This window comes from Pteropus alecto, unplaced genomic scaffold (assembly GCF_000325575.1).
Source record: "Pteropus alecto unplaced genomic scaffold, ASM32557v1 scaffold395, whole genome shotgun sequence".
Taxonomy (NCBI): domain Eukaryota; kingdom Metazoa; phylum Chordata; class Mammalia; order Chiroptera; family Pteropodidae; genus Pteropus; species Pteropus alecto.
In genome coordinates this window covers 1,569,573-1,682,837 of record NW_006438643.1, presented here as the reverse complement: position 1 = coordinate 1,682,837, position 113,265 = coordinate 1,569,573, and the positions used below count along the sequence as shown (strand labels likewise).

Genomic DNA, 113,265 nt, shown 5'->3' with positions numbered 1-113,265 from the left:
TTTACCTTATTTCCATTTTAATTTATTTATTTCCTCTCTACTTTTTTGCTATAGCCTTTTAACTATAAGCATTTCAAGCATTTGGCAAGTTTTTTAAATTATTTGTGGTTCAGATCCATATGTAAAAATAGGGTTAAACATGTTCTCCTATATGTGTTTATAAATATTAGAGATGATATTTTGACAGGTTCTGGCAACACTGAAAGGACTAGGCAGTACCTCAGTAAACTGCTTCTTTTTAGTGGCATAAATATATACAAGCAGATGATATAGTACTTAGATACATAGAACTCTGGACCCAAATGTCTGCATTTGAATCTAGACTCTATATCCACCACGCGAGACCTTGAGCGAGTGCTCTGAATCCTCTGTGACTCTGTTTCTTTATCTCTATAATGAGGCCCCTAATAGTATTGCCTATGGAAAAAGTTTGAAATGAGTTAATATATGTAAATATTTTAGAACAGTACCTAGAATATAGGAAACGTTGTATGAATATTTGATATTATCTTTAATTTCATATAAATTGGGATATTGTTTCCTGATCATTAATTAATAAGGGAAGCTGGAATAAATTACATGCATGATAAATTGGAAGTTTGCGTTACTACAGCTCAGAGAAAAGAAGAAAAATGTCTAATTCTATCTTGTAACTTGAATATTCTGGAAAGGGGTAAAGAGAGTGAAGTTTTGGAGACAACAACCATGGAACAAGTAATAAGCTAGGCCATTTGAATAGGAAGTTATTCGATCCTCATAAACAATGTGAGGAAAGTGTTGTTAGTCACATTTTAACAATAGAAAAGGCAAACTAGTGATTTCTATAATTAGTGATCAAGAGCAAGTAGCTTCATCAAGACTTCACCAACAAATCTTTCAACTGTAAAATGTAGATGATGCTGTAACTATCTTTTTCTATTGGGTGAGAAATGAGTTTATGAGAAATAATGTTTAGAACACTGGTTATTGATAAGCACTCTGTGAGTGTCATTGAATAGATACATACCAGTCTTAATTGTCTATACATGCTCTTCCCTGTTTTCTTTTGGAGCGAAAGAAAGCTTTTTACTAAATAAGTAAGTAAGTAAATAAATAAATAAATAGATAGATGGTAGCTGATAAATGTTATTTTGACTACATTTACTTCTTATTTTGTATAATAAGAAATAAATATTCACAAATGAGTTGATTTTAATCCTTTAGATTTATTTTTAGTATTTGAGATTATATCTTATTGAATCTGTGTGTTCATCAACACTTACTATACAGCTTGTGTGTTAATACCTGTGTGTTGCCATCTAACCAAATAGAACCAATAGAAATAACTATTTCTAGAGGCTAGCAGATCTCTTTGAATGACAAAATTGAAAGTTAATTATGTTGGTGAAGCTTAAAGGAGATAATGATGTAGGTATTAAGGCAAAATCTTAGCATACTACCAATGATGAGAATTTTGCAAATGAAACCATTCTCTCTAACACAGAAGGAAGGTACTAACAAAGATTAATATGCTATGTAGATTTTTTTATTACAATTCACTGCATAACTTCTTTCAAAGTCTTCTCATTGAGAATTCACTTCACATTGGTCTTTATGAAATATATTTCTAACTGTGTGAATTAACTGAGGTGAGAATATTCACAATTGTATGCTCTTTTTCTTTAGATTTAAAATGTTACGGAGTTTTATCTAGTATCCTGCAGATTGATAAACACACCTACATAAAAAATATGGACATGTGAACTACCTAGTATGATGTCCCTTCCTAATGACACTCAGTTTCACCCCTACTCTTTCTTGTTGCTGGGGATCCCAGGATTGGAAACACTCCACATCTGGATTGGCTTTCCCTTTTGTGTTGTGTACATGATTGCACTCATAGGGAACCTCACTATTCTGTTTGTGATCCAGGCTGAGAGCAGCCTGCACCAGCCTATGTTCTACTTCCTGGCCATGTTGGCTACCATTGACTTGGGTCTCTCCACAGCTACCATTCCTAAGATGCTTGGAATCTTCTGGTTCGGTCTCAGGGAGATCATCTTTGAAGCTTGCCTCACTCAGATGTTTTTCATCCACAATTTCACTGGTATGGAGTCAGCAGTCCTCTTGGCAATGGCTTATGACCGTTATGTGGCCATCTGCAACCCACTCCGATATAGTACCATCCTCACCAACAAAGTTGTTTCTGTGATTGGTCTTGGTGTGTTAGTGAGACCATTTATTTCTGTTATTCCATTTGTATTTCTCATTTTGCGATTGCCCTTCTGTGGGAATCACGTCATTCCCCATACCTACTGTGAGCACATGGGTCTCGCTCGTCTGTCTTGTGCCAGCATCAAGATCAATATCATTTATGGTTTGGGTGCTATTTCAATCCTATTTTTTGACATCACAGCCATTGCACTTTCTTACATTCAGATACTCCATGCTGTTTTCCGTCTTCCTTCCCGTGAAGCCCAAATCAAGTCTCTCAGCACATGTGGTTCACATGTTTTTGTAATTCTTGCTTTCTATACACCAGCCCTCTTTTCCTTTATGACACACCGCTTTGGTCGAAATGTCCCCCGCTATATCCACATACTTCTGGCCAATCTTTATGTTGTAGTACCACCAATGCTCAACCCTGTCATATATGGAGTGAGAACCAAGCAGATATATAACCATGTGAAGAAAATACTATTAAAAACATGAGGAATTGCAAAAGAATAATACCTAACATATATGAGATGGAACTTTTAAACACAGAAATACCTTGTTATATTAAATTAAGTAAATTTAAATGTGCTTGACAGAAATGTTTATTTATTTTGGCTTCTTTCTGTATTTTAATGTGTTCAGAGAGTGAAAATTTACGTTTCGTTATTTAATTCATAAGGTAAATGATAGCTTATCAAGCTTTATATGTGATATTTTTATCACTGGTATCAATAGATTTCAAGTAGAATTTACAGAATGTGCCATATTTTTTTTTTGACTACCCTATATCATTTCTGTGAATTTTTTGATAATTCTCACTCCCTTTTTATCTCCAAGCCTCTCTGTATCTCTTTCTTTCACCTTATTCTGCATCTCCCTCTTGTCCCTCCCTTTTTTCCCCTCTATCTTCAGAAGTCACTCATCCTCATTCTGTTATAAATATTTAAACATCTAAAATTATGCCATAGATTAAGTCCTGATTTCGTACATGAAAAGGAAGTAAGTAAATATCGGGACTACAAAAATCTCCATTAAAAATTTTTGTGTAGAGTATGTCACATTTAGGTTTTCATAGACCAAACTATGATGTAAACATGAATAAAGGAACCACTTACAGACTAGTTAGGTTGCTTACTTTCATCTCCTAGCTCTGTTTTCCAACTTATTTTTAGACTCATTTTGTAGTTGTTTCCTTTGTTCTGTTATTCGTCATGTGATTTTAACAGCTAAGCAGAAATTGAATTCAGGCCTAGTTCTGTCTTTAATATATAAGTTTTAATAATCCTCAATATCATAATTCTGTAAATATAGTCATAGAGGTTTTCAAAGATCAAGCATGATGACTTAATTATATCATGTTCCTATAGTACTATATATTTTACAGTTTTACATAATACAGTATAGTGTTCTGTATGTTTTTAATTATAGATATAAAATAATCGTTAGCTGTATTATCATCATTATTATTTTATAAGTATGTTTTGTTTTTTATTCTTACTATTGATAACAGTGTTTCTACTAGAGACATTTATGAATTTTTAAATATCACCCTCAGATAAAATACCCTGAAGCAAATGTGATGTAACTAAAGTTCAATAGTATCAAATATAATATGAGGATTATATATATGTACATTATATATATATACATACACACACAAGATACTAATGCATAACGAATTTGTTGACATTTTATAAGCATTGTGATTGTCTTGAAATTTTTATTTAAAGGAAATTAAATGCTCATTTTCCCTACGTCCAACACAAATTACATTTATATTTTTCATATATATGTTAAACATTATTTCTTAGTCTTTAAAACAGGAATTTTTAATTTTGAAATAATTATTTACATAATTTATTTTTTTCTTTCTCCATAGGTGATATGAGGGAAGTTATCTCCATAATCTTTGTCACCTAGCTCGTATTCTCTCAATCTAAACTTTATGTTCCTCTTCCTAACTTTCTGTATCTTAATTTCTTTTATCGAGTATGTGATAATCCTATCTCTGAAGTATCTTTACCACCAGCCACTGTTGGTCTTCCAGAGCAGCTCATTTTATTTCACAAATATCTTTTAGGTATTTTCCTTTCTGCCTCTGATGCTATGGCCTTATTTTGTATTTTTAGTGGGCAGCATATGATAGTTGCACTTTTGCTGCATTCTTCGCACCAAACATCTCTCCCAAGTTCACTTTTCCTATCACACTTACCATCTTTCTTGGTCTTCATTTTCTAGAGATATGTCTATTTCTTGATAAACTCTTCTACTATCCAAGTATACCTACTTTATAAGACTTATTGTCTTTCCTTTCCCTATTCACTAAATACAAGTGCCACATCAATTTTCTGGCATTTGCATTTTAATTTTAAAATATACCATTCGAATAAAATCTTTTTTCACAAAAAGGGAAACATTGGTACACATGGGAATGAATTTCTATATGTCAGCAAATTCTGGGGCAATTTCCCTTACACCTGTAAAAGTAGAGCAATACTCACTTTTCTTTATTTACTGTGCACTTACGCTTAGTTCTCTTACTTACAACTTAACATTATAATAACATGCAGTGAGTGCCTATCATTTTCTCTCTTCCTGGACCATAAGGAATTTGACTCACACGATTATTCAATAAATGTCTACCAAATGAATCAATCTACAAAAGAATGAAAGAACTTAAGTGCTTGTTATTAGTCATAGTATAACACAAGAAAGTGAACATTAAATGTACGTAGTAGTGTAAGTTACCATTGCCAAAAATAATGTGTAGAGAAAAGGCTGAAAAAAAGAATATTATACTGCATCAAGATGATGTGAGTACAAATATAGAGGACAATTTGGTGACAGAAAAAAGGGATGGAGGGTTGGGGGGCTGGGATAATGGGGCGAAGGGTTAAAGAAGGACAAATTAGTATTTGATAGATGGTCACGGGGATGGGGAGCATGGCATAGGGAATGTAATTAGCATTAATACATTTGCTAGGTGGAAAACCAGAGTAGAGAAAGAGCAACTAGGGGGATCATTTTATAAACTATATAAATGTCTAACCAATGTACTGTATACTTGAAACTAATAAAAACAAAGATGTTAGTAAATGATTTAATTCTCAAATAATGGATTCATGCAAAATGTAATATAAATTACCAGATTATTTGCAACAATTGATCTTAATGTTATATATTTTTGTCTTAAACACTTTTATAATCATTATTCTGGTTAGGATGTCTCAGGTTGCAAAAAAAAAAAAAAGAAGAAAATCATGGTATAAATTTATTTTGACTATTATAAAACTATTTCACATAACAATAAGCCCAGTAGAAGATCGGGATCCAAAGTTGGTTTTTCAATGGCTCACAATGTATTTAAAGTTTTTTTTCTCCAGTCTTTAAAAAGTTGAAAAACTTCTCTCAACAGTCATCTTAAGTTGAATAAATATTTAGTATCCAACGTAATTCCCAATGCATCAAGTGACTTAATTTCTAGATGTCTTCTTCCTTAAGTATAATTTATCCATTAAATATATAATTACAAAGAATATACTGACAGATATCCTGTTGATGAGGAAGATGCAAGTATAATAAATATGGCCCCACTCATAAACAAAAGCTTATAGTAAACATACAGAGATTTACATGTAATTATATTTATATACTTGCATCATATACATAGCACTAATTGCAATTGTAAAATATTGAGGAAATTTGTAATAATGGGGTATCATTAAATAAGCATATATTGCATACATTAATAAAACTTTACACAGAAAAGGTTTCACTATTTTTTTTTTTTGAGTGAAAATATAATCACCATTTTTTTGAAGCCATACGTATGTACAAATATTTATGGAAAACATTTTAGTTATTAGTGACTTTTACAAATATATATATTTGACTTTTGTGTGTACATTTTATTTTTTCAAATTGACTAAATGATAGGTATTATTTAATAAAACTTATGTAAGTAAAATTAAAAGTAAATATAAAACTGAAGTTGATTGCTGAGAAATAACAGTGGTATAATATCACAGGATATTTTAAAACAATTCCCAGTGAATTTTCTTCATGTATTATTTTCAAGACCCATATTTCTGTTTTATTCCTGGTGAATTTTTATTCAGAAAAAGAAAATAAATAAAATATTTTTGCTTATTCACTTTATATTTGTATGTCTCATTATGACATTATAATGAACTAATCCAAGTGGACATCACCTCATTGCACTGCCAGCTTTCATTTATTGGTCATTTCTGCAGATCTTTTCATTTGCTCTGTTTTCTGTCTCTCTACTCCTCTCTCTTCCACCTTTTTAGATTTAATTTTTTTTCAATTACTGTTGACATATATTATATTAGTTTCAGGTGTACAATATAGTAATTAGATATTTTTATAACTTACAAAGTGATTCCCTCCAATAAATCTAGTAATTATCTGATACCATATATAGTGATTACAATATTATTGACTATATTTTCTAAGCTGTTCTTTAAACTTTCGTGACTGTTTCTTACTTTTATAACTGCCAATTTGTGTATTATAATCCCATCACCTTTTACAACCTTTCCCCCAACCACTCTCCCATCCGGCAACCATTATTTCGTTCTCTGTCTCTATGAGTCTGTTTCTGTTTCATTTGTTTGTTTATTTTTTCTTTAGATTCTTTTTTTCAATGTGTGTTTAATTAATTAACTAATTACTTAGTTTCAAATACACAGTACATTGGTTAGACATTTATATAGTTTATAAAACGATTCTCCTGATTACTCATGCTCTCCTCTGGCTCTACACCTAGCCATTCTACGTGTAAGAGAGATCATATAGTATTTTTTCCTCTGACTAATTTTACTTCACATACCTTCTAGGTCTATCCATGTTATCACAAATGATAAGATTTCATTCTTTTTTATTGTTAAGTAATATTCCATTGTATATATGTACCACCTCTTCTTTATCTAGTCGTCTATCGATGGACACTTAGGTTGTTTCCATATCCTGGTTATTGTAAATAGCACTGCAGTGAACATAGAGGTGCAAGTATTCAAATTAGTGTTTTGGAATTTTTGGAAAAATACCCAGAAGTGAAATTGTTGGGTCATAAGTTAGTTCGATTTTTTAATTTTTTGAGGAATTTCCAAACTTTATTTCATAGTGGCTACATCAATTTACAATCCCATCAAGTTTTCCCCTTTTTTCACATCTTTCCGAACACTTGCCGTTTATTGATTTATTGATGATAGCCATTCTGACAAGTGTGAGGCGACAGCTCATTGTGGTTTTAATTTGCATTTCCCTGCTAATTAGTGATGTTGAGCATCTTTTCATATATCTAATGGCCATCTGTATATACTCTTTGGAAAAAATGTCTATTCAGGTCCTCTGCCCAATTTTAAGTTAGATGGTTCATTTTTTAGTGTTCTATGTATTCCTTATATGTTTGGATATTAATCCCTTATTGGATATCTTCTCCTATTCAGTAGATTGTTCTTTCATTTTGTTGATGGTTTCCTTTGCTACGCAAAAACTTTTTAGTGTGATGTAGTCCCATTTGTTTATTTTTTCTTTTGTTTCCCTTGCCCAAGGAGATACATCAGAAAAAATATTACTAAGAGCAATGTCAGAGAGTTTACTGCCTATGTTTTCTTCTTGGAGTTTTATGATTTGGGGTTTTATATTTAAGACTTTAATCCATTTTGAGTTTATTCTTGTATATGGTGTAAGAAAGTTCTAGTTTCATTTTTTATGCATGTATCTATCCATTTTTTCCCAACATCATTTATTGAATAGACTCTTATCTCCATGTATATTTGTGTCTCCTTTGTCATAGATTAAATGACCATATAGGTGTGGGTTTATTTCTGGACTCTCTATTTTGCTCCATTGATCTATGTATCTGTTTTTATGCCATTGTTTAATGCTGTTTGTCTTGATTAGTCTAGCCTTGTAGTATAGTTTGATATAAGGTAGTGTGATACCTCCAACTTTGTTCTTCTTGCTCAAGATTGCTTTAGCTAAAAGGGGTCTTTTTTGGGTCCATATAGATTTTAGTATTTATATGCTTCTAGTGATGTAAAAAATGCCACTGGCATTTTGATAGGAATTGCATTGAATTTGTATTGCTTCAGGTAATATGAACATTTTAACAATGTAAATTCTTCCTATCCATAGGCATGGTTTATGCTTTGATTTATTTGTATCTTCTTCATTTTCTTATCAATGTCTTATAACTTTGTGTACAGGTATTTTTTACCTCCATGATGAAATTTATTCCTAGATATTTTATTCTTTTTGATGCAATTGTAAATTGGATTATATTCTTAATTTCTCTGATAGTTCATTATTGATGCATAAAAATGCAACCAATTTCTGAATATTAATTTTATATCCTACTTGACTGAATTTATTTAACATCTCAAATAGTATTTCTTTTTCTTGTGTGATTGCTGTGTTTAAGACTTTCAATACGTCGAGTAAAAGCAGTAACAGTTAACATCCTTGTCTTGTTTCTAATGTTAAAGAAAAAGCTTTTATCTTTCCACCATTAAGAATGATGTTAATAAAGAAGCTGTGGTACATATATACAATGGACTATTACTCAGCCATAAGAAGAGATGAAATACTGCCATTTATGACAACATGGATTGCCCTCGAGATAATCATGCTAAGCAAAATAAACCAGACAGAAAAAGTTGAAAATCACATGATATCACTTATATGTGGGATATAAACCTAAAATCAACGAACAAACAGGACAAACAAACAGAGACTCATGGACATGGACAATAGACTAGTGGTTACTGGAAGATAGGAGGAGGGGGGAGGGGATGGTAGATGGGGTACAAGGGGTCAAATAAGAATAATAGAATCCAAAACCTCAGGGTAAAATATTGACATTATGCAAACTGTAAAGTGTTTTTAATGAAAAGATAAAATGATTCAGACCCGCAAAAATATGTATATATGTATACAAAAAATATATATGTAGATATGTATACATATATTCATGTACATATATATAAAAAGTGTATCCCTGCATCTATCAAGGTCTTTCTTACTATACACACACACATATGTATGTGTGTGTGTGTGTGCGTGTATATATATATATATATATATCTTACTGTTATGTGTGTATGTGTGTCTATATATATATAATATATATACCTTCCTGTTAAAATGTACAACTGAAACTTACCGGATTTCTTTAACCAATGCCACCATAAAATAAAAATAAATAAATAAATGTTCAGCCAAATGGAAGAAAAAAATTAATAATAATAAAAAAAGAATGATGTTAGCTATGGGTTTGTCATATATAACCTTTATTATGCTGAGATATGTTCCCTCTGTTTCTGCTTTGTTGAGAGTTTTTATTACAAATGGATGCTGAATTTGGTCAAATGTTTTCTGCATCTGTATATATGATCACATGATTTTTATCCTTCATTTTGTTTATATAGTGTATCATGTTAATTGATTTGTAAATACTGAACCAAACTTGTATCCCAGGAAAAAATCCCATTTCATCATGGTGTATAATCTTTTTATTGTATTGCTAAATTCAGTTAACCAATATTTTGTTGAAATTTTTTACATCTATGTTCATCAGAGATATTGGGTTATAATTTTCTTTTTTGTAATGTCTCTGTCTGGTTTTGGTATAAGGGTAATATGACCTCGTAAAATGAGTTCGTAAAATGGCCTCATAAAAAGAGCCTTCCTTTCTCTTCAATATTTTGGTATAATTTGAGAAAGATAAGTATTAATTCTTCTTTGAATGTTTGGTAAAATTCACCTGTCAAACCATCCAGTACAGGACTTTTGTTTATTGTGTTTTTGATTACTGATTTGATTTGTTTAGTAGTTATCAGTTTGTTCAGATTTTCTATTTCTTCCTGATTGTGCCTTAGAAGATTGTATGTTTTCAGGAATTTATCCATTTTTTCCAGGTTGTCCAATTTGTTGGCATATAATTGTCCCTAGTATTTCCTTATAATCCTTTGCATTTCTGTGGTGTCAAATTGCACTTCTCTTTCAGTTCTGATTTTATTTATTTGAGCCCTTTCTTTTTTCTTCTTGAAAAGAGGTTTATCAATTTTAGCTTTTCAAAGAACAAGCTCTTGGTTTCATTTTTCTTTTCTATTTTTTTTTTAGACTCTATTTCATTTATTTCCATTCTGATATTATTTCATTCCTTCTACTCACTTTGGGCCTTTTTTGTTCTTTTTCTAGTTCCTTCAGGTGTCAGGTTACATTGTTTATTTAAGATTTTTCTTGTTTCTTGAAGTAACTAACATGTATTGCTATAAATTTCCCTCCTAGAACTGCTTTGGCTCTATCCTATAGATTTGGGGTAGCTGCATTTTCATTTTTATTTGTCTCAAGATATTTTTTGATTTTATTTCTTGATCTTATTGTTAACACATTCATTGTTTAGTAGCATGTTATTTAGCCTCCATACATTTATGTATTTTTCAGTTTTCTTCTGGTAATTGATTTCTTCTTTCATAATTGTGATCAGAGAAGATGTTTGACATAATTTCAGTCTTCTTAAATTTATTAAGACTTGTTTTGTGGTCTAACATGTGCTCTTATCCTGAAAAATGTTGCATGTGCGTTTGAGAGAAATGTATATTCTGCTACTTTTTATTGTAATGTTCTAAATATTTTAATTAAGTCCATGTGGTCTAATGTGTTATTTAAAGCTCTGTTTCTTTGTTGATTTTTCTGTCTAGATGATCTATCCATTGATGTTAATGGGGGTGTTAAGTCCCTTAGTATTACCATCTCTCTCTGCCATCAATATTTGCTTTGTATATTTAGATGCTCCGACATTGGGTTCATAGATGTTTAGGAAAGTTCTATCTCTTGTTGTATTGATCCCTTTATCATTATGAAATGTCCTTCTTTGCCTCTTGTTACAGACCTTTGAAAAATCTATTTTCTCAGATATAAATATTGCTAGCTCAGCTTTTTTTAGATTTCCATGTGAATGAAATATCTATTTCCATCTTTTTACTTTTCACCAATGTGTGTCTTTCAATCTGAAGTGAGTCTCTTGTAGGCAGCATATGTATGGGTCTTTTTTTTTTTTTTAATCCACTTAGTCATCCTATGTTTTTCAATTAGAGCATTTAGTTTATTTACATTTAAAGTAATTATTATAGGTACGTAGTTATTGTCATTTTATTAATTGTTTTCTGATCATTTTTGTTGTTCTCTATTCTTTTCTTATTCTATCGTTCTCTTTTCTTATATGTTAATTATTTTATATAGCATTGTGTTGGATTCTTTTATTTTTATTTCTTATATATCTTGTAGATTTTTGGTTTTGGTTGCCATGTGCTTCTCATATACCAAGCTATGTTTATAATAGTCTATTTTAAGTTGATGGTCACTTAAGTTTGAACTTAAAACCACCACAATTTTTTCTCACCTGTTCATGTTTATGTTTTTGTCATTATTTTTTACTTTTTTTGTTATGAACTCCTTTAGTTTTTTATTGTCTGGAAAACTCCTTATCCCTCCTTCGAATCTAAATGATAACCTTGCTTGGTTAAGCAATCTTTGTTGTAAGTCATTCTTTTTCATCGCTTTTAATATTCCATGCCAATCTCTTCTGGCTTGCAAATTTTCTGTTGAGAAATAACCTGACAATCTTTTGGGAGCTGCCTTGTACATCACAAACTGCTTTCTCTTGTATGTTTAAGAGTTTGTCTTTAAACTTTGACATTTTAATTATAAAGTGTCTTGATGTGGGCCTCTTTGGGTTCATCTTGTTTGGGAGTCTGCACTTCATGGACTTGTATTTCTATTTTCCTCTCCAGCTTAGCAAAATTTTCAGTCATTATTTCTTCAAATGGATTTTCAACCCCTTGCTCTCTCTTTTCTCCTGGTATCCCTATGACCTGAATGTTGTTACACTTGAGGTTGTTGAAAAGTTCCTTAAGTTATCCTCTTTTTTAAAAAAATTCTTTTTTTCTTTTTGCTATTTCAACTCAGTGTTTTCCACTACCCTGTATTCCACATTGCTGATTCAATCTTCCGCTTTATCTAATCTGGTATTGATTTTATCTAATGTATTCTTCATTTCAGTTATTTTTCATTTCTGACTGATTCTTTTTTATAGTTTTCATCTCATTGTGTAAGTTCTCACTGAGTTTATCTATTCTTCCACTAATTTCATCGAGCATATTTATTACCAGTGTTTTAAACTCTGTATCTGGTAGTTTGCTTACCTCTATTTCATTTAATTTTTCTCTGGAGTGTTTTTTTTTTTTTTTTTTTTTCATTTTGGACATGTTTCTTTGCTTCTTGATTTTGGCTGCCTCCCTGTGTTTGTTTCTATGTATTAGGTAGATTAGCTATGTTTCCTAGTCTTTGCAAGATGGCCTTATGTAGTAAGGGTCCCATGGGACCCAGTGGCACAGTCTCCTTGGTCACCTGAGCTGGGTGCTCCAGGGTTGTTCCTTGTATGGATTGTATCTGCCCTCTTGTTGTAGCTGAGCTTTGATTGCTGTTAGCATGTCAGTGGGTGAAAATGACACTCAAGACTACTGGCTGTGAGAACTGGCCATGACTACAGTGAATGAACTGTTGTATGGAGCCTGACCCCTCAAATCGGAGTTTGCTTTAGCTGGGCTTTGCTGAGTCTGATATTTGGGTGTGTTGTTTGTGGAGCCGGTTGGGAGGTACTCTGGTGAGTTTTGTAGCTGGCCTCCCAGTGTGTTGGTTCTGAGGCTTTTGGGGAGGAGTTCCAGTGCAGGCCAAGGTCAGCCGCTGCCTCTGCCTGGCTTAGCATCACCTGGTACGAGCTACAAAGTATTTGATAGACACCTCTGCTGGCCATAGAGTCACCTGGGAGAGGCTATACTGTGAACTGAGGCCAAATGCTACTAGTGTCAGGCTTAGGTCCACTTCCAAGGAGGTATAGGGCATACTGAGGCCAGCTGCCCATTCAGGTTTGCTGACCTTTGAGAGATTTTTAGGAAAGTCTGCAGCACAAGTTGAGGAGGGTTGTTTGTGTGGAAAAGCTGCTAAAAGAGGTTTGGACCGGGTGCATAAGTTGGCTGGGGCAGGGTCTCAGGGAATCTCCAGGGTTGGGCAAAAGGTGTTACCCAGGTTAATGGAACATTTAGATTTGTGCCTGCTGGCTGGATGGGGAAGGACTTAACAAAGAAATAATAGTGCTTGCCAGGTCTTTCGTCTGAGAGAAAACTGCCCTGACCCCTGCCCCTCCAACCCTCACCCTGAAGCTAGTCAATTCATTTCCTCCTTGTATGTCCCTGGTGTTTTTCAAGTTGCTGCTTCTGTGATAGATCTCCAAGCGAGTGAATTCGAGAGGCCTCCCAACTGGCTCCACAAACACACCCAAAAGACCTGTGCAAACGCCTTAAGAACAATAGCACTTCGTTCTCTAGCAGCCCATTGTCTTTCTTGAACACAAACTCCCCTGGTTTTCACAGCCAAATGTTATGAAGACTTCTCTTCTTGGCACTGGTGCTCTGGAATGGGGAGTCCAATGTTAAGATGGGACTCCTCACTCCAAAGGGGGTCCTCCACAGGCAAGATATCCCTTCTGATTCTTAACCACCACACCATGGGCATAGAACCAGCCCATTCTGTGTCTCCAGCCCTCCTATTAGTCTAGGAGTGGCTTCTTTATATCCTTAGTTACAGTAATTTGTTCTGCTAATCTTCACATGTTTCTCAATGATGATCGTTCTATAATTTAGTTGTAATTTTGATGAGGTCATGGGAGGAAGCAAGCTCAGCATTAATCTATTCTGACTATCTTGACAGGAAGTCCAAAGAGGATTTGCTCACCGTTTTAACTTCTCCCACTCTATCTCTCTCACCTTCTCACATTCTTTGCTCACTTATGGCTATATTTTTTTCTGAAACACATTCACATGAATATATATCCCACTAAACATGTACTTGCACACACACAAATGACATTTTTCATCTGCAGTTTGGACCGTACACACACATATATATGTACTTATATGGATATATGTGTACATTTACATACAAACATACATATACACACAAACACAATGATGAAAGACTTTAAAAATGGAAAATATATTACTGTCATGTAAATTCTCCCAACATGGACAATTTCAAATTATCGATGGTTTAACAACCATATTCATAATTCCTTAATTTTCAGAACATTTAATAATAGTTTCTCAAGAACCTTTATAATGTGGCTTTAGCACACTATTTCATTATTTTTAGTCCCTAATTAATACCAGATCTCAATGTGTTTTCTTTCAATAGAAACATTGTCTAAAGACACTTTTTTTCTTGCAAAATTTGGGCCATGGCCATTTAATCAAGATGCATAAAATATGACCGTGTAAAAACGTTTCCTCACTGAAAAAAGTAAAATTGGAATGGAATACTAAAATCTCAAATATAGATAACCTTTATCCTCCATAAAAATCCACTTTTTTTCTTTGAAATGGCTTATTTTGTTCATGCCAATAACATAGTAATGTTTTCAAAGAATATTTAATAAGAAACATGACTCAGTATATTGTGCCAGGTACTGTGGTACATATAGGGATGCATATGATTTCTGGGTTTTGCCCCCTAGTGGATGAAACATATCAGCCTTACATTATATGATGTCCAAATGAAATAGTGAATGATTGTGTATATAAGGGGAGAAATGGAAAGAAAGGAGGGGTTATCAGGAAAGAGGTCAAGTCAAGTTGTATAGAAGGATAAGCTGATCTCTCTTGGCATAGAATAATTAAATACATTCTAGGAAAATGAAAATTACAAACACTGCATTTTTATTTGGCTTATTTCAGTGCATTTACCATGTGCATTTTAATGAGAATCATTACAGTTACAGATGTACAGCACTAATTTTCTCCTGATAGCTCAGTACCTCTTGTGGCATTGTAATTATTTCCATATTTCCAATCTTCATTCATTCCTTGGTTAGATGCTTACTTTGTTCCATTTTATTCTTACCTACAGATTCATGCAGATATAAGGTTTATTATTATTATTATTATGATGTCGTCTATATCTTTTCCCCAAAGTTCCACATAAACTTCACCAAGTATAGAAATCTTAAAAACACAGTTTGATATATCTATTGTTTGCTTTGCAATATTCCTGTTAGATGAATCCTCTTTGCACAGAATGATAGTTCAGTAGTGTTTGTTTGTTTGTTTCCTTGTTATTTTATCATTATTTTTGTTTAATTTATTCATAGATAGTATTTTCTTTAATAAATAAACCCAATTAATTTATATATTCTTCTTTTGATATTTGACTTTAATTGTTTCACTATTCTGAATAAAATCACCATGAACATTTTTGTGTATATATTCTGGTGAACATAATCACTTATTTCTTTTGGATAACTACTTAAAAGTAATTGCTGGTCCACGGGGAATATTTAAAATTAATAGACACTTTCAATTTACAAAATGGTTCGTTGATGCTCCTTATATTTATGAATACCTGAAATTAGCTATCTTAAATTCAGATGTACTGATGGGTCAAAGGATGTCACATTGTTGTTTGAATTATCATTTTCCTGATTAGGAACAGTAATGAAAAATTATTTCTTTTACTCATTGAATATTCTCTTTAAACTGATGATTAAGTTTTGTTCCTATTTTTTATATTGAGTTGTTTTTTTTTATAGATTTATAGCAATGTCAATCCACTATTTTAATACATTATTGACATAACTGCTTTAACTAATATATATATAATGATATAACCATCTCCCAGTCAGTGATCACCATCTTAATAGAAACTTTGGTAAGCAGTGTTCTTGTATTTGTCAATGATTAAATAATATAATTTTACTTTTATTTTTATTTATTATTTTGAAAAATACATTTCGATTTGTTCTTTTGTAATATCAGGAAGACACATTTTCCCTTTCTTTGGCATCCATATATTTCACATCTGTAAATATACTTTGTGTTATCTTATTATTTGTGTTAAACTAATTTTCATTAACTTATATTTAAAGCCAATAAGTTTAGCACTACATGGGAAAGAAATGAAAGATTTTGTCTTATTTGTTAGCCATGATATATTAATAAATCATTGATGAGTGTGAAGACATAGATAATGGGAAGGGGAGGTACACATATTGGTAATTAGTGTCCTAGATCTGTATTGTTTTAATATCTAATAAAATCAGGACACAAAAATTCACCCAATAAGAGATTTTCTTCACTTCATAGGAATATATTTTGGTAATATTAGTTTTATATCTCTGACTTCCTATTGACAATATGTGTGTGTATGGGGTAGGGGAGTTGTTGTGAAAGGTGATTTCTGCCTCTACTAAAGTCTCTTTATCCCAGGTACAGATAATGGGATCTTTTTCAGGAGACTTTGAGGTGTTAGTCCTACTTCATATAGGGGATTTGAGTTGGCTTTGTTTTCAGACATGACCCTTAGGATTCTAAGTACAAGTACTATAAAACTATTTTCTTTAGTAAATATACTGGAGCTCTCTAGCCCTAATCCTAGTGCAGGTGAGTTTTCTATTAAATACTTGATGGAGATGGATAGTGATCAGAGACTCTTATCGAACAGTTAAGAAATAGTCTACGATCAAATTTATTAAGCTAATACATACTATCTCATTACTGTAGAAAGATTTCTCGGCTAAAAGAAGTCTTTACTGGATCATGTTGAGACAACTTAAAATTTTAAACTTATCGTATATAAAAGGAAGTTAAAGTTGTAGTATAAATGATGATCTTCACCCCCAGTGATAATTGTGTATTAGGGAGTGGACTTTCATAACCATAATTTAAAAAATAAGGTTATTAGAGGCCCAGGGTTAAGTGAAGGTTCATAAAGTTGTTTACAAAGATGAAAGCAGAGAAGTAAAAAGCCTAGAGATAGACATTACGTACAGTTTTGCAGTATTTACAGGTTGGCGAATCTACTTTTTAATGTAATTAATACAATGCTACTCAAAATGGGAGCTTTTTCTTCTCCTTGTGAGTCAGTTAGAGTTGAGATTAAACTTCTTTCCTTCCTTCCCTCCTTCTCTCTTTTCCTATACTCTTCTGCCTCTTTCTTATTTTTCTACAGTCTTGTCTTATATCTTTGTTTTTTCCTCTAAGAAAGAAAGGAAGAAGAAAGGAAAGATGGAAGGAAGAAGGAAGAGAAGGAGGTAGGAAGGAAGGAAAAAAGGAAGAAAAGAAGGGAGATATATTTGCAGTGTGGTGAATTAAGAGTATGGATTTCTTTAGTCCAATGCTGACCATTATAGTCATTGAAAATGTGTCTTTATTCCTCTCAAATCTTCTCCTTTTAACAAATCTTTTCATTATTCCCTTTACAACTCCCCCCAGACACACATATAAGGAAGGGTAGAATTGCTGAATATCCTGAGATATTCTTGAGACTTTGACAACTTGTAGAAACTTTGGAGATTCTTTCTTAATTTAATTTCCATTTGAACACTTGCAGCAAAGAGATGCATTTCTCTCTGGGAGGATATTTTCAGCAGCAGGGTTTCCCATTTTTGCGTAACTAAGTTCATACATGAAGTATAGTATAGTACGTCTGTCTTTGTGCAAATCTTTTTATATCTCATGTACAGTATGGTATGTCTGTGAGGGAATATGTGTAAACATGTAAGGATGGATTAATGAAGTATAACTTGGATCCAATTTTCTAAATATGTATCATTGTAAAAATTGATGCTGAACAACAGTTTTAAAAATCTTGCTGGATTTTCTATCATCTTACATGTCTAGGTGCATCCATGTTCTTATATGTATTGTCATGTTTTGTGGACAGTTGTCTGTATCTGTGGTTCTGTGATCTTGTGTTGATGTGTTTAAGTAAGGTGTTCTTTGTCTTCAAAGAAGACTGAGATCTCAATATGGACAGAAATCTCTTTGTTTTTGAAATGTATTCCAAGTTTTGTATAGGGCTTCAATAAATAAGTGTAAGATATTATTGTCCAATACCTCAGAGGGTGATTTATCATGATATTAACACCCCTATCACACCATTTGAAGAGTGCTCAGTCTGTGTCTACATCTGACTTTGGACTCAAGTTTTAATATTAGCTTTTTTAATTGGAAAAACAGATAAACATTATACTTATGGGAGAAGTTTTGAGCTCTGCATTTATAGATCTTATTTTTCTTTCTAGAGGCAATCGACTACTTCGCTTCTTGTCAATGGGAAGATGTTCCACACCAACACTACCACTTTTCACCGAGACACCTTTTTTCTTACAGGCATCCCAGGACTTGATGATTCCCATGGTTGGATCTCATTGCCTTTTTGCTCCATTTACTTAATAGCAGTGCTGGGCAATGCTACAATTTTGCTGATCATCTGGTCTGATCGTACACTACGGGATCCCATGTTCTACTTTCTAGCCATCTTATCAGCTATAGATCCGGCCCTTTCCACATCCTCTGTGCCCTGAATGCTAGGTATCTTTTAGTTTTATGCACATGAAATTGGTTTTGGACCTGTGTGGCTCAGATGTTTCTCATACACACCTTCACAGGAATGGAGTCTACTGTTCTCTTGGCAATGGCTTTTGACCTTTATGTAGCTATCTGTGCACCACTCCATTATACAACTGTCCTGACTCCCTGAGTGCTAGTGGGCCTTGGTGTGTGTATTATAATGCATCCAGTCCTGCTCATGTTGCCCATTCTTTACCTAACCCATCGTCTGCCCTTCTGTGGGCTCGAATTATTGCCCACTCTTACTGTGAACACATGGGTATTGCCAAGGTGGCCTGTGCCAGCATTCGAATTAATGCCATCTATGGGCTTTTTGTGGCTTCTTTTCTTATTTCAGATGTGGCGCTGGTTGGAATCTCTTATGCCTACATTCTCCGTGCAGTTTTCTGCCCACCATCTTGAGATGCTTGTCATAAAGCCTTGAGCACATGTAGGACACAACTTGGGGTCATGTGTGTTTTCTATACACCCTCTCTCTTCTCCTTTCTCACCTACCAATTTGGCAAAAAAAGAATTCCCCGGTATGTACACATCTTTGTTGCTAATCTTCTGTGGTTATCCCACCTGCTCTCAACCCTATCATTTATGGTGTCAGGACAAAGCAGATTTGTAAGCATGTGATCTGAGTTTTCACCTCAAGATAGGGTCTTTTCTTTCCTTAGTTCTTGAGAGTGTGGGTATAACCGAAAGACGTTAATTTGGACTCTACTCTAGATTAATTACATTTTTATATGTTCCTTGGATCACAATATCTTGTAGATCCTAAAGGAACAAACTTTGGGCAGTGCTTTCTGGCCTTAAATCCCAATATTTCCTCTCCATATTGGTGTTGAGTGTTTATTCTTCTGAATATATTGTTCCATACGTAAGAGAAAATACCCCACTGGAAACACTTTCATTTTTAACCATGGAGTTTTAGAGAAACTCCACAACTTTGTATTTGAAAATAGAATAGTATTCCAACCGAGCACATAATTTATGTCAATTATCTTTTTTTTTCCTGAAAAAACAAAACAAAACAAAACAAAACTAAACTAAATTCATATGTAAAATAAGAATTCTGGTAGATTTCTGTTATAAACTTAAATGTATCTGATTTCACTGAGGACATCACTAGGATATTTAATGATGTTAAAAAACATGTCTGCAGTCCTCCCTTTCATTTTAGCACCATTTTTCTTACTTTTTATGAAAATATATGGGCAATATGTGCCCTCACTGTGCCACTACTTCCCTTTCTGGAGAAACATGAAGTGAAAGTACCCCAAAATAATACTTGTGTTAGAGAATAAAAATTTTGTTTATAAGAAAAGCTTAAATGTATAGAATTCTAACAGTGGGATTTCAAATCATGTTTAATCAGTTTTTAACCCCACATGTATTTCTGTGTGTGCCGTACATGTGTGTTAAATGTATTTAGACAAACTCTATGGGCCATTTCTTCCTCTCCAAAAATCTCTTTATTTATGGAATATTATATACAGTCATCCTTTGGAAGTTGATGTTTTCAAAATAGATAAATCTCAGATAAATTCAGGTAGAAAATAAATTTTCAAAGTCAGCTACTTTCACAAGAATTTGCTGGATATTCTTATGAGTATTTTGTGTAATCTTATAAAGACATGTCTCCCCCATAACTCCTGTGGATCAAACATGATTTTTGATTATTCTTCCTAAATTTTCTGTTGGCAGAACTGATATTCACATAAAAATAATAATATACAAGAGCGACTGCTTGGGATCTAGGAACTAATTTCCTGATGGCAAGTTCACCAAATGATGGTAGAAAAATGAATGTACAATTTTGCAACATGACTAATGGGCTGGAACACATAACTGCAGGGTTTGGAAGTATGAACGATAGATTATCTTTCAGCAAGGAGCATGGACTAGAGACTTTAGTAAAAACTTTCAGAAAGGAATTAATGAAAGATCACACAAAAGCTATCTAAATATGATTAGCTAAAAACTTTATTTCTTGTTAACACTTTAAGCAGATTGTAGGCTCTTTCCTTTTAGAGATAGAAAGATGGACATAATTAACTGTTAACGGTCTCTTTGGACAAAAGTACATCCAACAGCATTGTTTCCAGTGTTTTTGTTAATTTCGATGTTGTGTCTTATTGAAGTGTGACTCAAATTTAATAATATTTAAGAATAGAACACATAAAACAAATATTGATTTTTCACATTAATAATTTAATTTTATAAATTAATTTTAAACCTTCATCCAATATGTGACCCCCACCTTCAATGCCACACAGGATGACCAACACCATTCCTCAAATAAACTAACTTCACAGTGTCTTACCTTTAAAAAGAAAGTTCAGACACATTTTGAGATGGCCTGATTGATAAGATTCAAATGTGTTACTCTGTAAGTAATAACATTTTCTATTAAAATTTTAAGGGCTACTTTATATTTATTTTTTAACAATGTCTTTTATAGCCATAATGTTTATTGCCTCTAAGTATCAATTTTCTTTTACGTTTCCATTTCCTACAACTAAAAGACAAGTAGGGTTTAGTGGAAAAGCACTGAAAATATCTTAAAGTTTTGTTTCTATCTATCTATCTATCATCTATCTATCTATCTATCTATCTATCTATCTATCTATCTATCTATCTGTCTGTCTGTCTGTCTGTCTGTCTGTCTGTCTGTCTGTCTGTCTATCTATCTATCTATCTATCTATCTATCTATCTATACTAAAGGAAATTTCCGTAGAAGGAAAATTATAGTTCTAAATATTTAAATGTCTCTATATTTGTTAACTAAATCACATCACTAATTAATAAGCTTCCCCCTAAATATCAGGTTTTAATGGTTTTACTGGTAAATTCTATCAATTTAAAAAAATTCTATAAATTCTCTAAAATAACCCCAGAATATAGAAGCAAAAGAATATTTTCTTAATCATTTTATGAAGCTGGAAATACCTTAACACCAAAGACAGTTAAAGGTATTATCTAGAAAATAAAAAAATGTAAAAAAATACAGACCATATATCAAAAATATCTTTCATGAACAGATGTGATAACCCTAAATAAAATATTAGCAAATTTAGCTAATAATTTATAAAATAGCAATACACCATGACCAAGCGATATTTATTCCTGGTATGCAAGGTTGGTTCAACATTCAAAAAACAATCTGCAAAAACAACCTAGAATATCAGCCTAAGGAAGAAAAGTGATATTAATCATACGAATGGTTAAAGAAACATATTTGAAAAAACAGAAGATATTTATAACAAAAAGCGCTTGCAAACAAGAAATAGAGGAAGTGTCCTCAACTTGATTTTAAAAAAAATCAAAATCTACAACTAAATTATATGTATATTAAAAAATAATCTAATTAAAATTTGAACCAAAGGTTTGTCCAGACACCTCATGAAGAAAATATATAGGTGTAAAATAAATATATAAAAAGATGCTCACCATATATTTCCATTAAGTAATTGTCAATTTAAACATACAATAAGATTTCACTACCCACCTCTAAAAATGACTAAAATTAAAAATAAATAACAAAGCGATACCAAGAGGAGGTGAAGATGCAAAGCAATAGAAGGTTTCATTCATTTTTACTGGGACTGCAAAATGGCACGGCCACTTTTGAAGATAGCTTTGTAGGAAGTTTCCTACGAAGCCAAAACTAGTCTTACCATATGATTCAGCAGTAACACTCCAAAGAAGTTACCCAACTGGTTTAAAAACTACATCTACACAAAAACCTGCACATAGGTATTTATAGCAATTTTTTTTTCCATAACTGCTAATAACTGGAAGCAACAGAGATGTCCTACAACAAGTAAATTAATATTCAAACTGTGGCATATCTGCTGAGCATAATATAATGGATATTATTCAGCATTAATAAGAAATGAGATATCGAGCTATGTAAAGATGTGTATGAATCTTAAATAAATACGAAGTGATTTCATTTAAGAAAAGCAGAGTCATCGTATTGTATGACTCTAGTGAAAGTATATTTTAGGAAAAGCAAAACTATAGAGACAGCAACCATATTCATATTTGCTAGAGGGAAGAAGAGTGGGGAGATGTTAAATATGTGAGACACATGGGAATTTTTAAGTTGATGAAACTAGTTTATATGCTAATGTAATGGCAGATGTATGATATTATACATTTGACAATATCCATTGAATTTTACAAAACAGAAGATGACTTAATGTATGAAAATTTAAAAACGTCATTTAGGAGTTTAGGGGATCCCAGGATGAAACGTAAAATGTGACAAATACAGTGTATTACAAATATAGGAAAAAACCTCATTAAAATGGATGCGGAAAATATGCTGACCTAAGTAACTTTGGAAAGGAGTAGATAGAGTCTGTGAAACTAAAGGCAAAAAATAACTATACAGGAGCACTTTAGTGGAAAAATTTGTCCCATTGGGGTTATAGGTTAATAATTCTAATACAGCTACATATACATGCTGTTATTAAACAACTACAGCAATAGATGGCATGTGAGCAGGGCCAGAATTCCTTTTGTTGGAGTGGAAGTTTATAGAAAATCATGAGAGGATACTAGACTAATTATTTGGTAATAGATAAGAGTTAGACACATCATGATATTTAGCTTTAGATAGATGATTGATGATAGATCAATAGATGCATAATAGATAGATAGATGATAGATATTTATAGATATATGTATATTTACACAGGTTAGCACACACACATATATTTCTCTGTTCTGTCAACTGAGAGGGTCTTAAAGCAATGACACCCCAGTGGCAAAGCACACTCATCACCCAAACTTTATTTCTGACACCATCATCCAATTAAAGGAACCAGTGATCCTTGGAGAAATATCACATTCTGAGTCTGGGACAATTGATATATGAAATAAGTCTGTAATAACTTGCAGTGCTAGAAAGTAAGGAAGTGACCCCCCACCCCCTGCCAAAAAAAAAGAATATATGATTAAAGAGGTATATCAAGTGACGCAGGAGCCAATTGAAAGAGCTCTCAATGGCCAAAACTGGACAATGTGACAAAATTAAGTAGTATTAGATTATAACCTAAAAAATAAAATAAATCTCCTCACTGACATAAATAAATGATTAAGTACATAAACAAATGGGGGAAATATATATCTCGCTCGTACAAAAAAAATTCCAAGCAATTTGTGAGGATACTTTCTACTCTTTAATTTGTGGGCTGCACATTGTAACTTACTTTCTAAAACTAAACTTGGAAATAAGGGGAAAAGAGAACCTTGACAAACACTACCTCGACCAGGTGATGAAGTTCAACAACAGTGAAAAGCTAGTGGGTATCTTGATATATTTTGATATAAACGATATTTTACCCCACTGATCTTCCTCTCAAAATCACTTAATTCTAGTCTAATAAAGGGGCAAATCATCAGGCCAATCTCATTTGAGGAACACTTTACAAAAACTTGAACAATACTCCCCCCCAAATTGTCAAGTTATCAAAACCAAGAAAAGCCTGAAGAACTATCACAGCTGAGACCCCTAAGAGACCTAACTAGGCATAACTAGCAAATGTAATTTGGGGTCCTGAATGGGATTCCATGAGAGAAAAAGAACATTAGGTAAAACTAAGGGAATCTAAATGAGATCTGAACTTTAGTTAATATTGATTCATTAATTGTAACAAGTGACCTTAAAAATGTAAAATTAATGATAGGCGAAATTATGTGTGGGTATGTGAAGACTCCCTGTACAATATTGGCAGTTTTCTGTAACCTACAATTGTTCTAAAAATTTTTAGTAGTTTTTAAAATTAAAAAAATAATAACGTACAGAAAATCAATTCACCAAAAAGTAGTTTACAGACCTAGGAGAAAGAAGCAGGACATGGTCAATGAGACATCAAGAATTTTAACCTACTGTTGAAATTATGAAAGAAGATAAGTGACAAAGGAATAAACAAACAAACAAACAAAGATGGCTACACTGTATAGAGAATCTAAAAACACACCGATTTACCTTTCGCAACAGTGCCGACATTGCCAATCTCAGTGTCACCCTCCAGAATCTACAAATTCCATAACTTTCCTGACTCTGCTCCAGCAACAAAAACCCTGATGTTCTGAGGTACATTCAATCTACGGGATAAAGAGGGCCAAAATTGCTAGAAAGCCCAAATTACTTGCTTAGATGCATAACTAAGCCAAGAAAGACTACACAACTTTTACTCAATCAGAATGCTAATGTTCTGTAATCCATTTATTTGACTCATGTTTTATTCATTATTGCAATAAATCTAGGCAAGGAAGATTATGTCACTTATCGACTCCCCAATAACTCCAAGAATGAATTCCAGGAAACATCCCCATGGCAACTCTGATCAATATGAGTTTCCATGTAATATCCTAACGTAGGAATATTCTTAGCTAAATTGCTCAGATTATTACCCATAAATAGTTACAAATTTCTTACTATATCAGAAAACATTTTAAGTGCTATACAAGTAGTTTTTAAAAAAATATTTACTACAATATTTTGTACTGGGTATTATTCTGCTCATTTTAATGGAGGAACTAGAGATCCAGAGATAATTTTTATGCCCAAATTCATATATCCATTAGGTAGGAGAGATAGGATTCAAGCACATGCAGTCTCTCTTTAAGTCCATCCATTTAGCCAGTTTCCTTTATCTTACACTTTATTCCCTAGACTTCTGTCTTTTTTTCCCAGTAAATTAAACCCTATCTAATTGTACCATTAATAAGAACCAGAAAGAAGAGAGAGAATTTGTGCTCAAAACAACTGGTCTTTGTTTTATTATATTATATCACCCACCTAAGTTCCAATGAATAGTCTGTAAAATGATGGATCCTAGTTGGGCTTCAAGTTTTTTATGAGGTTTAATTTAAGGTTGAATTGTGTTTTGAACTGGGTAGGAGCAAAAAGGTAGGTAAGTTTTGGAGGAATTGGTCAGATCAGAGCAATATAAACAATACGGTAACAAAAAGAAAAAGCCCAAATGACTTGCCAAACCATTATGTTAAATTCTCTCAGGTTCTCTGTGACCTGGACATATCTGTGGGGCCTATGAGAGGAAAGTTAGAACTAGAGTGATCTCGAGGAGAAACAGTGGAAGGTAAGGCCTTCTCATAGCCTCTCCTGCCTAGAGAAAAGACAATGCATTATGCGTCATTCCAAGCTTGGTAATCAGCTTTCAGAATCAGGACTTTTTTAAAAAAAAATCAACAATGATATTATACTTCATATGAGGCGTCTAGCTCAGTGCCTCTGGGCACTTCTGTTCTCCAGAGAGCACCAAGTTTGTATAAATCTCTCATTTCAGTCAGAGTGGGTGAAAATGGAAACATTCTGGGTGGGGCTGGGGAACTAGCTCATCCAGAAAGTTTTGCTGGTAAGTCTGACCTTGGGAGCAGAAAGGAAGTTAAGGCAGGAGCCATTTTACTGTGCTTATTTTATTGAGATTTAGGTTGAAGAGATAAAATACATAACCAGAATGAAGGAAAAAAAAAAAGGAAAACTTACATGGAAGGTATCAGTGAGCCCAGAGTGTAAGAAGATAATCATTTACATAGACTCAGATTCTACTCCAAGAAAGATTTTATTAAATCTTGTTCTTAAATATTTAGATAAGTTGTGTGTGTGTGTGTATGCATATACAGATACCTTTTTAACTTTCCGTTGTCTGTTTTTCTCTAAATCTTTGCTATTCAACCAGTTTTTCTTTTGCATATTGTGATTATATCTTGATCTTCAATCTGCTCTTGCCTTCTTTTACTGTCACCATTCTTGCAGAACTTTACCTAACTTTGAATATCTCTATGTCCTCCATTCATCTCTCAAGATAAATATTTCACAGTTCATGACTAGATAACATGATGGTAAAAAGTACCAGATTAAAAATCGGATTTCCAAAGCTATTGAAAAGAAATTACTTTTAATGGCTTGACTCATCATTTACAAAACCAATTCCACAGTTTTCTAAACATTTCCAGATCCATATATATGCAGGATCTTTGAGCAATAATCTTATCTCAATTTAATTTCTATAAATTGCTTTAAATTTTTTCCTAATTAGTAGTTAACACAAATATTGTAATAGCAATGTAACACCAACTGGTAGAAAAATTTAAATAATTTAGTACTTATGTTATTAGAATTTCCTAATTTATTTTGACCTCCTAATGTTGCTCTATATTTGTTTATTATTCCTAAACTAAACTTGTAAAATATTTATTATTATTTCAGTATTATATATGGAGAAATATGGCCCGTAGAAGATAGTTATTTTCTCTATTGTGTTCTATTTACCTATCGTTGTGCAAATGCCACTTTGCCTTGATTACTATAGTTTGATAAGTTCGAAGTCCTGTATTATAAGTCCCAGTTTTGTTATTCTTTTTCCAATATATTTAGGGTATTCCTATAATTATTTTAGAATATACTTAAATTTCTTGGTGTTGTTTGAAGCTGTTCTAAATGTATTGATCAATTAAGAAAGAATCGACATCTTAATATATTTCAGTCTTCCAAACCATGGATATGTTATATAATTAAAACTTTTCTTTTCTTTTTAATTTCGTTCATGTTTTGTAAGTGCTTGTCGTTAAGTTCTCCAGATTTTTTATGCCATTGTAAGTGGTATTGTAAATTTTTACAAAATTATAATTTAAATTTTAATTTTTATTTGTTTGCTAATAGCATACAGAAAAAGTATTGATGCTTATACCTGAGTAATAGATGAGCAAAATGATTGGTTCTAAATTCTTTGATTTTTTTGTAGATGTTCATATACATTATTTCAATATTTCATTCCAATATTAGTGCCTTCTTATTTCTTTTTTCTTGACATATTGACCTTGTTAGAACATCCAGTAAAATATTAAATATATGTAATCGATATTAGTTGATATTGAGGTTTTTCATAGATTCCTTTCACAAAATTGACTAAGTTTTATTTTATTTTTTTTGCCTGGTATACTGAAAGGTTTTTTTCAATATCATACATGAATCTTAAATTAATGACTACTTCTAACTCTATTAAGATTATCATTTTTTGCATTATTTTTTTATATGATGAATTACAGCTTTATTGACTGTTAAAGAAAAATACTAACCATTCATTCATCAACTACAGCATAAAAGCACAATTTCTTTAAAAACAGCTATAACCACAGTCTTGAGAGAGCAAATAAACAGAAAAATAATACCTGCAGAGTGGATAATATGACATGCAGATGAACCTTGTAAGTGGATATTTCTTGACCATCATATCAAAGTTTCTTTCTATTTTAATTTCATGTCCTATTTTAAAATAACATTTTGGGGAGTTTACTCTTATGTATCTGCTCAGCTAAGGTAACTCGAAAGTTACACAAGTTCTGGTTACTGAAAGGGTTCTCAGTTGAAACTAGCATATGTAGAGAGCATTTTACAAAAGAATGAGCTAAAGATAATCATTAATCACTACACCCCACTACCATTAGAAAAGATTGTTTCTAACTGCCACATCCTCATGGAATATTAAATTTTATGGGCAATAATTTTAATATCTTTGATAGTTAATTGCTCTCAAATTCCCTTCTATTACGTTCTTAAGAGTTTAATCAGAATGTTATCATATACAGTGATATCTGACCATTATATATGCCCTTATATCTCCCCAGAAATACCGAAGAAGACAAGAGAGTATTTTTCCAAGAGTTCTCAGGAAGATGTCCTCTGTCAATGATACTGCTTCACATCCCTCTGCCTTCCTTCTGCTGGGTATACCTGGTCTGGAAGCTTTCCATATCTGGATTGCCTTCCCTTTCTTTGTTGTTTACCTGATAGCACTTGTGGGGAATATCACAATCCTGCTTGTGATCAAGACTGAGCAGAGTCTTCATCAACCCATGTTCTACTTTCTGGCTCTTCTTTCATGTATTGATCTAGGCCTTTCCACTTCTACCATCCCCAAGATACTGGCCATCTTCTGGTTCAACTTTAGGGAAATAAGCTTTGAAGGCTGCCTCATGCAAATGTTCTTTATCCACACCTACACGGGTATGGAGTCTGATGTACTCCTGGCCATGGCAATTGACCGCTTTGTTGCCATCTGTTATCCACTGAGATATACCACTATTCTCACCAACAAAGTGGTAGCCATCATGGCCTCTGTTGCAGTTGGGAAGCCAGCTCTTCTTGCCGCCCCCTTTTGCTTTCTTCTCAAACGATTGCCCTTCTGTGGACACAATATTATTCCCCATACCTACTGTGAACACATGGGAATTGCCCGTCTTGCCTGTGCTAACATAAGAGTCAACATCATCTATGGCTTATTTACCATTGCTACCCTCATCTTTGACTTGATTCTCGTTGCCCTTTCCTATGTCCAGATTTTAAGAGCTGTTTTCCGCCTTTCTTCCAGGGATGCCCAACTCAAAGCACTTAGCACATGTGGTTCACATGTCTGTGTCATCCTAGCTTTTTACACCCCAGCATTTTTCTCCTTTATGACTCACCGGTTTGGTAGAAATGTTCCTCGCTACATTCACATTCTCCTAGCCAATCTGTATGTGGCTATTCCTCCTTGTTTAAATCCAGTCATTTATGGAGTCAGGACAAAGCAAATTAAGGACCAAGTTGTAAGAGTATTTGTGAAAAAAGTGTGACCCAAATGTATTTGTAAATTGATACATTCTTTCAGGCTAACTGTTTGCTTATCCATTTCTCAAGGTGCCTAAAACTGAAACTATGTAAAATGCACTGAGGCATTACTTAGCTTTTATCAGAATCTCCTAAACTCACCCTCAATAGTTCCTTTATGTAATTTGACTTTCAATATATCATACTATTTTTCTCATTGAAAGTGACCAAAGATTGTAGAGCCAAGTAAAAAATGTGAGGGGCAATATTGCTCTCCGTGTCAGTAGCAGAATTTACGTACAGGTTTGATAAAAAAGAACACTTCATTGGCATGCATTTTACTTTTTTCTAATTTTTTACATGTAGATGTCTAACTGTTCCAATATCATTTGTTGAAAAGTCAATCTTTGTTTCGTCATATTACCTTTACTCCTTTGTCAAAGATTATTGACTATATTTCCATGGGTCTATTTTTTGGCTCTCTATTCTGTTTCATTGATGTATTCATTTATTCTTTTGCCAACATCATACTTTCTTAGTTACTATAGCTTTATTTTAATTCTTAAAATCCAGTAATGTCAGTTATCCAATTTTATTCTTTTTATTCAGTATTATGTGGCTATGCCGAGTCTTTTTCCTTTCCATATAAATTGTAAAATCAGGCTTTCAATATTCACAAATCATTTGCTGTAATTTTCATTGAGATTGTATTAAATCTGTAGGTCAGTTTGTGAAGAACTGACATCTTGACAATATTGTCTTCCTACTCATAAGCATGTGGTATTTCTTTGTTTGCTTATTTTTTTGATGTTTCTTTAGAGTTTTGTAGTTTCTCTCAGATTGATATTGTACATATTTTTAAAGATGTATACCTAAGTATTTATTTATAGTTGTTAATGTAATTTGTATTGTGTTTTTAATTTCAAATTCCGATTTTTGTTATTGTTATATAAGGAAAAGATTAGCTTTTGTATATTAACCTTGTAACATGTAAATTTGCTAAAATCGATCATTACTAATAGGTGATTTTATATATGGTAAACATAGGCCTATGTTCACACAAAGTCTTGTACACAAGTATTCAGAGCTGGTTTATTCGTAATATCCAAAACCAGAATCCAGAAGGGTGATAGGTATGTGTTTCAGTGGTACATGAGGAAATTTGAAAGGCTGAAAGATATATTTATAATTTTTATTATTATAATTATTTCACATGTGAATACATATGGCAAAATATATTAAATTATACACTTTAAATTTGTTCTCGTTGTATGTCAGACATGAATAAAGTTGTAAAAGCATTTTAAAAAAAAATACTAATGACTGCCATTCTTACTCATAATATAAACCAAAGGCGTTAGTGTTACCCGGGTGTTCTAAATGTTTGGTACCTAAAATATCCTTGAACTTTTTGTCCTACTCATCTCTTTTTTTCATATTATTCTCGAAGTATATGGGCTTTCTTGTTTCTTTCAGAGTTCCTGGACAGTGAAAATTTTAGAGCTTTTGCTTTTCTATTTCCTCAGCCTAGAATATTATTTCATCTGAGATTTCCTTGTTAAATAAACCCTTCATTGCCTTCAAACATTTTCATCTGCCAAGTGATACTTTTCCTGACAACAATAAATATAAATATACCTTCTGTCACATACACAACACCCCCCCATTTACTTATCTTTGTTTTTTTTTTCTATATCAGTTATCTCTATTACATTATATTTATGATTAAAACTTTTTATTAGTAAGGTAGTCCAGTGTGGACAAGATGCTACGAGTGCACCACAAACAATGTCTCCCACAGATTAAAACTAAAATTTGGGAAAAATACAAAAACAGTTATCTCAGGATTCTATAAAGTTAGCAAATCAGGCAAGTTGAAACAGTGAGTCAAAATTTGAAGAGGTGACTAGTATCAAAAAGATTTTTCCTATGTTCTTATCTTCCATTGATTAGTGGGTAGGAACCCAGCTGTGATATAGCTAGTTATACAAGTAACAGAAGGAAAAAAAGGAAGGAAAAAGATTTTTCCTATGTTCTTATCTTCCATTGATTAGTGGGTAGGAACCCAGCTGTGATATAGCTAGTTATACAAGTAACAGAAGGAAAAAAAGGAAGGAAGGAAAAAGGAAGGAAGGAAGGAAGGAAGGAAGGAAGGCAGGAAGGAAGGAAGGCAGGCAGGAAGGAAGGAAGGAAGGAAGGAAGGAAGGCAGGAAGGAAGGAAGGCAGGCAGGAAGGAAGGGAGGAAGGAAGGAAGGAAGGAAGGAAGGAAGGAAAAAAGGAGAGAGAGAGGGAAGGAGTGAAGGAAGGAGGAAGAAAGGAAGGGTTGGTTCTAGAGATTATGTATGAAGCCCCTATTTTCTCCCTCCCTTCCTTCAGTATCACTAATTGCATCAAATGGAAGTGGTCTAAACACAGCAATTTAGGATAGAGATAGTGAGATTGGATAAAGGAGCAAGACCTAACTATATGGTATGTACGAAGATCCACTTTAAACATGAATAGATAGGTAAGTTAAAAAAATATATATATATAAAAATAAAAATAAAAATAAATATCATTCAAGCAGTATTTAAAAAAAGCCAAAGTGGTCGTATTAACAAAGGACAAAGTAGAATTTAGAATAAGGAATACTTTGAAAATAAACATGGACATTATAGAATAAAATAATCAATTCTCTAAGAAGACATAAGCATACTAAATGCATATGCACTTAATTGCAGAGCTTCAAATCACATGAGGAAAAACATGAAATTAAAAGGAAATATAACCAAATTTGCAGTTATATCTGGAGAATTCAAGATTCCTATTTTAGTATCCAATAGGAGAAGTATAGAGAAAAGTAACAGTGAAAAGATGTAGGATGCAACTAAAAAGTGGATTAGACTAAAATTTATAGCATTAAATACTAAGTGCACATTACTTACTTTTACTTACCACTTTTTTTTATTTGTTATAAACTCCACTAGGGGATGTCATTTTGTTTCTTTTGTTCTCATTTGGTTAATCTTATAAACTAATAAACATGTTTGAAAAAGACACTGAGCAAATACATACACAGGGGAGGGATAATATTGAAATAATCTTACCTTTATTGAGTGCTTAAATATGCTAGAAACAGTGCTAAACACTTTGTAATCATTAACATTAACATAGATATTATTATTTCTGTTTCACAAATGTTTCACACAGATAGTTGAAATTGTATATAACTTCACATACAGAATAAGAAGTAGAAGAATTGAGATGCTAATTCCTGGTTTTGCTGACCTTAAAATAGAAGAAATTTATACCAAAGACTTAAAGGGAGAGGAGAATAAGTAGAAAAGTAGATCCCAGAATTCTCAGTTGATTTTAGTTACGAATAATCGTACAATACTTTCTCGAATCTGTTTGGTCTTTACTCCGTAAATGATAGGGTTCAGCATAGGCGGTACCAACAAGTACATATTGGCCAACAGAATGTGGATGTGCTGCGGTATATGCTTACTGAAACGGTGGGTGAGGAAGGAGAAAAGAGCAGGGATATAGAAGGTGAGGATGACACAAACATGGGACCCACAAGTGCTGAGGGTCTTCAACCTGGCATCTTTAGAAGGAAGATTGAATACAGTATAGAGTATCTGTATATAAGACAGAGAAATGCATGCCACATCAGTCCCAACAATTAAGATAATGACTGCCAAACTATAAATACTATTGATGGAAATGTCGGCACAAGCCAATTTTACCACAGCCATATGCTCACAGTATGTGTGGGGGACAACATTGGTCCGGCAATACGGCCACCTCCGTACCAGAAATGGATGTGGTGTCATTAGCACTAACCCACGTAGAAGTGCCACTATACCAACCCGAGTCACCACAGAATTTGTGAGAATGGATGAGTGTCTCAGAGGATTGCAGATTGCCACATATCGGTCAAGGGCCATGGCCACAAGAAGCCCTGACTCTACCCCAGAGAAAGCATGGATAAAAAACATCTGAGTGAGGCAGCCATGGAAGTTGATTTCATGATACTTGAACCAGAATATACCCAACATCTTCGGAAGAATGGAGGTTGACAAGATGAGGTCTGTGATAGCCAACATAGAAAGAAAATAGAACATTGGTTCATGGAGAACAGCCTCAGTTTTAGTGATAAAAAGAATGAGTACGTTTCCCACGAGGGCAGCAATATACATTGAGAAGAAAGGGATAGATATCCAAATATGCATGTCTTCTAGACCAGGTATGCCCATCAGGATGAAGGTACTGGGACTTGCAAACGCAGTGGAGTTAAAGTCAAGCATGGTGATTATGGCTGCATGAGGACATACTCCTGCTCTGTTTCTCTCCTTTGTACCTAGAGTAATCAAATGCACATATACTCTGATAAATATATAATATGGAATTACTCAGTGTAAAACTACAACCAAGCAAATGTATTCAAATATAAAGTGCCCCTTGGTGAGCTTCTCTGAAATTGGAAGTATTTCATCCCTCATTGCCTGCTATTAATCTCATTAAGAGGTATTTGGGGTAGAGACTATCTTCTCTAACTGCTACTACTGTGCCTTATGCTCAGACACTTCAGAGCATTCAGCTTGATACTAGGTGTTCTGCATCTGTTATAATCAGGCTAAATGAAAATCTGGATAAATATCAGTTTCCTTACTTCCTAACATGTCAATGCTGAAAAAAAAAACCATACATACATACATACATACACACATACATGAATATATGAAAAATTTAATGGTTAGTCCTTTAGATATGATACAAATATATAATCTGGAATGCTCTGAGACATTAATTTATTCTCTCTATATATGGATATATATTCCCCAAGGAGTAAGTATTAAATCTTTCTTTTTATAATTTTTATATTGAGATACTAACTAGGGTGCATATGCTTCTTACTACACCTAAAAATGTGGATGACACCTTAGGAAAGAAAGATGGTGAGCTCTCAATCAATCATCAAGATTTAAAGTTAGCAACAGTTTCCACTTTTCCTGACGTAATATGTATCACAAAAATGCTGAGTCATTAGTCACTGCTCAATTGCTGATTTGGATAAAGTATGATGAAGTCACCATTATCACTCTTAAATTATAAAAGAAGAAACTTATACTTTACATAAGCTAAATATTCTTCCAAAGTCACATGATCAGCATGTACGAGGAGGAGATAACACATTCTTGTTTCACTCCAAAACTTCACCTTTGTTCTTCTACGTATACAATCAAAATAAAGAAAGCATTAATGTTTTTCACAGTTTTTATTGTGAACGATTATTGCAGAGTACCCAAAAACAATAATGACAGATGTTCTTATTTATTTTATTTTATAAATGTGGATTTATGGATTAACATGGTTTATAGCAAATCCATAAAATAATCCTAAACTTTTTGTATTCCAACACCTCAGTTGATATCAAGATGTTCATTGTGAAACTAGTGGTCAGTATGTTATTCCTTATGAATTATTCTCAAGCACAGAGAATATCCCTGCATACACTCCTTTTTCCAAAGTGAATACCAGTTGACTAGTGGACTAAAAATCCTGTAAGGATGCTTAAGGAAAACCTCCAGAGCATCCTGATCTAACATTGCAAGTGGCTTACACGTGGCAAGACTACAATGGTTTACCTGTCCCTATGAGGCAGTCCGGAGGGGTCTCTAACTTATCTTCAGAGGGACCACGTTGCCATTCTCTGCTCCGTATTCTCAATCTGTTTTGGGCACAGCCGATTCTCTAGAATCCACAGTAATTTTGAATATTTATTCCTCATCTCTAGGAAACTCTTCCTTAAAGTAGTATGCTACAGTTCCCTCATCACTGCCTATCACTTCTTTGGCTTGAGTGAACATAGATGATTTCTCTATGCCTCTGGATTAACTGTATTGTGTTGAATCAAAGACAAGAACTCAGAGATTTGAATCACTTGCTGCTAAGAAGTCTCATCGCAGGTTTATAACCCACTTGGGAACAGTCCCAGGGGTTCAAATTCTGCAACAGATGTTTTTCGCCTTCTGGTAAGTGTCTTAGTAAGTGTAAGTGATACCTGAGTGAGTACACATTTTCTCTATCACATGATGTCAGTTGGTAGCAATATTGGATTTGAGTAGATTAAAGGTACTTTTTAAAGAAATAGTTTGTTTACTCAAGTGCCTCTGCTCACATTAGTTCTGTTAAAATTAGTTCAACTAAAACTACTTCAGTTAAAATGAAGAATGTAGTCATATAGCGGACTTAGCTGAGAAAGCAACAAAGAAATAAAGTAAAAAATAGATCTCTGCGAAACTGTCTCAGACTTTACATGTATGGTTCTCCCTCCCTCTCTCTCCTTCTCTCCAGCCCTGAATATGTGCACAAAATATTCACATGTGTGAGTGTGTGTGTGTGTGTGTGTGTATAGTCTTATGCATCCACATATATATACATGCATTCACATTTATGCTTATATATACATTGCATATATGCACAGATTCAAAAAATTGCTATACCTATAAGTAGCATGGTGATATCATATATTACAAACAAAATGCAATTATACACACTTATGTATATTTGTGTATATGTATGATTATAACAATTTGACGATTAGTAAATATTCATTAAATAATTACTATGTACCTAGTCTATGCTAAATGCTTTGAAAACAGCACTGGAAAAACAATTCTGTCCCTTCTCTCAAGAATCTTATCCACTAATAAGGGGATTCATATCATTAACATTTTAAATACTAGGTACAGAGAAATTAAATAGAATAACATTTTGATAAATGATTTGAGTGACTGACTTAAGTTGATTAGTCAAAGAAAGTGCTTTTGAAGAGGTGACTTTTGATAGATAATTAAATAATGAAAAGTGTGTTAAGAAATGATTGGAAGATACAGATTCTAATACTAACTCCGATGTGTGAAGAGGTTTTTTCACAGCAACGAGCAGTCCCAAGACATCAACTGGCTGCAGTTTCTCCTCTCTTGTTTCCAGATGTAACAATTGTTGCTATTTCGTGCCTTGCAAAGTGCAGTAAAATTCGTTTGTATTTAGCCCATCTTTGCATTGCTGCTGCCCCCTTATGTCCAAACTGTTCATGGACCAAGGTGGCCACCTCAAGGGAGTACACAAAGAGGTTTATATTGTGGTTTCAATCACCATCTGAACCTTGAAGTAATTTTCCTGATGGGCGTCAATATATCCTACTTTAATGTATCCTTGAAACCCCAGAGTGAATCCATAGGGCCATGTTCCACACAGGTAATTCTTTATTACCCCAGTTTTCCATTGCCTGTCTACCTGATCATACAGCTAGGTTGATGGCTACTGCCCATGAGTCAGTAAAAACACAAACACAGAGGCTTTACCATTGCTCAAATCTTCCATCACTGCTAGGAAACTGCATGTAGTCCAGCCCATTGAGTTGATTTATGTTTACTTTCTTCAATGATAGTCTTTCCATGCACTGGTCTTAAGGTAGCAGCGTTCCAAATGGGATGTTGTCCATTCATCTTGGCACTGCCATCCATAAACCAAGCAGTTTTTTGTTGTTCAATCAAGAGCTGTTCATAGGACATTGTCCATGTGGCAATCAAAATCTTTGCAATGACTATTTATAGTAGCTTTATTCATAATTGCCAAAACTTGGAAGCAACTAAGATGTCCCTCAGAAGGTGAATGGATAAATAAATGGTGGTAAATTTAGGTAATAGAATATTATTCAGCATTAAAAATAAATGAGCTATCAAGCCATGGTGTGACATAAAGGAGTCTTAAATGAAAGATATCAATCTGAAAAAGGCTATATTCTATATGATTACAATTCTATGACATTCTGGAAAAGGCAAAACTATGAAGATATTAAAAATATCAGTGACTTTAAGGGCTAGGGGAAAGAAAGGATGAATAGGTAGGTATAGCACAGAAAATTTTTACCGCAGTGGACAATTCTATATTATACTATTATAATGGACACATGTCATGATACGCTTGTCAAAACCCATAGAATGTACAATACTAAGACTTAACCATAATGTAAACTATGGACTTTTGGAGATAAGGATATGCCAAAATATTTTAAGCGATTGTAAGAAATGTACCACCTTTTGAGCGCTAATTGTAGGGAAGGCTATGTATGTGTGGGAGTATATCAGAGAGTATAAAAAACTCTGTAACGTCCTCTCAATTTGCTATGAGCCTAAACTGTTCTAAACTAAAATTTACCTAAGTAAGTAGATACATAGATGATATATAGATATGTAGATTAATAAAACAAATTAAAAATAAATGGAATGTTTGCGACAAAGAATGAGCTGAATAAAATCTGATACAGATAACATGCTAAATTTGTGAAAATCAAAAAAGATTAGATATTGAAATTGGATTTATCCATAACACTTAATACTTCTTCATAGTCGTAAAGTGAAATTCAAGTTAAGTGTATAATAAATGATATTTAAAATATGAATTTCATTTTCTGAAAGTTAAAAACTACCTACATTCTCTCAATTCTAATATACTCTTTTAACTGTCATCATGAATAAATTGAGATGATTTATATTATATAAAGCCAAGTTAACAACAAGCAATGTATAAGATTGAGGAATGGGGAATTGGAGGAAAGTAGCTAAATGTACAAACTCCTCGTTATAAGGATTAGGGGTGTAATGAACAACATAATGACTACAGATAATGTTGCTATATGGTATATGGAATGTTCTTATAAGAGTAGATCATAAGGAGAAAATTTTTCCTTTTTTGTTATATTTTTATGAGATAGTAGATGTTAACTAAACCTATTATGGTAATCATTTCACAATATATGTAAGTCAAACTATCATGCTGCACATCTTAAAATTATACAATGATGTATGTCAATTATTTCTTAATAAAACTAGAAAAAATAACAGATGCTGAAATTCTCCTCAAAATTAACGTTCCTTCTTAAATAGCTACTTTGATGAAGAATAGTCTTGTTGGATGGGAAATTTGTATGTAGGTTTTCAGTTGACCACCATAATTTTCTATTTCTATTCCTTTCCCTTTATTTTATATATTTTTCCAAACTAAGATTTTCTAAAGTGTATATTATTCTTGAAGCAAACATCACCTAAATTCTAGCTGTGGCACATACTTACTTGTACAAAACTTCTATATTGGTTATATAAGATCAAAGACTATATTATAAGCTAAATTTTTTTAAATACCAAAGAATATATGATAAGCCTAGTCTCAACTGTAGTCCCAATTTCTGTACAATAGAAGAAAATTTAAAATTTTCAGATATATACTTTGCCCCTGATTATCTGCTTTCTGTTCCTAGCTTATTACCTGCTATAAAGAGGAGGAATAAAATGCTGCCCATCTATGAATTTTTACTGGCACCTGTGTTTCAGTAATTCCCAGTCAACATGTAGTACCTGTGTCAACAAATGATAGAATGAACACTTTTTATTTATATAAACTAATCACTTTATATTCTGAACTTGATTATAGATGCTTGAATTAATTAAAAAATGACATAAATTAAGAAATGGCGCTGTACTGAAAATAGACGTCTCTCATAAAATAGTGTATAATTACCAGGACCTACTCTATTTCATGTATTAACGATACCTTTTTTTAAATTAGTTTCAAGTATACAGTACATTGGTTAGAAATTTATATAGTTTATAAAACAATCCCCTAATTGCTCCTTATCTTCTCTGGTTTTCTATCTAGCCAATCTATTAATGTTAACTATATTCCCTATGTTGTGCTCCCCATCACCGTGACCATCTATCAACTATTAGTTTGTATTTCTTTAATCCTTCACTCCATTCTCCCAGCCCCGTAACCCCTCTCCCCTCTGTCCTTCATCAAATTGTCCACTATATTTGTGAGTCTGTTTTTGTTTAGTTTGTTCTTTTTGTTCCTTAGAATCACATATAAGTGAAATCATATGGTATTTATCTTTCTCTGTCTGACTTATTTTACTCAGCATAATAACTACTAGGTCCATCTATGTCATTACAAATGATAGGATTTCATTTTTTCATTGGCTGAGTAATATTCCATTATATATATGAACCGTAACTTCTTTATCCTATTGTCTGTTGATGGGCATTTAGGTTACTTCCATATCTTGGATATTGGAACATAGATATTTAGGAATTATTGTTTTGATTTTCTTTGGATAAATATCCAGAAGTGCAATTGCTGGGTCAAAAGGAAGATCCATTTTTAATTTTTTGAGAAACCTCCCAACTGTTTTCCATAGTGGCTGTAGTAATTTTGAGCAACTATAATCCAATGTTTATCTGGAAAATTTTAATTGTCTTAAGTAATGTCAATTTACTTAAATATAAAAAAAGTCATAGTTTTATGGTATCACCTGTTTTGCAGGTTAATTTTAAAAAACTTTAGCAATGGAAACATGTATTTATGAAGACTCTGAGAAACTTCTCTCGAATGTTTTTGGTTTTGACACCATAGACGACAGCATTCATCATAAGGAGGGATAAAAAGATAAATGTTGGCTATAAAGATGTGAATGTGTGGAGCTATGCTATGACCAAATCTGTGGGTGATAAAGGAGAAAAAGGTGGGTGTATAAAACACTAAGATGACCCAAAGATGAGAGCCACATGTGCTCAAAGTCTGGCCACCCTGGATGGAAAGTTAAACATGGCATGAAGAATGAGAATATATGAGCATATATTCAATATGAAGTCCAGCTTTCCAGTAAAGAAGGCAAGAATTAAGCCATAGGATCTGTGGATCTTGGTATTGGCACAGACCAGTTTGATCAGGGCCATAAATTTACAGTAGGTGTGGGCAATGACATTGGTTTTGCAGTAGGAAAGCCATATCAATAAGAAAGGATGAAGAGTCGGCAGGATACCTCCACATAGGACAATGGCCAAACTCAAAGCCATGATTATCAAGTGTCAGGACTGTGAAGTCTCTCAGAGGGTCGCAGATGGCCACATACTGGTCAAAGGCCATGACCATCAGAGATCTGACTCCATGGTGGACAAAGAGTGGATGAAGAATATCTGGGTGAGGCAATCTTTAAAGTTAATTTTGCTGTCATTGAACCAGAAAAGGCTGCAGATCTTGGGAAGCAGAGTACTGCAAAGCAGTAGTTCCTTCACAGAGAACATGCAAAGGAAGAGATACATGGATTCATGAAGACTAGGATCTGTCTTGATGATGAGCACAAGGGCACAATTCTCCATCACAGCCAGTAGATACAGCAGGCAAAAGGGGATGGAGATCCATACATGAGCAGCCTCTATCCCTGGGATTCAAAGGAGGAGGAATATAGCTAGGTGGAAACTGGTTCTATTTTGAATTAACATTTTCAGAGTCACTAAAACTGCTCTAGCCTACATGTTGTCAAAAGTTATTTTCAATAGATTGATTATAAAATATCCTCTCTATTTCGTAAAAGATTTCAGGAATGAATTAACCACGGGGAGCTTGTAATTGACTTCTTGTAGATGTTTCTAGATTACCTTAAGATTTGGTCCTACTAATAGACATTGAAGTATCTGCCACAAGAGGAAAAATAGGCTAAAGTCTTGGGGTTGAGGTTAAAGCACCATTCTATTTTCCATTAACTGAACAATTTCTTTAAACCACTGAAAGTCCTGGGTGGTTAAACTGAGAGAAGTGGATGCAGTTTTGATAACTCGAGGGTGTTTAGAATACTGATCTTTGTATTTCTCCTGATGAACTAGACTTGGGAAGTGATACCAGGTCTTTCCTCAGGCCATGAATTCTGAATGAGATAATGAGGAGCAACAAAATGCATTCCCCGTGAAATTTTTTATCCAAACTTCCCTCCTAATGTGGTTGCCAGCTTTAGCAAATAAAACACTGAATGTCCACTGAAATTTGGACTTAGATAGCTTTGAAGAAAAATATTATTTTAGCATAAGTGTGTCTCATAAAATATTTCATGATATATTATTGAAATAGAGTTGTTATTTGAAATTCCAATTTAACCTGACATCTGTGGTTAATCTGGAAACCCCATCTTCTAGGAAAGAGTTATTATTTACAGTGTTTTTTTGGAAATCAAGACTGAGAGAGTAAATCCTGTAGACTGGCCCATTTTTACAATGCATGAATTAAAAAAAAAGAAGTAAAGACAACTCTCAGGCGTACAGATCAAAGGTAGCACAAGAAACAAATTAATTAAAGCAAACTATGAAATATATTATTTAAAAATATCTGAATATAAAGTCTGCAAACAAAAACTGAGAACACTCTAGCTTTGGCATGTAGTAAGGAAAGAAAGCTTCAGGACCAGATCTGATACTGAGGCTGATGGGTTTCTCTTTGCTTTGCGTGAATGTATTTAAACAATATTTACAGTATAATAGACCAATGATGATGTTATAATAAAAAATAGATAGTATCATATTTTTTAAAATTTTAGATTAAAATTAACATGTGAAATTTAAAGACTGAAGAAAAACTGAATATGTATAAATGTTATAAGTCAGCAGAAATTGTGACTGATGGAATAATCAGAGATCATTTTCCCTTATATTAGCTTTATAAAATAGTGTGGCATGAATACCCTCCTAGTGACATTCAAAATTTTAAGAAATACATATTTCAATTATTTTTCAGTTGACATTCAATATTATATTAGTTTCATGTGTATAGCACAGTGATTAGTCATTTGTATAATTTATGAGGTGATCCACCCAGTAAGTCTAGCATCTATCTGACATCATACATAGTTATATTATTGACTACATTCCCCATATTGTGCTTTACATCTCCATGATTTTTTTTTCTGTGTTTGTCCTTCTTCATCACTTCACCTTTTAAAATAAGTGGAAGATTATCAACATACACAGAGCTCACTGTGTAGTGTCCTGACAGACTTAATCTGACCACACAAAAGGAGATTACAATAGCTGATGCAGTTGTCATGTAGGCCTACTATCTACTTCTCTTTCTCCCACTGTGAATTCATATAGAGATTTGCATTTGATACATCAAAATGTATAATGGGAAATTTTAAAATTTTATTCGTCTTTTTTCTTTCTTTTTTTTAAAAATTGAAACCTGTTCTTTTAACATCTGCTTAACGATACACTGGCTTCCTTTGGGAGCCATACAGAAAGAATACAAGTGTATTTCTCCTTATCATAGTCCTTTAAAAATTGAAGACAATTATTAAAGTTTTGAGGTCATGCTATTTTTTCTTTTTTAAGAGATGATTTCTATATCCCTAATCATCCTAAATGCTTTCCTGGATATTTCGTTCATGTTCTTAAAATAAAGGTTTTGGAGTGGAACATACTGGCTCACAGACACAGGCAACCACTTTACATTCCTGTGATCTTGACTTGAAATATGTTGCTTTATAAATATATTAAAGACTTTCTCCCAAGTTTATTATCATATCTGACTTCCCTGTGTTACACCTATAGGGAAATACTTCCATTATTCTTATCCTAGACCATAGCCGCTGAGAGATGTCACCTTAATTTAGAGTTAGGTATAAAATTGGTAATTATTAAGCTATTTATGAAGGCTATTCTGTAAAGCCACAGTACTTTCAATTGGAAAAATAGTTTATAATAATAGAGAAAAACATGATCACTTAACCTGAGAGCTAAATTTTAATCAAATCTTGAATTTCATGGCCCACAATGGGAAAATATAAAATCAGAACAAGTATTTGTCAATAAACTACAACTAGAAATAGGTATTGTTCTATGCCTACATGGTTCATGGTGTAATAATTTGAAAAGCATATCGGACTTGGACTAAAAGGGATCTTACACATCATACATACATATAATTGTGTACATACACATGACATAATTACACAGGTGAGAGTTAAATTTCTTAACAGCATCATTTCTGAGTCTAATCAGAAACCTTGGAGACTCTGGCACAAGGGTCAGAACTCTTTCTAGAACCATTTTGCTCAATTCCAGAAGGTATCTACTGTAGCCTTAAAACAAATATACAGATGTAGAGAAGTCAAATATCTAGTGGCTCAAGGGTCATGGCATTTCAACCATGTCAGCTAATATCATGGGTTTATTTTTTGGTTTGGTATTAAGTTATTCAGCCTCACAATTGGAATTTAATCAGCTGAGTTTTCCATCATATCATAAACTCCCTACATGAGCACAACTTGTTAGAGGATGTGGATTTTCTCCCATTATTCCTAAAGAATATATTCTTTTTCAAATCTAATATGAAACAAGATAGCAAAGATGTACGTCATTTTGTTAGGTAGCTAGTCAGACACGAGTCACAAGGGGAACAAAGGAATAAGGGCACAGCCTAGAGATCGCCCAAAAAATACCCAATGATAGTAGAATTCTGTGCAAGCACATGCCCACTAGGCAAAGAGTTATATAGCAGCCAAGTGTCAACCGAAATGACCTCACTTGCAGATCATCTAAGAATGTCTTTGGAACTACCCATCATAGCCCAAATATAATGCAGGCATTCCCACTTCTAGGCCCTTTTTGTCTTCTCGTTGTAGTTGTTATTACAGCACTTTGTTTCAGCTCTCATCGCTGAAACCGTGTGCCTCCTTGGGGTATGCTTTGTCTTTATGAAATATACCTTTAATAAATCTTTTCTAAATCTCACTGAACTGTGATTCTTCACTGCTTCAATGAGGAAGAACCAAGGAAAAATGCTAACTACACTTCTGCGCCGTTGTCATCCGTCTCCCTCCCGCTGCCGTTGGGGCGACAGTGAACTACAGTTGGCCCCAACGGTAACTATTTAGTATTTTCTTATTACACTTTACTTTCTTCATTTCATGACGAATAAAAATAATAAGAGTAGTCAACATTTATGATGTGTTTACCATGAGTCAGACGCTATGATTAGCAATATAATTATATCAGCGGTTTCTAACAGAAGTGATACTGATCTTCGGAGAGTGTTTTAGTAATTTCTTGGTTTGTTTTTGATATTGTTGTCACAATATTTGAGAGGCACTACAGGATTCGTTAAATATAAACCAGAGAGAATTCTTCTGCAAAAAACGTTCTGTGTCTGAGAGGAATTTCAGCTATATAATTAGATATTGTGTAGTTAAAAAAAACTATAATGTTCCGAACGTATAATTTTACCTTGCTTTATATTTACTGTACTGAATTAGATATTTTTTAACTTTGCTTTACTTGTATCATAAATTATCTTTGCATGGTTTTAACATGTAAATATTCACTAGATATTCTAGAAGAGTAGCTATCATGTATGTCAAGAGAATATTGTACATTGTTGTCTTAAGACTATTAACCAAAAGTTAGTCAACAATTTCAAAAACTACATCATGAAATGCAACAGTAACATTTTTCAGGGCATTTGAGCAATCAATAAACCAAGGTTAACTGGCTCTTATAACTTGCACATTCACATTTATTTGTATAGTCACAAGGACCTGAGTATTATGTCTTCTAGTGTTCTTATGCACAAGTATATAAATTACTACTTTTATTTTTATATTACTACTTGAGTATTATGTTGTTTTTTAAAAATTTACTGTATTTGATTCAGGAGGGTAAAATCAACATTAGAAAACTTTGTTACATCAAGGGGAAACAAGATTGAATTATAGTCAAATAATTAATGTATATTATCTTATTAAGATTCTAATTCACAATCATGACTTATGGCTTATTATTCCCATATCATAAATAAACCTTAATCTAAAATTTCACATCTTAGAAAACATAAAGTTTCAAGGAATTTATAACAGAAAATCTTTATAACCCAAAGTTAGGCAATATAGTTTTTAGATATGACACACTTTTGTCCATAATCCATACAAGAATATAAGATAAATTAGACTTCATTAAAATTAAAATTATTTCAATATAAAGTTTCTTACAGCTTAATAAGTCCCAAAGATTTCTAAATACTAGGTTTGGAAAGATAAATAACAATAATTAAAAGTTTTGCTTGATTTTTTTTTACTTCCTCTGTATCTACTATACTTGCTAATACTCACTGAAGTCAATATACTTACCAAACTTCACTATCTTATATAAATCCAAAATTTAGCTGAAAAGTTTTCCACTTCAAGCAAATGCTGATTCATTTTTAATATCCCCTGTTTAATAAAACTCTTATCTTTGTTAATGATCTGGGGAATCACAAACTTTGCAAAGTCAAACACATTTGACTGTTAATAATTTAAAGAATCCCTTCCTAATTCTTTTGGTTTTAACACCATATATAATAGGATTCATCATGGGTGGAATAAGAAGGTATATATTGGCTATAAAAATGTGGATATGTAGAGCAATATGGTGACCAAACCTATGAGTGAGAAAAGAGAAAAAGGCTGGTGTATAAAACACCAAGATGACCCATACATGGGAGACACATGTACTTAAGGTCTTGAGGCGGGCAGCTTTGGATGGGAGATTGAAGACAGTGAAAAGAATAAGGACATAGGAACAGATGATCAATATGAAATCTAATCCCCCTGTCAAGAATGCCACAATTAGGCTATAGGCTCTGCGAATCTTGGTCTCAGTGCAAACCAGCTTTATCAGGGCCATAAACTCACAGTAAGTATGGGAGATGACATTAGTTTTGCAGTAAGAAAGCCACCTAAGTAGGAAGGGGTGTGGACTGAGGAGTACAACTCCTCTGAAGACAACAAAGATACCCAAGCCTACAATCACTGCAGGTGTTAAAATAGTGGAATGTCTTAGTGGGTGGCAGATGGCTACATAGCGATCAAAAGCCATGGCCAAGATAAATCCAGATTCCATAGTAGACAGAGAATGGATAAGATACATTTGAGTGAGGCAGGCTTCAAAGTAGATCTCTCTGTCATTGAACCAGAAGAGACTGAGTATCTTGGGAAGTGTAGAAGTAGTAAGCATCAAATCAGCCACTGAAAGCATGCATAGAAAGAAGTACATAGGTTCATGCAGTTTGTTGTCTGTCTTGACAATTAATAAAAGGGCAACATTGCCTATCAGTGACAGTAGGTAGACTAAACAGAAAGGGATGGAAATCCATATGTGGGCAGCTTCCAATCCTGGAATGCCAAGCAGTAGGAAGGTGGTAGGTTGAAGACTGGTCCTGTTGTAACCAAACATTATCCCAACAGTGCATATTCCATGACCCTGTCCAAATTAAAAATATATTTTAAAAGGATTTTAAATATATAAAGACCAATTTTTTCACTGTTATGTGTTGGGAGAGATATTAACATCGAATAATATGCAAATGGCTATTAAATGAATTATACAGTAATATACTCTCAAGGCATCACATTCACGGAACTGTACTTTTTGAGTAAGAAAAACAGTAAGAATGTATTCTCTCTCTCTCTAACTCTTTCTCTCTCCCCCCAATTCCCCTTTGTCTTTTTTCCAGAAAGTATTCTCCAGTTGGCTAAATACATTCAAGCAATATTATATAGTATTACAGAGCTAGTAGTTGATACATTGATGAATATGAAATATAATTTTCTACCATCTGAAATACTAAAAAGTGCAAAAGCAAACCATCATCAATGAGATCAGCCATTTTTATATTTAACCCCTCCTAACCCTTCCCCCTCACCATGATAGGACTTATAAATATAAGAAAAAGGAAACTTGGGAAATATTAAAGAATCATTGAGTCAATAAAGAGTGTGAACAAAACTGGTCTTATAATGAAAGATGAGTCATTATCTTAACAAAGAAAAAAACTTTATCTTCATAAAATCAGCCAAACTGAATGATAAAAATCATTTTGAAATACAGTCCAATAGAAAAAATGACTAAGTTTGGAAAACATGGGTATTCAAGTTACTAGATATCGGTGCTCCCTTTTAAATCGTCAATCAAACTCTTCCAGAAGGTGCATAATATATTTCTGAGTCATATAATACACTTGATGTTGATTTTTGCCTCTCAAGTAAGTTTTTAAATGCAACTATTGGCTCAAGACATCAGTTACCAGAAAATGTGTCTTGGAATGTATGAAAATTATTTTTAAGAGGTATCCTGACAATCCTAAATTTTAAATTGACAAATCATTAATTTGGTTCAAATATTAGTATATGATAAGCTTATATAATATGAGGCATCTCTTTAGTCTAAATAAAACAAAGTTTAATAAAAACAAATAAGGTTTTGGCCAATGTAGTTCAGGGCTAAATTCTAGGGCTAGGTTAACAAAAATTATGAACATGTACATCTCATTTTAACTATATAAGTTAAACTTCTTCTACCTTATTTACTGTCAAGTCAAGAAGTTGAGCCATCTTTCAGACAATGACAAAGGCTAAGTCTTCACTGACGTGACTGGACCCAGGACTTCCAGCCTAGGTTCTACCATTTCTTTCTTGTGGAAGGTCTGAATTCTCTCTTCTCACCTTAAGCATAACTCTCCTGCCTGCAACCTGGTTATATTACCTTTACAATGAGATGGTCTCACTGCTCAGCCAGAGGCTCAGCATAATATTGACTATAACTACAACAGGTGCCATTAAATTTCTTATCCTGGGAGACCAGAGGCCTATAAGAAGTATCCTATATATGGCCTCTCATGAGAATGCTGTCTGGTTGTAGGCACTAATTTCTCCCCGTCTCTCCAGGTACAATTTGCTCTCTTAGAAGTACTCAGTCTTATGTTTCCCATGCCACCTGAGTTCTGAGCTTAGGAATCGATAGCAGATGGCCTATGGATTCCAGATCTTGTGAGACACTTGATTTATTGTACCTTTTTGGATTTAAGCACTAAATGCTTTCTTACGACATAGGTGATGAGAGCCAAGAAGAGTAGAGGATGTTGTGGAGCAATAAGTTGATGAAGAGTTGGGGTAATTTTATTAATGTCTTCACATGCCTCTGGATATTCTTAAGTAACTCACCTAAACCAGATTGAGTTCTGACAAACAATTAAAGGTCCAGGACATTTCCTAGCCATGTTCCTACCCTTGCATTTCCCTGAAGTTTATTTATTTGATCATGTACAGGGTATGCATCATCCCCATTTTGGGGAGCATTATTTTTTGTCTTGGTTAAGATGTTATGCAAAGATTAGATATGTTTTGCTACAAATATGTTCCTTCTTATACTTTTCTTCCGTTCTGTATCTTAAGAAAAGTAAACATTACAGGCTGTTTCCTGGGGTCAGAGATCATTTGTATTTTTGCTGGGTTTGTTTACTGGGGACACAGCGACAATTCTCTTTGTTTCTCAGTCTCAAGTGCATGGCTTCAGATCTTGCCAGAGTTGATTTCTATGGTTTCAGCTTCCAGTGGAGACTCATATTGATGAGATATGATCAAATTACTGGTACTACTATGTTTTGCTGGCTAGTGTTTGTGTGGATTCATGTAGTTTCTAATTTTTAGGAGTCCTCATTGTAATGTTTGGCTCCTCAGATGTCCTATAATTTATGTGAATAATTACCTGTATTAAAGGTTTTTGGACTAAATACTCAAATGCTTTCTGTTTGCTGCTTAGATTCGGACTGGTACAGATGCCATTCATAATAATATTGGGCTAATGACTTCAGTAACTGATTGAGTTGAGACATTATATAGTATTATCTTCTTAAAAGTATTAGAAAGGGAATAATCAAAAGACACTAGCAACTTCAACATAATAAAGGCCATATATGAAAAAAACACAATTACTTTACACTAAATGGTGAAATACTAAAGACTTTTTTCTTTGGTCAGGAATAAAGCAAAAATGCCTACTTTCACTATTTGTAGTCAACATCATGCTTAACAACAACAACAATAATAATAACAACAAAAATGACTGGATTAAAAATGCGAAAAGACTTAAATAGATATTTGTTCAGAAAATATGTTCAAATGGCCAATAAAAACTAGAAAAGATACTCAACATCACTAGTTATTAGAGAAATGCAAATCAAAACCACGATGAGATACCACTTCACACCCATAAGGATGGCTATTACTTTTAATAAAAGAAAGGAAAGGAAAGAGCAATTGTTGCTGTGGATATTAAAAAAATAGAAGGAACCTTTGTGCATTGCTAGTAGGAATGTAAAGTGAAACAGCTGTGGCAGAAAAAAAGGCATGGCCATTCCACAAAAATTTAAACATAGAATTATGATAAGATTCTTTATTTCACTTCTGGGAATATATCCAAAAGAAGTAAAAACAAAGACTCAAACAGATTATTTATATACTTGTGCTTAAAGCAGCATTATTTACAATTGCCAAAAGGTGGAAACATTCCAAGTGTCTATCTACAGATGGATGAATGGATGATAAATAAAAAAATTCACATAATATTAAAAAGGAGAAAATTTCTAACACATGCTACAACATGGGTGAACCTTAAAGATATTATGCTAAATGAGATAGTCACAAATGGACAAGTATTGTATGAGTCCACTTCTATGAGGTATCCAAAGTAGCTAAATTTATAGAGACTGTAGTAGAATGGTTAGAGGATGTGAAGGGAATAGAGGAGGAAGAAGGGGGAATGGGAAATGAGTGTTTCATGGATATGGAGTTTCAGTTGGGGAAGATAAAAAGCTCTGGAGATAGACGGTAGTGTTGCTTGTAAGTAACATAAGTACACCAATTCCATTGATCTGTACACACTTAAAAATACTTAAAATGATAAATGCTATGCATATTTCACAATAAAAGAGCCACCAGGAAAATTCCCTTTAATTATATTCCATTGTAATGCTAAACATAAGTGGTAATATTAGATAGAAAGATGATAAATAGATAGGTAACTGTTATGGAATTTTCTTTGTTATTAACATAAAAGTATATATTAATAAAAACATCAGGGGAGGCTTCTTTCAGTTGTACAGTGAGATTTTCCATAAATGGGAGTGTGAAGGGTATGGTAGTGATATATGGCAGTAAAAGATACTTGAGGAAGAATGAACAACACATATGAACATATGTGTCATCAAACACAAATCATATTTACAATTTAGTCTGTAGCATCCTAATTTGATCTGATTTCCTTAGTTCATATGATAAAATAAGAGAAAGGTGTCCCTGAACAATCAGAGAAAGTTGCAGGAGACTCACCGTCACAGAAAATGAATGACTTAATTTACACTTGTCAGATACATCTGGTATCAAGGATTCTAAATAACTTAATCATGGTTCTTAATTCTTACTTTTAAGGAAGAGAAGGATGAAAGAGAATTAATAATGATGAAAGGATGAATTTTGGAGTTATAAAAATTAGTCCAAATAAATCTAATTAAAGTTAAAAGGTATTTATAGAACAAATATTATAAATGAAAGAATAAATGATTAAATAATTTTTCCAAGAAAAGATATTAAAAGTGATTACTATATTCTCCCATGCAAATACTAACCAGGCCTGACCTTGCTTAGCTCTTGAGATCACATGAGGTCAGGGTGGTATGGTCATAGAAAACATATTCTTATCACTGTTTTGTTGCACTCCATTAACATTATCTTATTCTTATCCAGAAGGATTTAATAAAGTATCAGTGTATGGCATGGTATTCAGCAACATACTCTACAGAATAAATAATAAAAAAATAAATTCTTTTTTTTGTGGTGTTGTTAGATTTAGCAAATATGTGATTAAGAAGGAATAAAAGCAAATGTATTCATTACATAAATATAAAAAAATACAAATATTACACAGTTGCAAAGACATTAAATTAGATATAATGGGCATTTCCTAAAGTATTTTAAACAAAGGATAGAGAAAAGAGAAAACTATAATCATTGGGAAGAACAGAAAAAGAAGTATTGTGTTTCCTCTGTGCCACCGCACTGATTGATCTCCTTTACATGGTTCATTTAATTGTCACATAGCTATATGGGGTAGGTTCTTTATCACTCATTTTTAAATATTAGGAAATTGAGGGGAAGAAGAATTAAATAGCTGCAAAGCTAGCCAGGCAAAGAATACTGGACTTGAACCCAGGCAGTCTAACTCCAAAGCCTGAATCTTTAACAATTAAGTGATTACACTATCTGTAAAAAATGTAATGAAGTCAAAATACTACAGTAAAAATATCATGTTCAGTTTTGGCATCTATTAGGAAGTCAAGGAAAACATGACCAAATATTTCTAGTTCAAAGTAGAAAGCTTCACAGTCTCCCCATATTTCAATTACAAACTGAGAATGGTGAATCCAGATAAGTTAGTCTGGGTTTTTAAGTATTGGTGTGAGATTCTAAGGGTAATAAGCAAAGAGGAAATGAAAAGTTTCAGAGTATAAGTTTCAAAAAACAATTTTTAAAGATCCGAGGAATAAAAGATATACAGATCTTAGGTTATCTTTAAAAAAAAAAACGAGAAATAAATAACTGGGATGGGAAACTAATGACAAAGTAGTAAAGAAAGAAAGTCATTGGTTCTGGGACAATAAATAAACTATTTTAACATTGCTGCTAATAAGAAATTTCAGATGTTATATCTCGATACTGGGTTCCAAGTCACCTAATGGATTTGTTTTGTTTATTTAATGGAGTACAATAGAACAGTGATATTGAAGAGTGCTCAGTCTGTGTCTACATCTGACTTTGGACTCAAGTTTTAAAATTAGCTTTCCTACTTGGAAAAACAGATAAACATTATACCTATTGGAGAAGTTTTAAGCTCTGCATTTATAGCTCTTATTTTTTTCTCTAGATGCGTTCAACTACTTCACTTCTTGTCAATGGCAACATGTTCTACACCAACACTACCACTTTCCACCCAGACACCCTTTTTCTTACAAGCATTCCAGGACCTGAGGATTCCTATGACTGGATCTCCCTCCCTTATTGCTTCATTTTCTTAATGATTCTGCTGGGCAATGCTACCATTTTGCTGATCATCTGGTCTGACCGTACACTGTGGGATCTCATGTTCTACTTTCTAGCCATCTTATCTAAATTAAAACCACAAGAGTAGGTTTAATGACCTTGTTGTAGGAGTAGGGACAATTCTCAGTCTAAAAGAAGAGAATCTCTATAAAAATTTAAACTTTGCGAATATTGCCATTATGTTAGAGTTTGCCTGAAGATGAATTGCCAAGTCTGGACATTTTTTCTGTATATTCTTTTTATTTGGTGTTCCATGAATTATGGAACTTAATTATAACATATTCTCTGACAAGTATCAGGGTTGTTTATATGTTAGGTTTGGAAATATGAACTAAAGAGTTAGCACTTACAGGCTATCTACCAATGGATCTAAAATTGAGAAGTTTCAACAATAACAACCACAAAACTAAATCTTCAAAAGCTTGAATTAAATTCTAATTGAGAGAAGATATGCAACTAATTTATATATTTATCCAACAAAAATTTATTCATAGAGCGGCTAAACTGTGCCAGATTGTGCTGGATTCTGAGGAGAAGTGAGCAAAAGAGAAGTTCATGTTGCAGAGACTATATATTCTGGTGGAGGTGGCAATCAAGTTATGCTCAAATGCATAATTACACTGTATATTAAGTGCTGTCAAGTGGAAATACAGATTTCTATAACGTCATATAACATGAGGTTTCGATCTGGTCTAAAAGTGATTAAGGAAAGTTTCCTTAAAAATGACATTTATTTGAGTGCCGAATGAGCGTTAACTAGCTGAAGAAAGAAAGAGGGGTTATGAAATGGGATGGTGATGTTATAAGGAGAGAGAAAAGAATGTATGAGCATGCATGAATCTTAAGATAGGAAGGGTTATCATATATTCCAAGAACTGAAGAAAACCCATTTCCTGAGCTGGCGTACAGAGAGTAAAGTGAAGAGTGGATGAGTAAGGCTGGGATAATGGCATGCAGGGGTGGGTGGGGCATGCTAAGGATTCTCAATTGTATCCTAAAAACAAGAAAAAGACAATGTAAAGTTTGTGCATAGGAGTGACATGATCAGATTTGTGTATTAAGAAGATCATGTGGCTGCAATGAGGAAAATAGGTCGAGACAAAATATGGAAGGAATGAATGCAGAAGACCTTTTAGGAGGTTATAAAAGTTTTCTTGATAATAATAACTGTCTAATAACTTGATCCGGGTTTGCAGCAATCATAATGAAAAGATTTAAGTCAATTTGATTACTTTGAAAATTTTAGGCTGTGGAATACAAATTAATGACGACTTTGATAAGCTCACAGGTATGGGACTGCTGCATACCCTTACAATATTTTTCTAGGCCTAGAGTCTAGAGTGGATGATTGATGAATTTTCTGTGTTGGATGGGTGCATTTATCCATATGACAATATTTAAAAACTTACATTTTGCCAGGCCCTGGAGAAATAGTAGTGAAAAGAGCTCCAGGCACTATTATCAGGGTGTTTATATTCCACCATTTTTTTCTGATAAAGTTCTTGAGGGTTTCTTAAGAATTTCTTCCCTTCTTTCACATTTACTATTAAGCTGATCTTCTGACTTTTGCCAAAAGTCTTTCTGAAAGCATCTCCTAAACCTAATATAGTGCAATAGTTTTTTCTAGAGTGCCTCTCTTACTCCTACTTTAATCTTACCTGTGTTTCTTCTATATATTTTATTTACCAAACAATGTTCTTAATTTAGTCAATTAAGATTTTACTTAGTGCATATATTTTTTCCAGCACTTTATGAGTCTTAATTGCATTTGAGAAACTGAGACATAATTTCAGTTTAAGTTTTGTTTATGGAGATCCCGAGGTCACAAGAAGTTAAAATGATTTAAGCTATTGATTTTGAAGCAATCTATTACAATTTGTGCATAACCATAGCTGCAAACAGCTCTGCCTTCTGTTTTTCCCAGTGTTGTTTTAAATTTCCATCTTAAGTGATTCCCCAGTCCTTACTCCTCTCCTTAGGGATCCTAAACCATACCATTTCACCTCCCTCAACATACCAGCAGTTTAGTTTTACAGAGTTCCTAAACATCTGCTCTTCTCTACTTATGCCATCCTCAATGACTGACTCTAGAGTTTGTATCCCAGAATATTCAAGTTAAACAAAGCATTTTGCTTAACAGAGAGGCCACTAGGGACCCAGGAGGGGTCCAAATCAGCCAAAACAAACCAGCATAAATCTGCCTCCAGCTCTGACACTCCATCTTATTCTGGACATCAACAGATGTTTCCTATACCTCAAGTGGACAGTCACTTTGCTGGCCCAGCCCTACTGTGACCAGACTTATAACCATCTACAGGTACTACTCTAGGAAAAGGGTGAAAAGGAGGGAGGGAAAAGAGTAGAAAATCCTTGTATACAAAGTCATGTAGAAAAAAGAGATTCTCAAATCTCTTTTTGTCTACATACCAATCACCTACGCTTATAAGGCCATGATTGGGATTTATAATTTTTAGAATGCCTGTTCTTTAGAAAATAAGTATCTCTTTAATTTTTATACCTAATCTGATGGTGTTTTTACTTATAATTAATGTTGATAGAATTGTTGCTGGCAATTGTTCCTGATAGTTCAGACAAAACTTTACCATGTTTCTTTAGTATTCTAATGTCACCACCATATGAAGAATTTTTATCCTCAGTATTCCTGGTAGATTCAATTTTTACCTGATAGTGAGCTCCTGGTTTCACAGGGTTATCTTTTCTGTTTGAGTTTGTGAAGAAATTATTTTCCCTATTGAACTAAAATGTACCTTTAAAAAATTTTTTTGATCATCCTTTATTTGGCCAAGTATCTATCTCTTGTGACACTATGTATCTTTTTCATTGTAGTACATAATGAATCTAAAAATATTTGAGGATAAAATTACCAGAGCCATTAAATATTCCTTCTATGGTGATAATTCAAGACTATTAATTATCCTAATTGCCATTCTTTTTGAGAAATAAACAAACAAAAAAGCAAAAAGAATATTATTTTTTGCATCTATCACTTAAATTTTGTACTTCACAGAAAAAGAATGTTTGCATTTTTAGAGCACCAAAAACTTCAAAGAATTGTGCCAGGAACATTGCGCATTTTAAACAATGTTGGAATTTAATGATGAGTTTAACTTTCCTTGCAATTTTGTAAGGTAAGCCTCATCACACTTTGGAAATGAGGAAATGAAGTTCAAATCCTTAAACAACTGGGTCAGTTCACATAAAAAAAGTGACAATGCTGAGATTGTATTTTAGACATGTGTTATCTCAAAGACCTTGCTATTTTTTGCTATTCCAAGTTACCTTCTTAGAGACCTGCCTATCATTCAGTTATGGTGTGCCTTTTATCACATGAAGTTTATATATGAAATAGTTAGATCTTAATAACTCAATTTTATGATATATTCATGCTACAGTAGTATTTTAGCAGACATGCCACTCTATTTTGAGCTCTTAGAGTAAATTAATTAACAGAAAAGACAAATAATCCAAGTTCATCAATGACTAAAACAAAAAGGACTCAATATCACTGTACTTTTATTTTAAAAGCAACTTTGCATTACATTTTGTATCTCTTTATTTTAAACTTTTATTGAAACTTTTCCTTTTTTGTGATTATCTTTTAAATATATATTTGGAATGTTTCTTTAAAAATCTGGAGTCTAAACATTAATAATGAAACTTAATTTTAATCATTAGTTACAGAAAAGTGTTATTTTATACCTTATTTTTGTATTTATTATAAACTTATTTGGTTTCTACTTTCAATGTATTGATTAAGTATACTCTATAGCTTTCATCAAATAGTTTATAAATTTGTAAATGTGTGTTTCTATTCAAAATAGTTATGTAGTTCAAAATATTTGACAAATATAGTAGTCTTATTTCCATAGAAACATGTATTACATTTAACCTCTAAACTATGCTCCACATACAAAACATATAAATACACGTATATACAGAAGACTATTAATTTACCTTTCTTTTACCTACTCTCCATCTCTACTTTGTTGAATAATCTGAAAATTTAATATTAAATTATTATCTATTGAAGTATTTTTGTATTCTACTTTTGTCATCTAAAATATCTGTTATTTCTGCAGAATACAATCACGCGTCTCAGGTATAAGATCAGTAGATTTCCTAGGTTCTTTGTCAATTTCAACAAACAGTCCAGAGAAGAATCCCAAATCACCAAGACCAACCTTGAGATGATGAAATTCACCTTCCACATCTTGAGTGAAAATCATGCTTTTTTAGCTTGTCCACACCCCTACATCCTGCCTATAATGTTGGAAATTTTGGGTCTCTTGCCAGATCCTGTTATCTGGGAAAAAATCCTACAGGATTGCACACATTGAGTATTAAATGGAATCAGAGCCACAAGAGAATCTAAACTATGGAATTGATATGTTTTTATTGAGAATTATTCCTGAGACTGCTTCTTTCTCTTTCAGAGGAAGTAGCCTAAGATTAAGTTCTTCCTCATCCCAAGTGGCTGAAGCATTCATTTGCTCATTAGTTGACAATATGGTTATTACCATAAATTGCTATAATAAATACCTACCATTTTTAATGCGAACTATACAATAATTTTAAAATGTCCCTTGTTTCTTTCTCTGCAGGAATCAAATCTTGGAGGAGCTCAGGTTAGGAATGTCATCTTGCAACAACTCTGTTCCTCAGCCATTGGTATTTGTCTTGGCTGGAATTCCTGGCCTGGAATCTTCCCATGGTTGGTTCTCCATGCCTTTTTTCTTGGTCTTTTTCATTACTGTCATTGGCAATGCCACCATTTTATACATCATTCAAATGGAGAAGAGTCTCCATGAACCTATGTTTCTCCTCCTGGCCATGCTATCAATCGTTGACCTGTCCCTAGTCAGTGTTACTGTACCCCGCATGCTGGGTATCTTCTGGATGCACGCCAAAGAAATCAGCCTCAATGCTTGCCTCACACAAATGTTTTTCATCCCTTCCTTTTATGTCATGGAGTCTGGGATCCTCCTGGCCATGGCTTTTGACAGATTTGTGGCTATCTGGTACCCGCTGAGATATAGAACCATCCTTGCTAACAACATGCTTGTAAAGATGGCACTAGCTGTCCTGGCAAGGGCAGTGGCTGTTGTGACCCCAGCACCCATTCTGGCAAAACAACTGGAAAGTTTCCATACCCACATCATTGCTTACTCCTACTGTGCTTACATGGCTATGGTTCAGATAGCCTGTGGAGACATCTCTAATCACATTGTCTATGGACTCATGGTTATTGCGACATCTGTGGGATTTGATCTGTTTTTTATCATTCTGTCATATGGACTGATCCTCCATGCTGTCTTTCGGATACCCTCTTGGGAGGCACGGGGCAAAGCTCTCAGCACATGTGGCTCTCATCTTTGTGTCATTGCTCTCTTTTATTCTCCTGTTGTCTTTTCAGTCCTGGCCCAGATTTTAGGCTATCATATGGCTCCCCACCTACAGATTATCATTGACAATCTCTACTTCTTGGTGCCTCCCATGGTCAACCCCTTGATATATGGGGCCCGGACCAAGCAAATGCGGGAGTGGGTCCTGCGGATCCTGCACTGTCATAGAGACTGAAGTTAATGCCTGAGGTGGACAGGGCACCTGGGATATAGAGCTGGAAATCATGGTAGGTTGAATATAGATATAATTCTTGCCAGATTTGGGGCTTCATGGGGAAAGGAATAACGAAGGCAAGAGGAGGATTCAGTCAGTATAGGAATGTAACTGGGACATGTTCTTTCCACCAGAGTGTAGTTGTTATGAAATCTTCATGACCAGAATCCCCCCTCACACACTCTCCCCAAAATACTATGTAAGTAATAACATAGGAGAATATTTGTTAATTTTATTGTTTATCTAATCATATCATGTAACATAAATTGGAAGCACATTTTTTTCAAATGAGGTTAAAATGAATTTAGGCATATTTTCTCAAGACATATGGGCAAACATAATTAATCTAAGATTTTTTTATTTAATGATTTTTCTTCCACATTTATGTTTTACCAACACAGAATTATATATTATGGAAAATAATCCTAATGGAAATAAATATGTGTAAATGTCCATGATCATATCAATGAGTAAAGAGCTCTTTTTCTGTCTGAAGGATTTTAATACAAAGAGTCTTTTTTAGAGAGTTACTGTCAGTGCCAGAATATGAAATCAATATGCAGGAAATTGGACTTGATAGGAAAGCATTTTACAAGTGGAAAAAAAAGAACCTAAGAAGCTATTTTTTTCTCTAGCTTCACTTTTCCCCTTCCACCTACCTCACGTTTTCAAGAAATTAAGAAATCCAAATCTTAAACCATGATTATGTCTATGTTCCCGAAAACATATTGCAACAGCCATGTGAATTTATGTACACCTTAAACTTAAATCTTTTCAAACTAAACTCTTAATCTCTTTGCCAACTAGATTATCCCTCTATATTTCCCATTTTTGTCCATTTGTCTTGAGTTAAATTAAGTCTAAAACCTTGACATTACTTATTTTTATTTTCTTTCCCTCGTCCAACCAGTGACCAAAATTTCTCTGTACATTTCCACTATCTTTTTTTTTATCTTATACGTTCATCACTTTCAATCTCTGTACTGAAAAATTCTTCTAACCTTCATATATCAAATTTCTCTCATATTCATAGTTGTTATTAACACTGCTACTGGAGTTTTATTTCTCAACCAAATATCTGATTTTTTTCTACTTAAAATCTTCAACAGCCTGTTCTCAAGATAAACCATTAACTCCATAGTATGGTGTTCATGTTATTGCATGACTTGACTTCAATCTGCATTGCCAGGTGCTTTATTTTCACTAAAACACAGCATAGGCATCAATCTAGCCAAACATGACTGCTTTGTTTGTAATGAAACTACACATTTCTTGCAACTTTAGCTCATTCTTCATGCTAGGTAGGAGGCATTTTCTCTTGATCTTTCTTAGTCAAAACACTTCTCACCTCAAGAGACATTTTCTTTAATTTGTTTTCCATAATGCCTGTCCTTAAATGATATCAACCTGTCATTTTCTGTACTGCCAAACACATTAAGTTTCATTGACATTCATTTGTCTATGATCTGTCCTGTACTTCAGATATTAAGCTGAATGCTTTGCCATTTCTCTTATACTGACTTTTTTTAAAGGCAAGGGCCATACCCAGAAATTGATTTTTGTATTGCAGATAAATAGGTTCTAAATCTTTGTTTCAGTTTTTAAAAATTATTAAACACAAACTCATAAACCAAGAGACCTATGCATGTAAATAATACTCATCTTCCCATCCATAATGTTCATAATTTAGATATCCCTAGGTCTACCTGGAACAAAGACCATACAAATGGTACTTATTTTACACAAACATATAGAAATATACATGCTTTTTCTTTCATATATATTCTTCCAATCATCTTATTTGTCTATAAACATCTTTTTCTCTGTAATATGCTTTCATATTCAAATTTATCTGCATTCATATGCCTTGCTTGAGATATGATGCATTCACAAGTACTTGTATATGCACATATACCTGATGTACATATATATCAATTACATCAATAACTATACAAAACCACTATTAACTTCACACATTTTGGCTGTACTGGTTTTCAGAGACATAAATTTGCTTAAATAAATTAATAACCCCTCTCAGAATGCTACTACTATATGCTTTTTATCAACTTTTAGGGCTCATCTTAAGAAATATTTTCTTTGTATGCCTTCCCTGTCCTCCCACCTTGTCTTTTTCTTCACTCTATATTGCATTCATTTTCAATGGTCTCTTTATCCTTTGATCTCCTTCATTTTCAAGCATCAACTTATACTTTCTCAGTCATAACATATATCACACGATATGATAATTGCCTCTACATGATTTTTCCTTTTTAAATTAAGTTTATTGGAGTGACATTGATTAATAAAATTATACGTCTCAAGTGTACCATTCAATAATACATCATCTGTATATTGCATTGTGTGTTCACAACCCCAAATCAAATCTCCTTCTGTCACCATATATTTGACCCCTTTTATCCTTAAGTACCTCTCTGCATCATTATTTTTTTCTACATTAAAAAGAATGTTTGTCTATACTTTTTTTCATAGTATCTAGAATTTACATGGTATTTAATATGAGTTTAATAAACATTTGTTGAATAGATCAAGTCCCATTTCAAATAGCTTCTCTGATGAAACAACAAAAACATGAAAGAATGCATGTACTTACATGCATGTAGTTATTTTTAGTACTCAGCTTAAGTACTAAAGTTAAAAGAGGGTAAGAAAAGATGAGAGGAAGGAAAGAAAGGAGATAGAGAAATGACAGAGAGAGGGACAGTGGAAGGAAGAGTGGGAAGGAGGGAGGGAGGAAAGAAGCATTTTCTTTCCCTGGCTGACATTCTTTTCCACTGAGGATCCTTTCATAGTGATATCTCAAATTTATTTCTGAGTATTATGTAGGATATGTTCTTTCATCTTCAGTGGACCAATGTGTTCCCTCAAGTATAATTTCCCTTCTTAATTATGATTATCTTTTGTTACATTACAGATATCTCAAAATTTAGAGTTTTAGGTTGACCGGTCTCAACTTAATATTCTCATATCACATCCTCACGCGATTGCATGACAAAAAGGGGCTGAGCTGGATTCTTTAAAGGTTCATAAAATTGGACATCATCCAATATGGCTTCTTTACTGACAAGTCCGGTGCTTCTGTACTCCTCTTCCTGGTGTATTTCTCCATAAAATAAGCCTGGGTTTCTTGTACAGGGCTTCAAAAGATAAAGAGCAGAAGTTGCTAGGCTAGATATAGTCTGTATCCTAGACTTATACAGCATCACTTCTGTAGTAGTCTGCTGCTCAAAAAAGTATTTGACCAAATTTAAGTGTCTGGAAAGTAGACTCACTTCCTGATGATTACATTGCAGAAGAACATGGAGTTTATAAAATACTTTTATATCTATCTTTGACAAATCTAGTCTGGTTCCTCTCATATACAACACACACTTAGACCTCCTTCAAACTTCCATGTCTCGTGCTATTATGGCATTCATTCATCCAGACTATTATCATCTAAATCATATCCAAATGTAAGTGAGGCTTCATGGGTGAGGTTCTTTGGAATTAGTTCCTGGATTATGGTTCTTTCTCTGAACACCTATTTACTGAAGAGATAAATCATTTGCCTCTCACACTGCCAGTTTATAATATTAATACAGCAATAGGATAACTGCAAAAACACTCCCATGCCATAAGAGGGAAAAAATAGTTACTGGTTCACAGCATACTGAAATCTAAGGCCCTATCCAATGGGCCCTGATCCATGAGGATAATTCTCTTTTTCTCCATGGTTCTTGGCTTTACCCTCTGGGATCTAGGCTCGATACTCTGAGTCATCATTCATTTTAAAATGGGCCAAGTGTTTACTTCATCTTTCTAAGCCTGTATTGGGAATTCCAATAAACACACAATAGAATATACAGAAGTCAAATTATAATGTACACCTGAAAATTATATAATTTTATTAACCAATGTTACCCCAATAAGCTTAATTTAAAAATATATCTTACTTATCCATTAAAAAAAAAGATCTTTTCATTCTGTCCTTTTCAGTCTAACCTGGCAGTCCTTCTGACTAATGAATCTTAAAAATGCACAGTTTTTTTTTTCCCCCCAGAGGCTAGCTCTTACTTTAAGTGTATATAATGTCTAGAGAAAAAGTGAATGAGAAACAGTTCTGTGTTCAAACTCATAAATACCTGAAACCTTTATGGTTTCTCTGAGTTTTACTTGAAAGTTAAGCACTACTTTAATTCATTTTTTTAATATACTTATTTTATTATATGTGACATTTTCAACATTCTCTGGAAATTTCATTCATCAAATTCATCAGTTCATTAGGTATTTATATTTTTTATTTTCTACATTTAAAAAGGAGACAGTTTTGTCAATTGTTTCACCATTACAAAGCACAGCTCTCTACTCTCTGGTACATAATAACAATTTTGTAACTCTATTTAAAGCTTTCATTAACAGTCTTCTTGGTACCCTGTAAGCTTCTGTCCATATACTCTCAAAGCCAATGCTGCACATTTTAGTTTTTTGTTACTGAAGACTCTAACTCTTGACATCTTTTTTTTCCTTACATTTAACTATTATTGTGTAATATAACACCCCAACACTTAGTGGTTTTAAACAATATTTTTTTTTTTCTCAAAGGTCTGTTGATTGCCTGGACTCAGCTGTTTAGTTCTCACTTAGAGTCTCAAACAGTTGCTGATAGTGCTTGGAACAGGAATCCATGGCTGTATACAAGTCTTCGTCTTCACTCATATGTCAGACACCTCAGTCCATCTCCACACTGACTGCTGTTCCATCAGAGTAGAACTCTGGGGGTTCTTACATTGTGGCATGAAAATAGGAAAAACAAACTATTATATCAATTAAAGACTCTGCCAAGAACTGACAGATTGATTTCTCTTGTACTCATAGCAGTTACAGGGTCTCAGACTTATTGAAAAGTACATTGAAGAGTCCATTCTTGATGAGTAAGTGGCAAGATCACATAACAGAAGAGTATGTGATAGGGAAGATACAGTTATAGCCATGCTTAGAAACTATGATTTTCCATACTCAACTTTCTTTCACTTCTATCATAAGTAATTTTTTTACCTTCCATTACTCTCAAAGATTCTGTAGTCTCTTCCCAACATCTCTATTATTGTTCACCAATGATTATTTTTCAGTGCTCCCTATATCAGCTCTCATACATGTGGTCTACACTCAGTTTTGTGCATTAGGTTTTTTTTTTTCTTTTTCTTTTTTCTTTTCCTCTAGAGATTCTACACTTTGGCTTATGTATATAGAGATTTATAGGGATTCATGTGAGTCAGGACACACCAGGACACATCTCTTCCTTTCTAAGACAATACACCTTATTTTGCATGACAACAGTTTTCTCCCATAACTCAAGAGGTTAGCTTATCTTCTGGTCCCTGCTCCACTGTGAAAAGACTCTCAATCTACTCCAGAAAAAAAAGATAGATTGGGCACAGGTATAAGTGATAAGTCATACAGAGGAAAGTACTTAAATATTTTTACAAATTAAGTATCTCAACAACCATTCATTCATCAGTTCACATTCCCACTTACTGAAAATAATTGTAGATACAGTTGACATTTGCCTGACAATAATAATATTCTTTGGAATGTAACAACTTTCCACTCTGTATGCTATGCATGGGTAGAGTCTTTACTTAGAGTTAATGCAAATAAATTGATTACTGACAGTTGTTCCCGATAACTCTGACTCAATCTAGCCAATGGCACTTATAGCTGCTATGACATTCTTCTAATCCTATCTCCTACACAAAGAATGCCATTCTTACAGCAGATTTTTCACTCACTATTGAAAAGCTCCATTGATAAAGAGCTTTTTATACATACAAATATATTTTTTATTTTGGGGGCAGCGTGTTTCACAGAATTCATAACAATAGTGAGCTAAAATTTACATTTTATTATCCAATCCTGAAATATATAAAATTTGGTGACCACAAAAATATATTTTTATCTAGCACATTCTTCTTATAATTGAAAAGACAGTTATCAGAGCATTCAAATTCTATTTTCATAATGGTAAGAATTCTAAATTGTTTAGTAATCTTAGTCACTTTGAATTTAGGAAACAAACAAAAATATGTTTAGTTTGTAGATGACTCAAAAGTTTTCCACTCTATAGGAAAGAATGAACATTGGTAATTTTTAAGCAGCAATTAGGTGCAAAACTAATTATGCCATTAATTTTCTTATCGAGATTAAAGAAAAGATAAAAGAAGAAAGGAAGAGAAAGATGAAGGAATAAGATACATACATACTTTTCACACAAGTTTATCTCATATTCTGAGTGCTCTAATTTTGAGAGTGTAAATTCTTTAGGGGAGGTGATTATAATGTAAAAACCTCACCAAGACAGACATAGTACAAGGAGTATTCATCTTAAACATGTAAAAATATTTTTTCCTATGTCATATTATTTTTGAATCATTTCTGGATGTAAGGCTTCAGAATACAAATCTGATCAACCCGCCTGCGGATCTCTTTGGACTTCACACCATAGACAATGGGATTAAGGGCAGGGGGCACAAGAAGATAGATGGTAGACAATAAGATATGGGTATAAGGTGATACATATCCAAAGCGGTGGCTGAAGAAGGAAAAAAAGGCAAGGATATAAAATTCTAGGAAGATAACAATATGGGCAGTACAAGTATTGAATGCTTTGAGTCGCGCTTCTTTCTGGGGAAGACGAAAAACAGCCTGAAAAATCAGAATGTAGGATATGAACACAAAGATCATGTCAAAACCTAGAATTGCAAAAGCCACAAAAAGCCCATATGATTTGTTAATGTGGACATCTTCTGCAGCCAGCTTGACCACAGCCATGTGTTCACAGTAGGAATGGACAATAACCACAGATTGGAAAAGTCGAAGTTGTTTAAGTAGAATGGGTAAAATCCCAACAAGTACTATTGCCCTTGTTGCTACCATCAGTACTGTCTGAACTAGAAAGGAAGGTGTGAGGATGGATGTGTGCCTCAAAGGATCACAAATGGCAACATAGCGATCAAAGGCCATGGCCAACAGGATTCCAGATTCCATACCCTGCAAAGCGTGTATGAAGAAGAGCTGAGTGAGACAAGCATCAAAAGCCATGGAATAAGAGCCAAACCAGAAGATCGCCAACATCTTCGGAGCAATGGCTACACAGAGACCTAGGTCAGTGGCTGCCAACACTGCCAGGAAGATGTACATGGGTTGGTGAAGACTGCGTTCTGTAGGGATGATGATTAACAAGAAAATATTCCCCAACAGAGCCACCAAGCATATACCAAGGAAAGGAAATCCAATCCAAAACTGCACATGCTCTAGTCCAGGAATTCCAATCAGGGTCACCGTCTTTGGGTTCAGATACGACATGTTGGTAGATCCCATCAGGTTGTGTAAATCCTTTCCTCACCACTGATTCTAATATCTATTCAGAGAAAAAATATATATGGATGGGGAGGCAGAAGGGAATTTTTCTTACCATTTCTTCTAGAGCATGAAAAACATGGATGAAAATGTGGCCATTTCCAATCTTTGGAAATCAATTTAAGTCGGTATCGGGATAGAATTCTTGGATATTTTTACCCAAACTCAATGTGGATGTTTGTGGATGAGGAAGATAAATCCAGTGTTTATCATCTAGAAATTGTAGAAATGGAAATTAAGATTTTAACAACATTGATCTTGCTACTTTTTGAAGTGTTCTCAAATAGTGCCACAAATGACATGAATTTTTTTTATCTATATCCACCTCCAAACTCCAGACACATTTCAGATTAGGTAAAATTCATCTGTGACATTTGAAATCATAAGCTAGATTCTCAACCCCATTGCCCTGTCCATTTTGTTCAAACCTCAGAATATCTAGATAATGGCAGCCTTTCTCAGTCTTCCCATTTTCTCTGGTTTAGAGAGTAAATATCTCCCCACAAATCTTAGGGATTGACTCTCAGTGAGAGAGTGAGGAGATTTGTTCTTTCAGCAAATGTTGGTTGAGTTGCCTCTCTGCGGGCCCATTACCTAGGTTCTTGGAAGTGATATGGAGGAGTGCTTCTTTTAACAGTAGTAGTAGTAGAGGATCATATTTGACAGATAATTCTGACTCATTAGCTTTCAAAGTGGAGGTGTAAGAGAATAGGGTAGAGGATGATGTAAGTACTCATAAATCTTCTAGGAGAAAAATTTGAGAAGATAGATAGGAAGTGAGTTGAATTAAAAGGCACCATAAATTAAGATAAAATCATAACATACACAAACTGGCCTATTGGATAACCTATGTAGCTTAAATTTTGATGATATTAATGTGTTTCAAATGCAAATGAGCAGGGTTGGCTGTTGACCATTCTACTGTTTATGATAGAATTCAAACTAATCTAGGTGCTTTCTTTCATTTTATTGTTATCAGTTATCAGTGAAAATAAATTCTGATATTTTTTATTATACTGTCCCACTTCACACTTACTCCAAACTTCTGATATTCTATTAATTTGCTAACTCACTTTCTTTAAAAATTTACACACTAAAGCTTAAGATAACTTTATATACTGTCTTTTTTTCTTTTTCATTAACCATTCTGCAAGCTTAAGATCATTAAAAATTTTATCTTCCTTATGATTTTGTTGTAGCCAAATACATTGAATAGGACTTTATATTGTTTTCTTTAAAAAGAAACTAGAGAGATTATTGCTGTGAAATTATAGAAAGAAAAATAGACTAGTTCACAGTAGGAACAGTAGGGATATATATGTGTGTATAACTTGAAAGTCTCCAATATAATAAAATACAAAATACTTTAATAGTTGATGAAGAGAAATTATTCATCAAATTCATCAACTTACTCTTCTATATAGCAGAGTATGTGTCTTATATATAAATATGTAATATAATATATAAAATACATCTATAAGATTTATATATAATATATAAATATATAACATTATTTTATATAAATATACAATATATAAATACAAATGTATATACATATAAAATAGATATATAAAATATATAATATCTTATATATTACTATGTATATACATGTATATGTATATAATATTATATATATTATGACCTTTTGATATCTTAAAAAACCTTTCTGGCTGGAGAGAGCTTTGTCTGGGCTAGCCAGTTCTTAGAGATAACAAAAGGCCTAGCCAGGAGCATAACTTTGATATGCAAACTAACCAATCCATACCTCCTTTATTTAGCCATGCACTCCAGGAGGCAATATTGTCTGCCTTATCATCCTGGGGCTAGGTACCGGGCAACTAGAGGCCACCCCTATAGCCAAAGCCAAAATTATTCAAGCTAGCCAATTCTAAACCCTTCCCTGACTTGCCTTTTCCATAGAACCCTCAGTAAAGGTCTTGGCTTAAGTACCTAAGTATTACCACTCTTCTTCCTGTCTTCTGCCTCCTGATGACCCTGTTGTTTTTTCATTTCACTTTGCAAGGCCTGGTGTACCTACTGCCTCTAGAACCTGTTGATAAAATAATATTTGTTTTCCTGAGCCTCTCTTCTGTTTCCTCTCATGGTCATATCTAACTGATCATCTCATAAACAGAAACAACCAACCAACCAAAAATCAATATTTAAAATCATGGGAATAGGAATTTATAAATATAGCATGTCATAGAATGCTGGATCTACTGTTTACCTCACATGGAATCTTGTTCAAATTCCTTAAGTTTACTTAACTACAAATGGGAGTAATATTATTGCTTACCACATTGAATTATTAGGAAGGCTAAATAAGTTTATATATGGAAAATTCAGCACGAAGTATGGAAGAAAGTAAGCACTCAATATCTGGTAGCTATTGCTTTCAGAATTTGTAGAGAACTGTGAAGACACAGACACATTACTGCCTTCTTGAAGAAGTGTAAAACAAAAATACAGAAATAAGTAGACTTTCTGAAGAAAAGATTAAAAATCCATGAGATGACGAATTTTCTGAAGTGAAATAACCTTTCTCGATTTTATCTGTAAGATTGGACATTCATGTAAGCAGATGCAATGATCATTGTCACAACACAAAAATGACTTCACGATGACATGAAGACCTTGATGGAGTCAACTTATTTCATTTATTGAAATTTATTTGGCCACTTCACCTGAGAAATAATCATATCCTCCTTTAAAGTTTTACTAGGTAGATGGAAAACATACGAATAGGAAAATCAGTTTTCTAAAAGAGTTTAGATTTAAAAAAAACTTGCAAAGTCATGCATTTTATGCAGTTTAAATGACTTCAACTATAATCAGATCAGAAAATGTTCTTGCGTGGTCTCTGAATGAAAGAGAAAGAGAAAGAAATAGTAAGATACCTTAAATAAAGGCAGGGTAAAGTGTTAGAAACAAGAGACAAAAATACAAGAATTTAATGCTCCTGCTAAAGAGAAGACTGTATTTCAGGGGACAGTATATGAATTATAGCTATAGTGGCAAGAAGGCCACATACCAAAGCTATTAAAGTCAATAGGATTCTTCCATCTTCGAATTTCTTTCTGCATCTTTCAAACTCTCCTGCTCAAACTTACACACGCACACACAGAAACACACACACGCACACACACACACACACGAACACAACTTTCCAAACCACAAGACTATTTCCTCTTATTTTTAATAAACTAAGCAACATGAGAACTACTTTGTAGGTAAACATTAGAAGAGGAGGCTGAAAACCTTATTTTCATCTTGTCCTGCAACTAATTAACTGGGATGTATCAGTTCTCAGTTTTCTTCACATGTAATTAAGATAGTAGTAGATTATCTTTGCATTTCTTCATCTCTAAGTGACAAGAGTCTAGTCTGTCATATTATTGATAAACATGAATAAGAGAAAAAACGGTGGCATGCCAAATAAAAGTTTGTTACTGAGGAATACAAGATCAAATTATTTGATTCATAATCCTTTCCAATTCTGTTAAAATATGCTATTATCAGAAACACTGAGCAATGCACAGGTCCCAATTCATGGAGAAGAAACTCACCCCCCAAAACAACTGATAGCTGGCTAGAATGTAAGATCAGTGGATGGAAGAGCTCTTTTCTGCCAGGCTTTGGATTTGAAAAGGTGTTACTACTAAGTGTCTTTCATCATCTGTCATTAGGGGCTGCTTTTCTTGGCTTAGAATGTTATCTGATCTCAGAGCAATTTTCAGACGTGCCCTAGGGAAGTCATTACACTACTGAAACAGCCCTCTTGGAGGAGAAAGGTAATCCTTGCGTGAGGGTTTATGGCCTAAAGCACTGTTAGCTCAGGAGTTGTTTCCAAGAACCGAGAACTAGGAAATCTCAAATTATAGGTCATTGTCAGAGCAAGGTGAATCTGAAATCATTAGGATTTGGGGGAAATTATTGAGTGTGAATTCATCATTTTCTTCTTTGCTCCATGTTGACACTACTTTTCACCCTCTACATTGGTATTATTTATGAAATTTTGCAGTGACTACTTGTGCAACTCTAATATCAGAGTAATCTACTCAAAGTCTCCAGGTGAAGAGCTTCATAGAATCTTGGGGAATATTTTAAATGTATCAAATATGAGGTGGTATTCTTATAACAAAGTTAATGTAATGCAGTTCATTCACCTTTATTATTGCATGCAAAATTATGTGATAAAACTTACTTTCTTCTTTACTCCCAGAAGCAGGGCCTAATGTGTCAATTGATAATACAATGTTTGATAATGTGGTGTTTATTACACTTAAGTTGATAACACTGTACTGTGTAATTGAAATTGCTGATAGAGTAAACTTAAATGTTATTGCCAAAAGAAAAAAAGGTAAAAATATGTGAGATAATGGATCTGTTAATTAACCCAATGGGGAAAATCCTTTCACAATCTATACATATTATCAGTCATCATACTGTACACTTTAAATGCCTTATAATTCTATTTGTCAACTATACCTCAATAAAGCTGGAAATATAAAAATAAATAAATAAATATTTTTAACTAGGGATGAATCAAATCTCTAATTCTAACCAAGAGGTTATGTCTTACTTTGTAGGCTCTATGATCAAACATCTGTGATTAATGTGTAAGCAATCTATAACTGTATATCTTAGAATGTGTGTAGGATATATATACATATATATATATATATATACACACACACACACATATATATACATATACATATATATATACATATATATATATTCACTATACTCAGTATTCACTATAATTAATATGGATGGATAAATTATCTCCATATCTTTCGCTTCCTTTTTTAAATTACTTTTCCAATGAGACCTGTGGTCAAGTGACTTCATAAATTTGTCTCTAAAGTTTATCACATTTATTTTTCTTTCTACCCACCTTTTAAAACCGGTTCTGAAAATATCTTATCTTCATTTTATCCCTGCTATATCTCTTCTGACTTTAATTTTCTTTCATTTTCTCTTTATCAGTTACTTCATGGGTGTTCCCCATCAATTGCTTTTTCTTCCATATCTTTAAGTATTTGCACTGTTTGTTCCTTTCCTAAACAGATAAGCATATTCAAGTTTTATATGAAAAATAACTTCTTTGAAACTAAATAATTCTTGAGAACTATCTCACTCCTTTTATCAAAGTAAAAAGTTTGAAGTTGGCTATCTTTAATTTCCTCTTTGCCTCATTTCCCAGTTGCTCTTTTAATCATAGCATTATATTGTTTCCATTCTCTCTATTAAATCTATTATTCTTCACTTTATTGAAGTCATTCATTTTTATAATTAGCAACCTGAGCAAGTTCTTCCTTGTTCCATGGAAGTTAACATGTTTCATAATTTTTTACATGATTAACATCAAACTTTGAAATTATCTTCTACATATATACATTTCTCTATATATGTATATATATGTATAATATATAATGTATATACATATATATATATTATGCCACCATTGTTAATTATTTCATCTTTTAATTCTTTCATCATTTCTTTATTTATGGATTAATTTTAAAAAAATATATAAAGTTTCTCTAGTGATAGGAGTTAAAACTATAGGAACAACTCTCCTCAATCTCTTTTTATGTGTGGCTAGATAGATAGATGATGATAGATAAATAGATGATAGATAGTTAGATAATAGATAGATGATGATAGATAGATAATAGATACAGGGATTATAGAGCAAGTTAGATGCAATGATGTATTACAAAATAGGGTAAGTATAGGGCTAATGAATATCAGGAGAAGAGTGTTGCAATCAAGGAAAATCAGAAAATGCAGACACTGAAGTTGAACATGTTATGCTTGTTTGAATAAGAAGGTTAAGATAACTTGAAAGGAATAAGCAAGGGGGATTCGCTTATAAAAGATGAATTCTGAGAGATAACAGGGGTGCAGAGAGTGTGTGCTTTTGTATTATATGTAAGAACTAGGCTTTCTCTTTAAATAAAATAATAAATCTAGGTTGGTTTACTACTAGAGAAGAGATAATGTTCTGAATTGTATTTCAATAAGATGTCTGGTTAGTAATTGGATGAAGAGGAAAATGGTTGAGGCAAGGAAACTTTTATAATTTATATTAATCAATATAGACTAAATAATGTTGTAAAACGAATTCCCCAAATCTCAGGATCTTATAACAACAAAGGTATATTTTTCCCTTATGTTTTAGCTATGTTGATTTTTCCTTGGATTTAGGTTGAAGTGAAGCCCAAATGTGAACTGAAAAAGAGAGACCATGAAAGTAAATGATGAATTTTATTTAAATCATTAGTTCACATGTGGCATAAGTTATTTCCATTTCCATTTCATTGGAAAAAGCAAGTCATATGATGGAGACTGGTGTGATTAATTTGGAAAATAATGCTCACACATTAGGAGGACTGATATGATGATAGATTGGATGATACTATTTAAAAGGTTTAGTAAATATTAGGAACTAATAATATAATTTACTACATTGTCAATTAAAATATCCAGAGACAATTAATGGTTTGTAGCAGAAAGTTAGTAAATGAGATGGCAAGAAGTATTTGTTCTGGATATCTTAAAAGGAACCCAATACACTAAAAAATTTAACCAGGAAAAGAAAAATCATGTCAATAGATACAGAAAAAGCATTTTTAAAAATGTTTATATCCAGTCCTCAGGAAAAATAAATAAATATTCAGTCATAAGCAAAATTGGAATACATAGGTATTTCTTCAAATTACAAAGAGAATGTAGAAAAAACATACAGTTAACAGCATATCTAATGGTGAAAGACTGAGTGGTTACTCTCTATTATTAAAAACAAATAAGGATATTCATTCTCACCATTCCTATTCAATATCATGATTGAAGTCCTAACAAATGCAATAAGAATAGAAAAATAAATAAGGGGCATTCAGATTGGAAAAGAAAACTGAACAATTCCTAACTGGAGATGACATAATTGACATGGAAAATACTTACAAAGGTTCTACAAAATTCCCCTGGAATAAATGATGAGTTTATCAAGACACCATGATAAAAGATCAGTATACAAAAATCAATTTATATTTCATCATAATATTGATGAACAATGAAAATCAATATTTAAGTGCATTTTAATAAATTAAAAAAGAAAAATAGGTATAAATCTACAAAAATATATAGATTCTATATAATCAAAACACTAATGAAAGAACATTTTTAAGATCTAAATAAATAGAAAGATTTACCATGTCCATGAATTCGAGTCAATACAATTAGAGTATAAATTATCTCCCAATCGATCTATAGATTTAATGTAATTTAATGTACGTATCTTTTTTTATTTCTTGTTCTTCATTTAAAAATGTTTTTAAATAAACAGAAAATCAATGTGTTAATATTTTCCCAAATGTTGTATTTTTATATCCTATTTAAGAATTCATCCTTTTAAGATCATGAAGATACTCTCCTATATTTTCACTTATAGCTTTACTGTTTTGTCTTTCACAGTAAGATTGAAAATAAATCCATAATTGGATTTTCCCTCTTAGTTCTTCTGGCTGACCTAATCATCCTATTGACATGAGACAGATTAACAGGAGAAAATAACCACATTTAATTACTATGTACTTAAAGGGATTTTGTAAGAACATGGGACAGGAGGACAAATCAGGTGGTATATGTCATCTTGAGCTAAGGAGAAAGGCAGGGAGGTTTGGAACTTCGAAGAACAGGAAGGCAATTGACATGGAGACAGAAAAGCAAATACTTAGCAAAAAGGTTTGCTGGGCCATCTTTAACAATGGTCCACAGAGAGGACTTTGATCAAAGAGACTTCCTGGGTTTCCCCCTTTCTATCACACACTAATTCATGTTAAACTATAGTTATTATGATGACAGTTCCCTTCCTGGAGCAAGTCCTCTATCTAAATGTTTTTAGGCAGTTAGGGTCAAAGTTTTTTCCTGAGTCTTTTGTCTTCTAAAAATAACTAGATTAAAACAATTAATATCCCAAAGAGGTATATCTTGGGGTGACAAACTCTGCTCTCCTTAAGTGGCATAAAGTTGGAGTCAAGGTTTATTTTTCTCCATATGAATATTTAATTTACTCATCATAATATATTGAAAAAACATTATTCTCTACTACATTTTATAACATCTTTTTCATATTCAGATGATTGTTCATGTGTAATCTATTCTCGGTTTTATATTTTTTATTTTAGTCAGATATTTTTAAATCTGTGTCAAGAATACAGTAAAATAATTAATATAAATGTTTGTGTGTGAGACTTACCAAGTGTAGTTTACCAAGTATAGCAGATCATTGTTTTGATTAGTCATCTATGGACCCAGAGCTATTTTACAGTGTAGATGTGCAGCTACATATAATATAAATATTCTATACTGAGAACACAGAAAACTTGCTTAGATAGAAATTGTGAAAGAGCATGAGATAATTTGTACTAGTGTTCTTGTTTTTACTAGGTGATACAACTTCCGTAAAGTTTTCATGGGCATTCTCTGAGAATTTCAGAGAAAATAATTTAAAGGCAGGATTATGAGAGAAAATTTTATTTTAGAGGACCCCTCCCCCAGCATTGTGGGTAATCTGACCCTCTTCAACATGCTTATACCCTTTGTTTTCTTCTTAAAAGATACATTTCAAACAAGCATTTGGAAAGGAGATAATGATCTACCACACTTGGAACATTTAGTAGAGATAGGCATTGACCTAGCAATGTGTCTGGCTTATTGGAAGAGATCAGATAAACAGGTTCAGGATACAACAATTCCAAGGTGGCCAGAAGGGTAAAGCACACATTTACCAGTTAAGGCTATATTGTAATAATACAAGGTAAAGAGATAACTTGACTTGACTATTTGATTAAAACAACTACCTGGGTGCAGTAGTAGTGACAGCTTTATTGACCATGAGTCAGGAATATTATCTTGCTGGTACATAGCAGTACAATGCACCATGGTATAAAATAACTTCAGGTGAACAACCGAGTTGGTAAACTGAGACAGATGATGGAAATGACATTCCTTTCACTATGATTCAGTTATTACTCACACCTAAGGATCTAAATCCAGAGGAAGAATTTATGAAATTGTGCTGACAGACTTATCTTCTCTCTTTATGGACCATGAAATGGACCTGCCTGTAAACATAGACGTGTCTGGGCTGATGTGAATGATAACGCTATTGCGGCAGATGATGGTTATAGTCTAAACTAAGTCAAAACATTTTATTGAAAGAGAGATGTGTCTGCAAGTCTGTAGACAAACAGGCCAACAGACTTCAAATCTCCATAAAATAGGTTAATCTGCTATCTTGCTAAATATCAGCTAACAGATCTAGGAGGGTTGCAGGAGAGGAAGCTGAGTACTCATTCCTATAGACCACATATGTTCATAAATGGCTCAGGAGTGTGGAGCTCCTGGGTTCACTCTTACCCTCATGAGAACTCTAGCTAATGGAGAATCATCTGAGAATTTCTGTGTGCCCACCCGACTTCTCAGAGTTTCTGTAGGGCAGCTAAACCTTAATAATAGCTCATTAACAATAGTAAGAGGTCGACCTAGGTGATGTTGTAGGGGTGATGGGTGATGTCAATTGTAGCATCAGAAACAATATAATAATTTCAATGTACCTGCACAAAATCTCCTTTGGCTGAAATTCTTGGATGACTAAACTGTATTAGATCTAACTGATGTTCTCTGTTGTCTAGTAAGAGATATTGGGAATACAGACACCCAAAATGAGAGATCCTGACTTGGTGTATTAAAAGTTCAAGCCAGAAGGATATGAACTATACTTTATTATTTTGTGATTGCAAAATGACTGTTATAAGGCTTGATAAAACCCCAACTTTAACAATGATATCAGTACATTTGTCATTTTCAAAAGTTGCAAAAATGATATTGTTCTATAATTTGGTGCATTGACCCTTTTTAAATGCTATTCGTTATGAACTTACTATGGTACCTCATATTAAAACCTATTAGAGGCCTAGACAAATTAATTGGCCAAGACAACAACCTGACTGGTCAAATTACAGAGAGGATATTATTGACTTATTAGATGTTACAAATGTTTATGATCAAAGATATGATATGTAAAACCATTTCAGATTTTAATGAAAGGTTACAAAATAAGAGGACCAATTTGACCTTAGGTTAACTTTATAGGTCTATTCTCCTGGAGAATTACACAGATGGACCCATAACTGTGTTACCAAATATCATTGCTTACTGTTAAAAAAAAAAAAAAAGGAAGGAAAAGAAAAGAAAAGACTCCTCATTGGTAAATTGCATCTGGAGTAGAACTCCTCTAAAGGACGTATAGTTATTTTGTGGTAAGTATAAGGTGTGGGCCTTCCTGTTTTATAAAGTAGCTTTAGTTATTGACCTCCTGCTTTCTTGCGGGTCCCTGAAAGCTAATCTCATGGGATCCTACAAGAGATATTGGTTCTATGGGTTATTAGAACATCAAAATCACATTGAATTCACATATATCATGTCATTCTCTCTTTTCTTGGAGCATTTACTTTAGAAAACTTTTAATTGTGAATTATTTCTGTCCTTTGTGATGTAGATCAATTAAAGGACTGGATTATTTTACAAGCTATGACTGGCTTTCTTAGGACCTGGGAGCCATCCTTTTGTAATGTATTCATCAAGGAAGTGCACCTATCTCCCAGTCTCTGTAGGAGGGTAGGAGTCTAACTTTGATATACTCTTGTTCCACGTTGTAAAACTCCCTCCTGCTATGAAGATAAAGTTTGATTTTCTTAGTGTATAGCCAATTAGCAAACACAGATGGCCTATTTTCCACCCCCACCCCCCACCCAACTCCATCTCTTAAAAACTTTTTCACCTTTGATTTCAGGAGAACTGAATATTTATACTTGGTTTGTGTTTTCTCATTCTAATGATGACAAAATATCAGAAAAAAAAAGTCAACTTTTTTTTGCTCATTCTGTCCTATGGGATTTTTTTATTAAAAAAAAATGTGTTAAAAGGCAATATTTTTGTCACCTATTTAAGTGAAGACTGGTATGAGTACCATACTTAAGCAAAGTAAATGCCTGACTAGCCTACTTACATACTGTGTTCCCAGTACATGTACCAACAACTTTATTACTTGCTATGAGGCTATGCTTTTAAAGATCGATTGCCTCTCAGCTCCAAATTTATTTTTTACCTCTCTGTGAAAGAGTACCTTGGCTGTCTAAGTACTTTTTCTTTACAAGCTGGCACAATGCTAAACTTTGTCATTGGAGGGCACTGGTAAGGCACTACAGGAGAAGAGGACTTTGTTTCCTGGTTCTTCTATGCTCACTCCACAGACTCTTGCAGTTTAAGTGCCTTCTCTAGTTTCCAGCAAGCTCCTGCAGTTCTTGAAACTCTTCTAGGGCCCAAATTCTGCAGTGCACAAAGCAAGCAGCACCCAATGGCCAGCAGCTTTCTTAAAAATCCATGAATGGCTTTTCATGGCACCCTAGAGGGTGAATTTCTGGCAAGTTCCACTGGGTCAGTATCATAGCCACTTTTTCATCTTTCAATGATGCAATGCTGTTCCTTTCCTAATGAAGTGTGTATTTCAGATCAGATCTTTATACCTTTTTCTTTGATGCCTAGGTCTACGATTCACCTTAATGTAATTTTGGTATGGGATACGAGGTAGATGTCACAGTTCATTTTCTCGTTTATTCATTTAGTTGTGCTAGTCCTATAGTTCAGGAAGACTTTCGAATTCCCATTAAATTGCTTAGACATCTTGTTCAAAAGTCAATTGGCCATGTATGTATGAATATATCTTAATATCTCATGGTTTGACACAGAAATCACAAAGAATATTAGTCTTATTTTTAATAGAATAAGAATAAAAATACAGAGTCAAATGTATGGTATGCAACAAAAGCAATGGTTAAATAAATCCAAACTTGAAAATACATAGATTACAAAAGAGAAAGTTTGAAAACCAGTAATCAAAACTTCCTTATGAAGAAATTTAAAAAACAGCAAATTAAACACCAAGTAAAGGAAGAAAACGCTGAAGATTAGATTAGAAGTCAAATGCATTATACATAGAAAGTTAGTATCGGTGTTAACTTGTATACTTTTTTATGTCAATTTAGCTGTAATTTTAGAAATAAACACCTTTAGGATAGCGCATGATGATGTGAATCCCCAACAATGAACACCCAGAGTCCAAGCTCTCTTCATCTCTAGGAAATAAAAGTATTCTCTACATGACCACAGACATTTAATAGATGACTACTGGGATCCATGACTCACAAGAAAAATCTGTGTCACACGCTTACAAATTTCTTTATTTTTTACACCATAAACAATAGGGTTGAGTGCAGGGGGCACAAGGAGGTAGACAGTAGACAGAAGAATGTGGGTAGAGGGGACAACATGTCCAAAACGGTGGCTGAAGAAAGAGAAGAAGGCAAGAATATAAAACTCAAGGAAAACAAAAATATGAGCTGTACATGTATTAAATGCTTTGAGTCGTGCCTCCTTTTGATGTAAACGAAAAACAGCCTGGAAAATAAGGATATAGGAGATGATGATAAAAATCATGTCAAATCCCAGAATTGTAAACCCCACAAAAAGACCACAAGCTTTATTGACTTGGGTGTCTTCTGCAGCCAGCTTGACCACAGCCATGTGCTCACAGTAAGAGTGGGCAATAAGAATGGAATGGAAAACATGAAGTCTTTTGATTAGAATGGGTAACAGACTAACCAGCACTATAGCTCGGATAGCCACCATCACAACCATGCGACCCAGGATGGAAGGTGTGAGGATGGATGTGTGCCTCAGTGGATCACAGATGGCAATGTAGCGGTCAAAACCCATGGCTAATAGGATGCCAGACTCCATGCCCTGCAAAGCATGAATGAAGAACAGTTGGGCTAGGCAGGTGTCAAAAGCCATGGAGGAAGATCTGAACCAGAAGATGGCCAGCATCTTGGGAACAATGGCTGCACAGAGTCCTATGTCAGTGGCTGCCAACACAGCCAGGAAGATGTACATGGGCTGGTGCAGGTTGCGTTCTGTGGGGATGATGATTAATAAAATGATATTTCCCGCAAGAGCCACTAGGCACAGAACAAAGAAAGGAAATCCAATCCAAAACTGCACATGTTCTAGTCCCGGAATTCCAATCAAGAATACGGTTCTGGGGTTCAAATATGATGTATTGATGGGTGACATAGAGGTTGGTATTCTGTCTTCTCACCAATGATTCTGATAACCTGCAGAAGAAAACTTGAATGAGAAGTCAAAAAGCTTCAGCTCTCATTTGCAACCATTATCATTCAGCCATACTGAGCACTGAACAAATAATTTCAGTGTTTTGGATGGCAGTTTGACCAGAATGTTCTGAGATTCTATAATACATGTCAGAATTGCAGAAGCAAACAATCTTGTTGACCTATCAGAGCTGAAAAATAGGAAAGTTTCAGGATTCGTAACTTAGGTCTTAGCTCTTGTAGAAATAGAAAGTGAGCTCTAGTCTAGTTTGCCTGAAAAACCACCATTAGGTGTTTTTCTTTATTTATTTCTAAATGCCAGCCCATGAGCCTTGGTCTCCTAGAAGAAATCCTGTTTCTGTTGCTTTGTTACATTAGTGTATAATCCTCTGAAAGCCTTCAATATTAGCTACACAGCTCCTGGTCCTAGGGATTTAGTTTTTTATCCCTGGGTCATTGGCATTAGTTCTCAAATGAGGATTGTTAGAAGACAGTCTATCTTTCTTACATTAACTATTCCTTCATGGTTATGTAAGGAATGGTTAATGTAATGTTTTTCATTACATAACCATGAAGGAATGCTTAATGTAATGTTTTTCAGGGCATAAAATGTGAACTTTAGAGATCTGAACTTTAGCGGTGTTTCAGATAGAGCTACATGAAATTAATTTTCTAAGTGAATTAAGACTGATTTTTGTTTAAGGTAGATGTTGAGTGGAATAAGGAGTGTGGAATAGAGAGACTGTTTTTACTGGGGCTTAGAAGTAAGAATAAGAAGAACAAGAAGAAGTAGAAAGAAAAGAGAAAAATAAAGCAGATGTACCACATTCAAGGAATATGAACAAAATGGATCTTGAGGTAATCATGCTAAACAAAATAACAGATAGAAAAACTTGAGAGCCATATGATTTCACTCATATGTGGGATAGAATACTGAAAAAACAAACAAACAAATAACACAAACAAAACCTCATAGAAACAGACAAGAAATAGTGGTTACCACAGGGAATGGGTGGAGACAGGGATGTAGATAAGGGTAGAGAGGGTCAAGTATATGGTGAGGAAAGGAGATTTGACTCTGGGTGGTGAACACACAATGCAATATACATACGATGTAGTATTGAATAGTACACTAGAAACATGTAATTTTATTAACCAATGTAACCCCAATAAGTTTAATAAAAAAAAGATGCTTAAAAAAAGTATGGATAATTTAAACTAAGCTGGTGTATTTATAAGAAACAAACAAATAAAAACAAAAAACAAAGAACAAATTCTAGCTACTTTAGACAAACTCTGAAGCTAGATTAGCATAATTATGTTTTCTTCCCAGAGGTTAGAGATCAGTGGATCTCTAGATTCCTTGAAATCTGGGTAAGACTGCAATCCTGCTTTATATAATGGACTCCCTACTACTTCTTTTCAATAACTTTATACTACACTATAAGTGATTAGCTGTGATGTGAATCCTGAAGATCCTTTGAATATAATGTTCAGTTCTTAATACCTCCCTAGTTCTACAGTCTTTACAGATTTTGACTCATATTACTTTTGTGGGGATTCAAAACAATTTGACTAAACTTTTTTTTCCCTCTGGTCTCAGTTTTATTAATCACCCTCTAGTATTTTAACCATTTCACACTTTGCTCCAATCTGCCCATGCCTAAACACTCATCTAAATCACTTCTATAGAGATTTCCTCAGGTCTGGTCATCTCTATACACCCTGAAAAAAAAAAGCCCTTGATGAATAATGGTAGAAGTCTCTATTTCTGTTTTAATCCTGATGGCAATTTCTTGAAAAATGTCATAGAAGTAAGTAGCTGTTTTATGGCCACATGAAGTACTATGTAGGAATAAAAAAGAGATTTGAGGTTCGATAATTCTTAAATGAAAAAAGAGTTGATAGAAGGACACTGAGATTTTTGCTTATGATCCTACAACAATAGTAATGAGTGAAGTATATAACATATAGATAATATAAATTATATTATGTATTTATTATATATATTTACATGTATATAATATAGTCAGCATAGTCATAAATATGGATTAAAGCGATAAACATTGTTGATGATATTTGATACCAATATGTGGTATCTAGGGATATGTGGTGAGGAAAATAGTGAAATGTATGAACATTGTTGTTAATTCTTATGTATATAAATTGCCAGAAATGGTACAAGCTGAAAGAGAAAAAGATCTCATAAACTAAAAATATTATTTCCTTAAACATCCTTCAATAATTGTCTGATAGTCTAACGGCAAACATAAATATTATACTTACCCCACCTACTTAATCAGATTACTTGCCTAGTATGAGATTGTGATTTATAATAAGAAATTTCATCCCCTTTCCTGGTACAGGGCCCCTAAAAACCTTGTAATTTCCTAAATGATAAGAGCAATAGGAGCACCCTTTGTTATAATATTTGGTCTTTTGTCCTCAATTCCTGAAATAGCTCCAGGACAATAAAGGTAAAAGGAGTGTCTTTTGTTATTCCTAACAAGCACCTTTTAACTATACCTAAGGTTATGTTAATGAGGTGATTTTTGGAAAAGCTTCTAGATAACCATGATGTGGCTGGTTTCCAGAGGAATAAAACTTATTACTAAAAGCTTGGAACTTTCAGCCCCATCTGATTTCTGAGGAAATGAGAAGGGCTGAGGATTGACTGAATCACCAATAACCACTGATTTAATCAATCACACTTATGTAATACAGCTTCCATAAAAATCCTTAAAGTAGGTTTGGAAAGTGTCCAGGTTGCTGATTATATAGAGGTGCTGGGAGTGAGATGTTCCTGGAAAGGTTATGCAGGCTCCATACTCCCTCCCAAATACCTTGCCTTGTGCATCTCTTCCATCTGGTTGCTAAGTAAACTGTTTTCTTGCGTTCTGTGAGTCATTATAACAAATTATCAGATTTGAGGAAAGGGTTTTGGGAACCCTTGATTTTGTAGCCAAGCCAGACAAATTGTGGGTAACATGACGACTTGTTACCAAAACTCTGATCGCCATTACAATAAAAGACCCGCACTTGAAATTAGCTTCTGAGGTAGGGGAGAGTCTTATGGGACTGAGCTCTATGCTAAATCCAGGTAAATAATGTCATAATTGAATTAAATTATAGGACACCCAATTGGTGTCTGCAAAGAATTGGAGATTGCTTATGGGGAAAAGCCCCGTACACATCTACTGTTAGAAATGTTGGTGTGAGTTTATAATCTCAGAGCCAGCTCAAAATGGTCCTATTCTGTTTAGCAAGATTCCTGAGCTGCTCTTCAGAGACCACAGACCAAAACCACGTCATGCAGTTGAAGTATGAACAGAGAAGAGAATTTTGACCTCTATCTGCACTAAGAACCAAAAACTGAGACATAACTGGAACTCGAACACTGGAAACCTTTCAGAAGTGAAGGGTCCATTGTCCAGGAAGATCCAGTGCTGACACCCCTTACCATAAAAGGCCAAGTTCCAAGGTCCTCCAATTAACACTTGCACCACCAGTGCATCCGCATATGTGTTTCACCTAACCCCTTAAAAACTCTTATCTTAATCCAGCAAGTGAGATGGATTTGAGGCATCATTAGGTCTCTCATCTTCTCAGTTGACACTTTCTTGATCGTTAAACCTTTCCTTACTCCAAACTCTGATGTTTTGAGTTTTGGCCTTTTAAAACATTGGGCACACAGCTTGGGTTCAGTAACAAATGTAGTGAGAAAAACAATGAGTTTGTTTTCCTTTCACCTAGTATTCAGCAAATGGTTGAAATTAATGACTTGGAAATCGGAAAGATGACCTGTCTATTAATTCTAAATCCTTCACTTACCATTTATGGAATCTTGCTAAAGTACCATACCCATTACTTGCAGTTTATTCATTTGTAAATTAAGGACACTATCCTCACTTAGCTTAGTGTTAAATGAGATTATATAGAATGGATCAGTGTCTGGAACAAATACTCAGCATATGGTAGCTTACAAAAGGCCTAATTATATTTTTAAAAGCATAAACAGTGTGTAGAGTCTTTAGGAGAGTTAAAACACAGAGAAGTGAAAATTTCCCAATGATAGAAATGAAGAAAATTCCATGAGAAGATGAAATTTCTAGTGCTTAAGAGTCTTCCTCTATCATCTCATATGTTAAGACTGGCCATTCTTCCAAGTAGTCATCAAGAGATCAGAGTTAAAATAATAAGGTGATATCCTAACTAGTTTGCAGACCTTTCTGCAGTTAAAAAGGTCACATGATTTAAGAAAAAAAATTGTAATAATCACTTCTTTTTTATTGGATTTGAGTATATAGAACTAAAGGGAAAATACATCTAATTTTCATTAAATCCAGTTTCTGTGAAAGACAACAAGGTTAGGGTTATGAGCTTGATTTTCCCTAGCTTTAAAAAAAAAAAAAAGTTTGATTGATATCTTATAAATTGTTGTCTCATTCTTACTTACTGAGTGGAAGAAGAAAAAAACGTGATAGTAGGTCTCCAGAGGAGGCAAGAAGGTAAAAAGGAGATTGGGGTATCCTTTACCCTAACACAGACAGGACTAAACTGCTGGGATCAGATACTAAATCTTTTCAAGGTATATGATCCTCCTATCTTTTTTCTACTTTCTATGTTACTCAAGCACCACATCTCCACAGACATCAATGGTAGATTACCTCTAAATTATTCTTTTTCATTTTCAGTAAACCAGGAAACATTAGATTTATTGAAGATCTAGTCAACTAGAACTCAGAAAGCTTGGAACAACCCTGCTTATGCCTTTACTTGGGATTCAGAAATACAAAAAAATATGACCTAATTGCCTATGAAAATCTTTCAACTCTAAATTTTGTTAATCTATCCCATTATACTTTATAACTTGATAAAAAATTCTAAACACAGAGAAAACATGGACAGAGAAATTGAGTAAAACAAGATTAAAAAACCCTTTCTATCATTTTTCCCCTCAAAAAGAAACTGCCATCCGACCCCTTATCAGCTCCTACTTCCCAGTTTGTAGGGGAAAGACTTACCTGGAATGAGCAATCAGTTGGCCTGGCATATGAAGAGACTGGTTGCAACAATTTGTTTCTACCAAAATTTCCAGCACGTATTAATGAAAGAGTGGCTGGATAGTCCTGAGTGCCTAGGTTGATCACAGAGCATCATTATCCTTTTAAGGCCCCTAGAGAATCCTTTACTTTTTTCATCCCAGGTTTCTTTCCTAGAGGGAAGTTAGTGTCAAACCTGGAACACAGGGTGAGAAGATGCTCTGGTTTCTAGAAGAATAGAATCTTCCAGGAATGAGAACTGGCGAGTATCTATCTGGTCTGGATCTGTTGGGGAGGAGGAGAATTCCCTCCCACACACCTTTCTGCAGTTCTTACAGCTAGACTAGTAAATTATACCATTGGCACAAGACTATGTTAACAGAAGAAAAACCAACTTAATACATGTATATGAGAAAATCATAGTATGATGCTCAGATAATAAATTGAGGCTCAAAGAAATGATCAAATTAGGCACATTTTTATACTTTTTAAACAAAGAAACAACTTTCTGAGAAATTGACAAGACAAAGTTAGTGCTCATTAAGAATCTAAGCAAAGTTTGTGCTCAGATAGTAAATTAGTAAATACATTACAAGGTTTGTTTATGCAGGGTTTTTGAGCTTTGGATTTTTAAATTCATGAGATAAGGCTCTCTCTCAGCCATCAGGAGCAGGAAGGGCACCTATCACATGGAAATGTCTTTTCTGCATTTAGAGAGAGGAGAGTCAGAGAGCTCCTCCCACTCCTGTTGCTTCTCAAGTGATTTTTATTTAAAATAATCATTATGCCATTGTGGGAATGCTTGGGGCCACCTGCCCTGGGTCCCAACAGTGAAAAAGCCAGACACAAAAGATCACATATTATATGCTTATATCTATTTTAATATTCAGAATAGACATATTCATAATGACAGAAAATAGATTAATGGTTGCCAATGACTGGGAAGGAATTCGAAATGGACAATATATTCTAATTGGTATGAGATTTGTTTTAGTTGTTGAAAATATTCTAGAATTAGATAGTGGTGATAGTTACACAACTCTGTCAATATCCCAACAACTGCTAAATTATCTGAATTATATACTTTAAATTGATGCATTTATAGTATGTATGAATTATATTTCAATTAAAATAAAATAATATCCCCTTATAGAGCTTCCCTGGTCTTCTGTATGATCTCCTCTATATAAGAAATCCACACACTTGAATGAAAAATCTTGACTGTAATGTTAAAGCAAAGTACTAAAAGAGACTTGCTCCACCTTATAAAATTTCTGAATTTTGCATATAATGAAGCAATTTGTAGGAAGACATTCGAATTCAAATTTATTAGAAAATCTACAACCTTGACAAATAAGACAAATACATACATATATATCTTTAAAATACAGTCAATTGCATTTTTTAAATCAGGATTAATTAATTTATCAACTATACACTGACCATCAACCATATAACAACCATCATATTAGGCACTTGTGATACAATAGGCAAGAACTAAGCTTTCTAGGAGATTACGTTTAGAAAAAGTACAAATGAACATCATTTCGATTGTTTTCAAATCTTGGCCACCATGAACAATGCTGCTGTGAACATTGAGGCTCATATATCTTTACAGATAAATGTTTTCAAATTTGGGGGGTAGATATCCAGAAGAGGGATTGCTGTCCTTCAAGAGATGATTGAATAAAGCAGATGTGGTATATATATATGTAAGAGAATATTATTCAGCCATGAGAGAAGATGAAATATTGACATTTGTAACAATATAGGTAAATCCTGAGATTATCATGCTAAATAAAAAAGTCAGACAGAAAACGTTGAGAACGTTTTGATTTTACTTATATGTGGGATATAAAACTGAAAGTAACAAATGAATAAGACAAACAAATAGAAGCTCATAGATGCAGACAACAGTTTAGTGGTTATCAGAGGGAAAGGGGCGAGGGTGAGAGGTAGATAAATGAAAAGGGGTCAAATATATAATAACGGAAGAAAATTTAACTTTAGATGGTGAACACACAATGAAATATACAAATTATGTGCACTCAAAACCCATATAACTTTATTAAGTAATGTTGCCCTAATAAATTTAATTTTAATTTAAAAAAGCGAATGTTGGTTTAATAAAATCAGACATAAGGATTTAAACTAAAAATAAATAAATAAATACAACATCATTTGATAAGACCTATGCTGGGGAGCATAAAGGTAATATGATAAGTTAAATATTTGGGGAGAGATGTCAATAATTGATATCCAGAAAAATGATGTCCGTGATAAAACTAGGAGGCTAAATAGGAGACTGCCAAGTGAAGAATAAGAAGATAAGGATTGCTTCAGATAAAGGATCAGCTTTTGTAAGAGATTTTTTAGAGAACTAAAAAACAATGTTAGTGTGACTGAAAAAAGTTTGAGTTTAATGCTGAGAGATGAAACAGAGATAGAGGTTTGATTGTTTGAAGGTGCTTGGACTTTGCTCTATAAATAATGAGTAATATTAAAGAGAATTACAAGAGCGAGTGTTGTGAGTGCAGTTGAGTTAAATGTATAATTTGCATTTAAAGAATAGAAATAGGTATTAATTCCAAGAAGATTGTTTAGAATGATAAGAAAAGAAGGCTAGGATAGACTATTGAGGAAGCTGTATCTTGAAAATAAGACAAAAATGGGCAAGAGAGAGATAGGAGGAAATACTAGAGCAGTTGGAGATTAAATCCAGTTGCTATAGATGCCATTGTTTAGAAATATGACATATGCCATCAAAGGACTTATTAGGGTAACAGTGAAAACATTAATGTTAAGTGGAAGAAGGTTATTCTAATTAATTCTAATTCTAATTATATAATTATATTATAATATATAATTTTAATATCATAATTCTTCCATCATAATAAGGTGCAGAAAGAAAGAAGAAAATAATAGTTAGATATATAATCCATAGTGATCAATCAAGTTTCCAATCTGATGGCTTTTAATTTCTCTATATTATAGAAAGTCACATGTGTCACATATTGTCACCTTTTACTCAACATATCCTACTCATTTTGTTTTCTCGTATTTAAGATTTCCCTAAATTAATATTTAAAGACATCTCTGTATTCCTTATATTCATTTCTTATATGTATGTATAGAGTTTAATCCTTTCACTCTCATTCTTTCTGCTTCCGTGAAGATGGAAGCCACGTTTGTCATATTTGCTCTTTGTGATGCTTAATATTATACATCAGCTTGGCTAAGCTACCTGCCCAGATGTTTGGTCACCAATCAAGATGTTGCTGTAAAGGTAGTTTTTACATATGATTAACATTTAAGTCAGTAGACACTGAGGAAAGCAGATTACCCTTCATTATGTGAGTGGGCCTCCTCCAATCAACTGAAGATCTTAAGAGAAAAAGACTGAGATCTCTCAGGGAAGAAAGGATTCTGCATCCAAGAGTGACTTTGGACCTGAGGCTCCAACATCAACTCTTCCCTGGGTCTCCAGACTGCTAGACCGACCTGCAGATTTCAGATTTGCCAGCCTCCACAATTATGAGCTAATTTCTCTCTAGATAAAGGTAGGTAGATAGATAGATGGATCGATAGATAATAGATGATGATACATGATAGATAGATAGATAGATAGATAGATAGATAGATAGATAGATAGATGATAGATAGATGTGAATATTTCCATATACATGTATACAGATATATCCCATACTCTGTATATTTTGCTCTTACATTCTTTTCTGTGTTGTCAGAAGTTTAAGACAGCTTTATATCAGTGTTCTCTCCTAAACAATTACTCTTGGAGTGTTCTAGGCTCTTTCATTCTTCCTCCAAAATAAATTCTAGTAGGGCTATGTAGAATCCTCATAGCTAAAATTATAAGACAGTGTTGTGGTACATTTTCAATACTTTGATATTGAGTCATTTTTGTTCTCAGTCTTGAATGCAAATGCAAATAAAATGAAAGCTGGAGATGGAAAATAAATTTCATAATCAGGCCAATACAATCAAGCCAATCTTTAGAATAAGAGCTTCAGTTTTTTTTTTGAAGTGTTATTAAAAAAAAATTATAGTTAGCTAGACATGAAACTTGTAACACTTATAAATACTTCTAATTTATGACAATATTTTAAGGACTGTACTCTATTGAACTGTTAAGATAAATTTAAAAATTGAAATATTCACTTAATTATGTAAAGAATCATACCTTACTATCACTTAATATTATAGATTAATTTTTCTAAAATTATCATGTTCATTTTATTTGAGATGAAATTCATATAACAAAGAGTTTTCTAAACACATTGAAAAATACATCATTAAATACCTTTATCAAAGTATTCGAGAGGTCTCGGAGCAATTAAAACCAATATCTTTAAGAAAAAGGCACTTTAAGATACCCCACATTTAACATATAGTACTGTATTATTAGAAAACTGATACCAATTTTTATTTTAATTAATGGATAAACTATGTGCAAATCACAGTATATCTGTGGTTTCCATCTACCTACAGCTTGAAAATTTCCTGTTTTCTAAACTATGTGACCAAGTTGAACACTGAGGCAGCTCCACAGCAATTAGTTGAGGATACCCAGTATCATATACTTACATTATTACCATAACAGCAACATTGCAAAAAAGAAAAACAATTTTCTGTTCATCGATCTTCATTGGGAAAGAAAAGAATTATTCTTACCATAAATTCTTCCAAAAATTCCAGAAAAAAAAAAGAAGCACTGATCAAATCTGATGGAGGAAAATTATTTTCCCAGTCCTATATCTACCATGATATGACATTCAATTTTATTAGAAACTCATTATGTTCACAACGGAAGAAGTATTGGTGGACTCCAAGAGTGAAGGAATGGGCTCATGTGGGGGTTGTTCAGGTGACTGCCAAAAGTTATAATCACTCCAACCAGTGAGTCCTAAGTTGAATTCATAAAATCAGTTTTCCTTTCTTTGAAATAAAAATTGTACTCATTGCTTCTCATTAAATTCTACATTTACCTGAAAGTAAAATGACATTCAATGTTCAAATAATCATATTTTGGGGAGGGAAAAGGTTGATTGTTTTTGAAACCTTTTTGAGATATTTCTTTAATATTGTCTTCATGAGGTAAAATAGAGGCAATGTGATGGCAATGATTCCTTGAGATTTTGAAGAGGGAAATTAAGGAAATAATCCTTGAAAAGAATATTTTAGGACTGTTATATATTTGAAAACTTATCTGAATGTTTATAATAGAGAATTAGAATAAGCTTAGACCTATCGGTAGAATTTTCACAAAGAAGTCTATCATAAATACACCAAGTTTAATCTGAGAAACTCTCAGACATTACATTATAGGAACCCATCTTTAAGTCTCCTGTTTTCCCTTTTCTTCATGAATAATGAACTACCACAGTCAGAGGCTGCAGCTCATCATCAAAATTGAAGAGAATTTAGCAACATTCTAAAAATGAGAATTATTTCCCAAGGCTTGGATTATCTGATCCTGTCATGTCATTTTGAGACTCCAGTTTCTCACATGGACAAATAAACTGTCAACTACTTAGCAAGTATTAATTTGTAAATGGAGTTAATATCATCATTATATGCAGATCTTCATTCCTAAAGATCAGTAAGTATAGTGTTCTTTACTTGCCAATAAATACTCGGATCACATGCTCTCTGATTTGCTTGGTTCTTACTCCATAGATAATAGGATTGAGGGCAGATGTAAGGACCACATAAATGTTGGTGACAGGAATGTGTATATACGGAGTATTTTTTGGCCAAATCGGTGAGTGAGGAAGGAGAAGAAAGAGAGTGTATTGAAAACAAACATGACTACAGAATGTAAGCCACAAGTGTTCAAGTCTTATGACAGGCATCTGGGGATATGAGGTAGAATACAGCACAAAAGATGTAGCCACAAGAGATTCCAACCAGGGCTACAACAAGGAAGGAAGCAACAAAGAGACCATAGATGGCATTGATTCGCATGTTGGCACAAGCCATCTTGGCAATACCCATATGTTCACAGTACGTGTGGGCAATAATGAGGACGTCACAAAAGGGCAGACAGTAGATTAGGTAGATCATGGAAAGTGTAATCATGACTGACTCAATACAACACCTGGTCCAATTCCTGACAGCACCCAGACGGTCAGGAATGTTGTATAATGAAGCAATACACAGATGGCTACATAGCGATCAAAGGCCATTGCCAGCAGAACTGCAGATTCCATTCCTGTAAAGGTGTGTATGAGAAACATCTTAGCCACACAGACTCCAAAGCCAATCTCATCAGCATTAAACTAGAAGATATCCAACATATATCTGAGGTTGTGGAGAGGGCCAGATCTATGGATGATAGAATGGCCAGGAAGAAGAACATTTGGTTCCAGAGAGTTCTCTCTGTCCATATGACTATCAAAATTGTGACATTGACAGTAACAGCCATTAAATAAAAACAGGAGATGCACTGAGAAATCCAGAAATGAGCAGTCTCAAGCCCTGGGATACTTAAAAGAAAAAAAATATGGAAAAATATTTTGATAGGGCATTCTGGATTTGGCTGGAATAGAAGAAGATGTGGTCTATTCCTAGAAAGAAAAAAAAAACAGCAAGAGAATAGTGTGAAATTATTACTTTTGTTTTATTACAATGCAAGGAAAGCAGTGATATTATTTCTTATGTGTATTCTTATAGTGGAGAAACCAAAAGAATGATTCCTGATATTGGACACAATTGGATCCAAGGGTCAGATGAATTAGTAGCATAGTCAATGCTGGATAATAAAATATCCTCTTCAGTTCTGAATCAAAATATATATTCTGGTACTTTTTCTCAGGAGCAAAGACTGGTTCTGAATTAATATAAAAGGTAAGGACGTTCCGAATTGAGGATGTTGAAAAATGTAACAAATCAGTAAGACAAAGACAAATAAGTGTGTAGATACCTGCATACAGTCACACTTATATAAAGATACAAAAATATAGAAGCCATATACATAATGATATGCCAAATGCCATGAGTATGTTTCATGCAATACTAATTTTCATGAAAATTCCAATTAAAAAAATCATCTCCCAAACCAGCAGGTATTGCTCACTAAAGCATTCAGTAAACTTTTGCAGATAATCGCCATGAAATAAACCTTAAACTGAGGCAGGCACAGGCATTCAACATGTAGAGAACAAGTTTAGGCCACAAACATTTCTTATTAGAATTGTTATGAATTCTTTTTTTTTTTAACTTAAGTTATAGTGGAACATAGGCAAAATGAGGATATGGTTTTGCCTTGTTCTTGTATGTCCAAGAGAGAATGTCCAAGAGAGATAATGTTCAGAGAAGTTGAAATGAGTGTTTGAGTGTTTGAAAGAACTGCTCATGGATCTAGCTCTCCCAGGCCAGGAATAATTAATAAGGTTTTAACCTCACCCCAAGCAATATCCAGAGGATCTTATCCCATTGGAAAATCAGACAAAACAAGGAAAAAAAGAGAAAACTTTAGGGAAGCAGTAAGGAAGGTGGGGTGGGGGGAGAAAACAAAGGTGAAAGAACCATGTGAGCTTGGATAGAAAATAGGAAGAAGAGAATAAAAGAAAGAATAATTTTTAAAAATTCAGTACCTTATTAAATTTAGGGTAACTGGAGAAAATTAAAGCCCCCATATTGCAATAAATGTATCTCTTGAAGATTTTTAAGAATACTGACAAGCTGGCTAATCAGAGGTCCTCTTCCAGGACTCTTACTTCTCTGTTGCCTCCCTTGCTGTCTGTTTTTGAGTCTAAAGTCCTTTCTTAACTTGAATTTTTCTACTGTTATAGAAGGTCATTACCTCATTATCCTGCCACTATCAGAGAGAACAGGGATTGCTAAATATTAAAATAATCTCCAAGTTTTCTAATCACTGACTGCCTATTATCAGATATACCAGGAATTGTCACCAAAGACCTTGCTCTTGGTCAGTAGTCTGTGAACAGAGTCGTGAGAGATGCAAGATATCTCATGATGAAAATCTATTCACTTCTCCCCCTTACCTATGAGCAAAGAGATTCTGCTTAAGCCTCACTTAGATTTCTTAGTGAACATGTAACCTATCTCCATCAGAAATGTGAACAAGAGACACCTTATTATGCCTACTCCAGAGAACAGAATTTGAAACTTCCGGCCCTCAATTTCCTAAGGAACAGTTCTTTCTAATAATAAACCCAAATTATAATCGCCCTCTCCCTATGGGTTTTAGGACTATGATCTGAAAGTCTCCTTGGAGAAGGTTGAAATTCTGCTCCAGGAAGGAGGGAATTGAAAAGAACCACACATAAGAGAAGCACACAAAAGGCAGAGACAGGCATTACTACCAAAATATACACACATATATACGCATGACTAGTATTCAGTATATTCATATGTGTGCAATGTTGCATTGTGGTGTTTTTAGACATTATTCTTTTCTAAAATCAGGACAAGATATTTTTAAATTAAATTTATCAGATGTCATTGGTTAATAAAATTATATTTCTAATGCCCAGGCTTTTCCTTCACACAATCATGCTTAAAGCTAAAAAATGCTAATATTCCAAGGCACTCTTCTTCATGGATCCAAGAATAGATGCTCATAAAGGTACTCCAAAAAAGTTTTGAGACAGCTTGTTTGACTAGAGTTGTTGGTACAGACATTTAAATAATTTTATCATCTTTGTGTAGAAGAAGGAATTTCCTGATTTCCTAAGTTATTAAAATCATCACTATCGTCTGTAAAAATTTACCTTGTCTTATCTGCTACTGCTTTGATATACACATCCAGGAGTCTTAGAAGGTTTAAAGTACTTTTTGTTCTATAACATGTACAAAGCATCCTGTCTCCAACCTGTGATTGTGATCTACTTTACCAAACTGCTGATTTCCAGTATCTCTGTGGTGTTTCACACACAAACATCATGTTTCTATGAATAATATTTCTTTATTCTGGGTGCTCCTTCACAACTATAAATATTTGTTAAATTCCTAGTATTATCAGACTTTTTATTTATTATGGTCAAATATATATATAAATATACATAAAAGCATAAAATTTACCATTTTAATCATTTTTTAAGAGTACAGTTGTGCAGTAACTATATTGACACTTGTGCAATCATTACCACCATCCATCTCCAGAATCTTTTTCATCTTCCTAAACTGAAATTCTGTATTTATTGTCCCTTCCCTACAGTCCCTGGTCATCACTGTTTCATTTACCATGTCTATGAATTTGACTAATTGACATTCTTCAAAATATGTGGAATTATACAATATTTGTCCTTTTTTGATTGTCTTATTTCAGTTAGCATAATGTCTTCAGGTTCATCTATGTTGAAGTATGTGCCAGAATTCCTTCCTTCTTAAGGTTGAATAATACCTCTTTGTATATATGTATCACATTTTGTTTATTCATCCATGGATGAACATTTGTGTTTCTTTCACTTTATGCTTCTTGTCAGTAATATTACTATGAATATAAATGCACATATATCTATTATTGTTCCTACTTTCAATTTTGGGGGTATAAACAAAGAAGTGAAATTGCTGGATCTTATGGTATTTTTATGTTTAATTTTTGAGGAATTACCATACTGTTTCCATAATAACTGGACTATTATGGACTATTTTGCTTTCCCATCAGCAATCCATCAGGGTTCCAAATTCTCTACATCTTAGCCATCACTTGACCTTTTCTTTTTCTTTTCTTTTCTTTTTGGTATTTTTCAATTAAATTTATTGAGGTGACATGTGTTCATAAGATTATACAAGTTTCAAGTGTACAATTCTATAATACATCATCTATATATTGCATTCTGTGCTCACCATCCAAAGTCTAGTCTTCTTCAGTCATCATATATTTGACCTCCTTTACGTTCTTCAGCCTCTCCTTGTCCCCTTTCCCTAGTAATCACTGTACTGTTGTCTGTGTGTATGAGAGGTTTTGTTTGTTTTTTTGTTTTGTTTGTTTTCTGTTTTATATCCAACATATGAGGGAAATCATATGGTTCTTGTCTTTTTGCATCTGACTTATTTCCTTAGCATGATACTCTCAAGATCAATCCATGTTGTCACAAGTGGCAGTAATTATCAATCAAAAGACTATTAGGTCATTTCCATGTCTTGGCTTTCATGAATGCTGCAATGAACATTGGGGTACATACATCTTTATAAATAAATGTTTTTAAAATTTCAGGTAGATACTCAGAAGGGGAATTGCTATGCAATATGGTAACTCTATTTTTAATTTTTTTGAGGAAACTTTATACTGTTTTCCATAGTGACTGTATCAATTTATATTCCCACCAGAGTTGTATAAGGGTTTCCTTTTCCTCACGTCCTCTCCAACATTTGTTATTTCTTGTCTTATTGATGATAGCCACTCTAACAGGTGTGAAGTGGTATCTCATTTGGCTCCTATTTGCATTTCACTTATTGCTAGTGAAGTTGAGGCTCTTTTCATATGTCTTTTGGCCATTTGTATGTCTTCTTGGGAAAAGTGTCTGGGATCTCTGCCTATTTTTCGATTGAATTATTTTTTGTTTTTGTTTTTGTTTTTGTTGAGCTTTATCAGTTCTTTATATATTTTGGAAATTAGTCTCTTATCGGAGGTTTCTTTGCTAATATATTCTCCCATTCAGTTGGTTGCCTTTTTGTTTTGTTGATCGTTATTTTTGCTGTGCAGAAGATTTTTAGTTCAATGTAGTCCTATTCATTTATTTTTGCTTTTACTTCTTTAGGCTTTGGCATCAAATTTATAAAATCCTCTCTTAATCAAGGTCTATTAAGTTTAGTATCTATGTTTACTTCTATGCATTTTATAGTTTCAGGTCTTATATTTAGTCTTTGACCTATTCTGAGTTAATTTTTGTGTATGGTCAAATGGCAGTCTGGTTTCATTCTTCTTCATGTGGCTTTCTAATTTTTCTAGCTCCATTTATTGAAGAGCTTTTTTTTCCCCTCCACTGTATGTTTTTGGTTCCGTTTTTGAAAATCAGCTGCCCACATACATGTGATTTATTTCTGGGCTCTCAATTCTATTCCAGTGGTCTGTGTGTTTTTCTGCCAATACCATACTGTTTTTATTATTTAGGTTTGTAGTATAGTTTGAAGTCAGGGAGTGAGATACCTTCAGCTTGTTCTGCATTGTCAGGATTGTTTTGACTATTCAGCATCTTTTGTGGTTCCATACAAATTCGATAATTTTTTTTTGTTCTATTTCTTCAAAAAATGCCATGAGGATTTTATTAAATCTGCATATCACTGCTTTAGGTAAATGGCCCTTTTAACTATGTTGATTTTTCCAATCCATGAGCATAAAATATCTTTCTATTTCTTTGTATCTTCTTCAATTTCTCTCAATGTCTTGTAGTTTTCAGTATATAGGTCCTTTACATATATGTTAAGTTTATTCTGAGGTATTTTATTGTTTGTTATAATTGCAAATGCAAGTTTTAAAAATTTTTCCCTGAAATTTTATTGTTAGTGTATAGGAATGCAATGGATTTTTGTACATTGATTTTGTACCCTGCAATTTTACTGTATTTGTTTATTCTTTCTAATAGTTTTTTTTGATGAAGTCTTTAGAGTTTTCTATGTAAAAAATCATGATGTCTGCGAAAAATGATAATTTTTGTTCTTTACTCCCAATACGGATGCCTTCTATTTCTTTCTCCAGCTAGAACTTTCAGTACTGTGTTGAATAACAGTGGGGAGAGTGGGCATTCTTGTCTTGTTCCTGATCTCAGAGGAAAAGTTTTCAGTTTTTCACATCAAGTATTAGCTGAGAGTTTGTCATCTATGGCCTTTACTATGTTGAAATTTTCTCCTATACCCATTTTATTGAGTGTTTTAATCTTAAATGGATGTTATATATTGTCAAATGCTTTTTCTGCATCTATTGATATGATCATATGATTTTTATCTTTCATTTTGTTAATGTTATGTATCACATTGATTAATCTGCATGTGTCAAACCATACTTGCACCCTAGGAATCAAACCCACTAGATCATGATATATTATCTTTTAATGTGTTTCTGTATTCAATTTGCTAGTATTTCATTTTAGGAATTTGCATCTATATTTATCAGAAATATTGGTCTGTGATTTTTGTGTGTGTGTTGTCCTAGCCAGGTTTTGGTATCTGGGTAATGTAGAGGTCATAACGTGACTTAGAAAGTATTGCCTCTTCAATTTTTTTCAGAAGAGTTTGAGAAATATAGGTATTAAATCTTCTTCAAATGTTAAATAAAATTCACTAGTGAAGCTATCTGGTCCTGGATTTTTACTTTTTGGGAGGTTTTTGATGACTGTTTTAATTTCCTTACTATCGATCGATTGATCATAATTCAGTCTAGGAAGGTTTTATCTCCCTAAGAACTTGTCCATTACTTTGAAGTTATCAAATTTGGTGGTGTACAGTCTTCCATAGAATTCTTGAATAGTCCTTTGTAATTCTAGGGTGTCCATGAATCTTCTCTTTCATTTCTGATTTTGTTTGAATCTTTTCTCTTTAATTTAGTGAATCTAGCCATAATTTTGTCAACTTTATTGATTATTTCAAAAGACCAGCTTTTTGTTGCAATAATTTTATCTATTTTTTCTCAATTTAATTGACTTCTGCTCTAATTTTTCTTTCCTTTCTTCTACTGACTTTGGTCTTTGTTTGTTCTTTTTTTGATTTTAAGGTGCAATGTTAGGTTGTTTATTTGAGATTTTTCTTGTTTCTTGAGATACATTTGTCATGATACAAACTTCCCTCTTATTACCACTTTTGTTGTATCCAAAAAATTTTGACAGGTTGAATTGTCATTCCTATTTTTCCTACACATCTTTTGATCTTGTCTTTTGTTTCTTCTTTGTGGTGAAATGAGCTTTATTATATAATGACTATCACCTATAACAATTTTTGACTTAAATTCAATTTGCGTTGAAAATCTATTTACACAGAAAATCTTTTACTATTTTTTTTCTCTTTGAACCAATATGTGTGACATAGGATGGGAATATCTTTTCATATACACCCATCTCTCTATTTACACAGTATTTTTTATGTGAGTTTTTTTATGTAGAGTAAGTATTTTCCCTGTTTATGTGTACTTTTTATATGCAATTTCCATTAATGCAGTTTCATTTTACATGGTTCTTTATTTTTCATTTTCATTATTGGTAATTACTTTTTTCTAAAAAACAATAGCTTAACTCAGCAACATACAAAGAACTAATACTTACTAAAATACAATTATTAATGATCTTCCTGTTCATTGGATGTCAAATAAAAAACTACTGATTGGTTTTACAAATGTTTTGTTGTGGAAGCTGAAAATTATGTGAAGGAAAAGTGTCTTCCTTTTAAAATACTTTTACTTTTAGATAATGCACTAGTCATCCACACAATTTAGAAAGTCTAAATATAAAAGTCATATATTTGCCGCCAAATACAACTTCATTGACCCAACCTTTAGGTTCGTTATTCCACTTTTAAGGTTAATCATATTAAATTGAGTTTTAATGATATTTTTAATAAACTTGAAGACAATGAATCACTTAGAGTTACAGAAGCCTGGAATAATAACAGTTTTATCAAGAATATTTCTTTAGCCTTGAGTGATATAAAGCCATCAATTTTAAATGCTTGCTGGAAAGCAGTATGACCAGAAGTGATTGTACCAGGGAATATCATTCCAGCAACTGAAGAGGGATTAACTGGCATTATTAATTTATTAAATAAATTTCAAGAAGAAGGCTCTGACAATTTGAATGTAGATGATATTAACAAATTACTGGATGACCATGAATTAACTGATAATGAATTAATTCATTTAATACCTGAAGTCTATCCTGCCAATGAATGTGGCAGTGACCTTGAACCAATTCCATTCACTACAAAAAATATTTACAAAGCCCTTTAACTGGCCACAAAACTGGAAACTGCATTTCTAGGTATTGATACAAACATCCAACAGCACTTAACATTTCAAACAGATTTTTTAAAATGTTTCAGTGAATAGTGAAGAATTTAAGAAAACTTAACAAAAAATGAGGTTGGAGAAAGATCATTCAAAAACATAAACATAATTAATGAAACTGAAGTAGTCATTACAAATATTTAAAACAATGAAGATAGTGACTCTGTGCCAATTAAAAAGAGAAAGTTGATTGCTTTAGATTACAGCACAGACATTGACAGTGAATAAAATTTATTTTATTTTTCTAAATTTTTATTATCATTTTTTGTGAAAATGTGTGAAATAAATATTTTATGACTTATCTAGGCTATTTCTTTAGTATTTTCTTTCCATACTGGTGGACTCTTTACACAGTTTTCTTCCATGTACAAAATAATTCATGGAATGCATAGTCTATGAAAATCAAGGGATGGATGTACTTATATATCTTCTTTGGTGAGGAGACTGTTAAGGTCTTTGAACCATTGTTTTAATTGAGTTGGTTGTTTTCTTATCGACAGCTGTTAAGATATTTTTGTATATTTTGGATAACAGTCTTTTATATTACATGATTTTGAAAATATTTTCTCCCAATCTGTGACTTATTAAACTTTTTTTAACAGTGTCTTTCACAGAGCATACATTTTAAAGTTTTAATGAAGTCTAATTTGTCAATTGTGTTTTTTATGGATCATACCTTTGATGTCCTGTCTGAAAGTCATCACTATACCCAATGTCACCTAAATATCTTCCGGGAAATTTACAGGTTTGCATTGTACATTTAGGTCTGTAATCCATTTTGAGTTAATTTTGTGAAGAGTGTAATATTTGTGTCTAGATTTGCATGTGGGTATCTAGTTCTTCCACATATCTAACCACTTGTTAAAAATAATGTATTTTATAACTCTTTGCAAAAATACTATTTTTGCTCCATTTTATTGCCTTCTCTACTTGTCAAAAATCAGTTGACTATATTTATGGGGTCTATTTCTGATCTCTCTGTTCTGTTTTATTGATCTATTTGCTATTCTTTTGCCAGTACCATAGTCTTTTTATTACTGTAGCTTTACAGTGCATCTTGATGGGTAGTGTCAGTCTTTCAATTTTTATTTTTGATTGGCTATTCTGGGTCTTTTTCCTCTCCTTATAACTATAAAATAAGATTTTTTTATATTCACAAAATAACTTTCTGGGTTATTTCTGAGATTGATTTGCATTTACACATTAAGTTAGGAAAACTGACATCTTGAAAATATTGAGTCTTTCTACACATGAGCTTGAAAAAACTTTCCATTTATGTAGTTTCTTGATACATTTTTATAAAGTTTTTTAGTTTTCCCTCATCTAAATCATATATATATGTTTTTTGAGTATTACTGTAAATGCTAATGTATTTTTAATTTCAAATGACATTTCTATATTTCTGATGTATAAAAATGAGATTTTTTTGTATATTAACCTTGTATTATGCAACTTTGCTATATTTATTTTTTCCAGAAATTTCTGTCGATTCTTTTGATTTAAAAAATTTTTTTTGAATTAGTTTCGAAAATACAGTACCTTGGTTAGATATCTATATAGTTAGGAAAACGATTCCCCCAATTGCTCCCTCCTTCCTCTTACCCTCCGCCTAGCCATTGTATTAATGCTAATTGCATTCTTTATGCCATGCTTCTCATCCCCATGACCACCCGTCAGCTACTAATTTGTATTTCTTTAACCCTTCACCCATTCTCCCAGCCTCCCAAAACCTCCCCTTCCAAATTGCCCACTATATTTGTGGGTCTGATTTTGATTAGTTTGTTCTTTTTATTCCTTAACTTCCATATATAAGTGAAATCATATAGTCTGGCTTAAATACCTTCCAGGTTCATCACAGCAATATCTTTTCCCATTCCCTTCCTTTTCATATGTGGGGGTCTTGTTTTCTTATCCTTTTAGCCACTCCATCCCTTGGTTAGAACACTTAATTCTTTTCCATTTAAGGTACTTATTGATAGAAATGTAGTTGCTACCATTCTTTATTCCTGTTTTTGATACATGTTTTTTCTTCTTAAAGATGTCTCTCCAACATTTCCTGTAATTCTGGCTTGGTGGTGATAAATTCATTTAGTTTATTTTTGTCTGGGAAGCTCTTTATTTGTCCTTCTACTCTAAATGATACCTTTGCTGGGTAAATTATTCTTAGTTGTATATCTTGGGTCCTCGTTCTTTCAAATATTTTTTGCCAAGCCCTTCTGTCCTAAATAGTCTCTCTTGAGAAATCAGTTGCCAGTCGTATGGGTGTTACCTTATATGTAATTATTTCTTTTTCTCTTGCTGCTTTTAAGTTTTTTTCTTTGTATTTAACATTTGGCATTTTAAGTATGATGTGTCTTGGTGTGGGCCTCTTTGAATCCCTGATTTTTGGAATCCTCTGTGCTTCCTAGGTTTTATGTCCATTTCCTTCACCAGGTTAGGGAAGTTTTTCATCATTATTTCTTCAGACAACTGTTTGACATCTTAATTTTCTTCACTTGCGCCGATCAAACGAATATTTGGAGCCTTAATAGTGTCCCATATCCTCCTTAAATCATCTTTATAGTCTTGGTCTCTTTTTTCTAGCCATTCTGTTTGAGTGTCCTAATTGGCTTTCCTGTCCTCTAGATAGGGCATGTGATTCTTTCTTATTTATTCACTTTGTTTATTTCTTTGTTTATTCCATTTAATATACTTCTTATCTCGGATAATGTGTTCTCCATTTCAGACTAGTTCCCTCTTATAATCTCCATCTCCATTTTTATCTCTTTGTTGGAGTTCTCTGCATTTCCCAAAAGTTCATTGAGCATCTTTATAACCAGTATTTTGAACTCTGCCTCTGTTAGATAACTTGTTCTGTTCTCTCATATGGTTTCTGTTTCTTTGTCTTCCCATTTTGGCTGCTTTTCCGTTTCTGTTTCTATGTACTAAGCAAAGCTCCTAAGTCTCCCGGTCTTATTAGTGTGGATTTGTGAAGTAGGTGTCCAGTGGCACAGTCCTGAGAGGGGTTCAGCTGTAGGCTAAATTTAACCCAAGCCTCTACCCCTCCAAAGCCACTTGTCCAGATTTAGCAAGCAATCCACAGACGTTGTGCTTATAGTTGCCTCAAAAGGACACACCAGAAACCAAGGCCGGCTGCCTCCAGTGTGAGTCTTGGCACTGCACAGCAAGGTGCATCTGACTCGCTGAGGATATACCTGGATGTAGCTTCAGTGGGGCCCAGATTGGGGTAGTGGGGTTTCAGGGAATCCTCTGGGCAGAGCGACCTCTGTTATCCAGTTTGATGATGTCACGGCTATGGTGGCACTGTGTCAGGCGCACTGGGAGTGGGGAGGGCTCAACGGGGAACAATGGATACCACCAGCACTTCTGTACCAAGCAAGCCTTGCCTCAACCCTCACTCCAACAATATCTCCCTGTAAGTCCCTCACGCCGACTGTACGCAGCCCAATTGGCACTGGTGTTTAGAACGAGCAAGTCTGTCACGCGAAAATCCACTCGCCAATATAGCCCCTTTAAGAGACTTCTGCCGCTGCCACTGCCACAGCCTCCCTCTCATTCAGCTGCTTGGGACTGGGTCACCCCACGTCGTCACCCTGTCCTATCTTCTGCCATTGCAGAGTGCTTTTTTGGGTTTCTCCCTAGTTGTATGGCTTGTTCATCTAGATTCCAGGCGATTTTTCTTTGCTGCTGCTCCTTATTTCAGTCACAACTTTGATTTGTTCTCCAGAGGGATGAACAGAGCTTCTATCATCTCCACCATATTTTTTACTCAAATTCTTTTGCGTTTTGTACATAGATGATCACATCATCTGTAATCAAAGACTTTTTTTCTTCTTTCCTAATGTCTATTATTTTATTTCCTTTTCTTGTCTTATTGCATTAATTAGACTACCAGTATGATGTTGAAAAGTAGTAGAAAGAGAAAATCCTTGACTTGTTTTGATTTTAATACGAAAGCTTTGATTTTCTCACTGTTAAATATGATGATATCTGTAGATATTCTTTATCAAATTGAGTTAGTTCACCTGTATTCCTAGTTTGCTGAGAGTTTTTATCATGAATGAATATTGGCTTTTGTAGAATGCTCTTTTTGCATCTGCTAATATAATCATGTAATTTTTCTTCTTTAACTTCTTTATGTGTTGATTTATTTTCATTCATTTTGAATTTTGAATCAACTTTATATACCTGGACAAAGTGTCCTTTGTCATGGTCTACAAGCCTGTTTATACTGTGTTGGATTTGATTTGCTTATATTTTCTTAATTTTTGCATCTATGTTCATGACAGATATTGGTCTTGCACTTTTCTTTTTTGTCTTTGTCTGATTTTGATATTAAGGTAATGCTGGGCTCGTAGAATGAGTTAGAAAGGAATCCCTTTGTCTCTACTGAAACAGATTGTGAAGAATTGATAAAATTTTGTTTTTATATGTCTGGTAGAATTCTTGGAGGTAAAACTCATGAAAGTGTAGAAGCCTATCAATGACTGGATTTCCCTAGAGTTTATCTCTCAGGCTTGCCTACGCTAAGTCTCCAGCAATTAGTTAATTACAATTCACACTTTTCTACTGTGGCACTGATTCCCAAGGAGATTTTCACTCTGGTAAATTGTGATTTTTTTGTCTTTACTTGTTGGTTTCTTTAATTTTAGATCAGTTTGCACTGTGATCTTATCTCTCTGATGGATATAAGAAGTGTTGTTGATTTTTCGGTTAGTTCAATTTTTTACTTGTTAGGGCAGAATGTCGACTTTCACATTTACTTGCCAAACTAGAAAACTGAAATCTCGATCCCATTGTTTTAATTTATTCTCCTACTCTATGTGTTTTGACCAGATTTTAAAACAATTACATTTAAAGCAATTACTCATATGTAAAGACTTACTATCACCATTTTTGTTATTTGCTTTCTGTGTGCCTTAGAACTGTTTTTGCCCTTCATTTCCCCGCTTACAGCCTTCCTTTGTGTTTAGTTGATTTTCATAATGACAGCTTCTGAATCCTTGTAATCTTCTTTGTGACTGGCACAGGGATTACATATAACATTCTAGTGTTATAATTATATTATTAAAGCTGATAACAACATAACTTCAATCAATTACAAAACCTCTACTCCTTTAGAGCTCTATCTACACACTTCAAGTTACTCCCCAAAATTAAATCTTTATATGCTGTGTACCCATTAACATTGATTGACAATTATGTTTGCGCTTTTGTCTTTTAAATCTTATAAAAGAATAAAAAATAGAGTTATGAACCAAAATTGTGATAATACTCATTTTTATATTTGTATATACATTTATCTTTATTGAAGAACTTTTTATTTTTGAATAGATTTGAGTTACTCTCTACCTTCCTTAATTTCAACATAAATGATTCCTTTTAGAATTTCTTATAGAGCAGCTCTAGTGGTAATAGACTTCCTTAGCTTTTGTTTTCTTAATAATATCTTAAATTTTTCCTTATTTTTAATGGATAGTTTTGCCAAATATAGAATTCTTGATATTTCCTCCAACCCTTTGTTTTTTATTTTTATTTATTTATTTATTTATCTACTATTAATTAATTAATTAATTTTTATTAAATTTATTGGGGTGACATTGGTTAATGAAATTATGTAGGTTTCAAGTGTACAATTCAATAATATGTCATACGTATATTGCCTTGTGTGTTCACTACCCCAAATTTCTTCATTCACCATATAGTTGATCCCCTTTACCCTTATCTACCTCCTCCCCTTTCTCTTTTTCCTCTGATAATCACTAAACTGTTGTCTGTGTCTATGAGTTTTTGTTTGTTATTCTTGTTCATTTGTTACTTTCAGTTTTATATTCCACATATTAGTGAAATCATATGGTTCTCTAATTTTTCTGTCTGACTTATTTTGCTGAGCATAATAATCTCAAGATCCATATATGTTGTAGCAATGGTAGTAATTCACCTTTTCTTATGGCTGGATAATATTTCATTGTATATATGTACCACATCCTCTTTTACTAATCATTGATCAAAGGGCAGTTTGATTGTTTCCATGTCTTGGTCACTGTGAACATTTTAGTGCATATATCTTTATGGATAAATGTTTTCAAATATTTTTGTGTAAATACCCAAAAGAAGGATTGCTGGATCATATGGCGATTCTATTCTTAATTTTTTGAGAAGCTTCCATACTGTTTTCATTGTGGCTATACCAACTTACATTCTCACAGCAGTATATAATGGTTCCTTTTTCCCCACAACCTCTTCAACACTTGTTATTACTTGTCCTGTTGATGGTAGTCATTCTAATAGATATGAGGTGGTATGTGGTTTTGATTTGCATTTCCCTAATAGCTGGTGAAGTTGAGCATCTTTTCATATGTCTATTGGCCATTTGAATGTCTTCTTGGGGAAAGTGTCTGTTCAGGTCCTCTGCCCAATTTTAATTGGATTGTTTGTTTTTGTTGTTGTTGTTGTTGTTGTCCTTGAGTTGTATGAGTTCTATGTATATTTTAGATATTAGCTCCTTATCAGAGGCGTTGTTTGAAAATATCTTCTCCCATTTAGGCTCTTTGTTTTGGGGATGGTTTCTTTTGCTGTGCAGAAGATTTTTTTTTTCTGTATAATATAGTCCCATTCATTTATTTTTGCTTTGACTTCCCTTAATATATTATCACATTCTTTTCTGACTAGCAAGACTTACTTCCCAAGTTGACAATGGAATGTTGATGTATTTAAGGAAAAAAAGAATGTGTTCTGTGTCCTTTCACTTCCCTTCAGGACTGGTCCTCTTAAGTGATTTATAATTATGTCAAAATACTGAGGGATGACTACATCTGCAGCTGTAAACCTAAGGGAATGCACAGGTAAATTACTATTTCTAAAATGAGGAAGATTATCAATTACCAACAATACAAACACTTCCCCTTCTCCCAGTGATCCTATAATAACCTGTTGTGTCAGATAATATCCCTGCTTATCCTCTGAGATTACCATGTTGAAGTTGCTACATATAGAAGCTCCATTTTTAGGTTGCTTCTTTGCTCTGAATCAGTTTTCCTATGAGCTAATTAAGGTTGCTATGAAAATGGAGAGGGATGTAGAGAAATAAATAGTATGAATGATCTAAGGTAAATTTTAAAGAATGTGGGACTCCCATAAACAACATCTTTTTACTTTCCTAATGCCCTAGATTCAAGGGAGGAGATATAATTCTTTCAGAGGAATTGCTCATTTATCATTCTCTATGGATGAAATGAATAAAAGTATTAGATTCTAGTAAGCAAAGTTCTTCTTTAAGGTTATCATAGAAGTAAAGGTTGTCTCTCACTGGATCATATTTTAAATTTTATGACTCTATTAAAGGAACAAAAATATGGGTAATCCATGATGTCCAGATTCAACTACAGGCTGACATTTTCAGGGAGATGGTATCACAGAGATTATATTGTGTGTTTGTTCAAAAAGTATTTTGGAAACTAATGTAGGTATCTATGAGTGTGTTAACTTTTCAATTCCATTCTTCCTGTGCTTTATATTGTATTTATACATCCAACATATGCTTATTAAGTACTACTCAATGAGTTCTGATCTAAAGACTGGACTATAAAATTTTATGTTGGTTATTTGATTATACATGAATGTGTGGGGACCCATAGAATCCAACCTCACTTGAATCTCTTTGTAGAATATAAGCTCCAGTTACATTAGATTTTACTTCATTACACCATGGTTGTCCTTCCTAATGGAACTTTGTTTATGTTTCTTCTCTTTTCCTTTGCTTACGTATCTGTGTGTAAATAAATAGTCATCTATATCTATATCTATAGATTTATATTCTAATTTCATGGGCTGAAGTTATGTATCCTTCACATTCCAACTTAAGGTCCATTAACGCAAGCAGGCTTTCTTTGACTCACTAAATTTAATTTAATTTTTTAATATCGTTTCTACGTATCCCATTCTTTCTTCCCCTCCAGGGTAATTTTTTTTGCCTTATAAATTACTTGCTTAAAGTTAAAGTATAATTATTCATTTAAAGCTAAATAATAATTTTTAAAAATCTTAGCATTGTTCAAGTGTTTTTCACAATAATAAAGGCCCAAAATGTAAATGTAAATATAAAAACTTAAAAAATATTTCCTCAGTTGAAGAAGTTGGCATGGTTCTGGAAAGCACACATAGAGGTGAGTTCGTGTAAGTTCTTATTAGTGCCTATTATATTTATAATGATTAGTTTGTGACAAGGAAAGCAGATTCTCCTTAAGAGCTGTTAGCTGTACTACCTAAGTACCAAGTACTGCCTTGATGGGAGACTAAGCAAACAGGAAATTAGTAACCAAGGTTTTCTCTACAACTGAAGCATTTGTGATGACTTGAGTTAATTTCTTTTTTATCCCTTCCACTCCCTGCCTCATGCTTAACTACTTTGTTCCAGGAAATCTCTGCCTTGGAGATTTGACTGTTCATTGGAACCATGGGAAGAAGTATAAAGAAATCTGTTTTATTCAGTAACAGATTTTTCAGACATCATTAGGTCAATTTACTAATCCAATAAATGAACTGCTGTGCATGTTTTAGAATGTGGTTTCTGAATCAACAAATGAAGGAGCACAATTAGGATCCACCCACACAGTGAAATTACCTAAGTCTGGATAGGAATGAGAATGAGAAGGTAGCGAATGGGATTAATATTAAAAAATACATAATCTTTAACTATGTATATATATATATCGGTTCGAAAGCACACAATAAGGGCCTACGTAATAGGTACATGAAAAAGGTAAATAAATCCTATTTCAAAAGCTATACCAAAGACTACAATATCACATCCAGGCAGAGAGGGACAGAGACCATGTATTTCTATTTCCTAATTAAGGGTTTTTTAAAAAACTCCCTGAAAATTTCACAAGCCTTCTGCTTGAACATTTCCAGTTATGGAAAATTCACTTACATCAGAGTAATACAGTATAAGAGCTCGAAGGAGAGGCAAAGAAATGGCTCAAAAAAAAAATTTGAATTAAGTACAACTACAGATGGAATCTTTTCCTGGAAATGAAGGAATGATATGACTTATAGCTACCTAAAATAATATGGAATTATATAAGTATTATTTTTCTGTACTTGTAAACACAGTAATATGGTACATTATTACTGATTTTAGTAATCTGGTTCTAGTGACTTTAAGTACCCTAGGTTATAAATTTGAATTGTTTTTAACAACACATCATTAATGGTCTTTCCAAAAAAAACTCAGTATTTTTTAGCATCTGGTTGCAATCATCTTGGCATAGCAACTCTATCTTCAGAAGTATTGATAAAATCAAAGGAAAAAGCATCATGCCTCTTCTCAATACTTCTCATCCCTCTCCTGTCACCTTCTTGCTGATGGGCATCCCAGGACTAGAGCACCTGCATGTCTGGATTGGAATTCCCTTCTGCTCCATGTACTTGGTGGCTGTGGTCGGAAATGTGACCATCCTGGCTGTGGTGAGGGCAGAGCGAAGCCTCCATGAACCCATGTTTCTGTTTCTATGTATGCTGTCAGTGACTGACCTGGTCCTCTCCACATCTACACTGCCCCGCATGCTCTGTCTTTTCTGGCTCGGAGCCCATGACATCGCCTTTGATTCCTGTTTGGCCCAAATGTTCTTCATCCATAGCTTTACTGCCATGGAATCAGGCTTCTTTTTGGCGATGGCCATTGACCGTTACGTGGCCATCTGTCATCCACTGCACCATACCACCATTCTCACCCGTGTTCACATCATTATAATGGGTATCATTGTGGTGATTCGAGGTGTAGCCTTCTTTTCCCCACATCCCATTCTGCTCAAACACATGCCCTACTGTAAGACTCGAGTCATTGCCCACACTTACTGTGAGTTCATGGCTGTGGTGAAGCTGGCATGTATGGACACTGGAGCCACCAAACATTATAGCCTCAGTATGGCTACCATCATTGGCTCCTGTGATGCCATTCTCTTTGCTGTATCCTATGCCTTCATTCTACGCTCTGTATTCCGCCTGCCATCTCGAGAAGCTAGTTTTAAGGCTTTGGGCACATGTGGATCTCATGTCTGTGTTATTCTTGTCTTCTATGCCACAGCTGGTTTTTCCATTTTCACTCACCGTTTTGGGAAAAATGTGCCAGCACATATCCATATTTTTATTGCAAATATATACCTTTTGGTGCCCCCTTTTCTCAACCCCATTGTATATGGAGTAAGGACCAAGAAAATACGGGAACATGTTCTTAGGACATTAATGGTGAAAGTTGCTTGATTTTAATTGAATCAATAGAAGGTTTGATTCAAGAAGAAATGGAAGTAGAAGAGAGAATGTAAAGAAAGTAACTAACTGCTTTCACTCCCACAAGATCAATTGCATTTACCACCTGAAAGATCTTTTATTTTACTAGCTATCTGTAAATTTTAGAAATTCTAATTTAACCAGTTATTTCAGATTTTTCATTTATTAAATATAAGAGAACAGATTAACCTCTTAAATATGTGTCTTGTTGGATAATTACAAATAGAGAGTGATTAGTAAAGGAGGAGGAAAAGGATAAGTAAACAATATAGAAAAAATGATTTCTTTACACTAAAATGATGGACAATATATAACTGGCAATTTGAAATAATTTGATTCATGTATGTGGCTGCGATTTCATAGAAAGGGTGATGAATGTTGTATTTCTTCTGTAATAGAATCAAGTTGAAGAATTACTGTTTATCTAAATAAAGAGTAGGATGAATAATACTTAAATATTAAACATTACTATTAAGCAAATCTCTCAAAAAAACAAACTGAATCAGTGTGAAAACTCAAATTTTAGTATTAAAGCTGCTTCATTTTTTTCTAGAGAAAGTGTGATGGAGATGGAGTATATTTCATAAAATAAGGCAATATCATGGAGTCTACTGGCTGCTAAAATTGAGGTCATGAATTCTCATTTTCTAAATTAGTAGTCATTGTTACCACACTACCAGGCTACCATGTGCACTGAGTCTGTCTCATCCATTAGGTGACTTGGAATCCAGTATCAAGTCATAACATCTGAAATTTCTTATTAGCAACAATGTTGCAATAATCCATTTATTGCCCCAGAACCAACTTCCTTCCTTCTCTAATTCATTGTCATTAGTTTTCCATCCAAGTTATTTATTTCTCATGTTTGTTTTTTAACATAAACTAAGATCTGTGTCTTTTTTATGCTTTAGATCTTTAAAAATTGTTTTTTGAAACTTATACTCTGAAACTTTTCATCTCCCCTATGCTTATTAGCCTTAGAAGCTCACACCAATAGTTAAAAACCCAGACTAACATCTCTGGATTCTCAGTTTGTAATTGAAATATGGGGAGACTGTGAAGCTTTCTACTTTGAACTAGAAATATTTGATCATGTTTTCTTTGACTTCCTAATAGATGCCAAAACTGAACATGATATTTTTACTGTAGAATTTTGACTTCATGACATTTTTTACAGATAACGTAATCACTGAATCATTAAGGATCCAGGATTTGGATTTAGACTGTTTGGGTTCAAGCCCAGTGTCCTTTGTCTGGCTAGCTTTGCTGCTATTTAATTCTTCTTCCCCTCAATTTCCTAATATTTAAAACTGAGTGATAAAGAACCTACCTCATATAGCTGTGTGACAATTAAATGAAACATGTAAATGAGATCAGTGTAATGGCACAGAAGAATACAATACTTTTCTGTTGTTCTTCCCAATGATTATAGTTTTCTCTTTTCTCTATCCTTTGTTTAAAATACTTTAGGAAATACCCATTATATCTAATTTAATGTCTTTGCAACTGTGTAATATTTGTATTTTTCCATATTTATGTAATGAATACATTTGCTTCTATTCCCTCTTAGTCACATATTTGCTAAATCTAACAACACCACAAAACAAAACATTTATTTTTTATTATTTTTTCTATAGAGTATGTTGCTGAATATTGTGCTGTGCGCCGATACTTTACAAGCCTTTCTGGATAAGAATAAGGTAATGTTAATGGAGTGCAACAAAACAGTGATAAGAATATGTTGTCTACGGCCCTGAACTCATCTGATCTCGTCTGATCTCAGGAGCTAAGCAGTGTCAGGCCTGATGAGAACTTTCATGGAAGAATATAGAAATCACCTTTAATATATTTTCTTGGAAAAATTGTTTAATCATTTATTCGTTCATTTATAATATGTGTTCAATAAATACTTTAATTATATTTGTTTGGACTAATTTTAATAACTCCGAAACTCATTCTTTCATTATTATTAAGTAATTCTCTTTCTTCCCTCTCTTCCTTAGAAATAAGAATTAAGAATCACAATTAAGTTTAGAATCTTTGATACCAGGTGTATCTGACAAATGTAAATTAAATCACTCATCTTCTGTGATGGTGAGTCTTCTGCAGCTTTCTCTGACTGTTCAGGGACACCTTTCTCTTGTTTTATCATATGAACTAAGGAAATCAGATCAAATTAGGATGCCACAGACTAAATTGTAAATATGATTTGTGTTTGATGACACATATGTTCATATGTGTTGTTCATTCTTCCTCAAGTATCTTTTACTGCCATATATCACTACCATACCCTTCACACTCCCATTTATGGAAAATCTCACTGTACAACTGAAAGAAGCCTCCCCTGATGTTTTTATTAATATATACTCTTATGTTAATAACAAAGAAAATTCCATAACAGTTACCTATCTATTTATCATCTTTCTATCTAATATTACCACTCATATTTAGCATTACAATGGAATATAATAAAAATGAATTTTCCTGGTGGCTTTTTTATTGTGAAATATACATAGCATTTATCATTTTAAGTATTTTTAAGTGTGTACAGTTCAGTGGAATTGGTGTACTTATGTTACTTACAAGCAACACTACCGTCTGTCTCCAGAGCTTTTTTATCTTCCCCAACTGAAACTCCATATCCATGAAACACTCATTTCCCATTCCCCCTTCTTCCTCCTCTATTCCCTTCACATCCTCTAACCATTCTACTACAGTCTCTATAAATTTAGCTACTTTGGATACCTCATAGAAGTGGACTCATACAATACTTGTCCTTTTGTGACTGTCTATCTCATTTAGCATAATATCTTTAAGGTTCACCCATGTTGTAGCATGTGTTAGAAATTCTCTCCTTTTTAATACTATGTGTTGTTTTTTTTTTTATCCATTCATCCATCTGTAGATAGACACTTGGAATGTTTCCACCTTGTGGCAATTGTGAATAATGCTGCTATAAGCACAAGTATATAAATAATCTGTTTGAGTCCTTGTTTTTACTTCTTTTGGATATATTCCCAGAAGTGAAATGAAGAATCTTATCGTAATTCTATGTTTAAAGGAACTGACATGCTTTCTTTACTGCCAAAGCTGTTTCACTTGACATTCTTACTAGCAATGCACAAAGATTCTTTCTAATGTTTTCATATCCACACCGACAATTGTTCTTTCCTTTTCTTTCTTTTTTAAAAAATAATAGCCATCGTTATGGGTGTGAAGTTGTATCTCATTGTGGTTTTTAATTTGCATTTCCCCTAATAATTGGTGATGTCGAGCATCTTTTCATGTGCTTAATTGTCTTTTGAACATATTTTTGACAAATGTTTATTCTTCTTTTGCCCATTTTTTAATCCAGTCATTTTTGTTGCTGCTGTTGTTGTTGTTGTTGTTGTTGAGTATTATATTGAATACAAATAGTGAAAGTAGGCTTTTTTGTCTTGCTCCTGACCAAAGAAGAAGAGCTTTTAGTATTTCACCATTTAGTATAAAGGGACTCTAGGTTATTTTAATATTCTCATAGATATATAAATACGTGCCTGCATATCTATTACATATCTATATATCTATATCTGTTTACTTAAATGTTTAAAAAAGAAGAAGAGTAATAGGTCTCGGAATTTCTGATGTTTAACACATTTGTCTTATAATTTGACCTTCTATAGAATAGCTTCCTGACACTGAGACTAGTTTACTCACACTTTATACATCAGATAAGGGCCTTTTAAATTATATTAACAGAGAAAAAGGAAACAGAGACATTTATTTTGAGAAGAAAAACTCAGATCTTGTGATAAAATAGTTTATATAGCATTGTAGATTTTCTTTCTGCCGTTCAAACTGACATATTAAGTCTTTTAATTCTAATTGTTTTCTTTTAAGACATCTTCAATTACTCTTTTTCTGATTTGGGCAATTCTCTTAACCTGTGAGTATTAGTGAAGATATCTGGATGAGTTAACGCAACATTACATGCAAAATAAGTGATACCGTTAGTTCCAAGGAAGTCTGTAATTGGAAATCGGTCAGAGAATATGATTGACAAGATATATTGTAGAAAAAGGGACAAATGATTCATTATACTTCCTAATTAAATCACGTCCAGTATGACATCTGTTGGTCATCAATGATTGTCAGTGCTAATTTCACAAATTATTTCCAAGGCTATCAATTAAAGAGCATCAGAAGATTGAATTATACTGCTTGGCATTGTTTGTTAGTCCTTCAAGTCCATTTGGAAATGGAGATTTTTTTTTTTATTAAGTTTGTTGGGATAACATTGATTAATACAATTATGCAATTTTCAGGTGTACATTATCATTTGACATCTGCAATTTTTATTGTATATTTACCAAAGTACAGTTTCCTTCAGCTACCATATGTTTGATCCCCTTTACCCACTTCACCCTACCACCATCCCCCTATATTTGACCTCCTTTACCACGTCTACCTCCCCACTCCTACAGCACTCCACTAGTAATCACTAGTTTATAATCCTCTGATAACCACTAGTCTATAGTACATGTCTACGACTCTCTGTTTGTCCTATTTGTTTGTTGCTCTTAGGTTTATATGCCACATATAAGTGATATCATGTGATTTTCAGCTTTTTCTGTCTGGCTTATTTCACTTAGGATGACTTTCTCGAGGTCCATCCATGTTGTCGCAAATGGCAGTATTTCATTTCTTTTATGGCTGGGTAATATTCCATTGTATATATATATATACCACAGCTTCTTTAGCCAATCAACTATCATAGGACACTTCGGTTGCTCCCATGTCCTGGCCACTGTGAATAATACTGCTATGAACATTGGTGTGCAAATATCTTTTCAGATATAGATTTTCAATCTTTGAGGTAAATACCCAGTAGAAGGATTGCTGGATCATATGGTGGATCAATTCTTAGTTTTTTGAGGAACTCCATACTGTTTTCCATAGTGGCTCTACCAATTTGCAGTTCCACCAGCAGTGTTTTAGGGTTTCTATTTCTCTGCATCCTCTCCAGCATTTGTTATTACATATTCTGTTGATTATTGCTATTCTAACAGGTGTGAGATGGTATCTCATTGTGGTTTTATTTGCATTTCCCTAATAGCTAATGATGTTGAGCATCTTTTCATATATTTGTTGGCCATTTGTATGTCCTCTAGGGAGAAGTGTCTGTTGAGATCCTCTGCCTATTTTTTGATTAGATCATTTGTTTTTTTGTTGTTATTGAGTTGTACGAGTTCTTTGTATATTTTAGATATTAAGCCCTTATTGGAGGTGTTGCTTGCAAACACATTTTCTCATTCGAATGGATGACTTTATACCTTGTTGACGATTTCTTTTGCTGAGCAGAAGCTTTTTAGTTTGATGTAGTCCCATTCATTTATTTTAGCTTGTACTTCCCTTGCTTTTGAGGTCAAATTCATAAAATCCTCTTTAAGTCCAAGGTCCTTGAGTTTCATTCTTACGTTTTCTTCTATGCATTTTATTGTTTCAGGTCTTATATTTAAGCCCTTAATCCATTTTGAGTTCATTTTGGTATGTGGTGATAGACAACAGTCTAGTTTCATTCTTTTGCATGTGGCTTTCCAGTT

At 33.5% G+C, this 113,265-nt stretch overlaps 8 protein-coding genes and 3 pseudogenes across 8 annotated transcripts; 5 read left to right on the top strand and 6 right to left on the bottom strand.

The window, feature by feature from the left end:
- Window positions 1-1,749: 1,749 nt before the first annotated feature.
- LOC102896449 (olfactory receptor 52E2-like) lies at window positions 1,750-2,691 on the top strand. Its single transcript, XM_015592342.2, has one exon. It carries the CDS (start codon window positions 1,753-1,755, stop codon window positions 2,689-2,691), a length of 939 nt encoding a protein of 312 aa, XP_015447828.1. The 5' UTR covers window positions 1,750-1,752.
- Window positions 2,692-18,394: 15,703 nt separating this feature from the next.
- On the top strand, window positions 18,395-19,330 carry LOC102896194 (annotated as a pseudogene).
- A 9,050-nt stretch (window positions 19,331-28,380) lies between these two features.
- LOC102895936 (olfactory receptor 52E4) lies at window positions 28,381-29,325 on the top strand. The gene has a single exon (XM_006915755.2). It carries the CDS (start codon window positions 28,387-28,389, stop codon window positions 29,323-29,325), a length of 939 nt encoding a protein of 312 aa, XP_006915817.1. The 5' UTR covers window positions 28,381-28,386.
- A 3,315-nt stretch (window positions 29,326-32,640) lies between these two features.
- On the bottom strand, window positions 32,641-33,588 carry LOC102895673 (olfactory receptor 52E4). The gene has a single exon (XM_006915754.1). The coding sequence runs from the start codon at window positions 33,586-33,588 to the stop codon at window positions 32,641-32,643; it is 948 nt and encodes a 315-aa protein (XP_006915816.1).
- A 6,096-nt stretch (window positions 33,589-39,684) lies between these two features.
- On the bottom strand, window positions 39,685-42,217 carry LOC102895416 (annotated as a pseudogene).
- A 3,218-nt stretch (window positions 42,218-45,435) lies between these two features.
- LOC102895159 (olfactory receptor 52D1-like) lies at window positions 45,436-46,380 on the bottom strand. Its single transcript, XM_006915753.3, has one exon. It carries the CDS (start codon window positions 46,378-46,380, stop codon window positions 45,436-45,438), a length of 945 nt encoding a protein of 314 aa, XP_006915815.1.
- A 10,352-nt stretch (window positions 46,381-56,732) lies between these two features.
- On the top strand, window positions 56,733-57,677 carry LOC102879423 (olfactory receptor 52K1). The gene has a single exon (XM_006915706.1). It carries the CDS (start codon window positions 56,733-56,735, stop codon window positions 57,675-57,677), a length of 945 nt encoding a protein of 314 aa, XP_006915768.1.
- A 6,465-nt stretch (window positions 57,678-64,142) lies between these two features.
- Window positions 64,143-65,093, bottom strand: LOC102894915 (olfactory receptor 52A1). The gene has a single exon (XM_006915752.1). It carries the CDS (start codon window positions 65,091-65,093, stop codon window positions 64,143-64,145), a length of 951 nt encoding a protein of 316 aa, XP_006915814.1.
- A 12,294-nt stretch (window positions 65,094-77,387) lies between these two features.
- LOC102894666 (olfactory receptor 52A1) lies at window positions 77,388-78,335 on the bottom strand. Its single transcript, XM_006915751.1, has one exon. It carries the CDS (start codon window positions 78,333-78,335, stop codon window positions 77,388-77,390), a length of 948 nt encoding a protein of 315 aa, XP_006915813.1.
- Window positions 78,336-89,051: 10,716 nt separating this feature from the next.
- Window positions 89,052-89,860, bottom strand: LOC107195911 (annotated as a pseudogene).
- Window positions 89,861-106,711: 16,851 nt separating this feature from the next.
- LOC102894405 (olfactory receptor 52D1) lies at window positions 106,712-107,656 on the top strand. The gene has a single exon (XM_006915750.1). The coding sequence runs from the start codon at window positions 106,712-106,714 to the stop codon at window positions 107,654-107,656; it is 945 nt and encodes a 314-aa protein (XP_006915812.1).
- Window positions 107,657-113,265: the final 5,609 nt, after the last annotated feature.

What these genes read in the sequence shown, in the direction of transcription:
- LOC102896449 (XM_015592342.2), top strand. Translation starts at nt 1,753, where the DNA reads ATGATGTCCCTTCCTAATGACACTCAGTTTCACCCCTACTCTTTCTTG.
- LOC102895936 (XM_006915755.2), top strand. Translation starts at nt 28,387, where the DNA reads ATGTCCTCTGTCAATGATACTGCTTCACATCCCTCTGCCTTCCTTCTG.
- LOC102895673 (XM_006915754.1), bottom strand. Translation starts at nt 33,588, where the DNA reads ATGCTTGACTTTAACTCCACTGCGTTTGCAAGTCCCAGTACCTTCATC.
- LOC102895159 (XM_006915753.3), bottom strand. Translation starts at nt 46,380, where the DNA reads ATGTTTGGTTACAACAGGACCAGTCTTCAACCTACCACCTTCCTACTG.
- LOC102879423 (XM_006915706.1), top strand. Translation starts at nt 56,733, where the DNA reads ATGTCATCTTGCAACAACTCTGTTCCTCAGCCATTGGTATTTGTCTTG.
- LOC102894915 (XM_006915752.1), bottom strand. Translation starts at nt 65,093, where the DNA reads ATGGGATCTACCAACATGTCGTATCTGAACCCAAAGACGGTGACCCTG.
- LOC102894666 (XM_006915751.1), bottom strand. Translation starts at nt 78,335, where the DNA reads ATGTCACCCATCAATACATCATATTTGAACCCCAGAACCGTATTCTTG.
- LOC102894405 (XM_006915750.1), top strand. Translation starts at nt 106,712, where the DNA reads ATGCCTCTTCTCAATACTTCTCATCCCTCTCCTGTCACCTTCTTGCTG.